Below are 143,427 nucleotides of genomic sequence, written 5' to 3' on the forward strand. Positions count from 1 at the left end.
ATCGTTTTCATCTGTTTCCGCAGATTCTTTTACGTGGGGTTGTGATGCATTGCAGTTTTTCAATTGCCTCAGTGTATCTTATCAAGGTTTCTTATCCAGTTGCGGCACTGCACATTTTGGGTAAAAGCGTGCCATAGATGGAGATGCTAAAACAGAGCAATCTTTTTTGGCCCAGTGCTCAGGTTTTTTACAGGGCAGTCTGTGTATTATTAATCCCATTGGCGGGAGCCTTTTCGCTATGCTTAGGAAGCCGTTGTAAGAAGACAAACGGGTTCACTCAACCGAGGAAATCACAGTTTTGTCAGACTTGTGAAGAAGTTTCCACAATTGCGAGGAGCTGAGCTAGCGTATAAAAAGTGGCAAAACATATGGGAGAGGAGGTGGAGTTTATAAATGTATTCGGTATGTTGTGCAAGTTATACACTGGGGGTTGGGGACGTGACTCAGACTCGCTGTCACAATCAGCGGGGAGGAGACCTGATGTGAGAGGGATCAAATGGAGAAGACTTGGGGAGGAGTGGGGAAGGCAAACCCAGCCCCTCTTACACCACCCAGCTTTCAGCGTTCAGCGTCAGCAAAAACACTAATGTGATCAAGATGGAAGATGTCTTTGGACTTTGCACTGCTCCCGGGCTTTCTGTCTGTCTTTGGGGTGTTCTTCAGCTCGCCTCCCGCTACCGACTCCAGTCAGAAACCTCAAGTGAAGACAGCCAACAACTTCTCAGACGGATATGGAATCACATTTCCTTAAGATTGTACTGATTTCTCCCAGTGGATGAATGAAAGGGCGACTTCCACACTTTTCTGGCGGATTGTACTCGGAGCAGATCGGAAGCCAATTTGTTGGTTATCACCAGATGTTTTACTGTTGACTTTATGGCTTCATAGAACGGTGTCATCACTTATACTGTACCACAAGAAGAAGAAAAAGGAGAAACATATTTGGTTCCTCCAGGCTGATTGACATATTGAAGGAGTATATATATTTTTTAAACCCTTTCAAGATTCATAAACTGTGCAGGTTCATGCACAGGGCGCAGATGACGGTTGCATGACTTGCGTGACTTCTAGCAAACAAAAGGTAATTATGACAGAAAAAGTTAATTGTGACAGAACATTTTTAACTGAAATAAAACGAAATACAACCATCGGACCATGACATTGTTTTGAAATGGTATGATTTAAAGCAATCCTTTAATATCATGGGATTCGTCAAAATACATGATTTTGCTCCCATTAATTTGTATTTTTTCCTCAAATGTCATTGTGTGAGGGTAAAGAAGGGTATACTGACAGTCACCAATCTGGTGATTTTTAACAAGCAATTTTTAAATTGACAATGAAAAAAATGTATTAAAAAAACTACTGTGGTCATGCAGTTATGCCTTTTCACCATCATTGCAAACAACACTGTATGTGTTTCGTTTTGTTCATAGAAGTAAAAGTTCAAAGAATTCCCTGCAAATATATTGTGTTTGATCTACACAGTATTTTTTTTTCTGATCACTTGCTTTGTGGTTTATTCTCTGTCCATTATCACAGTCATCCAATGTAGTAAGCACCCAAATGGTATCTTGAAAATACAATTTTAAACTGTATAAACAGTGGGCTCAGCTTCTATTGTTTGGGGAAATTGTGAATACAAAAACAAACCTCTAGACCATCTTCAAGAATTCAAGAAAAGGGGGGGGGGGGGAGGAAATAATTTCATTGCTGTTAAGATTGTAAATCTTAGTCACATTGCTCGCGATGCATAACGTTGGTAACATTTCCATATTAGTCTTTTCACGTCCATATTTTCTTTTTCACCCTCAGTTAAAAGCATCTCGATGGAATAGTGCTGCCCACCAATAATGCCAGTTGCTATACGCAAGAGAAGTTGGGAGGATCATGTGACTCATCCTTCAGGATTACAATATAGCTTTGATGATCTGGACCTGATCTGTTGCCACGGTGTTGACAGCGAGGGGCTTTGGACGGGTTCAGGGGTCTCCAAGCAGGGTCGATGGACACGATGCACCTCTATGCCAGAGGGCTGCCACCAACTGCTCACAGACGAGCCGGCTCAAAGGCCGGATGTGACCACCTCCGGATTACATGATGAGATCCATTCGGCGCGTGTGAAGCTGACAGACGATGTTAAAGCTCCACTTGAGAAGAAGTTCATTTGCAGCCTTCACAAATGTCTGGATGTGCAGCGGAGGATTACAGATCACCTCAAGACTTCAGTCTATTTTGACCGTGATTCACAGAGTGACAATAGCGGCGCCGTGATTCTCTGCGCGTCGGGCAACGGCGCTCAGGAAACTGGTGAAGCTGAAGACCAAGTTGGCACAGAGAATGTTGATGATGTCTTTAAAAATTCACTAATCTCACGTGATCAGCAACAATGCATCTCTATTTCTTCGGACAATGGGCCTCCACTGTCGCAATCTGTCGCTGGACAGCCTGGCAAACTTCCAAATCATTCTCAAACAAAGGAGGGACATAGAGATAGTTACAGCAGACCTCCTGAAATCCCAGAGGTCACACTGAAGTCGCGCTCTGCCGCTCAACGCGAACCTCGGAATGACCTCCCAGATGTTGAGGAAGTGATTTCCATTCCTGGCCATGCTGGCACAAAGATAACCTTGGATGTTGGTCTGCTCAGTTCACTCCATAAAATGGATAGTCTTCTTGTGATGTCATTGGCTAACAAAGTTGCGGAGCCAGTTGTGATCTCAGCGGCAGAAGGAAAATGTGACAAAGGAGCAATTGAAACCTGGACCGCAGATTCATCTGACAAACTGGATGGATTAAATAACCCAGACGCTCCAAATGAAAAATCAGGACATGAGCACCTTTCCAGAAACATTCAAGAAGGAAAGCAAGATCCTGCTGGAGCAGGGGATCGGGCCCCTGGTGGTGAAATGTCCTTCCAGACATTGTCGGAGCAGTGTGTTTCTGAAACAAGAGCGATCAAAATGTCTCAGGGGGAGGAAAGTAGATACGGCGAAAGCAGCGAAAAATCTGGGGATGTCAGTTTGGGACCAATCGCCTCACCTGATACTTGTGTCAAAGTTCAGTGTTGCTTGGCCAGCAGTAAAGTGCCATGTGAGCAAAAAGGATCGCGGGAGTCGGTGGAAGACCTCACGCAGAAAATCATTATTCAAGAAGCAGAGCCCATCTTGACTGTGACGACTGCAAGCCAGCCAGACAAAGACTCTGATGAAAGTTCTTCATCATTGGAAACTATCCCAGAGGTGAACCAGCTTGCTGCAGGAGGGAGCTGTGCACCTGCTCTGAAGAATCTCATCAAAACTATTCATTGCCAGAAGGATGATGAATATACAGCGAGTGAAAAACACCCCCAAAACCTGCTTCTACTCTCAACAGAGGTCAACAATGTGCTCTCGCCGGAGGGATTCCATGGCAACGAAGCCTCTGGTTGCCTGAATGAGTCACCTGGCTCTGAGGTGGCAGATGGTCCGAGTGAACGCCACTCGCAAGTGGCCGACTCGAGGACAGAGCAGACGGACAACGCCACACAGGAGGGTATTCCCTGTGGCGATCCACTTTTTAATGGAATGCGTGAGTCTGGAGTTCAGAAGGAGGAGGAGGGGGTACAAGTGCGCCTTAAGAAGGTAAGGAAGAACATATTTTAGAGGATATTGTAGGCGTAGACACAACTTAGTGAGACGGCAACTGATTGTTAGTTGTGCAGTGATTATTACGCACACATAAAGGTTTTTTTTAATTATTATTATTATTATTATAAACTGTCATACAGTACATAGCCTATGAATAATTTCTTTCCCACACTTGGCAAATGTCTCGGAAAACAATGACTTCACTCTCACATGCTTACATATCTGTGTGTGTGTGTGTTTAGTGGTGTTGATACGCCAAATGTTTGTCTTTCTCAACAACTCATTTCAAAATAAAGTCCCATAAGTGCAGTATGTGGAGACTATGATCTCAGAGATCTGAACGCTCAACTTCTTGCCCGGGTTAAAGTTTTAAGCTTTTCACACAATTGTAAATTGGGGTATTTGTATTGTCGTCTGCCCAGCAGGCACAGAAGGGTGCCAAAGATGGGTGTAGGCTCACTGTTTCAAAGAACAAGCCAACAGAAAGTCCATGTTTTTTTAAATTTAGTTTTATTGTCCAATGGTCACCAAAAATAATAATAATGTTAAAAGTTGGCTTTATTGGAGTGGCAGCACCCCCCCAAAAAAAAATAATTAAAGCTCATGATGCACATTTCTGCTTTTTGCGTTGACCATAATGTGTGCATTGTGTTACATTCGTATGATGATGTCATTGGCTTCACTGGCTGGTAAAGATTGACTCTTGAAAATCCCAATTTGTAATTTTTTACGGATTTGGCAGTAAAGAAAATCCCTTCATTATTATTTCTTGCAAATTTGAGATTTTCTCCTTAATAGGTTAAGCATAGTTATTTCCTATGCCCAAGAGGTTATCTTTTAATCTGAATGGGTTTGTCCCTTTGTTGCCTGTAATTTCCTGTCTAGAGTAGGTAAGGATGCCCCACTGAGTTTTGGTAAGAGTCATCAATTGAAAACGGAATTATTATTCTGATGATGATTATTAAACAGTTAAAAAGCAAATACATGAATGTCAACGTTCTGAACTAAACCTACTTTGTGTAGCTGTGAAGTTGAAATGTAAAGGCAGATTTAAGACAGAATGTGGACGTTTACAAACACTCTCATGTTAGTGTTTTTTGTCTGTGCCAAACCGGATTGTAATTTGTTTACACACAATAACTAAGACTCAGAAAAAAAAATTGTCATCTTGATGAAAGTTAACTACTTTGTGTGAATATTATCGAGTCTAGCGTTTTGATGGTTTTGCAGGTTGTAAAATCATTCAAATAGTACTCCTTTTCAATACATGCAAACCCAATGTTTTAAATGTATTGTGGATTAAAATATGTAAATGATCGTGTTATGCTGTGGAATGATGCAAAAGGCAGAAATGTCCACGAAATTCCGAGGGATATAAATACAAAATTGTAAAAACAATACAATACATCCTGATTACAATGCAATTGTGGCATTCGTCTCATTTATCTCAAACACAATGACATTACCGCCTTGTCATTGATGTACATTTTACAAATACAGACTCAAAATGTAAGAACTCCAGTGTAAGAATCGACAAAATCATAGAGAGACTAACTGAAGGAGTTTGTCAATATGAGCTTTGCGGCCTGCGAACTTCAGGTGGCTTTTATGGGCCATTTTTCATATAAATTGTTACATTGTGTCACTGTGCTTATATTATATGTTTTCGCGAAAGTACTGATTATAGTCCACATTGGAAATGCTTTAAAGTCATACTGGCAACCACAGTTCTTGTCTTGAGTCACAAACTTGGAATAGGCTATGATGCTCAGTGACTGACCCATGTGAACAGTGAGAGGAGCCTCCTTGACATTATTTTTGTATTTATTCTTAAAAGAATGTATGCCCTACTGTTTCAGACATTTTAAAGAACCAAATATCAATTTCTATGCAGTAGGGGTGTGCAAAAAAAATCGATTCACTCAACTTTCAGGTTATGTGCCAAGATTCAATAAATCGATGTCAAAGTTCAGAATTGATTACTGTATCATGATTTCTTTTCAAAAAGCAAAGGTGACGCTACCACTTTCGTCCATCAGATAGCAGCGCAGAGCCAACTTTTTTTAGATGAGTCAGCGGGCTTGAGCATTCAACAGTGTGACACAACGTCATCCGAATGAGCCAGTGTGACTGAGCCACACAGCCAGATCAAAACAATTAAAAAAAAAAATAAACGTATAGCGGATCTAGCTCCGGCCTTCCTCTGTAGAATTTACATTTTCTCCCTGTGCTGTGTGGGTTTTCTCTGGGTACACCGGTTTCCTCCCACATTCCAAAAACATGCATGGCAGCATGCACACTCAAAATTGCCCCTCGTGTGAGTGTGAGAACGGATGCTTGTTCGTCTATGTGTGCCCTGCGATTGGCTGGCAACCAGTTCAGGGTGTCCCCCGCCTACTACCCGAGACGGCTGGGATAGGCTACAGCACCCCCCGCGGTCCTTGTGAGGATAAAGTGGATCGGAAAATGGATGTATTGCAGATGGTGAAAATGTTATGGCATCTTCTTGACCGCTGATGGCACTGACCAGGAACTTGTTGTAATGTTATACCACTGGCATTTGGCTGGAAATAAATGTCAACAAGAGTGACTGACTTTGATCTGGCTGCATTGATTGACGTACATGATTCAACTTGTGTATTGTTTATGGTTTATGTTGTTGAGAATTGTATTAAAATGTTATAAAAAAATTATTGTTTGAGAAAAATGCCAATAACCGTGGTATTGAATCGCAAACCGCAGTATAATTAATGGTGATGTAAATGTAATTGTTACACAAGTATTGTGATATGAATCGAATCAGGAGGTAAATTAATCGTCCCACTTTCCTCTTATTTACCAACACGGATGACATCGGTCAGCCGCCAGGAAGCCAAGATCACAGTCATGCTAAACTGGGCAGCATCAATATCATCGGCATCTTGCAACTTTTATGTATACACATTGAATGCGAAAGATCCTGACCTGTGGAACTCCTAAAGAGGTGTGTAACCACAAAAATGTCAGGCAAATCGTAGGTAGAGGGGATCGTTTTACCATATCGTTGCTGTCCTGGGAAAAACATTGACAGTCAAACCTTGTTACAAAGTACCTCGAGGGACATAATGAATGTCTACATTATATTGGTACAGTAGTTTGTTAGTACAATTTCGAATAAAATGGCCACCAACTACTATGTATAACCCAGTATGAACACTTATAGGTGTAAAAACATGAACATGTAATATAGTATAAACATGTCAACTACAAATACGTGTATACAGTCGGAAGAAAACATTCAGTCAGCAAATGAAAAGTGCTTTTTCCAGTTCAGGATGTGCTGCGCCCCGAAGTTGTTTACGATCATCTGTTGGCCTCGAACTCTGCCATGATTTTGTTGCCATCACGGATGATTGTCAAAATCATTGACTTTTGCCGAATGCGAGACTCCCTTTCGAAAGTTCAAGACCATTTCAGCCTTCACAGACAGCGAGATTTGCTTCAGTTTACCAGACATGTTTTCAGACCAATGTCCTCAAAACCGCGCCGTGCCTCCGGAAGTACAGTAATGTACGAGTCGATCAGTGACGTTACTAAGCAACGGAGGGTAATCCCGCGATGTACATTTTGTTCTGAAGCTAGGTCGCGGTGACAGTTAGCTTCCCACAGTTCATTGTAACGAAGGCATTTTCACTATTTTGTGGGAAAAATCTGTCCGTTGTAATGAGGTTTATGTTCTAAAGGTGAATGTTGTAAGCAAAATCGGCAAATGAAAAATTAACCATGTGAAATCTGGACTTTGAAATGTGACTATCATAGGGGTTGAAATGATGTAAATGGGTTACGCTGAAAGGAGGACTGACCGTGTGTCCATTTTTGTCATTTGTTTAATTTTTATATAAATGGGATGTCCAAAACACAGACACCCCATTAACGTAAAAATGACAAAATGAACAGACATGTTTTCCACAGGACAGCAACGATATGGTCATTTTAACCAGGTTTTAACCTGGATAAAATTAATATTATATAAACACGTATATTATTGTTGTCAAAACGAGGAAGTATTTAGTCTAAAACACATGGTTAATAAACACTTTTAAATACAACATTGATAAAACGGATGGATCTTATGATAGGTGATGATGAAGAATTCAGCACAAGTTCTTCAATACATGATGACGTGCCACAAGGCTCATGGAGTTGTGGATCGAATTAGTCAAATGAAACCCATCTGGTGTGCATAATGATTTTAGATTACCTTGATATTCGGCTTTTTGACTGTGTTTATTTGTTTTAGCAACAAGGCTTTATCCTGGCCCCAGGGCCAATCTGGCTCAACAGTCGTCTATCTGGCAGCAGGCGACTTGGCGAAGAAAGACGTTTTTCTCTCTCTCTCTCTCTCTCTCTCTCTCTCTATTTCTGTCTGTTTCAATTTTTGTTCTCATTTGACAAGAAAGCTCTCATTTATGTCTGATTGCACAGCTGTAGCTGTCATACTAAGCACATGCACACTTTAGTTTGTTGCATAGTTATTTAGCTTTTGACTTTGCAACAACCCCCCCCCCCCCCCCGACCAGCAATGCACTTAAAAAAACAGGTACAAAGGAAGAAAAAAAGAAAACAACGAAAGGGGAGGGACGTAACCCGCAGTTTAGTGTGGGAACTGTCTCACATTAAAAAAAAAAAAAAAAACAGGAAGTAGAGAGGAATGCAAGGGGATGAGAGAAAAGGAGCACCCAAACCACTAAAACGTCCCATAAAATGACACAGACCTTGCCCTACACTTGTTTTTTTTTTTCACTCTGCTGTTTTGCGGTTGCTGTTTTTGCCGTCTCCAGCCAGATGTGTTTGTTCATTCAGTGAGGGCTCGTGAAGATGTCATTGTTTCACCATGACAGTGTTTCATTGTCGTACTCTGTGAAAGAGGCAGAACTTGTCAATGTGTGTCGCTACCAGCCTGGAATGTCAGTGAATGCACAAATATGACAGATTTTGCCAAGACACATGTGACCCAAGCTGTTAAGTGTTCTGAGTCAATGCAATGGGAGCAGGTTTCCGTAGGCCACTCGTCCACTAACTTGGAAAGAAGTATGAAGACAATACGGTCAAAATATAGCTTCAACCTCAGATTTTGGTTGTATATTGTCGTGAGGGAACAATTGCTCACGTGGTAAATTTTGTTGAGGTAACATTTTAGTATTCCCGAATGCTAAAATGTATTAAATGAATGCTAATTCCCGAATGCTAAAATGAATTATGTATTCCCGAATGAATACATAAAAAGGATGTTAACATTAACAGTAAAACACATTAAAATAGTTTTCATCACACCACAAGATGATTTGTATTACATGTGGCAAAAAAAAGAAGAAACAGTGGACATGAGTTGAATGCTTTGAGTCTGGATGAACTGATATGAAGGCGTCTCGCGCTCGGTAACGCACAATTATGATTCAACCGTCAAGATCTTGAGTGGCTTTTAGATACATTTTCTCACCAAATTTGTGTTTCCAAATTCTTGGACCTTTGGGGTATTTGAAATGTAATGGTTGCTCTCTTCATTGTTTCCCCAGTATTCACCAGCGAAAATCCATAAGTAATTGGTCTTGGTCCCACGCCATTAGGTCCAAAATTGCCTATGGCTCAGGGATACTCATTCCCATTTCGGGTGGGTCCATGGACAGACCCAGCAAAAATTTGCTGGGTCTCTTTCATTGTAATTTCAAATTTCATTGTAACAGATGTAAAAGAAGACATTTTGTATTCAGAGTTGTCATGTTCATCATTTGTTTTTGTTTTTTTAATAAAGATGGATGAATGGCACTTTGAACGGGTAAACCAGAAGTCCCCAACTGCGGACCTCGAGGGCCCTTGCTGCATATGGTTTAGATGCCCCCCCAATCCCCTCTTCAAAACATCTGATTCTGCCCTCGAGAACCCCTAATGTGAAAATAGTTTTTTTTTTTAAATTCTGCTCTATTTTTGTGTGAATTGATATTTGCATTTAATTTGAGGTTGGCTTTGACATCTCCCCAAGGGATTGCAGATGAAAATTAGCTTAATTTAGCTAACTTGGGTTTCCATGTTGGTTAATGTGCATTGTCTCCTTTTAAATAAATACATAAATAATCGACTACATATGTCTGTTTAGCTAAAATATGATATATGTACATTTTTTTAAAGTAATTTCGAAACAGTACATTTTCTTGATTGTTCTTCACATCTCTTCAAGTGGGTCATAACTGAGCTAGAGTAGTGAAAACATGTGATGTGAATCCCATGTGATAACAAACATCAGGAACCGATGCTGTACTGGATGTCACAAGATCATGGCATTGTCTCGAATCGGATGGCTATTGTGGCGCATTAGATGTATTCTACAGTATGTCAGACACAAAAAATACCATTAATCACAACTATGCCCATGTGCACGCTGTCAACCATACACACCCGTCATTAAGTAAACTCAAACCATATTCGCAGGTTTATGCTTTATACTTCTCCCACATAATTGAATGTGATTTCTCGGTAATCACTTCATTGAACAGATAGTGACTGGGCTCACATTCACATGTCGCCATGCGTCCGTACCTTTGCCGCAGCATACAAATCAAATGTCTTATTTTCCTATGAGCTCACCCTTTGAACATGTTTTTACGAGTACAGTTTTCGGTGATTGTAACAAGTTTGTTTGATGCCATTGAGCAAACCTTGTGATGTCATTTGTTTGTTGGGGTGTTTGTGCGGAAGGAGGCTCATACTCCCAATGAGTCCAACTCATTGTTCGGAACAATCACAAGGAAATGAAAGCAGGTCGGATTTGTGTCTAACCAGGGTGTTTATCAAATTAAACATCAGAGAGGGCCCTGTCATTGGCTGGCAACCGATTCAGGGTGTCCCCCGCCTACTGCCCAAAGACAGCTGGGTTAGGCCCCAGCGCCCCCCACCACCCTTGTGAGGATCAAGCGGTTCGGAAGATGCATGAATGAATGAATGAACATCAGAGAGGGATAGGGTTGGAAAGTAGGTCTTGCCTTACTAGAGGAACACCACCTGGGGTCACTGTGTGGCTTTTAATCATTGGCGAATTGGCCCACTGAACAGTACAGATGGATTAGGTGCAACGTATCCGCTGTTGTCGTTTCTTGGCCCACCATGCAATGAAATGGTATTTGCAATCAAACAAACAATTATTTATAAAAGTTAAGATATTTTCCGTATTTATTCAAAGATATTCAAGATACCAATTTAATGTGAGTAAATTAGTAAGATTTATTGCCAGAGTGAGTTTTTGTTGTTGTTTTGTGTTGTTTGTTTTTTATACTTTTATGGTACACACACACATGATATATTTTTTGTAAATGTATTGTGAATGTCTAAATCAATGAATGTCTTTTTAAATCTTATTTATGGCTATTTTGAAATAATGTTCTTTCAGCGAGACCATGCTCGTCTGGACTCGATGGTGCTGCTAATGATGAAGCTGGACCAGTTGGACCAGGAAATTGAAAATGCCTTGAGCGCTAACTCTTCCATCGGCAGCACTCCCACCCTCCCTCGGCGACGACAACTGGTACAAAGCTGCATTTTGACTTGCTTGACTTTTCTGTCATTTTTCAGCTGAAGTTTTAGGCTTGAATATTTTTTCTACCCACGATTGCAGTTCTCGAATACAATTTGCTCATCTGCCCTCTAGTGGTATGTGAAAGAATCACAAAATTAAATATTCAACCTGTGCATGTTACAGTGGCTTCAATTTTTTTAATCCAGTACAGTCTATTTGTTAAGTAGAGTTCAGTTGTACTGTATTGAAGTTGGAAGTGCAATACATTTGCTTGTAATCTTTAAGATGTGATTAAAGAAAACAAAACAGTTATTGAGATACAATCTTTAATGAACATTTTTATTCAATCAATTTTAACTGAATCATTATTTAATTAGCCTGTGGTTTTATATCTCTACATTTACTGTAAGTGCAGTTGTAATGTTAAAGATGTTCATAATCCTACAGTGGCTTTCAAAAATATTCATTATACTTTTTAGGTTGAGGAATAAAATATCTGCGTCATTGTTGATGAACACTAAGGCCTATTATACTAATGAATTTTAATGTTGATGATAGTGGTACTTGCGAGAGTATTGTATTTGGTGTCAGAAAAAAAAAGACCCGCTGCCCAAATGATTAATGCTATCAGAGGCATAGCGAGAATGAATGTACCAAGTGTTTGTTATCTGCTGATGACAATGACATGAAAACAATAATATTTGAATAAATGCAAGGGAAAACCGAGACAATGTGTATGTTATTGATGCAGGATTTTGATTTGGGATCTGTGCCAGTTGCATCACATATGCAGTATCCTCATGCACTTGCTGCCCCAGCAAAAGGCACCTCACCAGCCCTTGGAGCAAAACCTAAGAGTGGGGTAAGTTGGACATTTTGATTCTTCTTTCAAATAGAGTATTTGAATAAAATACTAAGCATCATTATTGATGAATGAAAAAAAATATTGATTTCACATTGCAGGCTGCACACCACTTTGAGGAGTGATTCAACTACACAGATTCATTGTGTAATGCGTTTGACGAAAAAGAGCAGACACTTTGTCTTCATACTCTAACTTGGAGTGAAACCTCCAATTGTAGGAATCTGCCACCACTTAAAGCTTAGCCAAGCAGACGTTAAAGCTTTTTAATTAGCCGCTTCCAGAGATTTAGACCCATTCGTCCCAATAAAAGGGGTCAAGGGGTGTCCAAGACTTGAGACACCAGGAAAGGGGAGTCACGAGGGATGTGCTTCAAGTGAGTTGGCCCTCCTCTAACCCGTTTGCCTGGTACCTTAATGGCATTGTCCGCCTTGCTCTATCTGCAAAAGAAAGTGGACATAAAGCAAATCATTTACAAGATGTTTGAAAGAGAAAATATCTAAAATGATATCTCTTGTTGGTCTTGTGTGGAATATGGTAGGTCATTCCTTGAACGATTCCAAGATTTTTCTGCCGGGGAAAACAATTGCTTTATCAAATTCCAACGTTATCTGTTGTGATTCCATGCCCACGTCACAAACCTTCGAAGCGGATCAGGTAATTTTAGAACTGCCATGGAATGTGCCATACACATGGCCTATGATATTCCATATATGTGGGCAACGCTAAACCAGATCCATTGGTAGTCTTTATGCTGTATATGATTTTGATACACAGTATTTTAAAAAAAAAGGAATTTTGAAAACAAAATAATCAAGACGGGCGGCCCGGTAGTCCAGTGGTTAGCGCGTCGGCTTCACAGTGCAGAGGTACCGGGTTCGATTCCAGCTCCGGCCTCCCTGTGTGGAGTTTGCATGTTCTCCCCGGCCTGCGTGGGTTTTCTCCGGGTGCTCCGGTTTCCTCCCACATTCCAAAAAAAAACATGCGTGGCAGGCTGATTGAACACTCTAAATTGTCCCTAGGTGTGAGTGTGAGCGTGGATGGTTGTTCGTCTCTGTGTGCCCTGTGATTGGCTGGCAACCGATTCAGGGTGTGCCCCGCCTACTGCCCGAGGACGGCTGGGATAGGCTCCAGCACCCCACGCGACCCTAGTGAGGATCAAGCGGCTCGGAGGATGAATAATATGAGGAAGGCGGCACAGTGGTTGACTGGATAGCATGTCAGTATCACAGTGCAGAGGTCCAGGGGTCCCCTATCCTCATGAGGGTCGCGGGCCATACATAGGACAGAAATTTATTTTAATGTCCATCTATTTGTGTGCATAAGCGCATTTTGATACTGTATACGTTTGAGAGTCTTTGAGTAGTGTGTACAAGAGTGTTTCAAAATTGTGTGTGTGTGTGCATTCACTAGTTTTAATGAGAGTACTTCAGAAGTGCTGATTTAAAAAAAAAATACATGAACAGGAATGTGCATGAGAGCATTTCATTTATTTGAGTGAGAGCATTTCAAAATGAACCGGTAAATGTGAGAGGTAATCCTGAATTATGTCGGCCCCTTATATGTGCAAACGTAGTCCACTAACCGTGCTGCCCGTAGTTTTGCTACACTCTGTCTCGCTACAATGATATCTACTTGACACATTCGGAAATCCCACTTAAACATCTAGCGATAATAAATATATCCCTGATCACCGATCCTAACCATACATAGCAAAAGATTGATAATCCTAAATAATTTAACGATAATCACTCGTTTTGTAGGATTCCAAAACAGTTGCGTAATTGATTGTCATTTTAATATCAACAGACATTGCTATATTTGGCCACATACAGGCAATCAGCACTGACAAATGTCTGTGCATTTTAAGACCATTTGTTTTGAGCCTCTATTTTTAGGGGTCAGTGGCTGGAAAGGATATGCCAAGCCACAGAGGCGGGTGGAAGCTGCTGACCCCCGGCCACCTTCCTCTGAATGTTACTGTCGGAAACAACATATCAGTCACCTTGAGTGCTGAGCTTTCTCACTAGCAAGACATATGCGGCACCCCTTAAAGAGACGCGCCGTTAAACATGGCACAGACAAATTCAGCAAAGGGGTGTTTAAACCAACACTCTTACAGATATGGTGACAGGTGATACTCTCTCACAAAACGTATCCAAGCATTGCATAACAGGGACACTTTTGACCCCTCAGATGGATCGAAACCGACTAAACTGGTGCACAGTGTATGGAGTTGGCGACAAAGTTTTCATGACCAAATAACGCTGCCTTTATGAAAAAAAAAAACGAAAAATTAAACTGCACGTGCATTGTTGGAATGTCAGTGTGAAGTAAATATTTTCACGATATTGTGATTAGTCTTTGAAGATTTTTTTCCAGTTTCAGGGCATCGGTAAATGTGTGGTGCTCTCAATCTTTTGGTGTGTGCCATACAGTTGCCAATAGTAATTTTTTACATTGCTCCACTTCAGTTGCTTTCGGCTGAGTCGTGTGTGGCAGGCATTGCTGCAAGACATTGCTGCTCTAAAGATGACTTTTGTCGTCTCTTGGTGTGGTTGTCGGAATTTCACAGTGAAGTCTGAATCTCCCAGGTTTCTGTTCTAGACTTTTATGTCTTTTGGCAGGACAATTTGTTGGAGATATTTTTATTTGAGTTTGATGAGCACTTTCCTTCTTGTCAGTAGATTACGAATGTGCATAGCTCTTTTATCTGTGTGCAGTTAGTGGACAATAGAATAGCTGTGGTTTGCGTGCTGAGGTCACAAGCAAATCTCTGCTCTGTCCTTGCTCTGGGTTCCGGTTTAGTAGCTCTCAGTCCCCAAACATCCTTTATCCAGACCACACCTCCTCAAGGTCCTGCAAAATGCTTAACTCTGTTGGCTTTCCTTTATATCTGCATGCAAATCCATTATGCTTCATGCCTGTTGTTGGTTCAAAACCAGTGCAAAGCTCTGAAATTGTATTGTTAGCATTTTTTTAAGGTGGTATGAATCCAACCACTGCTTCATCTGGAATTGAATTCCAGCGGTTACTCCGCCAGCCACTTTGGATGGTGTCATTGTCCCCAAGGTCATTCCTCACTCGGTTTGGCAGAGCTGTAATAAGGAGACAAATACAGACCCCCCCAAAAAACAGAGTGTGTGATACAGGATATAGAAATTGAACTTCTCAACTCCCAAAAGGAAATCATGTTTTTACGTATATTTCGAGACTTGCGCACTTCAGGAGTAGGAAGGAGACATACTGTGTGTACATAGGTGATTAAAAGTCACTGGCCTCTTTATTTGGTATAATCAAAGAGTTTACCTTTAATGCTCAGCTTGATAAATTGGGCAATTAACCCATGTTTCGATCATCTTGCCATAGTAATAAATGGTTTTAATTGATACCTCAATCAGCGGCAATAAAAATGAGCATTGCGTTCATCTCTAATGGCAGAATGTTGGACAGCTTCCATGGTGGCTCTCATCACAGGTTGTTCAAGTGGACCTAAAAAGAGGGCAGTGGCTGCACATTTATTTTTTCCCACAAAACAGGTCACAAAACAGGTCAATCGTCCATAGGTAAATGTGCTGAAATTGTTCTTTTGTGAACTTCCCTATCAGCATCTTTGATGAGGGCAAATATTGTAAATTCTGCCCACTCAGTATGTTTTTTAAGAAAGGGTACTAAAATCACATCCCAAGTATGCTATATTTACTTAGTATTTTCCAATAAATCATGTGTCAGCCTATGTAAAGACATCACTCCGCTGTTTTGTTGCTTACAACCACAAATTTGTACTGTTGGCTCGCAGTATGTCAGTGAATCGCCGCCAACTTTTATTTCACAACTTAACTGTAAAAAGTAAATGGAATACCGGTAGTTCCAAGATGATGTCCATGTTGACAATAAATGTTATGGATGACTCTAAAAAGCAGGCATCTGCATTCCCCTAACCCATCCCCCCGCAGCCTGCAATTAATGAAGTGCAATAAATCTGAGAAATGACAAACAAGCTCACACACCAACCCCCCGCCCATCCCCCCCACACACACACACAAACGCTGGTTTTGGTGTGTTGCGGGGACCTTAGTTCTCTGGCACTCTCTGATGGACAATGATGTAAATGGTGCATTTTTTCACACATTGTTGGGGACCACCTTTCTACACTGCATCATTGTCAGCTGTGGTCATCATGAAGTCTCTGCGTCTTTTCTCTGGGCACTTTGCCTGCTGTGCTGGCAGGTGTGAAGCGCGTCATTGAAACATAGAGGCTTTTTTTCCTGGACATTTTGCTTACATGCAGACCTACTATTCACTGAAGTTGCATCGAATAAAGCTTTTATTGACATTGTTTCACACTGTTCACATAGCAATAGCATTTTCCTGGCTGGCATCTGGTTCAACTACCTCTCACTTACCACTAGTTTTTACCCGATATTCCACATGTGTTCAACAAGTAATTACTTTGTAATCGATTATCCTGTAGGCTGTAAATTTCCCCAGTGTGGGACGAATAAAGGATATCTTATCTTATCTTATGTGATTGGGTTAATCAATCACATAATACTAACCCATCTGTGATTGGGTTAGTATTGATTATACTAAAACGGTTAAAATACAATACAATACATCTTGATTTATATTTTGTTCAGTTGCCTACTCATGTGGCCACGCAACAGCTTTATGTATTTATTTACACATTAACTGAACGTGGTTCTTCCCTGGCTTCAGAGAAACCCACAACTGTGCATGTGTTGCTACAACTTGACAGGCCTTGACAAGAGACACAATGCATGAAGTAACTTCCCTGTGCATCTTTAGGTAGCTTAATTGGTACCGGTTCCCCCTCTCCTGACTTAAATGACTGTGGCACTGTTAATGTGATCAGCTGCTTCTTACATCCCTGTGGCCAGATGGGAAAACTGAAGGCTTTTGTGACATCACATTGGTCCTTGGGTCCACATTCTGGGTATCGAGCTGTTCTTACATAAGGCTTTGATCAATACAAGAAATGGTGTCTCCGACAGTAGCTTTTTTTTAATGCTTTTTGTTTGGGGAGTGGCAGGCACAAACTACACGGTCATTAAAATTTAGCATGGAAAATCAATTGCTTGGTTTTAGTAATCTAGTACAGCACTATATTGGAATCTATGTTCGAGAAATGGGTGCTTACCCTGTGTTTCAAAGCCTTGGGTAACAAATATGAAAAGTGTGGACAGCACAGGTGCCCTCATCAACAGTGGTAATATCCGAGGTGGGTATCGTCAGTCCAGTGAACCTATCAGTGAGCTTGTTCACACTGGTGATCTGCGATCACCTTGGTGAACTTTACTTGAATAAATGTTATTCTCTGTATACACTAATATATTATAATAATTAAAAAAAGACCAAGTTTGAACATTCCTGTTCATAGACAGTGTAGTCTACCCTGCAGTTAATTACATGCTAGCCTAGATACCATAAATGCATTGAGTCAGTGAATGGTCTTCATTCTTAAATTACAACAACAATTTCAGAAAATGCAATAAACCCAGCTATGTCTAGTCTTCCTCCGAAGTCAATGAGCTGCTGTGGTGCCACAGCCGTCTCCCCAAGTCGGCAGATGTAATCCTTCTGTGTTGTCAACCGTCTGTTTTCTCCCAATAAATCCAGTGGCTAATCAACAATCTGGCAATGTTATTGCAGGGGGGATTATGAGGATTATCTCTATTAACCCGTGTCACTCAGCCACAAATTCCACCTGAGTAGTGGGAAAAGGTGACGTGTTTGCTAAATTAATATGCATGCTGTCATGTGATTAAATGCTTCTATGCCTTTTAATTGGATGGATTTGATAAAGCTCCCGTTGTTTGTAACAGTTTAAATGCCTGTCCTTTCCTGATTAAGATTAAGATATCCTTTATTAGTCCCGCAATGGGGAAATTTACAGTCAGAGTTCAGAAAGGAAACCACAAGATAGGGAGAGGGAAAAAAAAACACGCCCAAACTATCCTCTTTTGAGGATAATTTAAATCCAGGATTAAAAAAAAACCCTAGCACATACATAAGCATATGACAGTTACAACAAGTCACAAGACATAACATGTAGGGGGAGGATGAATCGGAAGGGGGAGTGGGAGGGGGTGACCGCGACGCGGCTGGTGGAAATTTAAAGTTGTGATGCATTCATTCATTTACTCGACAGTAATTTCATTCACATTTCAATAACGATAAAGAGCCAATAACTAAGCAAGCATTGTCAAATAGCTTTATCTTTGGCTTGGATTCGATTTGTTATTTTTTTCTTATTTTACTATGTTTATCTTTCATCATCTTGGATTTGAAACTTGGTTGCGTAAATCCTCAGGTCACCTAACGAGTCATCATACTTTGGCAAATACGTATCCATTATGCTGCTGTTTCATCATCAACTGAGTTGATGACCAGTTACAGAAAGTAAATTTTGTTCAGTGGGTGGGCAATATTGGGGTTCTTTAGACTTCAAATGATTAGATTTGACAATTGGAAGTCTTGTAAAACATCTGCCCACATGTGAAAAGTGCGTTTTTGTCATTGATCTGGACCCAATTCATAAAACTCCCAAATTTGTCTTTCTAGTTGGCTCCTAATCAGCCAGTTGTCATAAAATGCAATTCACCAGGCACAATCTCCAACTCCTGACAACAACAAAGGAAGAGGACATAGTCATATATTTCAGTATAAACATTGACCCACTACTGATGCAGCCTTGGTTTAACCTCAGTAGAATTGTAATGCGCTCAAGAAGATATTCTGTCTCTGTCTCTGTGACGCATATGAGTGCTCAGATTCCATTTTCTGCCCCTCATAGTACAATCTGCATTATTGCACCTCACGGGGCTAATAATTGGGTCAAGTTTGAATGCAGTACTTTTGCAGGTACCCACAAACCCTTGAAGAACAACAACATGAGGAAATTTGCTTTATTCTCTTAATTTCCTTAGTGCATGCATATACTGAATGATATTACTTACCCAAAGACACATGCCATTATGGTGCAAATTGGATTATGGCTAGGAGTGGTCACATAAATAGAAAGTTATTGCATCACTTCCTGTTGACACACTCCAGCTGTGACATATGGAAGCTATCAAAATGTGTTAATGTAACAAGGAGGGTAAAAGTATGAGTGGAGGAGAGCAGGTGGGGGCAAGATCTTTCTTAGAAAAGAAGTGTAACATGAAATTGTTTCCCACGTCTCCCCACACATGTGTACGTGGGCCTTGGCACACCATGGGGAATAAATTCCTTTATAAGTGCAGGGCAACAATAGCACATCATGCCAATAAAAAAAAAAAGCAATGAGCTCCAGATAACATCTCAAAGGATTCTGTACAAGTGTGTTCATGTGCTCCCACCGACACACACACAATTCTCCTCGATCCCACGTAGACACGTTTACCTTATTTCAAGTACTGGAGCCAGCAGCTTACCTGAGCCATCTGCACTAATTTGGCCATTTGTGTTAAGCGGTGGGGAGAAAAAGGTTTGCGTTAGCTTGAACTCCCCCTAATCCTAGGCCAGCACAGACCATGGGTGGTCACACCCACGCACATGCATACACCACAGCTGCAAGTAAGAGGAGGGGGCATGAGAGGGTGCGAGTCTGTGGTGGGCTTGGGTCATGGTGGACTAATCAGGTTTGTTTTGGAAGAGCAGTGCGATGACTTGATTTACATGGGTGACTAACTATTGACATTGTAACATAAGAATTCAAAGCTGAAAATATTTAAAAACTGAACAGCTACAAAAATGGAACCCACAAATGCTCATACTACCTGGATATGGATACAGGATTGCTTTATCAGTCAGGCACACATAGTTCTTGATCATTATTAACTCACACACGTGCAAACCAAATTGACCAAACCTCCTGGGCCCCAACAGAACCTATTTCCACTAAATTAGTGGTAGTAAATGAGGCAGCTGACGCCTGTTGCTTTGCAGCTTACAGCTCCCCGGTGGACACCTGACACGGCCTGGAACAACCTAGCCCCTGAGACCAACCTGCTCTGTGGCATGTCGGTGGGAAATTCAGGGTGAAAATCAAGAAAATATGCGCCTATGGTGCTATGAAAACCCTGGTACTCACTGGTACCCATTCATCTGCATTCCTGCACGGCTCTGCAGTCTCTCACTCAAATTTATTTCACTATAATTGCTGTTATGAAGGAAACACCGAGTTGTGTGGAGGGGAGATTTATACTGTGTAAGTGACTTCATGGGTCAGTGACAGGAACCCGTGGTGTGGTGTTTACACAATAGCACGGGCACACACTGCTGAACTGAAATGTCTTGTTAACTCTGGACAGGATGTGGACCTCCCATATGGAGACCTTTATTCATTACCATTCTGTCTTCAAACACCAATAGAAACTTGAAATTTTCGACAAGCTCATCTCCAAATGACACAGATGTTGCCATAGTGTCTTTTATCCTTTAGGAGGCAATTGTGATATTATATATATATTATAAAGATATTTGTAAAAATAATCTTTGAACCACTTTTTTTTTAACCATCAATCAGTATTTATACCAAGTATATCTTATCGTTACCCTTTTTTTTGATAAACTGAGAGAAATTATTCTACTGCCTCAGAGGTCTGGGTGTCCATTTCAATTGTACTTCAATTAGAAACTTTCCCCTTCCTGATAAAATGCTTCCATTAAGAGTTAAGTACAAAATTCTGGTCAAATTTTGAGGCAAAGTGATTTTTAATTGTTTGTGTGGGCTTTGTCAGGTGGTGACTTTTTGCTCCCTTGGTGGATCCTGGGATCTTGTTTGTAGATGCAGGGCCCCTCACAGTGACACAACCATAAACGACCTCATTGGTGTTTGGACATCGCATTAGTACTGCCAGCACATACCAGTAGCACTCTATAGAGGAATGCAAAAAAATAAATAAACGCTAATTCTAAATAATAAACAGTTTCTGTCAGAATTTCTCCTTCAATGAGCATTGCGCTGCTCATAGGGGTGAAGCTACATGTGGCCACCCCTTGTCACTCTCTGACCAACCCATTGCCCCCCACCTCCCACCTGTCAATCACCTCACTACTGGTATATTTGTTCAGTCCGAGTCCATTTTCACCAAGTTTTATCGTCCATACAAGCACAGTGGATGTATTTCAAATGTGGCGGTTTCCCAGAAAAACTGTTCCAGCATAATAAACTGAAAGAAGTTGAATTGTAAATACTTTGTATTTGCTGCATTTGCCCTATGATTGCCTGGTGACCACTCGAGGGTGTAATTCGTCTATCACCCAGAGTCAGCTCAATGACTTACAGTTTTTTTCTATTTCCTTGTGTGCCAGCTAAAAGATATCAATTCAGCAAAGAAAAAACTCATGAACTCCAAATTTTGGCAGGATATGAATCAGTTTCGGCCAGACAGCCATTGGGGAAAAAAGACCTTTTGTACTGAATGAATAAAAAAGTCAAAACTATTAGTATTATTGTCTTGGACCTGGACATGCCCCCCCCCCCCAACCGCACCTCCCCAAACACACACACACGCACACACTCATGATTTGAGTCCAACAGCAGCTGTAATAGCACTGAACGTAAATTTGTCCCAGAAGTTACCTCACTCTTATTCTGCTTATCCTGGTGATTTAATAGTCATTCAGACTAAGGTCTCCGGCCCTCCCCTTGGGCCTACTTTGGGGGCTTTAGTTGGCAATTAACTGCAAATACAATTGTCCATAAAGTGATGTTTTACTTGCTCTATGCCTTTTTCGGCCACATATTATGAGTGCCAACAAACGAACCAACACGCGTGCTACTGCCGGGAAGATTTACCACAAATGATGGATTTGTTTTGACTTTTACCTAGCTTAGAAAAGCATCAAACAGATGAATACAGAGGCAACGATTTATCTAGTGCTCATCAGCTCGCATGTGAGACAAAACAAGACACAAATGAAAGAAAGCAGTAGTGGTACAGTATTTACTTTCACCAGAGTGTGTCACGCTTGTGTTGCTATGGTGGCTCATCAGAAAATATAAGAGCTATCTTGTGAAGGGCAAAATAAAAGGCATATAACCAAAGTGTAGCTTTTTATTGTCTTCGAATTCCTTTCTGGTAATAATCCATGCAGTACTTTGTCCAATGTAAACAGAAGCATGCTTGGGGGAAGGCTTTTGTTTCTGAAGTGATTGGATAGAATGTTAACCCAAATGTCATGTCATCCTTATTATTTAAAAAAAAGTAAAGCAGAGGACATCCTAATTCAGGAGGCTTTATCACGTGACCGTTTTTTTTTTTCAATGGCCGAGAATAACATTTTGAGAAAAAGACTGGGCATTAAAGTTGTGGAATTTTAAAAATGATAGCCTTGTCTTTCCACTAAAATAAAGGACACGTAAAAAAAATAAAATAACGGAGGACATGTTCTTGCCTGCGTGTTAAGTCTGGGCATGTGAAAGTCTGGATGCTCACAGCTTTAATGCTGTACAAGAGTACAACCCCCTTTTACACAGCCTAAGAGCCAGGTTTTTTTGCACCTTTTTCCCCCTCCCCGTTTTCTGTTAGGTAAGAGAATGGGTGGATGAAGATGGCCTGGCACTTTTCCACTTCTCTTGATCTTTTTAGTTATTGTTGAAAACAATTGTCTTATCGACAAGTTTAAAAAAAAATATATATATATATATATATATATATATATAGATATATATATAGATCCCGGGAACAACATCGAACGATGGATGACGGATGATTTTATTTATTTTTTATATATACTGTATGCTCGTGCTGATTTCGGGATACCATGTCGAAAGCTCTGCATCGCTGGGTTCCGTTCAAAAGGCACTGGCAGAATATTTGCAGTTCTTGTATTAATGTGCTGATGATCAATGTGAAAATAGGCTTGCTCTTTTTCTTTTTACCGCCCTAAACTACATTCACTCTGTGTAGCGCATTTAGATTATTTACGAAGTCTGACAAAGTCTATTCACATACGAGATATACACAGACACACAGCACTTTCAAAGGATGATTTTGTCTGAGAGGGGCAGTCGCTGAGCACATCTCGTGTTTTTTTTGTTGCTGTTGTTGTTGTTTTAGTTACTGGCTTGGCACGCAAGTCAGTGTGAACAGGGATCATTTGGACATCAGCTGATTCTTGAAACTATCAAAACATCAGACAGAAAACATCCCCATTTGGACTAGATCATTGTTGTGTCGACGTAGCCGTAATTGGCTACATAGCCATAATTCTCATAATGCGAAATGAGAAATTATTCTATCTTGTTACAAATACCAGGAGGACACATTCATTTTGTAGTTTCCTTTCAAAGGAGGTAAATTAGAAGAAGGGGACAAAAGCCCCTGAGAATGTACCTTGTCTTCCTTAGCTTGTCTGAGCTCTTCCAGGGGAGTGTGGATTAAAACAGGTCAGGGTGTGGGGGTCAGCCAAAGAACCCAGGGTCAAAAGTCAGAGGCAAGAAAGACCTCTGCATTCCAATCGACCGCTGCCCACCATGCACTCTCTCACACACACACAGACGCCCGCACACACACACACATATTCGACTGCCAACGTCAAGGCACATGCCTGCACATTTCTTTTCTTTGCCCCAACATTATTTTTTTTTTGCCCAAGCATGAACCATTACATTCCCCGAACGATGATGTTATCAGACAAGCCTCTCGGGACTACCTATGTCATGCTTGAGTCAACAATGGAATGGAGTGCAGCCTACTGTATTTGGGCTCTTAATGATGCAATATTTGTCAAGAAGCCTTGGGGTTTATAATTTTCGGTGAACATGTATTAAAACTCATTCAGTGCCAGGCAATTCTGGACCAAGTCTGAAAATACGTTTAAAAACGTCTTTGGGAGTGAATGAGTTAAGATGTTTGCACGAACTGGAATGTATGCGTACAAAACTAAGGATGGCCTTTGTGCTTTCTTCATCGTCCAATCTGAAGGGGGTGTCACCATGTAGCTACGTAGCAAAAACCATATTCTTAAAAACTGTTTTTTTCAAAGTGTTGGACGTTACACAAAGTTTATGTTCATCAATGTTTATAGGATTTGATTGCATAGCCTCATTTTATTTCTTCTTCTCATTTACAGAGTACTGCAATTCCAGAGAGGACAAAAGCAGGTCAGTGATTTTCATGCGTTGATACAAAACTTGAATTTGTATAGCCGCAGATCTTTGATGTGGTTTCTCATCTGTTCAAACATATTTTGGGTTGCCTTTTATGTTGACAAAATGTAATTGTCCGCAATTGTCCTGATCTGCCTCAGTCTGGTATCATGTGAGGAGCATTTGTAGCACAGTTCCTGATATCATTGTCCGGTAATCGGCATGGTGCAAGAGAGGGACGGAGGGAGTGAAGGGGAACAGGATCTGGTCCGATGACTCGCTTGATGTTAGTCTTGATAAGAACCCAGACTCATCTAGCGGACCATCTAGTCTGTCGCCTTTCCGAGATAAGAGCCAGACTGGTTGTCGAGGCTGATGCCCAAAACATTTGACCTGCATCTGTTTACCCATTCCAGTCAAATCTCACTCAGCTGCTTGCGCGTTTATGTCACCAATGGAAAAAACAAAGACAGTTCTTCATGTTGGCCCAACAACCATCCATTCTTTTTCGACATTGCTTTTCATGTTCATAGTCATGGGGAGCTAAAGTCCAGCCTCATTGTTCCGCTAAATGCTGGTTGAATCGCATATTATATAACATTTCGGGCATTTATCATGAGATGTTCCACTGGATCTCTATTTAATCCATTTACAAATCATCAGATAAAGGGATTTGTCTGGAATTTGCTCAGCACTCGACCCACAATTATCAATCCATATGACTTCTTGCAAATGAATAGCCTCCAGTGTCTTCCCATTATTTCAAAAGATCCCAATGCTTTATGGATCAACTTGTAGAACATTCCCTCTCTGGCTCCAGTCTGTCAGCAATCTGGTGCTGATGCACCAGGTCATCAAACTATGGATGGACGGACAAGCGACCAGTCGTGGTCAGTGTTCATTAAATATCCCCCCCATGTGTTCAGTCCTTCGGTAAACACGGCTGGCGTGGTGGTGTGACTTCGGGACAAGGCTTTCATATTTCCCCCTGCTGTTGCAAAGCCTGCTGGGAGTCCTCACTCACTATTGCTCTGTCTGGCTTTGTAATTACAGCCACTCGCTGTGAAAGCCTTTCACAGAAAATGAGCAGAAGCTGCTCGTACGTCAGTTCATATGACATTACCACCTTCGTAGACAAAATTCAAACCTTTTTTTTTTTTTTGGATAACTCAAGTTTGCAGAAGACATCATGCCAACTTCAAAAGATCGGTCATTCTTTGTAATTTTACTTTATGTAAATCAGTCTGGCCTCCTGCAAGTAAGTTATATAAGCACCGGTGCCGCCCGCCTCCATGTGCTTGGGGAGTAGGGGGGGGGGGGGTTATGTGGGAAGTCAGTGGTGTTTTGGGGGGCCTTGACTGAGCACAGTGTTCATTGCAGTACTTCAAAGACCTCTCTGTACCACCATTAAAGTTTGTGACAGTGTTATATCACACACTATGACCGAAAGGCTCCTGTTGCGCTGCCGTGAGACGATTGTACATTCATGGGTAATTTATATCTCTGTGATAATTGAGGGAATTGATCAACGAGAAGCTCCAACAGCCTCACGGTTGTTTTGCTCTGACATATAATGTCCTCCTTGCAGTTGTGGTTCTACCCAAGTGTGCAGCCAGCGTCACGTCTGACCTGTGTCCAGAGAAAATGTGTTTTTTAAAGAGTTAAAAGGGCACTGTTGAGGAGCTTTTCATTGGGCTCTCGTGATGTTTGTTACAGCCGAAGCTTCCAGGGCCTTTGCAGCGTCATGTGAACGTGTCATTCATACGATTGTATAAGGACAGCTATGCTAACTTCCGCATGATTTTTTCCCCCCGTGTTCTTTTTCATCATCCTGTCTCTGTCAATTCATACATCATAATCACTGCACAACATCCCGTGACCAGGGATTCGTATGCAATTGCATTCAGCACATACACAGATGCTACTGTTCATACACCAATAATAAAAAGTTTACTATTGTACGCAGTTGCACTCCACTGATAACCAAAACAGCAGCGCTGACCAGACCACGAAACATTCCGGTGAGTCCAAGTGCGGAGTCTAGATGTTGTAATTTTTTTTTTTTTTTTTTTTAGATTCGGTGACTGAGCTAGGTCGCTGAGTCGCTGTGAACTTTTTTCCTGGCTCAGCATCTTATCTCTATCTACACCCTGGCACTCATATCGCAACCAGTTAAGATCGTCAGGTCACACATAGACATATAATAATATTATATGTCTATGTGTGTATATTATATATATTATATATAATATTTAGAAGCGCCTTTCAAGACACCCAAGGACACTTTATAATAACAAAAAACACAAAACAATATGGGTTGAGCAACGGCAGCCAAAACGCGCCAGCGTTCACTCAACCCGAAAGTCAGAAAGAAACCACAAGGGAGGGAGGGGGGAGAAAAAAAACCCACGCTCGAACTGCCCTCATTTTGAGGATAATTTGAGTGAGGCAAAAAACTCCTGTACAAGCATATGACAGTTACAACAGGTCACAAGACATAAACAATGAAGACGGTGAAATAAGGGAATGTATGATCAGCCAAATCCGTGATTTCAGTCAATATTTGAGCACGGATTCCAGTTTCTCCAAGTTGTTGTCCATCCTGCAGCGACGCTCCAAAACCGCAACAGTTTGTGGTTGAGCACAGTCTGAGTCTGAGTGTTGGACTTCCGCGTTATGCCATCCTTAGACTGGCAGCCTCTTCCAATAGAGCCGCTCCCGTCGGTTGAATTTTTCGATAGATCAGGAAACTGCTCACACCAAACAGCAGCATACCTGTTATCGGAAGGGCGAAAATGTAGATGTCGTCCACATCCTCAATGGACAGTGTTGACAGGCACACCATTCTCCACTTCCTCCAAGGATCTAGGGCAGGCATGTCCAAAGTCCGGCCCGCGGTCGAATTTCATCCGGCCCTCGGCCCCTGTCATAAAATCAGTGCCGTCTGGCCCGCAGGTTGGGCGCAATGGAACACGTGTTGCATTGACTGAGGTCTCGTAGACTGGTGAGTGATGTTTCATAGAGTACCGCTACCCTCGAGTGGCTAAATGAGTAATAGAATTCACTAAATGAGTAATAGCATTTAGACACTAGAGGGCATCACTCACGAGTTAACAAGACATCACTCCGTGTTTATATTGACTGATATGTGATATTTCAAATGATCCTTGCAGTTGTGGATATGTGTATTGCTTGTTCATTTCCCTGTTGTTCGAGTCAAAGGTTTTGTGACTATTGAAAAGTCATGGTGATACATTTTATGTTTCAAATCAATCAATTTGCACTCAGGAGACTTCTGTTTAAGAAAAAGTCAAGTGAATAAGCAGTTGCATGTGATATACCTGTTTCAAATGAACCAAAAGAAATTCTTAAGATTGTTGAAATTAAAATAAAAATGGAAATGTGAAACAGACTGGCTTACTAAAATTTGTTGAACAATATTGTTGTTCAATGTAAAGAATGTCAGCCAAGGTCGGCCCCCCGACATTTTACCACATAAAAACTGCCCCCCCTTGGCAAAAAGTTTGGACACCCCTGATCTAGGGTGTACACAGCAGCTAAAGTCCCCGAGGGGCAAGTAGGTTCCCCACTGCCTGCTCTTCTCATCGAGAAAATGTTGTCGATGGCATCGAGAGACCAGCCAACCAATTCCACGTTTGTTTTTAGGATGAAAATACGACAGGAGGAAAAGTCAGACAAAGACAGCACATGGACTGAGTGGCGAGTGGGGGTGGGGGTGGGGTTGGGGACTGGAGCAGAAAGCAAAAGCGTCCGCCTTCGTCGAGAGCTAAGCAAGCAAGAAGAAATGCTTGGGCTGGGCAGAGCTGGCCTCCTGTGTGCATGTGGCTTTGGAAGTGTGAAGAATAGAAACTATTTTGTACAGTTTAGACCTTCCGTATCTTGCGGAAAAGGCTTCACGGCCATGTCTCGATCTTCCTGGCATTCGTCAAATAGTTCAACTGAGAATACGTATGCAGTCTTCTGGTAGTTACTGTTAGTATAACAGACATTAAAAATAAAAGGACCGGGTGAGAGGTTCTCACAGAACTTGGCTTGCATATTTAAAAAAAAATAATGATGATGATCACGATGATGATCATGATCATCATCATGATTATTATTATTGGAGTAAAAATATTTACAGTATGTCACTACCAAAACAAGTCAAGCCTCAAACCCATCTTAATCTTTCCAAGTGATACTGACGTTTTACATGGAATGATGGCCATATGCAGTAGAATGTATTTTCAATCTGTTATAATTCAGTCAGCACCTTTAATATGACATTTGATAACTGAATATTGGCTGTTGCCTTTAATTGCCTCTGAGCTTGTCAGCACCCATTTGAAAGATTCTTGGGATGTCTCAATATTCATTTTGGCTGTCAATGAGGCTTAGAGCAACACCCGGTGCCACCCTGATCCAAATACAAACCACTGGAAATGTAAAACCAGAACACAATGATGTGCAAGTAAGCAGCTGTTGTGTTGAAGGCCCAAAACTTTACTGACACTTTAGACTCTCTGTTAACATCACTTTGCCTTGGTTGTAGGCAGAGGACGAGAGAGAAAAAAGGAAAACACAAAACATCACATGAGCCGCTGATCTTGTGAGTGAGCATTTGAGCCCCACCACCATCCGTTGGAATCGACAAAATTGACACTTTTACTGGCCAAATTTCTCCCAATTTAGACTGACAATGAAAAAAATCACTATTCACACAGACAATCTTGTTTTGGTCCGATTGTGATCTACACACAGCACAAAGTCAGTCTTGTTATGTGACTATGTGTGTCTGGTTTTGTTGGGCCTAACTGTAATTTTTAATAGGGTGTACCACAGTATTCTGTTTGGAGTACCCGGTGGGCATTAGTGGTAGTTCTTTGGAGTGGTTTGGATTTTTGGCTCACAGGACTTTTTGTGTTTGTCTAGGTTGCTCTCAGTCTCACTCTGCCTCTCGGTTGTATGCTGTTCCTCAGGGTTGTATTTTGGGGCCCCTGCTGTTTTCACTGTATTTGCTGCCCTTAGTTTCCATCCTAAGAAAATATGCTATTTCCTTCCACTTCTATGTGGATGACAGTCAAACATATGTCCCGCTGAGGATGCATTCTTCTGAAGACTTATCCTGTCTCGAAAAAGTCATATCATGGATGTCACTGAATTTCTTAAATTTTAATGGAAAGAAAACAGAAGTTGTGATTTTTGGTCCCAGTGACCCTTGTACATCCCACCCTGTTGACCTGTGCCCTAATTCTAACCCCAATTCTGGTTTCTCTTGACTGGCTCTCGGTACCCAATTTAACCCTTTTGGGGACAAAGGTTATTACAGTGGACAGGTTATTGTGTTCTCAGGTCACAGGATGCATGAAAGGGTCGCCCCAGCTTCCCTCTCTGAGTACCTCCAGTCCTACGCACCTGCCCAGTGCCTCAGGTCTGCAGACCTGATGCTACTGGAGGTGACGAGGACAAAGCGCAGCTTCAGAGGGAATCAAGCCTTTTCTGTTGCCGGTCCTTCCCTCTGGAATGACGTTCCATTAAATGTTAGGCGAGCCCACTCCCTGTCCATTTTTTAACTGATTTGAAGGCACACGTTTTGCCTCAAAATGAAGCTGTCACTGTTCAATTATATATGTGTTCATATCATTAATTTGTGTTTTTATGTGCTTTCTTTTGTTGTTCTATTATGTTATTTTATGTGATATCTAAATTGCTTTGTTGCAGCCAAAGCCGTTCTTAAATATAGATAAAGTTGTATTGTATTGTACTCTACTTGACTACCCTTGCCTAAACCTGACAGTAACATACCCTTTCAGGGTTGAAAGATCAAATAAAACACCAGTTCGATAGCCTGAAGTCCAAATTAGCTTGTGACAGATGTTTGTTTTTCTCTTACTGTTCCTGCTTTTTTAGACTGCCTTATCCTTTTTTTTTTTTGCTACATATCCATAAATAGCACCAGAGTCACTGTCGTTCTGCAAGGTCACATTCCTAGCTTTCCTCATGAATCTAACAGCCCCCCACCAAAACGCTAACCCCTCCCCTCTCGCTCGCCTTCAGTTCCTGTGTGGAGACTGGTACTGTATGCATTCCATTTATATTTGACACTCCAACCAGCAATGAATACATTTGCAGATGCAAGCTTAACTGGAGTTAAAACCCCCATGAACCCCTTTATTCCTCCTCTTGTTTCCCATGCATTGCATCTGAGACCCCTTTCGGGCATCTGTCTCTGCTGCAGTGGAACTCTGAGAAGGAAACTGACCCACATGAGGGGGAATTTCAAACAGGAAGCCTGCTTGCTTGACTGCCAAAATCTCAACAAAACCATCTCTGAAAAACCTTTTGTACACGGGAATATCATTGATCATATATTTTTGTTAAACTGGACAAAAATGTTGTGATTTCCATATTTTATACATAACTAGAGTATGGAACACATTTTCTGTGAAAACTATGTATGTACAGTACTTTGATATTTGCCAGAGGTTGACCAGCAACTGTGATAAGACTGTGTTTGATTCTGTTTTGTTCATATTATTAATCAGATTTTACTATTGAAAACAAGTTAAAATGAATTAAAGGGTGTCCTCGGTTTATGATGTACTTTTGGTTCAGATAATTTTAACAATATTGTCTTCTTGTGACTATTGCATTTACATTTTTACAATATTTACATTTGCCAATGTAAAAATGGTCATTTGGTTCACGGCAAGTGGTTAAAAAAGATATTTGAGGTAGCTTGGTAAAAGATGTGTTTTTTTATTGTGTCTTTTTGGTCGAAACTCAGCCATAATCCGACTACAACAATATTTTAAGAGTTCATTCCAAAATTGCAAAAGCACAGACAGAAGAATAGTGAAAGGAAAAATGCGGGAATCCAATCTTTATCAGTTTCAGCAAACCACAAGGGGCCATAAAGTCAATTGGCCATGATGAGCATAGTGCTATCAGCCAACTGCAATAAGCCAGTGCATTACCTTCTTGAGCCAGAGCAATCAGCAGGAGTGCTTAATTTTCTTGCTCGAATGTATTAGTGCTCAGTGGTGAATGCAACTGAGGACATTGTGAACACTATATACGTGATTCACAGTCGAACAGGCACAATAAACCCACACATCCAGTTTATGGATAACATATTGAACTGCCAATCATTTTACCTGTATGCAATCCATTATAAAATTCACGTTTTTTTTTTCAAAACAGCACACTCATTTCTACTGAGGTCTCAGCAATTAATTAAAACATGAATGCAAAAATACTGTACAGAACCAGTGTTTCCAGAGATAGCTTTCAAATGACATCACATTCCTCTGGACAAGCCCATAGCCGCCATGTTGGGGGTTGGTGCATTGTTTTGTTCTGTTGGTTTTTGAGAGTTTGAAAAAAATAACTGTGATTGCCAACGCCAAAACATGGAGAATATTGTTTGGCTGCAACTATACAGGTTAATACTTCATTGAGGGTAAGCTTTAACACTTGTTACATACAGTGCATATCGCCATGTCCAATGTTCCAATCTCAAGTAGAATCTATGACATTGACTGAAATATCAGTTACTGTGTTGTTTGTATTTTCTTCAATTTCAAAACAATACATCAATCTTGACAACAATCGGACGCAATTTGGAGCGGATTCATATTAGGTTTCCTCAGCTTAAGGCCCTCTGGTCGCAAACTGTTTTAAATTGCATAGCAGCTTGTTTTTTGTTTGTTTGTTTGTGTGTGTGTGTGTGTGTTTTAATGATAGGCTAACCCCAAATGGAAATTTTAAGTTTTTCTTGCATAGTTTGAATACACTCAGGGCATTGTCCATGACTGACTCGAAGAGAGAAGTCGCCATTGGCTACTGTGGCGCATCACATGCTGCAATCAAAATGCAAAAGAAACACTATTCAACCCTGTGATTTCTGTCGTCTTTTGGTTTTGGGAACTCGACCACAAGTGTTTCACCAGTGAAAATTTCAGGCACTATTTCTGGTTACATTTGGTTCAGAACTATTGTTGGATTTAGAAATACAAAGGGGGCACAAACTTGTCTAAAAATGATGCGAGTATCCCTTTAACGTTTATCCATTCAGTCGCTTTAACTTGAAACAAACATCTTTAATCATCTTCAGATCTGTTTTGCTCTCATTATCTTATATAATGAGCATACTGCTGTCCGTGTCTTAACAGAGGAGGATGGCTGTGAAGGGTGGACAGTGCCTTGAATATAACAATGCAACCAGAGATTATATGGTTATGTAAGCAATCTAGACGCGTGCTAACAGCGATATGAATGACCACCATCAGCAGATATCAAAATGTCATAGTACAGAGTGTCTTATTATCCTGCTGGCCCATGACCCCATAAGTAGAAAGCCATATATAGAAGAACACTTTTCAAAAACCTTCAAACACTGTCAAACTAACTTGCTCTTTCTTTGAAGACTTTCTGCTGAATGTGAGTTGATTATGCAAAGCCGACCACAGCTGCCGAAGGTAAATGTATAATGTAAGTGCGATGGGAGATGGGAGTCGTGCCTTTAAAACACTCAGATATGCGTTGTAACCACTGAAGCTTGAGTCAGAAAGCACTTACTCACGCTCACACTTAAAATATATTCACACACACACACACACACACACTGGAGAGAATAGAATATGAGAGTATTGCGGCACTGGCTGGATGTGTCCCAGCAGTTACCGCATTGAAGCTCGGTGCAGAGATGGGAGTGTACAGTTCAGACTCGAAGAGAGCAGAGTGATAAACAGGAGGGGAGGCAGAAACCTCAAAAAAGAAAAAAAAAGGCAGAGTTCTAGTGAGGCCAGGTAGCTAGCTGGTTTATATATTTCAACAATAATCCAAGCGGAAGAAGGCTCGTTCGAAGCAGTATAGATGCAAACCTTAGGAAGGTGCACAAATAGACCTGATCAGTAACAGAAGTAGGTGAGGGAGAAAAAAGGGTAGTGTCAATTTTGACTGGAATCAGGTCGATCAGGTGACAGCAGCATGTCTCGCTCCATCAGGCTGCTCCTTCTGCAGAAGTCCTTCAGTGGCCACAGCACATCTCCTTGCTCGACCTTAGATATGATCAACAAAAACGTTTGGGACAGCCGATTGACGGGTAAGTGATCTGACCATTGTCATCCCACAGCGATAATATTGATCATCCGATTATGCATACAGCATGTTTGTATCTATTAGGTTACGATGCAGTGATCATTGACAAAATAGCACTTCACTTATCTGACTTTCCAAGGCAGGATTGGGATCAATTGCCGTAGGTGTGCGTGTGAATAGTTGTCTGTCCCCATGTGATCTATTATTGGCTGGTGACCAATCCAGTGTAATCCACAGCTGTTATGTCCAATCACAAATTCCGACGTCACGGAATTTGCCACAGATTTCAAAACTCTGCACAGAATTGAACACAGTCTGCGGAAATAAATGGCAGGTGCAGAATATTACATTTCCATGTAGTTTGCGTCCCGGCTCTTACATGTCGCGCGGTGAGACCGGCTACGTTCACACTGCAGGGCGTGAGGCCCAATTCAGCGCCCAATGCGTCCAATGCGCTCTCTTTGTGTTCTCTTTCAATTTAGAAAAACAAATGAGTCCTCTAATGTTCACTGAAATGTGTCCGTGATGTAACCCGACACACGCAAAAGACGATGACATGCGGCAGTGCGGAAGAAATCCAACTTGTAGGGCCTCATTTCTGATCATCAGAGGAGTCATGCGGGAAGTGGTGGAATTATTATGGGGAAATGATGCAATGCTTATCTTTCTCTTCATTTCATGGAGGCATCCGGTAAAGATGACGTTCTGTAACAGTGATGTCTAACAATGATGACCTCATGTCATTGCCGTGCGTAATAAATGAAATGTTTGTGCGGTTGAATTACATTTATTATCGTATCGTATGCAGTGTGTTCACAATATCCAGGTCAAGTGGCTGGTTTACACTTTACATCTTTCCTCTATTATCGCTTGTTATGCCTCAAACCTAATGTTGTTCGGTGAAATGTTTTGCACTTTACCTTTTCTCCATTGTGAGACAAGTAAAGGTTTTCTTGTCTTATGTTTTGCCTTCCTTTGCTTTATAACTGGTTATGTTAGGTTGTTGGGGGGGGGGGGGGGGGGGTTCAAGATTTGCTCTCTGCAGAATAAGGATTGTCTTTGTCCATACCTGTTTACATGGCTAGGTATTGGATTTATTGACGGGAGATAATGCGCTCATGGGAGATCAATTATTAGTTGCAATAAATTAAAAAAAATACCCAAAAGATCAATAAATGGTTACTGATGGAAATGTTGGTGATGTCGTTTTATTCAGACATACAATATTCTTGTTGGCTATTGTTCGTTTCGAGTCATGGTTAAAAGTCCTTCTGTGCAGCTTTTTCTGTGTCACCCCAAGCACGCGTGTATGGTTGCTCATGCATTTCCTCTCCAACTAATGAGCCAGTAGTGCATGGTCAGGATCCGGCCCATTAGTCTGCTTTCAACTCCCTGTAAAACAGTTTGGCTCTCAGTGTTACATTTGGTACTTTAACTTAGACTGCAAATGCATCCACACACTTGATGGGTCAACAGAGTTTCTTTCATTCTGGGGCCACACATACCAGACCATCCATACCATTCTTTGGCACCCTTGACACACACAGTCCGGATTGTTCCACTCGAGTGAACGCTCCATATTGTCGTCAAGCATGCACCGGTGGAAGAAGTTGATGGGCGCACGGTACGCTTGCTCGTGCACTGACACAATGTAGATGTGACATTGATGCAGTTGTTGCCTCCACCACTGATTCAGAATAACTTCCGCCTTGCATAACTGTATTCAAAGAAGAAAATAGTACCAGAATTGTCATAGAATGACAAAAATAAAGAGCTGGTCTCAAATTTGCATGTCTGTGGTCACTGTGGCATCCTATCGCTAAACGCTATGATAATTATCGTCAGAATTATTGTCAGAATTGTACTATTTTGGTTGTTTTCAGTGTCACCTAAATACGTCTTTGGAAAACGGAAATACTCAAAATAAACCTCAAGTCTATTAAGTTGCAGAAAACATTGTGTCGTATACTTAAGGGATAATATACATTTACACTAAATGAATGTGAGCATGCGACAGAAAAGGATGGGGTTTACCTGCTTTGGCAATATTATCCTTTTTTTTTTGACAGGCAAAAATTATGCAATTTTTTTCTCATGCACATAACCCCTATATTAACAACGAGGTCGGGCCATTTGAAAGTTCCTAATCAATAGGTATGATTATCTATAAGAGGTGTGAGTAATGCTTGGTGATATTGTATCAGATACTCCCAATTTCCACAACATAGGTACAGTTGAAAGATCCGTCTTTTCAAAACAAAACCAGAAATCAGTGTAACATGGCCTTACCTCTCCATTGAAGTAAAACACACCTCGTAATCAATATTTATCTGAACATTTTGTTCAGAATTTCACAGCCTGTAAGCAGATCTCACTGTCGGTAGCCCTTAGGAAGCCCAGCAACATACAGTCACACGTAAATGACAACACAAAAGTTTCAGTCCACATGGCTAAAAATGGGTCCGTTTTGCTGCTTACTTCATCTTCCACAACATTTATCAGAATGCCAAGTCTAGACTAGTGGGGCCGCATAGAACATGTTCTTTGAAAGCAAGTTTTTGCCTTGAATTCCCGTTGAAGTCGTCATGCTGTAAGCATGCCATAAATGTCAAACCTGATGCCCTGTCACTTGATATATGTTTGTTTCCGGGCCATAAAGTGCAGGAACGCATTGTTTTGTCCTAAGAAGGACGTGCTTAATCAGCGCATTTGTGACCAACTCTGGCTTTGGCGTGCGATCAGGCTGTAAAGAAATGTTTACTGCGAAGAATTTGCATTGTATTGCACAGCTCACTGTTGCTATTGGAAATATAGTTACTGCAGTGGGGTTATGTGTAGAACAAATAATGAGATGGAGTACAGAAGCTGTCTTAAAATTTGCCTTCATAATAACAATAATAATAATAATAATAATAATAATAATGCTCTGTTTTAAATTTGACTATCTGTGAAATTTTCATTCAACATGTGCTTGTGGTAGTAGTTTGCAGTGGTGTTGAGTTGTGCTACATCAAGAGCTGCTTCTAGCAGATGTGAAGAAATAAAGTTATTACAAATATCAGAATATGACCCCTCACCACTGCAGTTCTACAGCACCGAGTGCTGTGAAAGTAAATCATTTAACAGAGTCAATCTAAATGTAACTTTAGGTCGACCCCCCTCCACCCCCCACTTGTTTACAGGTCTTGATCTGATTAGATTGTGTCTACTTGCCAGCAGTGAAGGTTCTCATCATATGGCAATTTAGTGGCAGAGAACAAGAACATCCATACAGCATAGCACGCGACGCAGTCATGTGTGTGCTCTGTGATCCTTCATGACGCATTTACATCAGTCGTACACTTGCGGCCTGAGTGCATCACACATCTCGACATCTATCAAGAGCCTTGTTTACTCCGCTCTTGTTGCTCATGTGATCGCATCGCATATTTCAGCATGTTTACAGCTCAAGGGGAAAACATGTATCAAAGAACACTGAGCTTATTCATTGGCAAATCCCAGCTGCCATGCGAGTCTTTGTGCGCTCCCTCCACTGGATTTTTCAAGCAGAAGATCACTGCTTCATCGCATCGTTCCCTGTCAAAGTTGTTTTTCTAATCAATCATTTCAAGGAGGCAATAGAAACTGTTTCGGTGAGGCTGAATAGGAGTTTGCCTCGTGATTAATTACCGTGATAGTCAAAGGCGGGGGTTGTTAAAACTGATTGAAAGACTCTGACCAAAGCCGCGGCCCTCACTAAAGTGCACAAAACATGCACTGTATGTACTACAAACAAGCTGATGCTACATCCGTTCATCTTCTTACCTGCTTCTCCTTACGAGGGTGACGAGCGTGCTGGAGCCTATCCCAGCTGACCGCAGTAGGCGGGGTACACCCTGAACTGGTTGACGGCCAATCACAGGACACGCATAGAAGAACAATAACCATTCACACTCAAAATCACACCTTGAGACAATTTAGAGCCTTCAATGAACCTACCATGCGTATTTTTTGGACTGTGGGAGGAAACCGGAGTATGCCCTTGGAAAATACAATCAATGCAAAATTAAAAAGAGATGATAAATGTTGAAAAAAGAACCAAATTCTTGCCAATTCTGCATCACTTCAGAAGCCTCTCTGGTGCCCAAGTTCCCTTCTCCTCCGAAGCACAACTGCAATGATCACCTTTACTTTGTCTCAGGATCTGTCCAATCCCTTAATCAATTACTTTATTTATTTATTTATTGCCTTATTGCTCTGCTTCCGTTATGCTCAGTTGTTGTCAAACAAGAGATGGGATTTTTATATATATTTTTTTTTCAGCAAAGCTACTGAAGCCCAACGTAACAGGTCAGTGCAAGGTTGCGGGGGTGTAGCGCAGTGTTTGGCAAATGATTTACAAATTAATATTAAGCCGCTTGATCATACTGACAGACTTAACAAATTTAACAGAACATAATCATCACAAATGAAATCAATTGTTAAGTCCTTTCATTTTGTGAAATGAGTCGTGATCTTTTCTTCCTTCTGTTTCAAATGGTAATTGTAACTTTCACAAAGGTCAAAGGGTATCTGTTAGCTGACAGGTAGTAAGTAAAAAGCAAATGGTGATCTGTCATCATCGCTGCTTGGAGAAAATGCCCTGTGGTCCGGTAGTCCCTGACCTTTTGTGCACCTGATTCAAAACACTACACTGCAAACACGACAACAGTGTCGCTTCATTGTCAAAAAAGTGTTAGTACTCGACTGCCATGCCAACAGTCCAGACCTGTCTCCCAATAAAAATGTTTGGCACTCCATGAAGCGCAAAATGCAATACAGACCCCTGACAGTTGAGACACTGCTGTGCATGAAGCCGCACTTTCTGCATGAAGCAAGAATGTAAAATAAATATAAGCCGCAAAGTTTAAACCCTGTCCTGTTAAAAGCAAACATGAGGTCACGCAGTGATGGGTAGGCCTGCCCCTGTCCAATCTCTATGGTGTGTGTTGCAGATTCAAAGTGAGTGGATATTTGCAATCGAGCAGTTTGAAAATTAAAGATCTTGTTTTTCTGTTGTATTCAATTTAAGTATAGGTAGAAAATGATTTGAAAATCGTCATATTCTGTTTTTAGGTACACTTTACACAACATCCGAACGTTCAATGCAATTGGGGTTTATATTGATGCAGCCAACGCAACATACTCTAAATTTTCTGTCATGCCTGCCAATGAGGCCACCAGGCCAGCCCTGTTACACAACACAACACATCATCAAACTTGCATGTTGGGACTGTGGAGCTGGTTGATTTCATCCTGGCTTTCAGTGTTTCTTCAAATATGAGGCAATATTTCATATACACTCATATTTTGGTTCTGCTTTACAAAGATCTGCAGCAACATCTCAGAAATGTAAATTTAAATCAAAATCAAACATTGGGGAAATTGGATGATTAGCTCATCAATTCACATGGGACATCCTCTATCGGAAGCTACCGTACTTTTTGATTCTTCAGGCAGTTTCTGAATCACTTTGGCCTTTTTATATACACAGTGCTAAATCCATCTAGCTTACACACTTGCGGACATCAGTACGGCCCAGTGATGTCAAGTCAAGTCAAGTCAACAGTATTTATAGAGCACTTTCAAACAGCCATCGCTGCATACAAAGTGCTGTACATGGAGCAATTTAACATGCACAATAAACAGTAAGACAAATCGGTAATAAAGGCGGTAGAAAGCACCAAACAGTAAAATCAAGAACAAATCTAAGTCATGCTGAGTCGAATACCAAAGAATACAAGTGAGTTTTGAGGAGGGCTTTGAAGATGGGCAGCGGGGAGGCTTGCCGAATGTTCAGTGGGAGGTCATTCCAGAGAGAGAGGGACCAGCAACAGAAAAGGCTCGATCCCCTCTGAGCCTCAGTTTAGTTCTTGGTACTTCTAACAAAGTCTGGTCCACAGACCTGAGGCGCCGGGCAGGTGTGTAAATCAACATGCCAAATAAATGCATCTTCTGTTCAAAACAAGCCGTTGTGTGTTCCAAAGGGCTAAACCAAAATAATTAGAGGTCTACTGCCGCTGGTTGAGAAATGTCAACGAAAGTCAAAAAAGTCAGCTTTCACATTAGGCTTGCTTGTGACTCTGCACTCTGTATAGGCCGATGTGTGCTACTTACTACCAATTTCACTCATCCCTGTTTTGAGTGGTTACTAAATTGCACTCTACGTTAAATAAGCACGACCAAACATAAGACAAATTGTGTGAGTGTATACTACTCAATAGTTCTTTTCACGCTGCTTACTTTCCACCTTTTTTTTTTTTTGGCTCTCTCTCTGTCCTTTGTGAACATCACAGACACATAGTAGTGTCACATTTAAAAGTTGACTTTTAAATGTGACAGCTTGTGACGTACTTTTAAGGACCTAGCAGAACCTGTGGGATATGAAATAGCAGAAACTCGGAACCGTGGTGTGCAATTTTTCTCAACATCTGTTGTGTTAAAAGCAATTGTTGTAGTCTGAAGTATTTTATACGTCACACCAAGCGCTGGCAAAGCATTGTCATGGAAGATGGCATGTGGGACATTGACATGGCACCTCAGACTTTTTGTGCCTTTTTGTAATATTTAATCAGAGAGAGGGTGCAGCCTCAACAAGGTGCTTGATATGAAAAACAATGGAAAAGAGATATTTCGGTGTTTCTAGTTCTTTTCCCCTTGTATGGAAATGGAGAACATAAAAATAAAAATAAAAATTGGATGCTTGAGGCGCATCTGCCAAGAAACTAGTGTTCACATTTCTCATGAAATTTTGCACTCAATTCTATTTTTATGCTTGCATAGCCATAAGAATGTTAAAATGGTACTGGGCATTTGACCAGACGCTTTCACCTGATCTGGATAGTGTAGCACAGAGTTCGGCAACACGCGGCTCTCGAGCCTCATGAGGCAGGACACGTAACTTTCATTGTCATTTCATTTGCGTGTTACATTTTGGAGAATAGTTCAATACCGTCTCAACGAACCCGACTGGCCGCATTGCCGCCGTGACCATGTGATGTCACAGAAAATACAACTATGATTGGCCAAGTGGCCCATGTGACATATTTATAATTTAAAGTACTGTAAAGATGTGAAATTGATCTGCAATATTATTTATTGGCTTATGATATGTGTTTTAAAAAAATATAAACCACAAAATTCAAGTTATGAGGTGAGTTGAGGAGTGTTTTGCTTACCTCATGGAAGTTTGATTCCATGAGGTAAGCGAGGAGGAAAATGATGCCATGCCAAAGAAAATTTCAAACTGTGAACTTCAATCATGACTGAAGGCGTGGTTTCAATTTCAAAAAGACACCAGTCAGGGTCACATCCTTGTTACACCCCCATTTCAACAAAGTATCAGTGTAACATATTAGACGACACAGGCTATTTTATTACTGGGTGGTGTTAAAACAACACCGACGTTCTGTTTAACACCATCACTGGTCGACTTGCAGTGTAGGTCCCCTTGTCAGTTAATTCGGAAGCTACACTGTCAGACTCATTCAGCCGACTTGTCAACAATCCGATGTGTAACTTGACTGTGTGTTTTTGCATGCGCGCACCTCCTTGTGCTTGAATGCGTTATTGTGAAGTGGCAACCAAGCTTTTGTATGTGACTCAAGAGTGTGTCAATGGGAGGTCCAATGACATGTTCCGGTCTACTCGGGCCTCGCATACCCTTAAATGACACAGATGTCCTGTGTCCATTGTGGGTCTACGGGGACCCAGCAGGACCATTTCACGCCTCAACGACGTCCAAAGAGGAAGTCAGAAGGAGCACACGCTGTGACATCAGTCGAGATCTGTGTGAATAAAAGCGCAGCGGGCGCCCATGTAGCAAATTAGCCTCAACAAGATATTCTACCCCAAGAGCTTTTCAGAGCTTAATCCGCTGCTGAAAAAACAAATGTCAACTGTGCGCATCCTCTTCTTCACAATTTAAATGAGCGTTAAGTCAATTTTCAAGTGCATTTAAGATTAGCCTTGTACCGAGCACAACTGTTTGTTCTGAGACTTCAAGTGCCACGTTTGCAAATCACGTTTCAGGATGCGTTCACAATTAGGCCAAGCTCTTCAGACTGTGTCTATAAAAAGAAACCGATTATTATTTTATCAAGGAAGGATAAAAGCTCCACTCTCTCCCATCTAGTCATGAGGAAAACGAAAAAGTAGGCCAGCACCATTGTTTCCTCTCATCTCTGCTTGCCTTAGTAGACCTTTCCTGAAGCTGGCAGGAGTCTCGTGAGGAAATGACGCTGCACACTTGAACAATAAATGCATTCAGAGTCTTCACGAGGACCTAAATTAGGTGCTCAATTCTTTATAGCACAATAGATATTTCGGATAAAAATCCTGGGCCTATGTTTTCGACAGAGAGTTTATCATTTCTGCTCCAGTGAGTAGATGTTAGTTTTATTCTCTCTCTTCTCGCAATATCTGTTCATGTGATTCGGGCTGATTGTTCCATGATGATATACGTGAATGGTAATCACTAAACGTGTCAATTCAATGTGGGACGGTGAGCACTCTTGAGATATTTATGATTGAGTTTGACTTCAACACGGTTCCTGTTCAGTGATTTAAAGCCCCCTTGTTTCTGCCCCCGTGCATTCACAAGGCCGCTTGTTTCGAAGTCTCTGGAATGTTTTGCTAAACCCAGTGACTCGAGCAAGCTCACGCCAAACTTGTTTACTTTGCTTCCTTTACCGCACCCCCTCTCCTTCAAGTCTTTTCTCACTTTCACTTTTTTGCACGTATGGTCCTTTAGTACACCTTGTGGTTGTCATGAAAAGACCTGTCTCTGTTTTATTGAGGACCAATTTCTCCGATTTGTTTTGTCTTTGCCATTCAAGATTTTTGATCCCGAGTCGCTTTTTGGAGAAAGGCTTCAAGATATGATCTGTGCTTGATACATTAGTCTAAAATATTATGTACTTTGAGTTTGTATGTACCGTCAGAGTGTATGCAAAATCGCAGAAATACATAGAGAATTTGTAAAACACAGTAAAAAAAATTCCCATATTCAACTCCCAATCACTGGAGAGGCAGAAGGAAAGAAAAGAAAAAAGAAAATCCCATGGAAAATAATGAAACTTTTTAAATTTCAATTTACATTTTGGGACTGTTGTATTGTGTGTTGCAGTATTTAAAATCCCTGTTTGAAAACAAAGATGAAAATTAGCTATTTTGGTACCAGTTTTTTGCCAAAATAAAAACAACGATTCCATACAGCAAGGCACACTTTGTTTGCTTTTGTGGGGACCAAAAATAATGTGTCAGGGCGGATTTGGCCGACAGACGTTGAGTTTGACACTTGTGCTTCGGAGACATACTTTTTTTTCTCAATTTTTGAGTTCATTTAAAAAACGAATGAACAAAAATAAATTACTTTGTATTTCTATGGTGCCTTGCAAGAATCGTAAGGATTCTATTGCACTTTTTTGTTTATTTCCGTTTTATGTTAATAGTCAGTCAAGTGAGAAGTCCAGCACTTTTCAGCCATACCAGAAGAATCCCACTTGATGCTCTTAACTTCCCATTGTCTTGTTGGCTGCCCTTGCCTTCACTCCAGCTGGAAGGTGATGTGATTCTAAGGCATAGAATTTGGGCAAAACTCTCCGCTCCTTCAAGCACTCAGACATCCAGATAGAAGCTGGAAAAACAAACCCACTTAAGTACCTGCTGACGATTCATTGCAATGGGGCGCAGATCCTTGCCGTGCTGATACTCATTGAAGCCTTGATTCAGGCCACCTTAGAGTCTAAAGTGGTGTGCGCAAATATTTACGCACATTGTGGAATTTGCTCCTGCCACGCTGCTTGAGAATGTCTGATTTTGCACCACAGATTTTTGAGCCAACACTTTTGCTCCTGTCAGCAGAAATTCTGAGCGAGGCTGCTTCTTGGCTCCTTTTACACAACAATATCAGTTGTAAAAATAAATGAGAGGAAAAGAAATGGACTGACACTTCTCATTGGTTTTATATTTACCCCTCCAGACCTTACCATTAGCTTGAGGATTTCATAAGACGAGCTGTTCCTGGACCTTCCTGAGTGTACTATATATCCATCTACAGTCTGTTCATACTGTCGCTTTCATTCACAATACTTGCACCTCTAAAACCATCACTTTTAGAAAATCCAAACACACCATTTGCGTGAGTTACCAAACAGTGTATTGTTGCTGTAACTTATTTTGGTATCATAGAGGGTTGTGCGCACATGATATGGGTTAAATGTAACATTTTTGGACTATTTTGGACACTCTGGTGGTCTGAGATTGGAATATAAACACAGTCTATGTTAAAAGACAAACCTGTTACAAGATAGACAGTTTTTCTTTTTTGTGCGCGGCATCACTTTGGATAATGGTGTGAGGGCTCGTCACTGGTCATTAGATGTAGAATAGTCACATTCCGTTTGAATCTTTTCCAGATGGGTACCAACAACATCTTTTAGTACGCCATTAAAACGGCTTCATCTCTGGTGACTTAACTGCCTCTCGGGGTGCCTGATCTCATGGTATGTTGCTTGTTTACTCTTTGGTGGGCCTTCATTTCCTGTGTCTGTTGCCTTTCGAGAGTCTCGCATGCCTCAGTGGGCTTTTTTTAATTTATTTTTTTAATTTGCTCTGTCAATTCAAAATGTTTTTATTTTATTTTATTTTTTTAGGTTTTTTTCGTTAATACGCTAGGTTTAATGTCCAAACTATTTAGTCATGCAATAAATATAACTAATTTTCTGATCCGCTTATCCTCACAAGGGTCGCAAGGTGTGCTGGAGCCTTTTCCAGCTGTCTTCGGGCAGTAGGCGGGGGACGCCCTGAACTAGTTGCAGATATTCATATTTTTACAAATGGCAAATTAAACAATATACATTTAATTTGAAATGCAATTGCACCTTTTCCTGAAAATTCCAGAAGAACTGAAACTCTCCCTTGCAAAATGTTATTATGAAACTCATTCAACAAAGGGGGGGGGGGGTGATTTCTTATTATTATTGTTTTAAGAAACGTACTTTACAGTATACTGATCATCTCCCATTAATGAACATTTCTTTGTCTCCTTTCCACAAGAAATCAAGCCAAATTTGTGGATCATAATCATTCAGAACTGGAAAAAGTGGTTGCATATATTTATACTCTGGAGTTCTTTGGTATTTTAAGGCCGGCTTTTCGCTTTCCAGTACTTTATGTAAACATTGGGTGATTCAATTTGCGGAAATCTAAATCTTTACCAAGACATTTTGGACAATTCTATTCTTCCAACATTGTTGAAACAGTTTGAGAAGGCACTGATTGCACAGCAGTGCACAAAGCAAGGTCTATAAAGGCATGCTTTCATTTGGTGCTTCTGAGAAATGAAGCATGGATGTGTTCAGGCTTGCAGGGCCTTTCTCGAAACCCATTTCTAAGAATTGAAAAGGATTTGCCAGAGGGAAATATCTATCTATCTATCTATCTATCTATCTATCTATCTATCTATCTATCTATCTATCTATCTATCTATCTATCTATCTATCTATCTATCTATCTATCTATCTATCTATCTATCTATCTATCTATCTATCTATCTATCTATCTATCTATCTATCTATCTATCTATCTATCTATCTATCTATCTATCTATCTATCTATCTATCTATCTATCTATCTATCTATCTATCTATCTATCTATCTATCTATCTATCTATCTATCTATCTATCTATCTATCTATCTATCTATCTATCTATCTATCTATCTATCTATCTATCTATCTATCTATCTATCTATCTATCTATCTATCTATCTATCTATCTATCTATCTATCTATCTATCTATCTATCTATCTATCTATCTATCTATCTATCTATCTATCTATCTATCTATCTATCTATCTATCTATCTATCTATCTATCTATCTATCTATCTATCTATCTATCTATCTATCGTGTATTTAAAGTCAAGACTGGTTTACAGAGCTGCCGGTTCATTCCAATGGAGACCTAATCACTCTGTAGACAGAGCGGCCACTTAATGTGTCTTTTCTGCCTTGCCTTTAAGAAGTGTTGCCACTGACCTTTCACCTTATGGTCACACAAGGAGTGTAACTCCCATTATCTGTCGAATGGAGGAACACAAGGCCAATGGCTGAGTGTCACCCTCCGTATCCAGGCCGACCTCCTCTTTTACCCCCGTATTGTTGGTCATAATACAAGCAGTGGAGCGCTTAGCATTAGCACGTCAGTGAAGTGACACCTGTACAACTCAATGTCTGTGGATGTGTGCGTGAGGTCAGAGTCAGTTAACACAAAGTAACACACCATTAAAGGTCACTATCAGTCATTTCCAAACATGATTCGATTTGTTTGAAAGCAAACAGCAGCCCCATTATAAAAAGCACTGATAAAAATGTTTTTTGTATGTTGCCCGAGGTGACGCTGGATACCCATTATTGATTTTTATCTAATTTGCGTTATCCGGTTTCTGGAATAACTTTGATTTGAAACTTAATGAGCACTTAAACTGCTTGGACTTTTCTTCTCTTTGACAGACTTCATGTTGGATTAGTATAGGTGTCATGTGAACCGCTTGAGCAGCCCCTTCTAATATGCATATACTGAAATGTGAGCTTGAAAGGCCGCTCAGTGTGATGCATCATGAGCATGACAGTTTAGAGGCTCAAATTTAAAACCTGTGAGTGGAAAAGGCCACAACATCAAAATCAGCTTCTCCTTTCAGTCTGTTTGCTCGCTCCTTGCTGGCCTCGGTGCCTTGAAGCCATTTGTACCACATGCATGGAAACAATAGCATCTTTTGATTCTATGATTTGAGAGGGTGTACACTCTAAATCCTCTAAACGTTAGAGGATAATTGTTGTGTTTTTGGTTCTGTTTTACATACTGTACATACACCGATTCCATTGCACAAAAGACCTACAAAAATGAAAATGGAAATATGACACATATGTGCACACCAACTGATGAATTTTTAATACATTTCACTTTGAATATGCCTGGGTTTAAAAGTAGACACAAGTCATGAAAATTGCAAAGTTAGAAACTGACTGACAGAGATCCGAGACTTGACTGCTAAACTTTCTGACAAGTACGTTTCACAGTCTTTATCCATCGTCAGGTGGTGCAGAGAAAAACTACGGGACTGCTGCCCGGGATTATCCTCCACCCACTGGTGGTGGAAAACTTCAGCGTGTTCTCATAATTCCGAACTGAGACGCTGTGACGTTAACCTGCTTTTATTTTGAAATAGTATGCTGAAACATCAAGCCGGTATTGTTCATGTATAGTCGGCCCTGTTTTATGTTTCCTGTCCACTCTCATTTCATCATTCATGAGAGAATGGGGTAACTGCATAAACAGAGAAAAGGTCAGCAATGAGAACAAGAACAAAATCTGCTGGGCATATGGTGGATCAGTCACTGCTGCCAGTCTCCAGCTGGATGGGATTAGTTTTCCGACATGCACACAAGTTGAGCAATCTTCCCCACGGGACCGATGAAGAGCAGGAGGATGAGGGCGGCTCCTGTTCATCTCTGCAAAATCTCACCCCAAAACGATCAGCACTGTCCATTAGCTCCTCGTGTAAATAAACCAACATGTTCTCTTCTCCAGAGGGTGAGAATGGACCGTAGTGGGGGTCTACTATTTCATAAAGTGTACGGACGTGACCGGAGAAATTATTCAAATGTCAGGCTGGTAATAATCCCATTAACTACAAACTATAATGGCAGGAGAAGCGCAAATAATCTCTGATTAAAATTCCCGAGCGGTCTGCTGTGAGTTTTTTGCACGTCGGTTAACGGTAGCTTTGAAGACAATACATGCCAGAATATGTCGGAAAAATAATCCATTCAATTATAAAATTGCTGACCAAACTGTTGCTTTGAAATTAATTTATTGTGCCGTTCATCATGCAATTCTTTCCACAGTTTAGTCAGAGATTAAACTATTTCTGGTGTTTATTTGCATTAGGCTTATGATTGAGAGAATTCTTTGGATTCCTGTCCGTGTGATTTGGGTCAGCTCTTCATAAAGGCAAACATTTCAAATGTCCAAGGTGAGCTGTAATCTTCAAGAAGCATCTCTGTTGGTCAATGTTTATTGAAATCCACTGAAAAGTATGACAAGCATGCAAATACAGTTATAGCCTTGAAAAAAAATGAAACTGTCTGGAACTGTTTAATTCCTGCATGTGCAAGGCGTTTTTCTTATTTGTGTCATGCCCATCTCTGGTTTAGTGGGTCATGCTGTCTACTGAGTAATGAGTTAACATCAGGAAAATGTTTGCCTTCTCCCTGAGATTTGTCAGATGAGCTGAAATGCAGATGATCGCTTGCACACCACGGAAGATTATTCAGGAAAACTCTTGGAAACCTTGAAAGCTTGAAAAATATGTGTAATTATTTGAACTATGTTGTCTGGTTAATCAACTCAAATCTGAAAACACATGTTTAGGTCGTTCAAACTAGATTGTCATAGATATCTGTTCTACATTCCATTCAGGCAATTAATTACGCCCCCAGTGGACACATTGGAGTGATAGCTGTCTGCAGCTGCAGAACACAAATCAGTTGGGGCGGGGAGGGGGGGGTTCCCCCACATCATGTTGAGATATCGTGCGTTTTTAACTGTCCCAAATATATCAACATGGGATATATATTCTTTATCTGGCGGTAACCCTACAAAGAGCATCACCTGCCTGTCCGGCCTCTCGGAATCTCTCATTACGCTGCTGATTACAACCAAGCTAGCAGACTTTCAGCTGGCGGCCAATTTAAGCTTTTTCTCCGCTAATGTGGCGCCTTTGAAAGAGCAGTGTTGGAGGATGAAACTGAAAGCGTGAAGAGCTGTGTTTTGGGGCAAGTACTTGTTTGTTCGGTCCTGCAGGGAAAAAAAATGCAAATAGGTGAGTTTACAAATGGTGAAGCATGAATAGGCGGAGGTTCACAGGATAGTCCAAGTGTAACAGTCACTGATGTTGTAGAAGTTTATTTTGCAATGAAAAACTATGAATTTTTATCATGCTGTTGCACCCAATAAAGTCATTTAGATGCAGGTAAGTTTTTTTTCAGTAGATTTTTAGTATACTTAAAAAAAATTGTCTAGATCCATATGAGTTTATTGGGTGCAACCACTTAGTGAAATAAAATTGAGTACTGTATTTGATCACTTACTTTTTGACATTTTAGGGGAAGCTGAGCTTCCCTTGCAGTCTTAGAGCAATCGCCTCTACATTGTATGCATAGTTCAGTATTGTATAATAACTGTAAAAAAATAAAGCTATTAAGTACCAAATACAACTTTATTGTCAAATGTGCTGTATGTTAATCATACAGCACATTTGAAATTTCTTCCCTCTCACATTTTTTTTTGCTTTTTTTTATTTTTATGAATCCTACTTCACAGATTTCATTTACCATGGGTTCTTTTTGGAACTTAACCCCTCCGATAAATGAGGGATTACTGTAAATTCAACACACCATTTTTTTTCCCAGTGTGGTTCAGTTGCATGTCAGTGATCGTGTGAGGCTGAGTATGTGTATGAATGGCTTCCTGTCTTTATATGTTTTCCCAGTTATCGACTGCCAACCATTCCAGGGTTTAGCCTGCCTTTCACCCAAAGTCAGATGGCATATGACCCTAAAGAGGATATGTGCTGTAGAAAATGGTTGGATGGATGAATACATTCTGAGTGTGTATGTATTTACATCTGCTCATACTGTTATAATAAGATTGTCCATAGTGCTTGCCTCCCTTTTCCCAGCTCCCTTTGATCTGCAATAGCGTCCTTCATCTTATCTTCAAAACAGTGACAAGAAGGGGGCTGTTAAAAGTCAGCAGAAATCTCTCCAAAAATTCAAAGCATTGGTGTTGGCGCTGGCGGTCGCATATTTGCATCGAAGTCTTTGGATCAGTGAGAGTCGTCTGACTGAACCTGGTTTGTGTTTCTCATGACAGTCTTGATGTCTGCGTGCTTTGTTACGTGCCTCGTGAGAGGTCAAGACGGGTCGCAGGTCAGGCCAGGCGCGACGAAAGCATCGACTTCCTGTTTTAAACGCGGGCGGATTCTGCACACAGGAAAATAAAATGGACATATTGTATCTTGGAATTTACGATTGGCATCATTTTTGGAAGAAGCCATCGCACAAATGAAAAGAAGGAAATTAAGAATAACAATAATAATAATACTGAACAGGGAAGATAATTCTATATGTTTTCCGCTTTTACAGTGGAAGTTGTGCATGGGAATATACTGTACAAGTAGTGTAGGAACTTTGTGAGTCAGCAGGATACACAAAACGCAAAACAAAACACACCAAACTTGGCAGAGAGAAATACCCATGGTCCATAGCCAAAGAATCAGCATTTAATTCTTGGACATATCTGGATAACAGTGGATATGAAACAATTTGGGAGTTTGACATCCAGACAAATGTACATAAATACGGCATTTTTTTTTCAGGTTTGTTTAAGAAATTAATATTCTTTCTCTTTTTTTTCTGTATGGCTCACAATGGAAGAATCTCCACAGCCTTAGAATAAACACTGCTACAGTCTGTCTATAAACACAAAGATGTGAGCACACAATTGAAAACGTGCACTTTACCATGCTTCTATTTTCCATCCATGCGTCAGACTGCATTTTCATCCGCGCTCTCATTCGTGCGTGACTTGAACCACCTGCACGACGAAGCCATCTTTTGCCAACTTTGCCAGCAACAGCCAATCGTAGGGCGCAATCATGACATCACCTTCCTGAAACGACATCTTCACGCAATTCAACTTGGCGAAGGCGTTAACTACTTTGCGATGACCAATTTGTTTGTTGTGCTCATTGCGAGGATGACTCATTTTTGAGTCACAAAACAAACATGAAAAACACATTCTGCTCGTATAAAAACAGATCTGGTGCATGTGTTAATAACAGTAGATGTAGTGGAGACATTTTATCTCCTTGCTCATGTGCCGTCCTCACCCTCATGCAGGCGTTGTTGGTATGAGTCCAATGCTGTTTTGACTATCTTGCTTGGTTACTGGTTTGCGATGACTAATACATGCCCAGACATCAGACTGGTCTGATTTGGGGAATTTAATTCTGTGGTTTGCTGTAAGAAGTTTACATGTTCTTCCTGTCTGGGTTTATGTGGATTTTGTCTGAGGGCCCATAGGTGTGAATACGAGTGTGTGGCATTGTTTGGCGACAGGTCCGGGGTTAACACTTTGCCTTTGCCTGAAGTCAGAGTAGGCTCCAGCTCACCCGCGACCCGAGTGAGGACGAGCAGTACAGAAAATGGATGGATGAATGGAAATCTTGGTTGATGAATGGGTGTGTTCAGTTTGGAAAGCCTGACTCAATAGCATCTAACTTATTCCGAACAGAATAGAGATTTCCAGGCAAAGACGCATTGCCAGAATATTTAGTTGGTTTCCACAAGACCTCCGCCTCTTGCCCTTCTTGGAAAATGTAGTCAGACACACAAACTCCGTCTGTGTCGCATTCATCTATCCTACTTTTTTGTGACTTGCTTCATTCACTTCCTGTCCTGAAAAATCAACCATAAAACATTTGAGTTCATGTCTATATTTACACCTTTTTGGGAGGAAGAAAAAAAGAATTCTTTCCTTCTATTTTTACAGCCCAGATAGAAATGTTAAAATCACTATCATCTTTTTTTCCCCAAAATGCCTTTCTATAGTCTCTCAAATGCCTCGCAATTACCCTCAGGCTCTTCGCTTCCACCTCCTTCCCTTTCTTTTGGCCTAAAGCAACAAATTCATAATCTCGTTTCCCTATCCATGACCAATATGCCAATTAAGAGCAATAACCTGCTCTGTGTGTGTGTGTGTGTGTGTGTGTGTGTGTGTGTGTGTGTGTGAGTGTGTGTGTGCGTAGGCCAACTTTCACAGTGTTGACTTTATCTTTTACACCTAAGTGTTGGCCAGTGATCCTTTCGCCATTGTCAGAGCGCAAAGGATAAACCAGAGCCACATATGGTTGTGCTTTATCAGAAAATTTGGAATTCTTCGCGTCACAATCCCAGCCATGCTCGAGGAATGGGATTCGTCAAGTGAAATGAAAAATATTACATTGTTGGAGTGTATAAACATTCACTGATCTGAAATGTATCAGTGCTGAGCTCTTCCATGATCGTGGAGTTTTGTTTTGAGTAAAAACCAAAAGACTATGAAAACCTGATGACTGAGTCCAAACCCTTGTAATTGGTCATAAGTTGTATTTGGCCCACCTTGGTCTGCATTTAAAGAGCTATGAAGAAAGTTATTCACCAAATAGATAAGACCACAGTGTCAATAATTTGTGCAAGTCTTCTGCCTATTGCAGTAGATTTCACAACAGCGAGTAGCAAGGCAACAACTCAAAGCAGACCTTGGTGTGGATGGTAATTACCCGCACTTAAAGTTGTTGACCAGCACTAAAAGATCTAATCAATGTCCCAATAAAATTAAATTTCTGAAAATAAAGAAAGTGACATGCAAGTAGTCGGGTGACTGCGAACGTTAGCCACTAGCACCAGCAGTGTGAGTAACCAGGACTGTGTCCGGACAGTTACACACTTCTAGGGTGACCATAGTTTGATTTCTAAAAAAGAAGGCACCCGGCCCGGCCTCGAGATACTGAGTTTACTCAAGGTACATGACATATAATTCTATTATACTGTGCCATAGAAAAAATTCACATTTGGGGGTTGCATACTTTTGAAGGAAGCCAGCCATTCTCCTGTGACACAAACATCAAAGCAATACAGTAACTATACAAATAATTCATTCACTTTATTTCATTGAAAATATGCACAAAAATCTAAATCAAATACCATTTTTTCCCCCTGCAATAAATAGTTGGAAATCTTAAAGTGGCGATGGGTCATGATAGGCAGTCACATGATATGCAAGTAACCAGCTGGCTGTCCAAATAGCCAAACAATATGATGAAACTATAGAGCAGGTGTCACCAACATTTTTGAGGGTGAGAGCAACTTCATGTGTACCGATTGTGTGAAGGGCTACCAAATTGATACACGTCTGAAATAACATATTTGTCCAAAATACCTTCAATAATATGAGGATGTGTTATTTTTAATACTTGATGATTTAAATTGTCAGACTTTGATCGTGTTTCGAAATGTCTCACAGTACTGCCAATGTTTGCATTTTTAAATCATAATTTCTACTAGCAAATCACAATGTCCAGGCACTGGCGGGCTACTCAAGTGGTCTTCACGGGCTACCTGGTGCCCGCGGGCACCATGTTGGTGACCACTGCTATAGAGGCTACTGTATAGTGCGGTACTATGTCATGAATGAGGGTTTCAGGGATAAGGCTGGACATTAATAAGATTTGTTTAGAAATTCCAACAAATTTGAGGTGCGCGTCAACAGGTTCTGAGCAAAGTTTCAAATGTCAGCTTTCAAATCCATGTTGATGTTTTGTAAACGTGCAGACAAGCACATTCTCAAGACACCATCACCCTAACAGACCATTATCCTCAGTGCACAAAGCAAATGTTCAGCAAGACTTCCTGTATAGCCTGTTTTTGTTACTGTAGCTTTCTTTTTCCTTCTTGCACCATATTCTAATATACGCTTTCTGCTGCAGTCACCCAGTTGGTCACTTTATAAAGGGATAATTCGAAACAGACCAAAAACGTGCTTTTATTTATAAATACAATTACAAATATATGCCAGAGAAACTTGTCTCCATTGTTTTGTGTGTGTGTGTGTGTGTGTGTGTGTTTGCCCCCATTGTGATTGTGGTCAGTCCATCAAAGCCCGGAGAGGGTGTCGGCAAGGCATTTGGGCCACTGTCTACCTCACACTTCCTTTGTTTGTGTGTACTTGTGTGTTGTGTATCTTTGTCTGGGTGTGTGTTGATGTGGTGACTTCAGCATCACTGTTGTGCTTGGAAGCATCGCTCACTCGCTCCCCCCCCCCCATCACTCCCGTAGAGGACAAATCTACGATGGAGATTCCCGATCTTCGAAGCACCAACACACATACGTAAACTCTCACGGCAGTTAAAGTCGCCATCTGAAATTTTGACTCATTCGTTTGCATTACATTTTTCCCCAAAATGTAATGTATTCAACACCACACAAGAAAATTAGTGATATTCTGGTATAGTTGCATGTACAAATACGCATCCGGTGTCCTACAGGAGGCTCAACTTTGACAGAGTCAAAACTCTTTTATCACTTTAGTGAGTCGTTGTTGACACGGCCTTGGGAGTGTGGGGGGCGTGTGTGTTTATTGGACTGACATGTTGGTCCACTGACCCTCCCTTGGCCTCCTTGTTTTGGGTTACAAAAGGAGAATCCACCCCAAAGGTGAGCCAGAAGGAGGGCTGAAATATTGGCAGGTCCATGGGGGGTAGTTTAGCATTTTTCTTATTCTACTTTTCTGCCTTTCACGTTCCATCTGTTTTCTGCACAGTAATCTGCAAGTCTAGAAGGTCAGTGTTCATGCTTGTTTTCCTCCTCCAGACACTTCTTCTGTGTCAGGGGTCAGAGGTGGCACCGTCGAGGTTCCAACCTACAGCTGCCACTGCACTCAGCAGCAATGAGATACCTGCATTTAATGTTGATTTAACACCTGGGATCTCAACACTTTGTACATCCTTTGTTCATTTGCTTGACAGTGGGCACTTCCAAGACAGTGGACTGCTAGGAACACAAATTGTGAAAATTACTTTCCAGGATGCTAACTGTTTTGTTAAATCTAGAATCTGTGTTTCCAATGGGAGATAATGGAAATGAAAAAATAACACTGGTAAACAGCAAATATTAATCAAAGATGGTTTTATGTGTCACTAAACATATTATGGATGCCGTTTTCAAAAATGGCTTTTTTAACGTATCAGGTTTTTCAGATGTTTTGATTTTTTGTTTTTAAATCTGTCCTATAAAAGCCGGTGCAATGCGGATTTTATCATGCATTGTAAATGATAGCTATGAATTAAAAAAAATAATGATCCACCTTTTGTAGAATCAAACCCAAAAGTCATGAGTGTGACTACATAAATTACAAAATTGGGTATATTATTGTGATGATATTATATTTATATTGAGACAACCTGATATGCTAGAGAAAAAAAATCCTTCAACTTGCATCACTGATTTAAAAAATTGGTCAAAATGTGTTGACCTGTGTAATCTGTTGCAAGGTCACCATCTCAAATCCCGAATTAAAAATTCATGTTCTTAAAAGGGGAATTGGCAGTTTTTAGCCTGACTTGGATTGTCCAAAGCATTCATCTGAGCTCCAGCAGCCCAAACTAGCAGGTCAACGTGAGGCCGTGTGCAAATGACCAGATTGTGCCTGAGAGTGCATGTTAAATGATTGGCACCTCATCGGTCACACCTTCTGTTTCTTGACAGGTTGATCTTTGTCAGGCACGTATGTTCCATAAAAAAACAAAAACAAAAAAAAACGCAAACTCCCCCTTTAAGTAACATTTTGACATTCTTTACTGTAATACAAGTGTAAGAAGGCGTTACTCCCCCTACACTTTGATGACTGAATGATGGACATGGTGACAGACCAAGATAACTACCGGTACTTGTGCTTGGGAAGTGAGTCATTTCAGATAAAGACATCAATAACATGACACACGTTCTGGTACATTCCGTTCCTCTTCTCTTCTACCTTTACTTAGTACCGCTCCCACTATAGCTAGGACAGAGACGTGTAAACCCTTTTTTTTATTGTTTATCCTCTTGTATTTCCTACATCCCTACACAGGTGTCCTTACTGTGTTTGGAATAACAAAAACACCCCAAAAAAAAGTGAAACGTGCACGCGCATTAACCTGTTAGATGCCTCCAAACATTAAGTCTGTCGAGAAGTCTTGTGATACACTCGGGAGTTTTGTGCGCAGCAATGATTTATGCTTTTCGAGACAACCTCAAATTGTAGTTTAACTGCGATGCCGTTCAACTTGGATTGAAAGATGATACAGTAGGGCTACTTGTTCATGCTGTTATTGTGCATTTCTCACTGCAAAACAGACAAGCTTTTCAGCTCCCGTCGCTATCATTTCTAAGCAGGCTTGGTTGAGCCATGGCAAGCTGAGGGGAGATCTAAAGTCTACATTTGGTTGCCGGGTGGTCGTGTTTTGGAGCTCGAGGATTTGGCCTTGTTCGGTAATCTCTCGTCATCTCTCATTCCTCTCTTTGCTCATTCTCTGTGCCCTTCTCCTGCATCAGCCTTAGCTCACAGACACAACTATATCCTTCCCTCACTCTTTTTTTAAATAGAAACAATAATATTCCCCCCCACACCTCTCTCTCTCTCTATCCCTCTTTCTTCTCTTTATATATATCGGTATATATATATATATATATATATATATATATATATATATATATATAATTCAAGGATTCTGTTGGGTTTGCCCTCATCCTTTCCTTCCAGGACAAAATAAATCTGAGACACACTGAAAAAGTATGTCCTTGAGGATGGGGTGGGGTGGGGGGCATGTAATGGGTGGATACTGGGAAAGGCTGTTTTGAATCAGACCAGTTAATGTGAATCCTGTGCACCCACCCCCCACCCCACCCCCCGACAAACACGCATAGTCTCATCTGTTAAAATCGGAAACATATGAGGAGCCAACGTATTCCTCATCCATGTGACTCATTGGTCATAAATTATGTGAAATGATGTGGCCCTTCACCACCTGTGTTGTTTGGAGAAATTTCAGGTTTCACTCATACAATATGAAAATGCGCTTTTTTATTTGTGTTCAGTTTGCTCTTATATCTGCAATTTGTTAAATATGCTTCACTCACACACACACACACACACACACACACAGATTCCAGAGATAAACTTGTGAATTATTTGCTATGAAACTGCCAACAAACCAGTTGGGTGTCATATTGGCCAAAACTATCACAATAGCAATAACAATAACAAAATTCAGGCACATACAATTTGGACATAATTTAAATGGCTTTTTCAGTCTTTTTGGGGTTCTGTGCTCTACTAAGGGCCATTCTGCCGGTTATTCTTTTCCACGAAACAAAGGTATGATTATGATTGCACAGCCTGAAACGGAGGCATGCGACGCACTTTTGCAACCTGTGAACTATCGTAGCTCACACGTACCGTTTTAAAGTGCTTCCCTGCCTGCTTTTTGGGGTCCACCACCACCCTGCTACGTGACAGTTAGACACTGTACATTTAAGATCAATGTACCTTTTTAAGATCATGGTTTCACTCATAATTGGTAGCTTACGAGCGAACAAACTGTCCAAAAAAATGGCTTACCTTTTGAGTAAATAGAGACTGAAGGGTGTCGTTGGAAATGAAAATTCAACAATGAACATCTTTTCATTTTTGGAAAGTGTAACATGTGTCTCAGACAAGTGCAACATTAACAGTTTGATAATTGTGAATTATTATTATATAAAACCACGAATAATGGGAAACCAAATCTTTGCCCCATCATTATTTCTTATTTAAGCATCTTGTGATTCCGATTTTATTGATGAGCTATCTTTGAACTGACGTTGAAGGAAATACTGTGGCAAGCTTTTAATTGGCACATAAAATAATTTGGATTGACGGATCTGGCCTTGAATTTGACACATGTAATTTTGATGCTTCACTGAACCCAACATACATGTTTGGTGCATTGGGAGGAAGCTGCAGTTGAGAGAACCATCAACCTCTCAAACCTCTCAACTGTGAGGCATAAGTCCTAACCACTAGGAAAGTGTGCTGAACTTTTTTTTTAACTTGTGGAAACATAAGTGGCCCTATTCTTGTGTGTGTTACGCCAGTGCTCGTGTTGTACGTGCGTCAAGCGCTCAGAGGTTGACCTCCGTGCACAGAGGAACGCCTCTCCCGCTCTAATAAGATGCAAACTGGACCTCGCCGCCTCCTCGGGGAGCTGCATGAAACTTTCAATTTTATAGCAGCACTTGCACATATTGTTTTGGAAAAACTCATTTGGAACCCGCGGTCGGCGGAGGATTGGAGACAGTGGGCCGTGACGAGCCAGGGTGACAGTGAGCCCCATTTAAGTCCAGTAAAAGCCGCTGGCAGCGAGCTGCTCCAAAAGCCATCTTCTCCATCAGGTGGAGCGCAACAGCGGGGTGGGTGGCTGTGGGTGGAGCCACGGCACAGTTGGCCATTCCAAAAGCTTGAATCACTCCTCTCGCCATTCACATTCCTGCCGCGGACGCTTCCACGCAAGCCGCGCTCGGCATCTGAAGAAGTTTGCGGACTACGTTATTTCGCAACCTAATCGAATAATAACCATGGATTTATTGTGTCCGGCACGGATCAGACGACATTTGCTGCCGAATTTCTAGTGGGACTTCTGTCCGGATTTATCATAAGGGCTTCGATGTAACTGAGGATCCAAAAGTCGTCGCGGGTCGGAACACAGACGGAGTTTTTTTTTTTTTTAATGCGAAAGACAAGCCGAAAATGATGCTAACACGTAAGTTCTTTTTTCTTTCTATTTTGACACACGCGCACGCACACATTGATATCACACATCGAAGTACACTTACTTTTTAATTCTCTGAGACTTAAAGATGTTTGTATTCTGAAGATGTAATTTGAATTCAAACTGTTGGTCGCACTTACACATGTTTGCTCACAAATCTCTGTCCATCTCACTTTGTAGAAGTCAGTATGGTTTACCTGTTGATTTATTGGGTCAAACTATCACAATTAGAATTGTCACTTGGTTACAAATAAAATCTGCTGCATGAATACAGAATGTCCATTTTTGTGCACCTGGAGCGGGGGATGACTGATCCCTCGGCTGTGATCTGTATTTGAGTCACAACCAAGAAGAACTCCTGTAGTTTTCTCTTTCAGACTGACTATGCATCGTGACCATCCTTGTCACATCATTTTATGTCTAGTAAAGGCACAGTGTATATTCAAGTGCCCTTGCCTTTTGCCCCAAAGCCCCTTTTCCTCATGAGGGGTGATGAGATGAGACTGTACAAAATCCTTTTTTCATCTGCGTTTCCAGGCTTAACTTGATTTGTGTCCTTTGGTTCTTAAGACAGTTTTTTAAAAACCTCCTGCACATGCTTTCTTATCAGATATCTCGGTCTTTGGACAAGATACAAAAAGGCTTCAGTTCTAACCACTAGGAGCAGGCTCCAACACACTTGTAGACATCACGGCATCACAGCGCAAAACCATGGCATTGTTTACAATACTAACAATGAGTGATCTAGCTGTCGAATGTTTCACAAAGCTGAAGTCAGGTTTTGGGCTGGATGTCTGTGTGATTTAGTGACAAAGAGAGAAATAAAGTGAAGGAAACCTGCTTCATCTTCTCTGCTTTGTGAAACGGGAAGTGAGCTGAGGCCTTATCTGCAGGATTTCACATCCAGCTGGCGCACGGCTCACATCTCGTGAGAAGACACACATGTGCGTTAATGCTGTCACCTCTTTGCTTAAGAAAGCACTGTTTTGGCGTCGCAAGGCAAATGTATCAAGCGGGTCTGGCTGTGGAAAGCTTAACATTAGTTTGAATACGCATGGTCACCTGATCCCCGGCTTTAGACCCTCTGTGTGAGCATAAATCTATCATCGAGGGAGCACAGTGTCCATTGGTATTAACCACCAATGATCTACGCAGCTGTGCCTATGCATGCATGCTTGCATGTGTCTCAAACTGAGAAGGACCATACTTGTAGCTTCGTTATTTTATGCATGTGTGGTTGTGGGGGCATCGCTTGAGGCAAGCCAGATGGTGATAGTGCTGCCACTGTCTCAATCAGCGAGCAGCAGCCAGCTTTTCTCATGGTGCACCAGCTGTCTCAAACATGGCTAAACTTGATACCCGCTCAGAAAAAAAAACATATGCCATCGACCATTTTTGCCATTCCAGAACAGCACTGGAGTGAATTTTTATACCCTGTCAGTCATGGGCCCAGATTGTTGTCATCAACTCCCAACCACCTCATTCTATGTGCTGTCAACAAACGGCATAAATTCTTCTGCAATTTACTTTTCTTGCCATTTCAATCATCGTCCATCCTATCATTGGAGCCATTCTTTGAGGACAGCAATGTGTTTAGCTAAACATAATGTACCATACTTGGAGGTGTACACCAACCAAAGCTTTCAGAAATGTCAGACCATAGAAATACTGCATTTAATGTCAAAACCATCTTGTTTGTGACGAGCAGAATCATAACTTCATGTCAAGGTAGATCTCCTTGTTGGTAGCTTTTGAGCCGCATCTCATTTATCACCTCTCCTGTCTTGACCCACTTTGCAACTCCCTCAGAAGAGCTTCTCAGTCCCGCGGTTGATAAGAACCCCCCTGACTGCATTTTGGGGTCGTGTCGCTTTTGGCGCTGCAAGGTCTACAAGCGATTAGGTTATTGCAGATAAGCCTCATGACAGTTGTTAGTCAAGCATTCTTTTCAATCTGCCAACTTCAAAGCCTCAGCCACGGTGATAACTGTATTCGGGCTCATGACCTGCAGTCTTCGTTGTCTGCAGTCGAGCCTTTGAGGTGGGAGGCAGCATCCTTTGTTTGTGAGCCGCTGAACAAAGTCCCAGTGGATCTGAGCATTCCGAATTGGCCAAGCAAGACCCCGTGGCCTCCTGTGATGGAAGGGAAATCTGGCCGGCAATTGTGAGAATTTCCTGCCACAGGAAAAGAAAAGAAGAGAAGGGGTGAGCGCAGTTGAAATGAACCCGGGGAGAAGAGGCGTTGAGAATACCGAAAAGAAAAGGAAAGAAAATACCGCAACGGTTAATTTTAGAATTGGCCAAGAAGTAGCTGGGGAGCCGCAATTGTAACTCACTGGTTATTCTCAAGCGGTTGAGTGGGAAAATTCACTGGAGGTTTTAATGTAATTCCTATTAGCACCAGCATGCTTCTCATTAGTCATGCACTGAGAGTCACTCACATCGCTCCTCCCTGCTTCTTTTTCCCGGTACAGTATTGTCACCGTTTTTTAACGACATACAGAGTTCTCTCTGTGAACTCTGTATCTCGTTCTCTTACACCAGATATAAGAGTTTAGACATCATTTCTTCAGGGCAGGCAAATTCAAATGTATTCAGCGGTAGAATGTCGGCAAAAACGATGGAGAAAATGCCTCAGTGATAAGAGGAGAGGGTGACCATTTGCAGTCGGGAAACTGCTCGCTGTTGTTGCCTCATGTTTCTCCTTGAGCTCCAAGGCTGAAGTCAACTAGGTCAAACTGACACAGGGCTGACAAAGTACTTGTCAACTGAGCAGCGTTTTAGATTCCCTTGATCCTCCACGTGTTCTTTCATTCCTCATTCATCCTCAAAAGCGGTTGTCACTCCATAAACAAGCTAAAGACGAAGAGGAATTTGTCCTGAATGTGCACCGAAGGAATTCTGTGGTCAGTTTGTCTCATAACTTTCACATGATACGTAGTCATTTCCCTACTGCTTTTGGACTTGAGTCTGTAGGTCTGGTCCATGTGCTTTCATGTGTTGTACTTCCGTCATCCTGGCACCTGTCATCAAATGCAAAGTTGTTATCGAGATTCGGAATGTTTCTATTCCTACCGGTAAAACGGTGCTGTAAAACATTTATGGCTTAACAGCCATCGCGACCGTGAGGACGTTTGGTGTGTACACACAATCCCAGAAGCCATTGTTTGCCTTGGCTGCCTCCCCACCTATTATCTAGCCAGGAACAAACGAAGGCAGGGCCTTACAGACTGGTGGTCAGCGGCCAGTGCAGCGCCACTCGGCTCTCTTCCTGTGAGGGAAGCAGGAAGGGGAAGTGAGGTCGTTCCCTGGCGACGGCAAAGGAATTGGGACGGACAGTGCGGAAGACCAAAAAAAGTCAATAAGAATAAAATCGAACGAAACAACCTGATCTCATTGTGGAACCAGGGCTGGGTTTGGGTTGCAATTCTGTGACATTGATGGGGTCTGCTAACATTTGGATGATTTAGCGAATGTCTATTGTTGGAAGATTCATCATGACCTGTCTGCTTCCTGTTGCAAACCAAACAAAGAAAACTATTCCTATTGAGTCAATGAATGAATGAAAATCCAGGGTTATTATTGTCTGAATAATTGTGACTGCTGTTTGTAGTATTTTGTCTTTGAGGCGCACCAAAACGCACTGCAGTCAATTTGCCCAGCAGTCGACACATGGGCTGTGTCATCCGATAGCCCCTTCTCCTAAGCCACTTATTGGATCTCATATTCTTTTCGGGGGAGATTTGGGGGTTGAAACCCAACCATGTGTTTGCAGGCATTTGCATTTTAATAGCTCTACTGTCTTTACACTGGTTTGTCTTTAAACAGGAGGATGGACCTTGCAAACACGCACGCACACACACACGCACACACCGAACACAAAAAAAACTCCAGAATTCCAGATCCTTTCAACTATTTCATATTTTCCTTCTTATTCCTTCAAATGAAGCATGTGCTCACAGAGCCACAGACACGCTTTGCATAATGGCTGTGACAACTACAACTCATTTGGTCAAATCAAACATACTTTTTATTGGAAAACACGGGTGCATGCCGGTGTCAGACTCGTAGCTTCAAGAGCTGCCAGGCCCCTGCTGAGGGGAAGAGTAGACCCTGCGTTGATCGTGTCACGCCTTGTTGTTAGTGGGTTTGTCTGCCGTCTGGGCTTGCTGTTGGTATGTAAATGAATATATAGATATGGTATATAGAGACTGGAGGCTTTATAGCAGCAGCAGCGGTCTTATGATCCCCATGCGTCAACCATATTTTTCCTTACAGCATGAAAAGTCAGCTGTTAGTCACATTATTACAACACATTCAATTTCACTAATGCCTGTTACCTACGTCACCCATCTTGAATTGTGTTGAAGATGGTCTCTTGTAATCGCTCTAAACATTTGTTATGACTGGATTGTCAAAGTATAAATTCATGGTTCAAAGGTTACCCGGTTTGGGGATCTTACAAGGAGCAAATTCACACTTTGGCAGATGTTCTTTGATATCTTACCGTATACTATTCATTTTCAGGTCATCCAGTCCCACTTTCATCTGGGATCTTTACTGCCATCCCTTCCTGCCTTTGTAACACTCGTTTTGTTGACAAGTGTTTCTCATGACCGTGCTACATTCGTGCTTGCTGTCACAACACGTCAGACAGGACCCTGTCTGTCTTCTGCCTACAAAAAACACTTACTGCATGGGGGGAGGGGGGGGTTAGTCAACTGAGGAGACAGAAGTGTGGGCAACCATTTGGCATATCTCAGCTAAATGGCGTTCGCATGTATATGAGATGCTTACTACTGTATTTGTACCATTTACTCAACTGTATTTACTTTAAATGCGAGCTACAACACTTTGAGAGATGGGAGCCTACTGCTGAGAAATAAATAAAAATCTAACTATTATGTTTTTGTGATTGTGAGACTGTATAGGTCTTGAAGCGTGTATATGATAACGTCTATTATGATTACATGATATTAATTACGAGTCAGTCGGAACATGGTCAATGGTCGAATGGTCAAAACAGACCTTTGCACTGTTTGAGAGTTTGAGATGAAAAAAACCATCAACGTATCGGCTAAAGAGCTTAAGTGGCACACTCTTGTTGTGTGTGTGTGTGTGGGGTGGGGGGGGGGGGGGGGGGTTAGCACCTTTTGGATGCTTTTGAGCTCCAGCTTTGAAACCATGTGAGAGGCGAATGACCAAGTGTGAGATCGCTAATGGGGTCAACAGGTTCAAATTTGGTAAGCTGCAAATGTGTGTGGAATTGCATGTCCGCCCATCCGTCCATTTTCGATAAAACTAGCCGGAGCTTTACCTGAGCAGACTTCGGACTTCACTTTCATTGGTAGCGTAGTGGTTCGTGCAGCTCGTCCATGCTCAGTTCTCGGTTGAAAGCCCTTGGTGATCAGTCTCTTATCGATCACTCAATAAAATGTAAACAATTACATTGGACTTTGTGATGATAAAATTTGTGTCATGCAGTTGTCTTCACATGCTCTTCACCTGTCATTTTTATTTATAATCTTTATGTGTGGTATGAATCAGATTTTTTTTAATGAGTTGTGTTGCTCAATCTAACAAGCTTGTGGTTTCTTTGGGCTTTGTTTTCTTCTTCTGCAGAGATTGAAGCCAAAGAGGCCTGTACCTGGCTCCGAGCAGCAGGCTTCCCACAGTATGCCCAGCTCTATGAAGGTCAGCATCGTCCGATTGATGGTCGTGAGAGATAAGTTGCAATTGTGAAGTTGCAATTGTGAGAATTCTGGGAAGTTTTTTTTAAGTAACTCAAAGAAAACTTTAAGCCTAAGTATTACTGGTTGTCTGAGTTCTCAGACGGACCTAATTGTATTGGATTTAATCGAGATCAAAGGAGTGCACATTTGGTTTAATTTTGCATGACATTTGACCAAACTGAGAATAGAACCTTTTCTATTGCTTCCACTAATGTTTTTTGGGGGGAATTATGCATAATTGTGTGCATTTTGGTGCATACCTCCCACAGGGAAAACATTCCTGATGAGTGTGTGTGTGTGTAGGGGGGGAGGGGGTAGGGGGGGCACCAGTGTTCACCTATTTTTATATCAGCGCAGCCAGAGATGCCTGTGTTCCAAACAGGAACTTAATTTGGATCGTAAATTAAACAATGATAGAACTCTGAGCACTTTAGTACGGCACAGCTTCGCTCATGTAATTGCAAGTCAAAGTTTTATTTGTCAGCAGCTCTTAGTTCATTCCCACTTAACCGTGAAAGGTTTTGGACCAAACGGCACTTTGTTGTTTGTAGGTGATGAGACTATTTTTTATACACCTGTGTGGAGTGAATCGGAGACAAATTGAAAACCACCAATCCATCACTTTGCAGGCTTCACAACTTCGCTCCGCTACACACAGTTAGGAATGTGTGCGGATGAGATGACACATTTTCTTCTCTTGTATCCATCTCTATTGTCCTTACTGTCAAGACGATTGCCCCTCCAAAGATAAGCAAACTGATAGGCCTCTGTCAGTACAGAAAGCTCAAAGTGCTGGTATTCCCTCAATAGTGTTGCCTTATCATCGCTCCCCTCAGGGTTTGGATGGAAGATTCCCATTCGGGGTTGGGCCGGAACATTCCAACAAGCGCTTGAATGTTAGCCTAGCACCTTCTGTCAGTGTCTCCGTGTCGGACCTGCGTGCACGCACTTGCGCGGTGATTTGCTGTTAATGAGGTAGACTGGAGAACAGAAAGAATCGGTCGGAAGTAGGAGCTCCGAGCTGCGGCGGAGTGCCTATTGTCATTCTTCAATCAATCGCTCAGTGCTACACATCCCCCCCGACCCCCGCCTGCTGCCTCTGAAAGCCGCAGCTGGGTTTGTTTGGTCGGATAAGATGCCACTTCCTCTTGGAGCTTTTTATGCCGGCTGCATGGGGGACAAGCGGGGGCGGAAGACCTCGGTGGGTGTTTGAGTGTGTGTTGTTGAGTTTGATTTCAACTCATTGACCCTTCTCCCTTCAGATGCCCAGTTTCCCATTGACATCTCCTCAGTCACCAGGGACCACGACTTCCTTGATCGAGATGCCACTGAGGCTCTCTGCAGGTGGGACTCGTGCTAATACTGATCCTTTCTCCTTCCTCTGATGTTATGATCCGTTCCTGCTGCTTACACTGCCTCTTTTCTGTAATTATCTTTCGGTGCTACCCAAATGAAATCATGAGGGTATGACTTCAGGAGAAAGCATGTTTAGGAAGTCGCTGAGGGGATGAAAGAATGGCACGAGAAGTAGATTGCTCTCATTTACTGTTACTCTTTTGTTTTGTGATTCTAAGCATTGGGGCTAGATCAGGCTTACTGTGTTCCACACTGTGAAAAAATAAAATGTGTCTGTTTCATATTTCTTGCGAAATGCGTTTGTTTTTTTATTTTAACAGACAGTATGTACCAAGATGTCTTTTTACCTTCACTTTGACCAGATATCACATTTTTTCACCATCTAACTTATCTTATGAATATAAACTGAATAACAGATGTTTATTTATGCTGAGGTGACTATGCATTTACTGTATATGCTTTTCACAGTCATAACAGCCCTCTGAGGGAAAGAAAAATCTTTCTAAGAAAGCACAGAACTCATTTCAGGTTGCCATAGTCACGCATCGTTCTTGACAGTACATTCTGTATTATAAGTGGTTGAAAATTATATGTGTGTGACTAAGCCACAACCTAAGAGGAATTTAATTCAGTTCCTTGTTTAAGAAAACCCAGTTTGCACCCATGAAAGTAACCGTAACAGTGGTCACAGGAGGCGGAGGAGGTGATTGAGGTTAATGGCCTTTTCGTGATGCTAGGCTCATCAAATTCAATTTATCAGTAATAAAGCACAGCATGTGTGCTTTCACACATCTGGAAGCGATCATATCAATGTCGCTTTCCCCCCAGCTGCTGCCCCCCCACCTCCTCCTGCCAAACTATTCCTCCGTTTCCATCCCTTCATCTTCCCATTGTTACGTGATCGCCTGTAAAAGCTCTCCAGAGGGACCCTGCCACTCTCTCTCCCCTTCACCAGGTGGCTGGGGGATAAGCTTTCTGCCCCCCCCCCCCACAAAGATTTCCCAGTCACTTCAGCAGATTACATTCTCTCCCTTTTGCTGCCTCCCTCTCATTCGCTTGCCGCTCATGTGGGGTTTAGCAGTTCATTAAGGAGCCTGAGAGACGACCGTCCGCTGTCTTTTTCTTTTTATTCCCACCTTTCTTCTATCCTACGTCCTCTGTGTTGTGGGGCCTATTTTAAATATAATCTGTCGCATGCTTGTGTTTCATTGCAGGAGGCTCAAAACCCTCAACAAGTGTGCTCTAATGAGACTGGAGATATCACCGCAAAGAAAAAGGGTAGGTTTAAAGTGCACATGCAGATGAAAGATCACTCATTCTCTGCAATTCATCACCTCAACAATCAGTCCAGCTACGGGAGAAAGCTGTGTTTTCTCTTATATTATTGAATGAGCAGCAACCTGATTGTTTCTTAATCAAGGAAACTGCAAGGAGCCCAAAGGGAATGGAGTAAAAGCTTGAATATAGATCAAAATGTGGCAGATTTCCCCTTCAAAAGAAAAACTGTCCACTTCAATGAATATAACATGCTTCTTTCTGTCTGTGTGTTCCAAGTAATGTCGAACCTGAACAGAGATGGCCACTTTGAGACAAGAATTGCTGTCTTTCAAGCAAATTAACCTTAATTCCCTAATGGTCTTAAGTGCTACACAGTAACACCCTTGTCCCGTGTGTGGTGCTATTCATTGCGATGACCCTCTGTGTGTCACCTTTCGTTTTGGAATTGGGCAGTCAAAGAGGTCATTTGCCTTCCAAGTGGGCTGACAGACAAGCCCTTATACAGCATAGGAATGCATTGATTCCCCCACCCCCAAATCCCCCTCATGGCTCTCTCTAGATTCTTGATTCTTGGGTCCGCCCTCTGTGATATGGTAATCGACCAGAATCATCGTCAGTTGTAATGTACTGTTGTTGTAGAAAAACATTTGAGCATTTGGCCCATCATAGTAGTGGAGAACAGCAAGGCGAGCGTCCAGGGAGTTGTTCGGCTTATCTTGCTCACGGACAACTTTTGTGTCCGTGAGCAAGCGGTCCCCACGGTGGCAGGCGATGATTTTAACTCCGTTCAGTCTTGATCCAACCTGTCGGTAATAATAGATTTCATTCTGAACAGTGATCACAAACCCCGGCGATGCTGGGAATGCTTTAATGAATTGATGATAAGATATCTTGAAGTGTGGCCAAATGTTTGTGAAGGTGTATTCGGCCTATCAGCTGCTGTCTATTGTTATCTCACATTCCAAAAAACATAACATCAGTAAAAAGCCACTGTGGAGTGTGTTAAAACATCCCCCAAGCCCCTTTGATCGTTTTTCATAAATCATTCATGCTGATTAAAAGCCCGATTAAACATGTGTTTTACATTTCGCAAAATCGTTTGTAACTTTTAATTAACGTGAGCTACAAAAATGTCTTTTGAAGAATTGATCTGGAGTGTAACTACTCATTTGCAAGCATTGTATCTTTACAAAGGGGTTGTGGTCGCCGTAGGTTAAGGGTCAACTAAGTTACTGTCTAATTTTTTAGGTCACCTGTGGAATCTGGGAGAAGAGAATCTTAAGTGTAGAATGACAGAAGCGGTATCAGTGAGGTTGTCTGACACAGCTAAAATACCAAGAGATTGGCTAAAGACCGTAGGGGAACTGTCTGGCTGGATTGCAATCTACAGGGGTCAGAATGGAATTTGCTGAAATTGCTCTTGGGCCTGAGATAGATTAACTGAGGTGGGGGAGGTCTGCATTTAGGGAAGATGCAAGCTCAGTAAACGGGCCTCCTTTATGATATGCAAATAGCTTTTGTGAAGTCAGGAAGTGATGGAACATGTTTCTGGTCAACATGAATGAACTTTCTGTAAATTATGCATCAGCTGGTCAAGGTTCTTGGGTTGTTTGAGAATTAACGAGAATTGCGCCACCGGTACAACTTTGTGCAATGACGACAATTATATACGTCTTGAATGTATTGTTGAGCGTCTGGAAGAGAGAAATAATTTACTGTCATGCTGTCTAATATCCAGAGTGAAGACTCCGATGAGGATGAGCCGTGTGCGATCAGTGGCCGCTGGACATTTCAGAGAGACAGCAAGCGCTGGTCCCGGATGGAGGACCTGGAGGTTTTCTCCTCATTGTACACAGATGGTGCGCAATCCTCTTCAGCAAAGGACCAAGTATCCAAAAAGACCAAGCTGGCCCTGTGCGAGGGAAACAGTTCGGAGAGTGTGCTGACTGATCTCAGTGAGCAACCTGAAGTGAGTTCCATCCATAGCAGCGGTAGTGGCGGAAGAGTAGAGGAGAAGAGTTGTGACGCGACCATTCATTCCCCAAACGAAGCCATTGCCGTTGGAGCCACGCGCGCGAGCTCTGTAGCGAGCATGTGTTCATCATCAGGCACAGGCGGGTCAGTTTGTGCTAATGAGGACTCTCTGTCTGATGGGCTTCCTCCGTCTCCGTTGGAGCTCGGACAGTTCACCTTTGATCTGAAAATGGGAGAACTTGGAGGAAGTCTGGATCGTGGCGGTGACAGTGGTAAATGCACAAGATCACGAGCAAAGAGCTTCCTCAAGAGGATGGAGAGTCTACGCCTCCGCAGTGGCACCACCTCCAAGAGAAAGAAGAAAGGGAGCATCAGTGGTGGGAAGATAGAGATCAGCGGCCCTGTCATCAAAGAGGGTCTTGATGATGACAAGTTGCGGGCACTCAACTGTGTAGATATCCCAAGTCTCAACCTCAACCAGAACCTTAATCACCAGCACCATCCAACCCAGACTATGACACTTAACAGGAATCGTTCTGTGTCCTACTCCACTCAGACGAGCAACGGTAGCACTGTAAGCACTGGGAGCAGCCAATCGGAAGCCAGCAGCGGCAGTGCGGTGAGCACCCCGAGCCCAGTGACCCGCGCTCGAAGCCATAGCACCGCAGCAGGCTCCGGTAAGAGAGGTGGGATGTACTTGGAGGGTTTTGATCCCTTCAGCATTCTCCAGCAAGCATCCGATCGGCAGCCAACGCCCAAATCGGCCCCGCCTATCCCATGCCAGGCAAATACTGATATGAGCATTGATGAGCAGAACCGAAGAAACAACCACAGAATTCAGGAGAATGGCAGACAAGCAGAGGAAGAGGAAGAAGAAGACGAAGGCAGAATCTTTTTCTATTTACCGGAGGGTCACAAGCCAGGCACTTTCCCCAAAGCTCTGCAAGACGGGAGTTCACGCAATAACAACGGTAATGACAACGGAAACTCCGTGATCCTGAGAGGACGGCAAAGTAGACGCCTGCGTCGAGTCTCGTCCAGCTCAGTGGACAGCCGCCTCAGTTTTTATGACAATGTCCCACACATGTCGCGAGATGAGGCTGCGGAGGGCGATGAACGCAAACTGGAGGAAGTGCTCCAACATGTGAGTGGCCTGCAGCGTTTCGTGAACGCCTGGTCCGAGGCTGTGGCGGCTGGTGAGGAGGAAGATGAGGAGGATGAAGAGGAGGAGGAAGGAGACTCGGATTCAGCGTTGGACTCTGCCTCACCGTGCCCATCCTCCCCTCTGCAAAACCGTCTCGAAGAGACTGAAAATGGAAGTGACCAAGACAGCACAGGAAACCCGCTGGGGGAGGGCGAGGATGGATCGAGGGAGAGGAGGGACTCTGGAGTTGGGGCATCACTAACAAGAACCAGCAGGTCAGTCAACAACCTCGAAAGTGTCTTACCATTTTTTTTTTTAATAGACGGTCTGTACAAACTATTCATAGTTCAGTGACAATTTTTAGAAGAAAAAAATAGCGTTGTGATTCTCTACAGACCTCGGATTCTGTAAACCTTCTGGCAAACATTACCGTCGCTTTATGAGAATGGAAAAAGACGTCAGGGTCCGACATCAAAACAAAGTCTACCAGCACAAAGAGTACTCAATAGCCAGTGACAGCAAAGGATGAACAGGAGACACACTTCGACTGCTCTCATTATGTAACGCTCTGGAATGCTGCTCGGTCTCCAGGGGGACCGTTGCTGCTTTTCTAGGAATCCACCGACAGCATTACATTTGGTGACAGGGCTTTTTCCACAATCTCCTGATTGATGTGTACACAAATCCCCGTAATCCTTAAGACTGATAACACTGCAAGCGGTGTGTGTGTGTGTGCGTGTGTGTGTGTGTGGCTGTAAATGATGGCCTTAGTTTGGATGCAAAAGAAGAAGCACAACTGCTTCTGCTTGAGACGGTTTTCTTCTGAACATCTGCCATTTCCCTTTTTTTTTTTTACCCTGTTCTCCAGACCACAGAAACTCCGTTGGTTGAGCTTCCATAACTCCCATCGGCCCAGTTTGGCCTCCGCCCAGCTCCAGATTAGCTGCCAGTCTGTGCTGCAGATGAATCTTCTTCAGAAGCTCTCGCTGCTACAGCTCACCGCCTTGCTGGAGAGGCACACCCCAACAAACAAACATGGCTTCAGCTGGTGAGTTGGCTGGACGACACCACACAAAGAGAAGCACACAGTTTGATATGGTGTGAAGACAGGCACGGATTTTTTAAAAAATGCCAGTCGGAGACACAATCCATGCTTTCGTCTCCCAACCTCGTCTCAGTTTCGTCCATCTGCAGGTCATTGTATAGTGGGGTGACGGCTCCCGTCACAGGTTAGGTTTCACATTCTTTTCCCAGACCTGTAATTGCTGGGAAGGGGCTTACATTGTCTTTTACTCGAAGGGGCAATCATTGTTGTTCACACGCATGGTGTTACAAGAGCTGCAGGCTGGAAAGGTCTGTCCTTAACAATGATCCTCCACCTTTCCATCGAAATCACCTTTATTCTACTCACAATTGTCCAATTGCTTTGAGTATACCGTACATTTTCTGTAGTCAGCTGCAAGTAGTTTCTTTTTCCTTTTTTTTTTCTTTTTTTAACTGAAATGTACACGCGACTTGGACCAAAATTGCAGGGGAAATCCACAAGCTAGCGATATTTATAGAACAAAAAAATGAAGTACAGCAAATCCACAAAAACAAAAACCCCAAAAAATGTGAATAAAGCTCTAGCAACAGTGCTATACATTGTTGTCGGGATAAGAAGGCTATACAGAAAAGTTCTGTGAAGAAAACTGAGTCATAATTTATGTGTTTTTCTGGGTCCATTTTTTTTGCGGCTCAAGGTCATTTTTGAGGACAAGAATAGAACTATGGGGCTGTGCTCAAAGACAGAGGCCACTTGTTGGCAGCTGGAGCCCTCCACATGTTCAGAATTCCAAGTCAGAATCATAATTTGCTCCCATTGCTATGTACTCCCAAAATGCGGTTCTCAGAATAAGTCTGAGGCTTCCGAGCATCGCCACTGACAAAGATGAGCTTGTTCAGAATCACTTATAAACATTGCAATCTTAATCACTCTGACGCCCTCGCTAAAAGGATGCAGAGTCATAAATCTGATGATACGTTTCAGTGCGAGTGCGAAACCAGGGTGCATGGACACACGGCAAACACACGAGCAGATACAAATAGTGCGAATGAAGTTCCCCCTTTGTTACAATACATCCCACCACAACTCCAAAAGCTTCGTCTCCCAGCCTTGTTTATCCTCCCCTCTCGTAAACCCGGAGACAGGATTCTGCAGCCGCTCGCTCGTCTTGCCTCCGTACTTGCACATAAAAAAAATACTCTCATGCGGCCAGACGTCTTCACTTGGTGGAGAGTGGATTCATCAGAATTGAACTATGTGAAGCTGCAGTTGCACCGTAATAATGGAATCATTGGTGTGAAAACGTTCACAAGTGTCGCTAATTAATAAGCATACGGAAGAATGCTAACTCGGGAGCATTACAACTGCAGCGAGTGAGTTTACGACATGTAAACTTCCTCTGCATTTCCTTCTTCTCCTCATGTTCTTCTCTCAGCACCTCCTTGTTGAGGCACACTAGAAAAACAAATTACATGAAAGACAAAGAGAAAGAATAACACGCAGGCAGTCAATTGACATGTCTCATGGTCATTGTGTACACTTGAAGGGCTTATTTTGGTTGAATTCCAAAGTGTAGCTCATGGCTTCGGGACTTAAGTAGGTTCCGAAACTCAACTCTTGACCCGTCAACATACGAGCAGTCATTTGCCCCTGAAAGAGGCATCGTAAATATTGATGTGGTTTTTTTGGCCTTGTATCTTTTTGTTGCAGGGCTGTTCCAAAGTTTATGAAGCGAATGAAGGTGCGCGACTACAAAGGCAGGAATGTCTTCGGTGTTCCGCTGCTAGTTATCGTCCAGCGCACTGGTCAGCCCCTCCCTCAAGGAATCCAGCAAGCGATGCGCTACTTGCGAAACCAGTGCTTAGACCAGGTATTGCTTCACACACCTAGCACACAAGGGAACTCTCTCAATAATCGACTCTGGTATTTCAACAAATGTCTCATTTGGCAGTTTTTTTAAACCTATTTCTTCAGGAAGAAGAGTTACATAGCACAAAGACTTTCAGATCTTTTTTTATTTGTAATTTTTTCAATCAAAGCTAATTTCGATGTGTTTCCAATTGTGTCTATATTTTTCCATTCTGTCACACACGCGCTGAGGGGCTCAGAGCGAGTCAGCCCATAGATGTTACATCATCACTCGCTGTCTGTTTAACTCGAAAACAATGAGAAAGATTAGGACTGCACGTACCTCCCAAAATAGGGGATGAGCGTCGCACTGTTTCATAACAAAACAAATTTGCGTCTTAAAAGACTCCTTGTGAATATTTTTTTTCAATCCTGTATTGTACACCTGACATAAATTCATAAAGTTGGCTGATGAATTCCCTCACAGCTAACAGTTTCATTATTAAAGAGTTTACACAACTTGGTGTGATGTAACATACTGGCAGTAAGCTTGAGATTTATGGGATTTGTAAGAATTTGTATTATTCAACAGAGGAACAGCACCTCAAGAACCACGTTTTTTATTGGTTTTCTTTGATGCCCAGATTATTGTTGATACGCAATACCAAGTCTAATACGCGTGGGGATTGGGCTTCAAAACCTTGCTTGCACATTCCATATAGATGCAGGGCATAACTCTTTCTGTATCTCTTTTGTCCAGGTTGGTCTTTTCAGAAAGTCGGGAGTGAAGTCGCGTATCCAGGCTCTGCGTCAGATGAATGAGGCCAGTGGGGCCGATGGGGGCGGGGTCAGCTACGAGGGCCAATCCGCCTATGATGTCGCTGACATGCTCAAACAGTACTTCCGAGATCTGCCTGAACCACTGCTCACCAGCAAACTGTCCGATACCTTTCTTCAAATCTATCAGTGTAAGAATGCGCACATTTGTCCCGGGGGTCCATTTTGATTACGATTTTGATCTATTCTGAGGGGAAATTCAAGTCACATTCTGCTGTATATTGGTGTTGCACACTACACAGGCAACCAGATCGAACACATGTCAACAAGCAAGGAGATGTGTCTCAACGAAAGGAGCGCGCTCAAAGTGTTGCACGTTGACCCTGGGGGCGATGGGGGTGTGTGGGGCTTGGTGTCTTGCTCAAGGGCACCTTAACAGTATTCTCGGTGACAAAACCCAAGTCCTTATAGATGAGTTCCTGCTGCCTCGATTTTTTTTCTTTTTTTTCCCCCCTTTCAATTTTTTTTTTCATGCCTACGGGGCAAGAATTTCAACATTTACAAAGCAAACAAACAAGGCGAGTGCAGGAAATGCCAATAGGATGAGTCACTTTTACAGAATTGGTTCATTGTCCTTTCACTCTTGTTTCAGTCTTATTACGTTACGATCAAGATGACAGTATTAGGAAGTGTTTGCATAAGGTGGAAGATGACGTCAAGCCATACATCATGCATGCGCACACACACACACACACACACACACACACACACACACGGTCTCTTACATAACCCGCTTATCCACTCATATCCCACTTAAACATGTTCCGTCCTCACAAAGTGTTCCCAGATGCACAGAGCAGATAACAAAAGCTGACAGATGTGATCGGTGACGTCTTTCCATGCAGACATGCCCAAAGAGCTTCGCCTCCAGGCCGCGCGCGCCGCTGTGCTGCTGCTGCCCGACGAGAACCGCGAGGCTCTCCGGACGCTGCTGTGCCTGTTGAGCGACGTGACGGCCAGCGTCGGAGAGAACCAGATGACGCCCACCAACCTGGCCGTCTGCCTGGCGCCATCTGTATTCCATCTCAACACCCTGAGGCGCAAGGAGAGCTCTTCACCAAGGTGGGTTTGTATGTGTGTTTGTCTGCATGTGTTACATCAGTTATTTTACTGAAATCAATGGTCGGCGTTGACGGTTAGTGGCTGCTTACATAAGATGTTTGCCATACCTTGCACAAACAGGAAAAGGGTCAGCCTAAAGAAACAAAAGAGCAGGATACTGTACAGTAGATGGAGCGGTAAGAGGGACGAGAGTGCAGCATGAGAGAGACGGCTCACCCGGAGTCATTACACAAATGTCTTGAACTCATTAAGAAATAGTTTGTTAAGCAGGTGTAAGCGCCCCCCCCCATCCCCCGCACTGTAAGACCTCTGAGGATTGCGGTTTCCAAATCTCACAGTGTTCTTCCTCTTCCTCGCAGGGTAATGAATAGGAAACCGACTCTGGGAAAGCCGGACCAGAGAGACCTGAACGAGAACCTGGCCGCGACCCACGGCCTGGCGCACATGATCCAGGAGTGCAGAAAACTCTTCCGGGTTAGTTAGTCAACAATTAGCCTCAATCATGGTACTTGAGATGTGGTCCCATCAAGGATTACATTGTTCGATTTACAACTAATCGACACGCTCCCTAACAAAGGGTTTTTAGTTGTCGATAAATCCCGCAAGATTTTTATCAAAATAAAGCTCCTCAACTCATTTCACCTCCAGCGAATAATTGAAACTAGATTGCGAGTAGGCCTGGGGAACACTGTAATTGGGTTCTAGTCTGAAATGTTGCCTCGGGTGTATCTGCTGACAGCATGTTGCCTCTTGCTAAAGCTGCAATATTATTAGCAAGTCACTGGTATCCCGATGTTTGTCCCATCAACAAACATTCGGTTACATAACCATCTGAGCCCATCCATGCTGGCTTTGCCTTCAACACTGCTGTGGTAATGCGAGATAAATATTTCCCACTACAGTGCTGTCCGGTTATGATCAGAAGTAACTTTGCAAGTGTTGGTGAGTGTGCACAAGGAGACAGCTGGAGCGGATCAACGGGAAGTAATGAGCCTGCTCCACAATTACTAATCCAATTTCAATTCCAAACTCTGGCACAGTCCCTGCCAGCTGACATGCAAGAGCACTCTCTAAAGGGGCGACATGCTGAGGGTCATTAGCAGTGAGCGCTTAATCAGATTGTGGGAGAGCTTCCTGTCATGATAACGTCCCGTAGTCACTAACAGAGTTACCTCGCCAAGAATTGGCCTTTAATCAAATTTGTCTTTGCCGAGTCAAAGCTCATAAAAGGAGTCCTTAATTGACAATGACTTCTTTTCATTTCTGAAAACCCTTTGTGATGAAATTAAAATTGCTTTTTGTTTTTTTCCAAGTGTCAGTTGCCCCTGAAAAATGGCAGACTACAAATCGAAGATAAAGTGATAAGATAAACCAGAAAGAAGACATGGTTTTCATGTTATTTACAATGCTCGGGCTTGATTCCGTTTCCCATGACATAAGTAAAGTTCCGTTCTCTGGGAAGGCCTGGCCTCTCATCTGTAACTGTAATTTGTAATCTACCAGACCTGGTGCATGCGAAAGCCATCAATTTACTGCTTGTAAAATTGGCCCTCTAAGTATTGAGCCCTATTAGCAAAGTTCTAAAAAATGTATTGTCCTTCGGCGAGATTTAAAGATAACAATCACGCATGCTATGTTTGGTTATGTAACCTCATAACACAGCCCGCATCCAGCAGGCCGTGCAGGAGTGCTGCCTCAGTGATGAGTGCTGCTTTACACTCGTAAGTCAGTGAGCGTACATGAGCTCTGGTTTAAGTCATGCTCTTGGAAATAAAAAAAAAAAGTCTGTGCCGTTTTTCCATGGAAGTAGAATCTAAAATACAGAAACATGCATACAAGAGCTATATCGGAAATGTCGTATTTAGTAAAATAACCAAGCCATAGTGTATCACACTGGACATCATCCAGTTGTTGACAGTATGTTGTTCAGAGACAAATCAGATTATAATACATTCATGGACAATTACGATCCATCCATTCATTCATCCATCCGTCCATCCATTTTCTAATCCAATTATCCTTAGGAGGTTCAATGGCATGCTGGAGCCTATCCTTGCTGTCTTTAGGCGAGGTATAGTCTGAACTGGATGCCAGCCACTCACATTGACAAAGAACCATTCACAATCAATCACACCTAGGGATAATTTAGAGCATTGCCATGCATGTTTTTGGAGAATGGGAGGAAATCGGAGTACCCGAGGAAAACCCACCTCGGCACGGGAAGAACATACAAACTCCACACAGGAAGGTCAGAGTCTGGATTTGAACCATGGATCTGCACTGAGAGGTTCTAACTATTCAGCCACAAAAAATATATACATTTTGATATATAGAACTAACTTATAACAAAAATGTCCTTTATTTCAGTCTTTGTCTATTCTTCCCATGAATAAGCTGTCAAGCCAATTTTAAGAGTATTCAATTTTTTACTGTAAGGCTCTAGGAAGGACGTTTTGGGAATTCTACTTTGCTTTTATCACACGATACTTCGTGAACTTTTTTCATCTTGCACTTGGCAAATACTTCATATACTTAAAAAATAAATAAATAAAACGTATAAAAACGACGCTAAAATTAAGTTGAAAGTTTGAAAAAAAAACTACCAAAAAGTAATAATCCACATAAATAAGAATAATAATTAAAACTGACTTAATACAAATCCCAAACTGTTATCTCCTGTTCACCGTACAAATTGCCCTGAGTGCCGACCCCATGCAGCTAAGAACCAAGGCCTTTCTGTCTTCCTGCAGATCCCCGAGGAGATGAGTCGCTGTAGGAACTCGTACGTAGAGCAGGCTCTGCTACCGCGACGCTTGGAGGAGCTGTCGGGTTGCGACGCGGGACTAGGAGGATACCAGTCCTACCTGCGCGACAGCCTTGACGCTCTCCTCAAGGAGGCCAAAGACAAGTTTAAAGGTTACGACAGTTTCTCCACCCCCGAGCAAGCTGAGCTGGCCTATCGTAAGGTAAATTCATCACCTCAAACGCTTTGTGCGTGGACCCATAAGTATGTGCCTCGGGGGGGTTGGACCCGACCTTTAGAAACTATTGATAAACGAGCTTTTAAAAAAGGATCGGCAGTCAGCCAGCATGTCTCCTGAGTGTTAACAGGCCGGCGAAGTCTCTTCACGGCTGTCTCTGTTTCCTGTCCTGCCTTCCTCTCTGTCCTTTTTCTCTAAATATCTTGTGGAAAAGCCGCAGTTAAAGTTTCCTGTATTGAGAAACGCGTCCGTGTGAAACTAGCATGGCCCTTGACTTCTCATTCCCTCCCCGGCACTGGACCCTGTCCCACAATGACATCAGCTCATCTCACACTCGCATACACACATGCACTAATCTCCCAAAGGCAACATTTCCCATGTTTAGTGTGTAAGAGGGGTTATCTCAAAGTCACAAGGCCTCAGGATTCAACGTGCCATCTTTATCATCTGATGGAAAGGGAGGAAGCAGCTGACTTGGCTGGAGGGCGCTTGGAACACAAGCTGTCCGTTGTGCCTGAACACATCACTTCATAAATCAATAAATCAAGGACACACGACGCAATCACATGCATAAGACACGAGATCAGAAAAGCTAAAGGGCTGGACGTGCACCTCTTAATGACTTTAAGCAGGAGATATCAGACCATCGTTCCCGCGTGATGTTTGCGAACGACTCATTCTTTTAAACGGCGACTTTAGGGTGAACCATGAAAATTGATTTGCAGCTGTGAAGGAGCCATTCGTTGTTGTTTTGCTTTTTTATGGTATTTGGTCACGTTGAAACAATCTGGTTAAATGTATAAAATGTAAGGTGGAATCATAGAAAAGAACATTCTTCCAAATCTTGGGTGTGGAATTTATTAGTTTTTGTTGTGATTATAAGACTAGTATTGGTGCGGATGATATCGTCTTGACGAGTCTTTTCAAGAAGAGTGGAAACCCCGTCTGGCCCTTTGCATGGTTGTTGGATTTTAACGTGAAAGAACCTAATCGAACACGAGATGGGGAACCAGCAGGCCCTCTCTGACATCCAACATCAACAAATGTTGTTCTGGATGAATGGACCAAAAAAAATAATAAATTCCCACAGCCGTACTCCCAACATCTCCACAGAAAGTCTTCCAAGAAGAGTGGGAGTCTTGATTATATTTGATCTGTTTTTTTACGTTTCATTCAGTTTATTTTTATTCACAGGACAGAGCACCAAATCACTTCACTGTTTCCATCGTCTTTTCATTTTGTTATCACAGCATGTTTCACTACAAGCAGATTTAGGACTACATTCTTGAATCAAGCAATCCTCAAAAAGTGGCCTTTACTCCAATAGATGTTTTGCCAAAAAGGCACAGTAATAAAAATGGCAAAAAAGAGATATATATTATGTTCTGGGGGGGGGCACTTTCAAATTGGTTCTACCCAGTCTGCCTCCATCTGGTGTCTGCTTTGGTTTTTTTTGACATTCTACGCATTTTTTTTGCAAGTCTGTCTCGACATACAGATGCAGCTCAGTAAACGTGAATATTTTGGAAAACTTTATATTACTAGTTCAATTCAAAACGTGAACTTAACATGTTACATAGATTCACTCCACAAACTAAAATATTCATTTGGATGTCTAGAACAGCGAAAATAGCTCAAGCATACATAAGAAATAATCCAAATATTTTTTAAATTTACAAACGTGGTAGCAATTGGCAATCACACGAGTATTTTAGGTTTTTAATTAATCTCTTCATACTGTACTTACATACACTATTTGATATATTTACTTTTTGAATTTATCTGCTGAACTTTTTGTGATAGATTGAGAGACGCCTGTATATTCTAACATATTGTGTTTTCATTGAGTGTAATGAGTTAGGGCGGGAAAGTCCCCCCCCCCCAAACTGAACTTGGTTGTGAGTGCTTGCTGTTGCTTCCTTCAGGTACACGACGGCTTCCCGCTGAGGCTGTGGAAAGCGACCGTGGAGGTGCCTGCAGCTCCAGAGGAGGTCCTGACCCGGATTCTGAGGGAGCAAGCACGCTGGGATGAGGACCTGTATGAGAGCCGTGTGGTGGAAAGCCTGGATGAGAGGACCGAGGTGTACCAATATGTGCGGAACACCATGGCCCCCCACCCCATGAGGGACCACCTGGTGCTCAGGTGAATATCAATCAATTTTGACCTTCTCTCACTTGTCACGCTTGTGATCCAACGATTTCCTTATTTGTTTTGTTTTGTTTGTTTTACACCAGAACATGGGTAACAGACTTGCCGAAAGGAGCATGTGCACTGGTGTCTACATCAGTTGATCACGGCGCAGCGCCTGTGGTGGGCGTGCGCGCCAACGTTCTCCTCTCACGCTATTTTATTGAGCCCTGTGGAGCCAACAAGTCCCGACTCACGAACATTTCTAGAATTGACTGCAGGTCAGTGTTTTTTATTGTACTTGGACATTCATATTAGTCTTAGGCCTTGCTCACACTGACAGACCCTAAATCCTTTTTTTTTTAAATCTCGGTTTTACAAAGTCCGAAGAGCAGAAATCCCACGAAATACAATTTTTACAAGCTCTGGAAGCAGTATCCGTCTTCAGAGTGGGCAATCTGGTCTCGTAAAATGCAGAGACACAAAGTGTGTAAACAGCGTATCTAATGTTTCATAAGTGAGAGACCCCCCCAAGCCCCCCACACACACACATTCGGAGGAAGAAATTGGCAGGTGCATCCTTCCTGCTGTCATAGTTTGTGACCACACACATAACAATCTCCACCAACAATCACAACTCTCCTCCCCCAAACCAGAACTCTGTTGTAATACCAAAACGAATCAACGAACTAAAATACCAAGAAGAAAGCATATCATTTGTAGAGGAACAAAAATTTTGATCGATAGTCACAGAATTTGCTGCGGATATCAAAACTCTCTGTGGAAAAGGAAAGCAGTCCGCGGAGGTAAGTGCATAATATTTCATTTACGTGTCGTTTTCATCCCGACAACTAGATGTCGCGGTCAGACAGGCTACGTTCACACGGCAGGACACGATGCCCAATTCTGACGTAACCCGCTCGTTTTATATTCTCGTCCACATTACAAAAACAAAAGTGTCCTCTAATGTCAACTGACTGCGTCCGTGATGTGACACACGTGCGCAACGCACGACCCCGAGTGACATACGCAAAAGACCATCGTCTTACTTTTAAATTGCCTGCACAGCGACGAACGGTTTTACGATTGAAATGTCTTCTGCGTCCACTCACAAATCAAAGTAGAGCTTGGGTAAAAGATTTGGCTAACAAACCGGATGAAGCTCTGTTGTGAGCAAGGCCTTCGCGAATGATGTCTGAGTGCTACATGTTGACACGCTGTGTTGTCTTCTTACGCAGGGGTCGCTTCCCAGAGTGGTACAACAAACTGCACGGACACTTGTGCGCTGCTGAGGTTGCGCGGATTCGCGACTCCTTCACGTTGCCCGCGGACAAATGAGGCTGACCCCTCCTTGTCATTCCAAGAGCGATGAAGACCATCCTCCACCTCTTCACAAAAACAGGACAAACCTTGGCTCCTGGACTTGAAGGACTTTGTTTGTTTGTTTTTTTAACCATATTATTGATGTTACCATTTATAATGTCCTCTGGTCCTGCCATCTAAGTATTTATGTGGATCAAAGAACATCGTTTAGACAGGCTTTACCCAAAGAGTGCTATTGCTTCCGAGAAGCAAAGGTGACTGCATGTGTAATGAGAGCAACCAATAGTTAGCATGAACATACTCCAGTGTACACACACTAACTACTCTTTTCACACTTAATATTAATGCTATCTATTTTGCCTTACGTCCGTCCTTTTTTATTTTGTCTCTTGTTATAACGCCTGGGAGGAAGCGCAAACAATATTTATGATGTCGTGTGGATTGATGAGTGCCTGGTTGAAGAAAGCTGTGAATGTGCTAGCCCCGGTTTGAGCTGATATGTGGAATGGAGAGGAGAGGATACAAAGCGGTGGCTGGCTCACCAAAAGCAGCAACAAAAGCACCATGACGCCTCCCTGAATGTTCCATTGCAAGGAATGATTCATGTTGAAGACCAATCGACACAAGTGGACCAAAATCAATGAAAAAGCACCCTTTAACTTTTCCACAGCACAAATTAATTTGTACTTCATGTGTTCCAATATTGACCGTCGCAGTGCATGAAAACAACACGTCCAACATTGAAAAGAAAACTGCAAGAGAAAAGGTCCTTTTATAAAGGAGGAGATTTTACAGGTTTTACTGTGAAGACGAAGGCAGATTGCATGTTAGTGTGTTTTTGCAGAAAAAAAAAAGGAAGGAAGAAAAGCTTGTCACTGTGTAGTTCACTTGTTTTAACACCGCTTTATGCGTACAGTACTTCACTTAAGCCATTGTCCATATCGTTCATGTAACCGGTCTCTCTACCAAATAACACATGACCGTTAATTTAAAACAAATATATTTATACTTCGGACATATGTTTGTTTTGTATCGTTTTGTTGTATTGTAAATGTTAAGCTCTGTTACGGAAATGAAAAAAAAAAAGCTTTATCTTTTTTATTAATATTATTTCTGTACAGTTGAATCAAAGTGCACTATTAAATGTATTAAAATAATCACTTTGGTCATATTTGTGATGTAATATCGGGTGTACGGGGAGGCCACACAAGTAAATCCCCATAATCTCTTCAGTAATTAGGTTGCTTGTTCCGATCCAGACATGGATTACTGTTATGGCAACATTCAAGTATGCCACTTAAGCCCCAATTGTGCCAAAGAGGACCTGACGGAAGGCGGGTACCGGCCAGTGCACTTCTTGATGCTCAATTGCTCCTTACGTAACTTGTTGTACAGTACTTTCATATTGCACAAAACAATGGGGCCAATTGTCTCACAGCTGCTCCAAAGCCAGCGGCCTGGAAGAAGGGCACATGTAATGAGACTCGGTAGAACCCAGACCTCCATCATGGCTGAACTGTCCAAATTTGGATCAGTGCCAAATTGTTCACCGATGTAGATGTGTACCTCCTTCCATGTGTTTCAATTCTGTCATGGTCCAGTCCATGGTATAGCCCACCTCTCGCCAAAAGTCAGCTAGAGAGGCTCCAGTTCATCAGTGACCCGAATGAGTTCTGTTATCAAGTATCAATGTCTAATGTGCTGTATGTGCAACATACGGTACATGTATAAGCATCAAAGACAATGGATGCATGAAAAGAAGTAAGTCACAGTCTAATATAAATGGAATAAGGCAAAACACCTTTAAAGCCGCTTTAATGAATGAATATGAAGGTCTTGACAGAGTGATACTTATCACCTAGTGATGTTTTCCAGCAGGGGTGTCAAACTTATTTTTGTCGCGGCCCACATTGTAGTTACAGTTTCCCTTGGAGGGCCGTTATGAATTTTGGGAAACCATATAAATGTTCAATCCACTCCACATGTTACATACACAGCGCACAACAAATTGATGAATAACTAGTTTTAAAATCAAAAATCAAGAAGAATTACTGTTATTGTGGATTACATTTGGCAATTTGAAATTTTGGTTCAAACTTCAGCAAGCATCATGGAACTTGACATGCTTGATTTGCTTTCGCGGGCCACATAAAATGATCTGGCGGGCCAGATCTGGCTCCTGGGCCTTGACTTTGACACCTGTGTTTTATAGGTATGGCTGCCTTGTGCTATGAACTGCAAACAGATCCTATTTTACTGAGTCAGTCAGATTCTTTCCATTTGTGTACTGTGTCTTCTTTTTTGGGGATTGTGGGGGACATGAAGAGGGGAAAATTGAATGTCCTGCGAACATCATTTACCAAGGTGTCAGGTGTTGCCTGTTGTTCTTTTAACAGTGTAATAACTATCGACCGTGCATTGAAACGAGTTTGACCTTTGTGTGACAGCTGTTGCAAGTGGTGACTTGACTGCGACAACTATGCATTTGTTGTTACGTGCCGGAACTCTCGCTCCCTCGTTCAGACTTCACACGGCCACGAGGAGTCAGAGGCCTCAGAAGGCCTTCAGTGTGGTGGGGCGGGTGGGGGGTGTCGAGATTTCCTTTCATGTATCTCATTAGCGCTGCCAGCCTCACGTCATCCTGAAATGCACACACTCCCTCAAAGTGGTGCTGGGACTTTGGGAGAAGTGTATTTTGTGGCGGGAACCCAAACACGGCAGAGAGATTATGCGGGGCTGGATAAGGCTGACCCTGAGTCAGCATGCATTCCTGCACACTTGTCTGAGATTCAGACACCGGAGCGTTCCCACATTGATAAATGAGGACAAACATGTATGTGCATGCTTGCATACGTTTCTGGCCACACGTCAGCCGAAACTCTGCTCAAACATTTGCACCTCAGTCAAAGATGCATTGTTATGACACTATTTAAAGTATAGCAAGCACTATTAGCCAATTAGAGAACAGCTGAACAATCGATTGAATTCATCGCAATGTCAGAGAATGCAAATTTCAAATTGCAAATGCTGCGATTGGAGAAAATAAAACTGTTGATTTCTGTCGGTAGGTAGGTAGGTAGGTAGGTAGGTAGGTAGGTAGGTAGGTAGGTAGGTAGGTAGGTAGGTAGGTAGGTAGGTAGGTAGGTAGGTAGGTAGGTAGGTAGGTAGGTAGGTAGGTAGGTAGGTAGGTGGATAAATGCCTTGACTTGTAGCCAAACTCTGCCCTTACCTTTCTCATTCCCGTCAATGAGCGAATACTCTCAAATAGGTTACTTATTGAAAATGTGTATATAAAAATCCAATTTGATTAAAATGTTAAACGCCCCCACTCACCCATTTGTAATATGCTTATATTTATACTGTATTTTATATTTTATATTTATATTTATTTAGATACCTTTTGTCTTCTACTTTCTCCCTTTCATAATTTTGCTGCAGTAAATTGGGAATTTCTCCATTGTAAGACAAATAAAGATTTTCTTATTCTTATTCTTTTTAAATGGAGTGCACTTATACCGTAGACCGCTTTATTTCATTCTATGTTTACAAATATGTATATCTGTATCTCATTCAAGTAGAGTTAATGTAGCCCACACAGGGTGTTGATGCATGTATCAATCCACGGAAAGGTACTCATTTTCAGTTTTAAATAACTTATTGTAAACTCCAAGCTCTTGCGCCTTACCCTGGCCAATGACAGAATCCAGTATGTTGTCTACTCTTTGGTCCCATTTGAAATGCACCCCCGTTGTATTGTACCAGCCTGTAGCCTTGTCTGAGCGAGTCCAAAGCTAGTTCGTCTCTCAGGCCTGGCCAGTGTCCATGTTTGCAAATACCCTTTCGTTTGTCGCTAGGACAGCCAACAGCAAGACGTTAAGCAGTCAAATATTCCTGTTGCTAGGATGGCGTTGGCCAGCCCAATATTTTCATCTAATGTAGTACATATGTAGCTTCTGCAAATGTGTAGTCCCCACGTAGAAAGGAGACAAGACAGCCGCTCCTAACATTCCACCCATCTACCCATTTTCGACGCTTATCTTGAACACGGTCGCTGGTGTCCTCCTAACATTCCTCTTTAACAAGAAGCTATGATGCTTTCTGACACGAATGGGAAAATTCATTCAGATTTTGCGTTTATTTTGAATGGCCCATTCACTCCTCAATTGGATAATTACTCCTAAATAACTCATCAAAATAAATAAATAGATAGATAGATAGATAGATAGATAGATAGATAGATAGATAGATAGATAGATAGATAGATAGATAGATAGATAGATAGATAGATAGATAGATAGATAGATAGATAGATAGATAGATAGATAGATAGATAGATAGATAGATAGATAGATAGATAGATAGATAGATAGATAGATAGATAGATAGATAGATAGATGGATAGATATAGTAGATATAGATATATATGAAAAAATAATCACATATTTAATTGCAATGTTGAGAGGTGAACCATTAGAATTTCAACAAAAATGTTTGGAAAGAAATTGTCTGTAAAAGTCACGGTTGACATTATCAGAATGCAGTACAGTAAAGAGTATCTTTGTCATGTTCTGTATTCAGCAGCAGGTGGCACGCGTTCACTTCTGCCGCCTGCACACCTGCTGCCTATTTTACAGTGATTGCACCTGCTATATGTAGGCGCTCCGGCGGTCGACCCATTGCCGGAGTATTACATGCCGCGCCACTGCTGTTGCCCATATTTCACAAATTATTGTTCGTTACCATTTCGCGGTTGGTTATATTATCGTCGTCCAACGGAAATCATTATCTTAGCGTACGTGAAGTAGTACTCGTTTAAACATATTTTCCTTGCCGTTGTTTTCTAAGCGTTTTCTGTTGTCGCATTTCCTTATTGCCTGGTGCTCGTTTTTACCAGCGCTTTCTGTTGTTGCGTTCCTTATTTCCTGGCTATCGTTCTGTGACCAGCGTTTTCTATTGTTTATTAGGCGGGATTTTTGTTTATAATAAATATTATTGTTTTACAAAGTCCTTGTCGGTGTCTGCTATTTCGGGGATCGGCTTATTTTTGTTTTCTCTGTTACGTACGAAGCAGGTCCTGCTTCGTACGTAAGTGACAATCTTGGTGATAACACAAACTATAAGCCTCAATCAGACATGTTCAAAGGGCAAGTAGTTAGACTTGATTTTAGTCAATTTAAATTCTCTTGAGTATATGTACTATAACAGATGTTCCACAGTCTGAGAGCAATCTAAAGTCTACATATTTTCTCCATTTCCTCATCCAGAGAATCACACCGTACATAGCATTCCATCACGTTGTGTAAGAAGAGCAGCATTTGCCTGCTGGCCTCTTTGACTCCGCGAACAGTGGAGAAACTGTGTCTGGGTCGAAGGAATCCAACATGTGCGCCAACTCTGTCACACAGTGTGGGTCACATAGTTGATTGGTGCTATGCTTGTACTTCTGTTATGGCAACACTAGTTAGGTACAGTTTGTCATCTCGATAACGCATTGGGTTTGAACAACACTCAACACATGCAGACGTGCACCTTTTTCTACTTCCTCTATGGTCGTTTTAGAAATAGAGTCTCTCGTCAATAGAAGTAAGTTATGAGGAGGCTGAGTTCACATGGGTGGATTGCTGACAGCCTGATCCATCTTCACCATTGGAACATTGGGGACTGGCTCGCCTCCCTCTGTGAAAGAGTACCACAAGAGCTGTCAAAAAGACGTTATTCACCACAGCCAGAAGTGTCAGATCCAGGTCCAGAAGGTAAAGACCCTGGCCGTAGTTTGGCTTTAGGCAAATGAGTTGTGTGTGTGTGTGTGTGTGCGTGTGTGTGTGTGTGTGTGTGTGTGTGTGTGTGTGTGTGTGTGTGTGTGTGTGTGTGTGTGTGTGTGTGTGTGTGTGTGTGTGTGTGTGTGTGTGTGTGTGTGTGTGTGTAAAAGTATATTATCCAGCCATTATCTGAGCCGCTTTATCCTCACGAGGGTCGCGGGTGGCTGGAGCCCACCCTAGCCATCTTCAGACAGTAGGTAGGGTACACCCTGAACTGGTTGCCAAACAATCGCAGGGCACACAAAGATGAAGAGCAATGCATGTTCACAACAGTGTTCCATTAACCTGCCATGCATTTTTTGTGAACGGGAGTTCCCGGAGAAAACCCACGCAGGGACGTAAAGAACATGGAAACTCCACACAAGAAGGCCAGAGCGGTAGGCGTGCTGGAGCCTACCTCAGCTGTCTTCGTGCAGGAGGCGGGGTACACCGAACTAATTGACAGCCAATCATATTGTCACATATAGTGCTTTGGGGCTGGACTCGTATCTCAAATGTCCAATTGCTGTTGAGTATTTCACCACCGAATCCGTATCCCTTCAAATGGATTACGAAAACATAAAAACGTCATAGATAATTTAAAAAAAATGTAATTTTATGCTGATGGTGAATGAACTGCACTTCGTTGTCATCAAATGCTAATAAAACTGAAGTCCGCCTTTTTGGCACCAAATCCACTTTTTCCAAAGTAAACAGTTTGTCGTTCAACATTGACAGCTCCTTAGTGTCCCTCTCCCCCCAGGTCAAGAGTCTGGGTGTCATCCTGGATAACATGCTCACCTTCCAATCACATATCAACACCATCACCCGCACTGCTTATTTCCACCTCAGCAATATTACCAAACTTCGCCCTTCCCTCACCCCCCGCACCACTGCTATTCTTGTCCACAGTCTTGTCACATCCCGCCTTGATTACTGCAACACTCTCCTCTTTGGCCTACCTCAAAAGTCCCTCCATAAAATCCAGCTGGTTCAAAACGTCTCTGCTCGCATCATCACAAAAACATCTTCACAGCAGCACATCACCACCGTTCTCCAACAGCTCCACTGGCTCCCTGTTCAATATCGTATCAATTACAAACTGCTTCTATATACATATACGGCCATCCACAACTTGGCCCCTCTTTACCTGTCTGACCTTCTCCAGGTGCATATCCCCTCTCGCTCCCTCAGATCCTCGTCCTCCCTCCGCCTGTCAGTGCCCCCCTTTAGTCACGCTGCTCCAAAGCTTTGGAACAACCTACCTCCGGACCTCCAAACTGCACACCTCTTTCCACTTTCAAGTCCCGTCTAAAAACACACCTGTTCAGGATTGCCTACAACACATAGCTCTTCCATTTCCTATTTTTTTATGATTTTATGTCCTGTTTTTTATATAATATTTCGCTTACTAATTTTTACATTGTAGTTTCTTATTGTCTGTACAGTGCCCTTGGATGGCATGAAAGGCGCTTTTAAATAAAATACATTATTATTATTATTATTATCAAATTAATGTGTTCGCACATGTTGTCTTTGCTGACCATGTATTTAAAGAGCAACACTGCTCTCTGGTGGCCATTTGGAGAGTACATATTTGCCCAAAACACAACTTTGAAACAAATTAATTTCCACAAAATATGATTGTTCTCAGTATGATTAAATATAAATTCCAAATACGAAGTTTCATTTTCTTTCCGGACGACCGTCACAAATAACAGCTGAACGCACAATTGCTTTGCGTCATGGACAACAACGTCTTTTTAAAATGAAAAAAATCACGTAGAGGTATCACTTCCTCGTTAGTATAGTGGACAGTATCTCCGCCTGTCACGCGGAAGACCGGGGTTCGATTCCCCGACGGGGAGAACTTTTTTTTTTTTAGTTTCCACCGTCTCAACTTTAAAAGAGAAGGGTTTGATTCCCCGAGGAGGGGAACATTATATATACAATAACAGTATATTCTTTTTTTTCAGGACGTAGGATAGCAAAAAAAAAAGTAGAATTGTATTAGAAAGTACAACATTTTCTGATACCATATGGGAATTGTACATTATCTGTACAATTATCTGTGGGTGTGATTGTAAGAGTGGATGGTTGTTTGTCTCTGCCACAGGTGTCAAATTCAAAGGCCCGGGGGCTAGATCTGGCCCGCCACATCATTTTATGTGGCCAGCGAAACAACTCAAACATGTCAACTTCCATGATCCTTTCTAAAATGTTTACCAAAAATTTGAATTCTCACATGTAATAAATAAGAGATTTATTCTAAGCATTTTCTGGTTACCAACCCCCTTATGATAGTAGCTGAAACAATACTTGAATAAACAGTTATTCTTTACTTCTTTATATTGTTGCAGTTATAATGGCCCTTCAAGTCAAACGGTAACTAAAATGTGGCTAAACTAAAATGATATACAGTACATTTATTAATTAATGTTTTAGTGCAGTAGTTTCTTAATATGAAGTAAATCAACACTCAACAGGCATGACATGCACGGAAGACAAATTGAGAAATTACTTTGCATAGAAGTCAATCACTGAGTGCAGAAAAAAGCTGAAATCTCTGCAGTGATAATTTTACAGTTTACCGGCAGCGAGTTCCAGAGACTAGCTGATCAGAAAAGTATGAGTCCCATTATGCATTGAGAGAGTACCAAATTTCGAATTCTGAAAAGGTCTACTTATTCAATTGCATATGATAAAAATACAAACAACAACATACCCAGTCAGCAAAATTGGTCTGTCCCAGCTCTGGGGCAGACATTGCAGTACACTCGGCCCACATACTGTACCTCAATGAATGACGGTCCTGCAGTGGCCCACGTCTGGCATCCATGATGTGGGCCGCATTCGGCCCAGATCTGAGCCGCATTGTAAAACCATATCTGGCCCTACTCCGGCCCGACGATGGGCCAGAACAGGTTCCTGATATCAGCCTGAATTCAACCTCAACTAAGCCACATCTTTCATGAGCCATATTTGACGCACATTAAAAAAAAGTCTCAAAAACGACTGTTATAAAAATATGTTTATTGGCATAAGTCAAGGCAATTTGAAGTCAAGATGGCGCCCGAGTAGGCAGCCGTCAGCAAGTGCTCTCATGAGCCTTGCTTTTTTTTGTTGTTCTTGTGTTTCTTTTGCCACTTTGTGTTTGTTGTTACGTCGTGTGGACTTGATGTGGACCTTTTTCAGCATTTTTTGGCCACGACATTCATCAAGGAGGAGACTCTGTGCTTGGTGGTTGCGCCTTCTCGGCAGCATGGGTATACCAGCACTGTTTTTGACTGGAGGAATGTCGGCGCCATTTGACTGTCGTTGCTGGACAGTCCCGGGGCGCTTGTGTCTTGCGCCTGTAATGGGCAGCATTTTTTTCACAGCCCCGCTTTGTTCAGCGGAGAGATCGGTGCTGTTGAACGGTCTGCGGCTGGATGGATGGAGGTCTTGAGGAGCCGACGATGAGAAGAAAGGAGCGTTGGCGCGGAGTGCCGATGCGGATTTGGAGCTGGGAGTCGCGGCTTGGAGTTTGAAGCGGATTATGTGGGACAGGAGAAGTGAACTCATCTCTTTTCGTCAATGGACACTACAGCTTCGTGTTTGGTTTCAAAACTTTGCTTGTAGCAGACGTGTGCACATTTTTCAGCTGATGTCTCTGATCCACTGGTGAAAGGACACTTTGATCCTCTCCTCTTTCATCTATAACTGCTTCAGACAACAAAGTGTATGCAGAAAAGTGGTGAAGATTGCACGACTGTCTCTGTCCTATGTGTTGTCTTGTGTTATTTTTGTTATTTTTTACTTCAAAATGGCGCCGCGAGAGTGGCTGCCTTTCCAGCAGCTCCTATTTTTTTGTTGTTCTACTTCTTCCTTTCATAACTTTGCTGCTGTGAATCTGGAATTTCTCCATTGCGAGACTAATAAAGGTTTTCTTAATCTTAATCTTAATAATTTGTGAACCTCACATATAACTCCACATACACTGGAAAAGGGCACTTTTCTTTATTTAACAGTGAACACAAAGTCCAAATTGGGATGCAGCTTACTCTTGAACTGTATTTTTCTGTCAATCAAATTGTTGCGCTCTCCATGTCCTCTTTTCTTCTCATGCTCTCCTTCCTGTCACTACCCTGATCAGGAGCCAGATGTAGCCATCTTTTGATTGTGACATGAATTTCCTGGTCTGAGGCCAAAGATGTGAGGCTGTTAGGTCTCACAGCGGCTGTAAGAACTGTAAGAAAACAAGAATGGACAGTGTGTTAGGAAAACAAACATTTTTACATGTCATGAATGGTCAGGAAAAATAACCCCGGAAATTTCTTATAATAATAATAGATTTCATTTATAAGCATCTTTCTAGACACTCTAGGACACTGTACAACCAAAACTAAACGAGGTGTGACGCTGTGGGGCGGAATATTTGCCACCAAAAACTCAACGTGAATAACTTTTAAATAGTTTATACTGTCTTTGAATTACGTGAATTAAGGGTCAGTGGCTCGGATTAAGGATGAATTTGTATATTTTACTCTGAATCATATTGAATAACAGAAGCTGAATTGTACATTCTCAATTTGAAACGATAGACTTTTTTTCTTTGAAACTGTATTTGATCCTCACTGAAAATTAAATTCTGTTTATTTTAATATTCAGTCTTACAAATACAAAACAACGTTTTTTTCAACATCACATTTTGTTTTTGAATTGAGATATGAAGTTTTAAATTAACTTTATGGTCCAGTATGAAGTATCAGTTTGCTGTTTTTATTGCAGCAAACTGAATCAAGATTAATTTCATTGTATTTCAGTGCAGAAAGGGTACTTTTTGGCAGCACCTCTGACTGTTCCATCACCTACAATTTCACAAGTGATGTGTCGGTCGCGAACGGCCCGGTAGAAAGAGTGAACGATGAAGTGAACGATGAGCCGTTTTTAGCCGGAAAAAAAACCCCGACCATGAATAGTAAGGCGTTTTTAGCCGAAAAAAACGACCATGTATAGTAAGGCGTTTTTAGATGAAAAAAAACGACCATGTATCGTAAGGCGTTTTTAGCCGGAAAAAACCGATCATGTATAGTAAGGCGTTTTTAGACGAAAAAAAAACAACCATATATAGTCAGGCGTTTTTAGCCGAAACAAAACGACCATGTATTGTAAGGCGTTTTTAGACGAAAAAACGACGATGGATAGTAAGGCGTTTTTGGCCGAAATAAACGACCCATGTACTGTAAGGCGTTTTTAGACGATAACAACGACCGTGTACAATAAGGCGTTTTTGGCCGAAATAAACGACCCATGTACTGTAAGGCGTTTTTAGACGATAACAACGACCGTGTACAATAAGGCGTTTTTGGCCGAAAAAACAACAACCGTGTGTAGTAAGACGTTAGCCGAAAAAAAACCGTACTGCCCGACACTTATTGTGATAAGTAAACGACCGTGTACAATAAGGCGTTTTTGGCCGAAAAAACAACAACCGTGTGTAGTAAGACGTTAGCCGGAAAAAAACCGTACTGCCCGACACTTATTGTGATAATTACGCTTTATCTGTCTATATTTCACCAGTTCCTCGTTAGTATAGTGGACAGTATCTCCGCCTGTCACGCGGAAGACCGGGGTTCGATTCCCCGACGGGGAGGTTTCCTTTTTCTTACCCCCGCCTAATTCATTTACAGTACACCGTTTTTAAAACATTCTTTGAAACGTACTTGCTATTTTCAAATCATAAGGCAGATTCCAAATTCCTTCCCCACACAAGTTATTTCCACTGCACTTAACATAAATGTTTGAAAGATCACGGACCCTACGATTGATATGACAAAATGGGTTGAAATTGCACTTTTTTACCATGTGTAACTGACAAATTCATTCACTTGGACCTGTTCTAGAAGAATAGGCTGCAGTTTATGCTGAAGGGTGATTGGAAGTTGGGTCTCCGCTCACTGCAGACAGCTATACCTCACTGTGAGCCGGCAGCAGGCCGATACTCGGATCAGAGTAAAAGGCGGGGATGGAGCACAGTTGAAAACATGACACGAGAAACAACTACATATATTTTATATTTGAGGGAGCAAGCAAGACTTGAAGACAGTAATACGGGGAGCGGAGGAGAGAGGCATCCATCCATCCATCATTTTTCAAATCCGTTTGGATCCTCAGAAGGGTCGCGAGCGTGCTGGAGCCTATCACAGCTACCCTTGGGCAGAACTGGTTGCCAGCCAATTGCAGGGCATACATGTGTGACGGGGGTCACAACTATGATGGTCTCGAGCTCGATCACTCCGTTACACATGGACAAACAACCATTTGCGCTCACATTCACACCTAGGGACATTTTAGACTGAGTAACCTACCATGCATATTATTGGAATGTGGAACGAAACTGCAGTATTCGGAGAAACCCCACACAGACACAGGGAGAAGGAGAGAGGAATAAGATAATAAAAATACATGAGCTCGATTGGGGGAGTGGATGGTGGTTTGGAGGCACAACATTTATTTGAGGGGGCCAGACCCCAATCAAATACAGATGCAGCTCAAACAAACACCGACGTGTGACTTCAGACCGCAAGAGGCGGAAGTGACGCAGTGGCAGTAGCACAACACTCACACGTTGGGCGGAGTTAAAGTCACCCCGTCGAGCCGGGGTTGTATCATCATCTGGTCATCTGGGGTTGTATCGTACGTCTTTGAATTCAACGTCGGCTGCCATCTCTCAATCCACCTAACCGGCGGCACGACATGCTTCAGCTAGGGGATGAGGTCTCGCTGTACTCGGTCGTGTTCGTGGTGGCCTTGCTGGCCACTCGCAGTCCGGTGTGGTCCGGCGTCCTCACCAGCAGCCTCTACCTCTTCCTGGCCATGTTCCGCTTCCCCCAGCTACCTGCCGGCCGAGTCCGACAAGTGCTTCACCCGGCTGGATCCGGGAAGGTGTCCGTTGTAGCTCACCGCGGAGGCGGACACGACGCACCGGAAAACACGATAGCGGCTATCCGGCTGGTAAGAGCATAGATCGGTATTCTGGTCGGACGGGGAACATGTCTACTTTGACACACACGTCACTGACACAAATGCCAGTACAATACCTCGTTCCGTGTTGTTGTCCTCTAGAATCCCGATACGTAGCCTATTTGCCGACCTCCGATTAGGAAAAGTGTATTGGAAGGCTGCTCAAAAGACCTCGCTGAGACGAAGAAGGCTTGAAATCGCACAGCAGTCATTTCTTTGAGGCAGCTGCAGCCCAACACGGTTTTTTTTTGATAACCCAATACAGTACAGTAAAATTGTCTTCATCGTGGTGAGGTGCGTGGAGCAGCTTTCCAAGACACTTTTACAAATTGGAGGTCAGGATTTTTTACTGTGAACCAAACAAACATTTAACAGAAACATTCTTTTCGATTGAATTTGAATTGAAAATCAGGGTTATGTATTATAATTTTATTCAACGATCACTAAGAAATATAAACAGTTCTGTGGAATACATTTTTGATTAATCTTGTCACGCACCAGGCCAGTAAGAACGGGGCCTCTGGAGTGGAGCTTGACCTGGAATTCTCTGCAGACGGGGTCCCGATCCTGATGCATGACGACAGTGTGGATCGGACCACAAATGGATCAGGCCCCCTTAGTCAACTAAGATTTGCTGAATTGGGTAAACTGGACGCAGCTGCTAAACATCGACTAAGGTAAAATAGAGCCATGAATTCAACAATATGCACTTCTTATTTCTACTCCTTTCCTCCATCTGCTTTAGTACAAGGCCACCTGTACAGGGAGAACATGTGAACTCCACACCAGAGGGCCTGAGCTGAGATTCTAACCCAGAACCCGTCAAGTGTGAAGCAGACGTGCTAACCATTTGCAACCTTGCTACCCACTTTCACATTAATATTGCAAGATCTTTTTTCTCCTGTTTGAGAAACATTTTAAGAGTTGGAAAATTGTAATCATAAAAAGAAAAGAGAGTAAGATGTCATCCATTGCAATAAAATGGTGTGTCACTGCTAATTTAACGAAATAAACTGTGGCCGACAAACAAACTTGCTTTGAAAGTTTGAAGCAAAGCGGCAGTTAGGACACCTCATACCTTTGCGACTAAATTTGCAGCAATTTAATACTCATTGCACTGTTTTTAACACATGTATTGTTATAACACATAATTAGTTATATCTGTTCAAAATATACATGCAGTATATCTAACTTGGTCACCTTGTGTTCAAATAATAACTGCTGTTGTTGTGTATTATTTAGCCTTGTGAGCTAATGTACACTTTGCTGTTTTTGAGCCATGTAATTGCTGACTGTTTTTTTCTATTTTCAGAGACAAGTTTACTGGTGAGAAGATCCCAACACTGGAGCAGGCAGTGGAGGAATGCATCAAACTACAGCTAAGCATCTACTTTGACGTGAAAGGCCATCCAGATGAGGTGTTTTCCAAAATGATCATTTATATGCTGGGTCATGTTTGCACATTTTAGCATGTTCACAGGTTCTTTCTTGAATCTGTGCTTTTTTTTTCTCAAATCAGTGAGGAATGTAAACTAGCAGTTGTTTTTGCAGATGGCAATATTTTTGTTTTCAGAAGTGTAAGGACAGGTGGATAGAATGAAAAAAAAAAAACTCGCACACGCACACACACATTTGAAGTATGTGAGTGATGCACGGTCTTATAACTGCAGCTTCCTTCCCTGGCAGGCAGCTGCAGCGCTCTCGGCTCTCTACAACAAGCATCCGGTCCTCTACAACAGCAGCATCGTCTGCTCTTTCGAGCCCAAAGTCATCTACAAGGTAGAGGGCAATTAAACATTTACCTTCAAGAGATGGGGACTTGATTTTTGACTTTTATTTTTTTCTCCCTCATCAAAGAGGGTGTCATCTAAGCAGTTTTTGGGGTCCAGTTTTTTTTTTTGGGGGGGGGGGGGGTTGTTCAGGTTTGGAATTTTGTTTGACTTGTGAATAAAAATTTATAGTTTCAAGAATACAGTTGAAGACTGCACCATATCTTTTTTTTTTTTGGCAAAAATGGATGATAAATTAAAACGACGGCCCGAAAAAATCATTTTAAACCAAAATTTGAGCTTCAAGCTTCCTGGTTACACTCCCGTTCAAATAATTAAAACAAAACAAAACAGCCCTTTGATGTAGGCAAGGAGAACCACACGAGGCTGATGTACTTTCAGCCGTTTATCGACAGGACATACGGCCAACCACCCAAATCCAAAATGAGAACGCTTGCAAGGAGCCGCTGTTGGCCACGACTCCTGGCCAGACGGTAACTCCGGCTCCTAGCATAACTTATTTCGCTATGCCTCAAAGAGGCACACATCAACACAAACAACAACTTTATTTCTGAATATTCTCTTTTATGTTGTTATTTATTTATTGTAAGACTAAACTTATTTCACTGTATTTGTGGGCATGTGATGATGATATTTTTTGCATTCTGTAAAATGTTCTCTTCCTCCGTCCATTTTCTTGGGACAGATGAGGCAGATTGACCCCCAAGTGGTCACTGCGTTGACCCACAGGCCCTGGAGCTTGAGCCACTTTGGCGATGGCTCCCCACGTTACTCGTCACCATGGAAACACCACTGGCTGACATTGATGGATATCATCTTGGACTGGGCCCACCATCACGTGCTGTGGAAGCTCTGTGGCATTTCCGCCTTCCTGGTGCAAAAGAACTTTGTCTCGCAGTGAGTTTGTTTAACAGAGACCCAGTCATCGGTCATATCTACAATTCCAAAATATAAGTATTCTTGGTTTTTGTTTTTCCAGTGACTATGTGCAATACTGGAGCCAGAGGGGCGTGGAGGTGGTTGCCTGGACTGTCAATAACGGTGTGGAGAAGCAACACTACCAGGAGTTTCTGAAAATCAGCTACATCACAGACAGCCTTGTGGAGGACTGTGACCCGCACTACTGACACTCCCAACATGCTCTGACAAAAACAAACTCCAAATTCCTCTAGTGCCGTTCTTTTAGAATGTACACGTGTGTTAGGTATACTTTGTAGACTACCTAGAAAGTTACAAACACACTATTTGGCTCAACCTAAATTGCACTATAAACTTTGCAAGTGAACTTAATTTAGCTCCTTATTATAAAAATACAGAAGCACTGAACAGATGGACATTTCTTTTAGAAATAGAGAGAGGTGGTCAAGCTCCCCTGAAAAGGTTATAGTGCATTTTAGGTTTCTCTGAAAATTTCACCCGAAAGCTAAACAGCCATACCTTTTTGTAAGTAGCATTTATGTGCCATGAGGACACAGTAAGAGGACTTTGAAGCTCCTTCACGTGACGCATCACACTCCCTTCTGATGGCAACAATACTTCCCACTTGACCAACAGCAGCAATTAAGGTGGTTCAAAATCTGGAATGAAACAACTGGTCAGATCACATGGCAGTGTTTTATTAAAATTGTTCCGAGGTTTTTTTTTTACTCTTGATATACACAGAATACATTTTCCGTTGTTTATATGTCATTTTATTATGGACGTCGCGTCAGGACGTTGCTTCCAATCAATCATGCAGCTACATTGTTTTAATTGTCATTGTTCTATGGATCGTGAGATGATAAACCGATGGATGTACTAACATAGTCAACCCTTCTGATGTAACACCGGGACTCTCGCTCTTGCCAGTGGACTCAGGTGAGCGACCCAGATAGTAAGGGATAAGCAGACGTAGCCGTGATATCTGTCTGGATAAGCCTGTCTGAGCCGTTTCTTGATCACGGTGCTCCTCAGCGGTAACCCGCAGATGACCCTTGTTTTCTTGACTTCATCTTCAAGGGAAATGTACTCTTTGTAAAAATGCCACAGTGTAAGACAAATGACTGCATGTATATTAAATGCTTCATATCCCTTCGTGTGCGCATGAATGAAGTCAGGTTGCATGAAAATATACTTCAGATGTAAATTGTTTAGGTCTAAATGACTGTATTTGATTCGTTTTCAGTCTTCAGCATTTTTAAAGTGAAGTGAGGCCCCAATTTGTCTTTGCAATGTGGTCTATGACCTCCCACGAGTCTAAACACGGCATTCTGAACAATATTGTGTTGGGGAAATATGAATTAAGCTGCAAAATCCATCCGTTTTCATTAATCTCTGAGGGTGGCCATTCAGCCACGTCACAGTCCCTAAGAGCTCTGGAAACGACCAATCACGGCTCAGCTGTATTTATTAGCCTTGGTCATTTGACGTTCTTAAACTGAGTACTTTAGACACTGGATGCCATTTTCAGTCGACAGGAGCCAAAATGCAATAGAATCAGAAAAGCATCTTTAGACTAGTGGGGGTGCATAATATATATAAAACATGTTTTGGATTGACTTCCCCTTTAAAACCAAGTAAACAGGAGTGTGCGCAATGCTTTAATAGGTGAAAGGTAAACTCACATTACAAAACGCGCGCACCCACACACACGCGCGCGCGAAAAAAAAAATAAAAAACCAAAACAGTCAAAAGAGGGGTGAGAAGTGACTTCGCGGAGGGGGATTGCCCAGCATAGCCATCGAATCTCCGGGGGACGGAAATTGGGTAAATTAACTTCAAAATAAAGTTATATTTTAAATGATGACTTAATTTACAGTTGGAAAACTGAGCATAAATGACAGTCTGCTTTGTAATAGCTAATTTTATTTCAACTGCGATCACCGACTTTGATTCTCTACTCATTCAAATGGAGCCTATCCTAGCTGACTTTGAGTGTAAGGCGGGGTACACTTTGGACTGGTCACTACCCGAGAGTCAATCATAGGGCACATATTGACAACTGTTTACTTTTAGAGAGCCACAGCTAAGTTTCAAACCCAGGACCTGAGAACTCCGTGGCAGACTTCCTACCTACTTCCTCCATGCTGCACAACAGTACTTTATTTGTCATAACAGACAAAATACTACCGTGTTCCCCCGTTATACCATTCATCGTTGGTGCCCTGCAAGAGATGTTTCCAGGCACTTTTTTTTACTGTTTACTTATTAATTATTTAAATGCCCTTGCATGTGCGAAAGAGCCACAGTGCTTAATGGACTTTTTAGGGATTCATTGGCCACCAAGAACAGAGTCAAACACATAAATAATCGACCCAGTCACACAGGACTCACTGAATTCACATACTACCTGAATAGGCCTGAGCAACACACAATATCTATCCATCCATCCATTTTCTAATTTATTTATCATCACAAGGGTCGCAGTCATGCTGGAGCCTATCGCAGCTGTCTTTGGGCTGTAGACAGGGTACACCCTGAACCAGTTTCTAGCCCATCGCAGGGCACACATGGACGAACAGCCATTCACATTGATAATCACACTGAGGGACAATTTTGAATTAGATTGTTCCATTAACCTGCTATGCATGCTTTTGGAATGTAGGAGGAAACCGGAGAGTCGGAGAAAACCCACGCAGGCACGGGGAGAACATGCAAACTCTACAGAATTGGATCCCGCACCTCTGCACATCTGCACAAGTGAGGTGGACGTGCTAACCAGTTGCACCGTGTGGTCCCTAACACATAATATTGAAAGGATTTAGTAGACATTTATGTTTACAATTTATTTGTGTGTTTAAATATATTTACATGTTGAAGTGCATTTCAATATACATTTTTAAAGCACATGGGGGGGGGGGGCATTGATTAATTTGTTCCGTACCCGTATCTTGTTGCTCGATTTACTCATACACCAAAGCCATTAAATGCCATCAATTTATTCTCACCCCAAAAAGAACAACGTTTTTTATGTGCATTTAAGAAAGAAACTAGTGTTGTATTGTATAAGATACATAAGATTAACAGATTCAATAACCTTCATGAACATATCACTCCAGAACAAGTTCAAGCAATAATCATAATTTAGATTTGAACAATGAGGTAATTGAATAATTGGCATTCATCTAAGTGTGCCCTGCGATTGGCTGGCAACCAGTTAAGGGTGTATCCCGCCTATTGCCCGAAGACTGTTGGGATAGGCTCCAGCATGCCCACGACCCTTGTGAGAATAAACGGATTAGAAAATGGATGGCTGGGTGGCCTGGACTCGTCGTCAAACTATTTTGGAGATCACCAACCGGAAGTGAGTGACATCACACCAACTGACTTGACACAGAAGGGAAACACGATCGTATTCTGTGGTGCGGTGGTGGAAATCAACTAAGTCGTGTCCTTGTTTGTGTCTACTAGTACCACAGTGACGGTAACACAGCCGCCTGAGTGTCCGCGCTGTGAGTGATTATCCTCGGACACCTAGAAGGGCGGTGTGCCCTGCACCCGTTCGTGCGTGTGGGGGAGCGTGAGTGGCACTTACCGGCACGTGGAACCGCTTTCTCCTTGGGTGACCTACACGCAGCGGGCTGAGCACCCTGCCGCGGGGTCGGGGGAGCCGCAGAGTCCGTATTCGCATTTCCACGCACTTCGGGCCGACTTGTGGAGCGGCTGACACGGGTCACATTTCCACCACGGCCGAGAGTGGAGAGGAGGGAGCCGCGGTGGGGGGTGGCTGAAGTTTGAGGAGACTGGACATCAAGTGGACATTCGACAAGGGTTTCGTCCCATGATGTACACCATCACCAGAGGGCCCAGCAAACTCGTTACACAACGGAGGACGACAGGTGAGCGTTACCTAAAGTGTGATGCAATGTCGCGTCACGTTGGCTAAGTAACTTGTGCTTCTTCTCCAATTTACTGAAGGCCCCACGCAACAGATTGAGAGTAAATTCGCCGAATTGAAGCTCAATTCCACGAAGTGGCTCCCGTCTAAGTAAGTTCTTCTTCGTGTCGTGCGTGTGTGTGGAACAGCGTCACTAGTTTTCAATTGTGCCGAACCTACTTGGTTACAGTATTTGTAATGGTGCGTTCAGGGTCTATCACCTGAGACCTTCAGTACCTGGCCAACAGTGTCGGCGTCATTCGGTGTACTATTTACTCGAATGAGTTACTGGGCCCCTTGCCTTTTGCTGCCAGTCTTTATACCCCACTTAAACCACTCACAATCACAGTAAGATAAAATAAATAAATAAACAAGAATGCGCAAAACTGCGCTGATTGTTTGCATCAAGTCACGTCACATCCTGTCAAACTACTCACACATTTGACGGCCATGCCAAGTGATAAGTGAGCTGACAGCTTTTTAGCTTAACATCTGGCACCTCTGCATCATTTCACAGCACAGGCGCACCATGCTCCATAAAATAAAAGCCCCAACTGGTTCAGCTAGCATTTGATCAGCTCACCAGCAAGCTCTGCAGCAGCCTGATTACGATCCTGATCATTTGAATCGGGTGTGTTGGAGGAGGGAAACATTTAAAACATGCAGGAAAGCAGCCGGAGAGGACCGGAGTTTGAGACCTTTGCTTTATGAGATATGATCAATCACAGTGATAGGAATGATCATTTTACTTGAATAGCTGTGAAATGTAATATTACACTTTAGCACAGTGCACAGGCGAGGCCAAACATAAAAGGTAAAAATGCACATTAACCACATGTTAAATTTTAGGGGGTAAGTATTGTTGTAGGGCAATTTTAAAGAGTATTGTATGTGTATGCGGGGTCATGTCAAACAGTTTTATCCTGATATGATGCAGATTGGGCAGTTATCTGCAATTTAAAATGGAGAGTTTTGTGTTTTTGTTTTATCACATTTTATTGACATTTAGCAAATGGTTATCAAGTAGATTACAAAATGACCACAGAATTGTTTCTCTTTGAGCTAATTTAAGTTCAACAATGAAAAAAAAATTGTACTTTGTGTGTATTATGAGGCGTTTCTAAATTACTTTGAAAGTGAATGACATGCATTACAACAAAGTGAATGACAAGTGCCATAGCGGTCTGAAAATAACGTACTCACCCGTTACAGTTGAATTTATATTTTGCTTTCCTCCGTTTTGGACTCAACCCTCAGCACTCCACCTCCAAAGCTTGTGTTCAACCGTCTCAATGGGAAGCGTTACCACGTTGCATCTGTGCAGAAGGTCCACAGCCCGGCAGAGGGATTCACTCCAGCACACGAGGAGAACGTCAAATTTGTCTATGAAGGTGAGGGATGGCAGTTGGTGTGAGCTGTTGGTCACAAATGCAAACAAATAGAATGTCTTAGAATTTTACTTTTTGTAAAAAGCAATGGTCTTGGAACCTCATTGAACTGTCTTCAGTACACACACACACACACACACACACACACACACATTTAAATCTGCGATCAACACTCGGACCGTCTTTGCCTTATGTTTTAGTGTCACACTTTGAATCATTGAATAAATGACCGATTTAATAGTAGGCAAGCTTCCGGCGAGCAGATTGAACTCTGTCCCAGTGAGTGAACAAGACAGCTGATGAGCAGGCTTTCGATCAATTGCATCTTGTTCGTCCGTGCAGTGTGAACATGCGTAAATGCCATCGCTCTCATTTTAGACATGCATGCTTATATTTGTAGATAACGCATCCTTCAATATGCTCTGCTGTAGTTGGCAATATTTCGGTTGGCACTGTAAGTTGTTAAATGTAATTACATACAGTATTTTACACAACTACTGGCTAACTTGGGTTGCCGCTCGCTAGGGGTGTGCGATACTGCAAAATTTGGTTTGGCACCAATACTAAGTACAAGGACCATACCAACACTGATATTTTTCCGTAATTAAGGTTGATCCTTCCTGAAAACATCATGACCACAATCAAAAATAACCTCAGCGTGATTGTAAACTGAAACCACAACTCAAAAAATATTTTCCAACTAAAAGCTCTAAAAGTGTGATCAAATGGACTGTTGTCTTCATCAAAAATGTCCGTTGATTAAACGGTGTTGGAAAAAACTTGGCTGACTTCCTGCTTGCTGTTGTTAGTTTTTGGAGAAGGTTGAAGGCTCCCATGCTGCCAAAACCTTGAAGCTTATCTATGTGTGAAGGCTTTCGTGTGAAGGATGCATGTTCCCTGTCGAACCAGAATGCGTATTTTCATAATTGCATGCTTTGTTTCCATCAGCATGGCGGCAGGTGGAGCAAAACCTGGGAGGTGAAGACGACAGGGAATCGACGGGCCGCCGGGGGCCCGTTCAGTACACAGAGAAGACCCCCAATGTTGTCATGAAGAGTAAGCGATGAGAGCAACTCATTCTTCCTGCTCACTTCAACAGGCATTTGCGCTGAGGTTGTAAAAAACAGTTCCATGTTTTTGTTGATTTTTTTTAAAAAGCCACCGCTTATCTAAGGGGCCCATCTTGCCTTGGTACTGAAAACAGGCGGTGAAAATCTGGAGCCGGAGTGACTATTATTTGGGACTTCTTTTTGATCATTTATCTCCGCCTGCTAGCTGATCATTTATTTATTCATTTATTTTGTACTAGACCTCTCGCGATGCCGCCCTGGTATAGTCAAAACACTGATTTACATGTCGCCAAATAACATCATTCCACCTCACCTTTGTTTCCCAGCAGATTTTGTTCCCATCGACTTGGAGGAGTGGTGGGCTCAGCGCTTCCTTGCAAATATTGCAGACCTGTCCTGACTGCTTGGAGGAACTGAAACACGACAGGATGCAATGGGCCGGTTATTCATCGGCGAAGGTGCCGCAAAGGTCAATAGGAGAGTCACTTAGGGCTTCAGGATGCTCCGTGTGAAGCATTGTCCGCCATTTGGAGCTTGATGTGAAATCTGAAGCTTCACGCTGCTTAAAGAACTGAGCACCAAACAGCCAAGACGTACGTAATGTGTCGCAGCAAAAAAGGCCCTGCCTTCTACTTGAATGACATATTTGATAGAAGCTTTTCTTGTTGCAAAAGCTTCCCTCGTTCCTCAAGTGTGCTCCGCTCTATCTACCCACTGGCTCATCTGTGGATCTGAATTTACCAAGGAGCACAAGTAAAATGAGTTTCAAAACATTCAACAACTTTCATTGGTGTACTTGTGTAAGTTCCTTCAAAGTGCCGAAAATGATCAAACTGTTAAAAGTTTGCAGGTACGGCTGCGCGATGAAAAAAAAAAAATCTAATGTAGTTATTACATTCAACCTAGAGCAACAAAAATATCATATTTAATGATTTTCCATACTGAAATGTGAATGGAACCATGCATAAAACTACATTATACACACACCATTTGTTTTAATTTTTAGGAAGTTTGTTTTAAAAAAATACTTGGAAATGCAAAACTGATCCTGATTAAATGTTTCAGTTAAAAAAAAAAGTTTCTATGAAAGATTAACTAGTTCTTAAAAGCAGTGCCACTTTATTTTTCTCAGAGCTTCTCCATTACAATTTTTTTTTCTGCCTGATGACACCGTAAGAGCTTTGGAAGTTCTGCCTCAATCACTCATTTCGCTGCTGCTTTCGCCTTCTTGCCCGTTTTCCTGACGCGTCTGCGAGTGGGTGCGGCTTGCCCCGGTTTTGCCGTGGTGAAAGTGATGCACTGGGAGTCAAGAAAGTTGACCAGCTTGGCGGCACCGAGGCGGATGCCTGCGGCTTTCAGACGCTCCTGGAGTTGAGACAGGACCAGAGGCTGGAAATGCAGGATCTGACTGTACAGACTGGAGTCGGATAGGATGAAGGAGCGCACGGCCTGCAGGCGATCTTCAAGGCGGGTGGCCGCTTGGGAAGCCGATATCCCGCCATCGCTGTCTGAGTCACCGCCAGAGGAAGGACACAGTTCCGGGTTGTGCCTGCAAAGTTCATGCCATGGATGGTCGGACAATTGTATGCAGTGTCCAAACCTGAACAGGGCTTTGGGGTGTTGCTGGAGCCTATTCCAGCTGACTTTGGGCAGAAGGCAGACTACACCCTGAACTGGTCGCCAGTCAGTCGCAGGGCACATACAGAGATAAACAAGCATTCACACCGTCACTGAGTGGGAACCGATCCCACGCCGCCCGCACACAAGTCAGGCGAATGTACCACTACACCATCAGTGACTGAAATGCCAGTCAGTGCCTTAAAACTAAAATTCCTATAGCCACACCTTTAATTAATCATTTTGGCTGCATGGAATAAAGCCATTACAAATAAATGGCTCAATCAAGGGCCGCCGACGGCCAATATCATGAACACAATCCTCTGACGTGGGACTGTTAGGCAGAATAAGGAATGAATATGAAATACGCTACCTCAGGAAAAATGGACACCGTTCACAGAAGAGCACTGAGACAAACACTCTTCGACTACATTGTGGCGAGTGAATAATTAAGAAATTCAATTTTGGTTGCTTACTGTATATCTAAATGGAAAAATAGTTTAGATTTTTTGTCCCATTTGAAAAAGCAACTTTTAACAAAGACAACTCTTGTGGATATTATTAGATGTGTCAGCAGTACCTTTCAGATTCTTCACTTGAAGTAGCTGTAGAGGCATTGGAGTCTTGAGAGTTGGACGGCAGTTCCACGTCTTCCTCCTCTTGGGTGTTTTTTGCTGGAGAGAAGGAAGCCGCCAAATCTTTAAAATGGACTTTCTGTTCCAAGGCTACATGCCTGCCGCCAGACTTGGAGTGAGCGCCCTCTGTCTGGGCTACAGGCCCGACACAGGGCGCCTCATCTTCACTGTCCGAGTTGACAAGCTGGTGGGTGTACTGGTGGATCTCTTTCAACTTGAGGATCATCTGGCGCTTCGGTAATGCCCGAACACCAAACCTGCACAGAAGACGGCAGTGAGTGGCATCCGTACTGTACATGTGCAAACTGCATTTCTTTTCCTTCACATTGAGCTGTTTGTTACTTTAAAAAAAAAAGGTGCATTCGTGTGTTCTTCCCAGTCCCAATCAACTGCAGCGATGGAGACTGATAGGAATGAAGAGATTTCCATTACATTATCGATACTGCTTAGCGAACCAGTTCCTTATCGTTTCTCTTTGGGTGAAGGAATGAAAATACACAAACACTCATTTGTGACAAAAGAGGAATCGACGGAGAATTGACAGTTACGCAAACAAATGATTCCTAGGACTCAAAGTACCTCGGTAATCAGTTCTAAAAAAGAAACATCTTTGAGTTCCCTTCCCGTTGTTCAACAGAGTGCGGGATTTCAAACTCCAGCCCTGAGGTACACCACACAAATACATTTATTTAGTATTTTCCCAAATGTTTGTATCCAACAGTCCTGAGTTTAAACAAGGTCAACAAGCGACACAAACTGTTAATCTTGAGTTAATCACCATGACTCAAAACTTCAGGCTCAATTTATGTATCTGTTTTTCATGTAAATTGACAAACCTGTCAAGTTTGTTTTTTAGTTCGGGCGTATCCATGTCAGAGTAGTGAGGCATTGGCGTGATGGGCACCAGAGTGCGATGCTTCTTATTGCGAGGAGGAGCTAGAGAGACACAAACAGATGCACCGTTTTAACTTTTGAGTTTATTCTTTCCACCCTGAATGTTGAGATCTTATTTTTTTTTGGTAGCAGTTTCTGCTTTTATTCAAAATTAAGTGAATTATTTGAAATATGATCCCAAACGACAGCACTTAAGGTTGATCATTGTTTTTATGTGCACACAAACTGTATTTCCAAATAATTCAGCCGTCCATCCATCCATTTTCAACACGGCTTATCCTGAAGAGGGTCGCGGGGAGTTGCTGGAGCCTATCCCAGCTAACTTTGGCCAAAAGGCGGATTAGTCACTGAACTGGTCGCCAGTCAGTCGCAGGGCACATTTCGAGACGTACGACCATTCACATCCACACCGTCACTGAGTGGTAACTGATCCCACACAAGTCGGGCGAGTGTACCAACCATCTGTGACAAATAATTCATTCATTTAGGATGATGATGATGATTATTTTAGTCATATATTTTGATTCTGTTTTCATCCTACAATGTTTTGTGCTGGTTAGGGGGTATTTGTCTGATACAAAATATTTCTCGGGGGGTCAGATCACCTTTTGCTTCAAATGAAACAGATGTGGCTGTTTTTCGAATATACTCACTGTGAATTCAAGGAATTTCATATTCATATACTGTATGGATACAGTACGTCATGACTTGGTTGGTTTTAATCCTCACAAAAAACGGTTAAGATAAAGAAATTCTCTTGTTAAAAAGTGCTTACGTGTCGTTTTTAGTTGGACAGAAGGTTTTAGCCTTTGAGAAAGAGGAAGTATCTCCTCTTCCTCCTCCGAGCTGTCCCACACGTTGGCGATCAGAAGGCTGTCACTTATCTCTGGAGGAATATCGGTAATGAGGCGAGGTGTTGGAGGCTTGAAGATCTGATTTTCTTTACTCGTAGGTGGCTGTGAAGTCCGATTTTTAGCTTCATGGTCGCCACTTGCACCATCTTGATAAGATGTCGGTGAGTGAGAGGTGGCGGACGAGGCTGCCGTGTCCACTGGCCGGCTGCATCCTCCGCTGTCCTCTAGTCTCAGACTAAAGCCTCCCGGGTTCCCTGCGACGTCATCGCAGGCGTTGAGACCCCACGAGTCGTTGAACGCCATTGACGGCTCGTACATGGCCAGCAAGCTCTGCTCAAAACTTTTGTCGCTTGTTGCTTCTTCTATGTGGTCATCATCCAACTCTGTGACCTTTCCATCTTCACTTGCTGTTCCCCTCCTTGTTGGCTTAAATCCTGTGCTGTTGTGACTGTTGGCGTGAGCAGAATTTGGGCTGGAGCACTTACTGGGTCTCTCTGAACTCAGAACACTTCTGTGAGCGGGGGAAGAATGTGGTTCTGAAGGGTCAGGAAAAGGGGAGGGATGAACGATCTCCAATTGCTTCTTCTTAGGACTTTCGTGTTCTTGACTAAGTGACTTTGGCGTGTCAGGCCCTGCGTCGGGCAGCGTAGGGTCGGGCCGGATACGGTGATGGGGGTGCAGAGGGGTGCTGCTGTAAGGGTCACCGCAGACCTGGAGAGGCGTCTCTTGCTTTGAAGACTCGTGGAGGTGAGTAGAAACGCTTGAGAAGTAGGCAAACACCGGCGACGCCACCTCTGCTCTTTCCGGGTTGAGCTCCACTGTGCCAAGACGCGTTGACTCCTTTGGGAAAAGCTCTGTTTTCCGCATGCTGACTTTGGTTTGAGTAGAACTGTCCAAGCTTATTCTTCTGGGGGTGCTGTTGACTGGTGTGGAGGGGAGGAGCCAGGAGAGTTCCGGCGAACAATTTCCTTGATTCGGTTGGTCAGGAGACTGACTTAAGTCACCGAAGCTGCACTCCAAATTTCTGGACTGCTTCTTCTCCGTCAAGGACTCTGTTGGCTTCAAGTGAGTGAAGCTCTGCTTTGTGTGGGAATGTGACAAGACAGGACTCTGGGCAGCAACAGGTACCTCCATGTCCTCGCTGGAGTCTGACAAAACTATCAGTTCTGGCTCGTTTGTCCTCGATGAATTAAAAAGCAGTGGGACACATATGCTACCGCTAACTGGGCTTTGAGGTTCGAGAGGCGTATCTTGCTTCGGAGATTCCTGTGCAACAGTAGCTATTTCTGTTACTCTCATAGGGCTGCACTCACCATCCCTGTCTGGGGACACACCAGGGATGGGCAAGTTTGATCCATTGGGGGAAATGTCACTGCCTAAACTTGCTGACGACTGAAGCAAGGTTCTACCAGATAATTTGAACAAGGGAGCATGATGCGTTTGTGCTCTTGGTGAAGTAGATGAATGAGGACAGATGGATGGTTGTTCTTCTTCTTTGTAGACCCCCTCAGAGTCTGAGAAGAGGCGATTGTAGCTGCTGTCAAGGCTGTGGTCTGGAAGTGATTCCGATTCAGGCTGAGGGCTTCTGTCACTACATCTTCCTGGAGTTTCTCTTGGTTCAATTAGTTTGCTTGTCATCTCTGTATCGTCCCCCTCACTTTCTCCCGTGCTCGGCCTCTCCTCATCCCTCTTTCTTTGTGTGGCAGCAAACTCGTAAATCTCATCCAGCTCTTCCTCATTCACCAGCTCCTCGTGGAGGTCCCCGTCACCTGATGTGCCGCCAGCAGCTTTTTCGAGACGGCTCTCGTCACCTCCTTCTCGGTCCGTATCATCTTCGTGGCTCCACATGGAATTGAAGAGCGCTGTTAAGTTCTTGTCCGTGTCATTACTGAGATAATCCAAGTGGCTTGTGGCGGCTTCATCAGCATTCTGAGTTGAAGCTTCGTCAACATGAAGTTCACATAGCTGGCGCAGCTCCTGTAGATCAAACCTTAAGAAAGCAGAAGGTAAGTTGGACACTTCATTAAAAAAATAAAAAAAAATAAAGAAAAACATTGTTCGGTTGGCACTGCTCATGATCAATAAGATCTTGAAATGTGTGGCTTCTGCTTACTGACCTGGATGCCAACTCCAGGACATGAGGACGTAATGAGGCTGGATAGGAAAAGCGAGCAGTGTAAAGATACTGCAGCAGAACCAGCACTGCCTGTCCTGGGACATCATTGATCAACACCCTTTGAGCTGTGGGAATTCCCTCCTCATGCACCCCAAATCCACTTTCATGTATCTGGAAGAAAAAAAAAACATAAGATTGAGGTTGCTAAAAGCTTTCAGTATCTTGATGGTCGATCAACATGGAATGGACACAAACAGTTAAGTCTCTGCAGTGCTATCCAACTATCAAGTGTGACATTTTACTGTTTCTGTGATCTCCGCCACACATTTACATGCAAATTATTTTCTCCACATACACACTAGTGTATGTAGTGCTGCCCTGAGTAGTGAACATTCTTTCACTATCTTTGTCTCGCCTTGCCTCAGAGCGTGCACTGTGACGGGCTTCCTGCTTCGACCTGCAGAAGTAGAGTCCACAGAATGTCGAAAAAAGTATAAGCGCTTTCAGAGACAAACATAAATAAATATAACGTTTCAGCCCTACAGCCTCTATAATACTCTAACGATCTGCACTCAGCCGTAATGCTAACGAAAAGCAGACTTTCCATTGGCACAGCAGTATACGGGATGGGATGAAAGATACCTCATTTTATGTGACCAAGATTGAGCTGATTTCAGCAAGGCAAAAAATAAAGTGTGTAAAATGTACTATATTTCTTTGGGGGATATTAATGTTTTCCAACACCAGGGAACCGTTATAAATTGTGAAAAAAATTGCAAAATTATTTTTCATACTGTACTGCAGTTACCATTTCTGCCAGGAGGGGGCAGCGTGCATAAATCATGAAGGAATGCGCATAGAAGACTTGGCCACTGTCCACCTGGAGTTGCCAGTCGCTCAACTGAGGGTTGTTCACCATGCTGCTCAGATTTGATGCCAGGGTGGAAAGCGCCACCTGCAGAGAAAACAAGGGAGTAGATGTCTCTCAGAAAGAACCCGAGCATTCATTTTGTGAGTTCCAAACTTCGGTCTGGAAACTTTGGAGCATCATCTTACTGATAAATGGCTTCTGCTCTCTTCACTTGCTCCTGGCTGACATAAAGTCCTTCTTGCTTGGCTCTGGAGGTCATCTGTATCGGAGTGCGTCATTGCCAGTGGTCCACCACTCACACATAGGTAAGTTGTTTCGTCTAGAAAGAAGCCACTCAGTTGGAGGTCTGTGGACAAGCTGGTGTTTTTATCTGTAGGCAGATCATTGATGACAATCTTTGAAAAGGAATTAAAATTAACAGTGAGAGTCATTCACAAATAATAAAGGTGACTAGGCAGTGTACATATAATATGCATATGAAAGTACTTTTCTATACATTTGGGAAGCATGTTTCTTTGGAAATTACATTATAAAGTAAGAAACCCTAACAAATTCTCTGTGACAAATACAGCAGATTAAATTATTCAAGTATAAGAACATTACTGATGAATCAGTTGTCTAATTTATGTGTGCATTCATAATAAACTTAAAGAATTATTGTGATTATTACAAATATGAGAAATAATAGCATCAAGATCCTGAGATTTGCAGTGTTCAGGCATAATATATGGTAAGGTATAAAAGTCCATTTTACATCAAATATTTTCTCTGATTAATTAAATTAACAATCTTGCAACCTGAGTGAGAAGACGTAGCTCAGAGAATGCATGGATGGATGGCTATAAATTACTATGGACTAGCACCTACATGTCAAGGAAAATACCTTATAAGGAGCATCCAATTTTTTTTCTTTTGAAATTGGGTTTGCGTAGCACATAAATCATCAGGCCATCCATGTTCTATACCACTTGTCCCCCCCCCCCCCCCCCCGCTCTACCCACCCCCCCTCCCCCCATCCCCCATAGGGGTAACTGTGAGCTGGAGACTACCCCAGCCAATTTGGGGCAAGAGGTTGAGTACACACTGGACTGGTCACTAGTAAATCTCAGGACACATGCAGTCAAATTTGAACTGCATTAATCAAAGTGCTCAATTACACTGCAGAGTGAAGACTTTTTGGAGGTATTTTTTTGTCCTTTACCGGGGACAGGAGCAGTAGAGTCACCATGGGCCATTTCAGACAGCTCCACTAGGTCTTGCAGGGCCTGACTGTTCGCTGGGAGATCTCCCATAGTTGGAGTGGAGGGGGTTGAGGAGCAGGCGGGCGTCTGGGAAGAGGACAAGATGGAAGCTTTGTTGTTGGGTTCGGAGGCAGAGGAGGGAGTCTATAGGTAGAAGTTAAGAACCGGTGAGAATTGGAGAATAAATCATGGCCATCTTACTTCATTCAACTAATGAATACTGTATAACATACATGATGTCTAATGAAAAGAATGAAAAGTGTATATTGAGTTTGTACACCCGGTCACCAGGCAGTCAAATTTGTTTTCTAAAATCTAAATGGAGTCACAAGTAACCTGGTACCACCGGTATCACAAATATCAGAATCAAATATCATTTATTAATTGATAATCAGAGTGATAAAGACTTTTATTTTGCGCACACACACACACACGCGCACACGCACGCACACACACACACACACACACACACACACACACACACACACACACACACACACACACACACACACACACACACACACACACACACACTTTCACTAATCCCAACATCTCCTATAAAGCCGTTATCTTACTTGTGCCGATTCCCACGGTGTGATGAAGTCTTTGAGCTCCGGGACGAAGAAGTTGAAAACACTGGCGGTGTGTCCACTCAATGCACTCTTTTGCCACAGCGGGGCAGCGTCGCTCAAGGCAGACAAGGTACTGGGACAGCAGGTAGGTGTAGGCGGAGAAGGAGCTCGACTACGTAGGAGGAGGGCAGAGACTCGTTCTTGCAGCCTCATCAGGGCCGCATCGGCATCCTGGATGAGGAGGATTGGAAGAGGACGAGGAACTGTGCCCTTTTTCCTCTTACCACGCCCATTTCCTGCAACATGAGGAATTGGCAGACTATATTTCTCAAGCTCATTCGACCTCTATAGTCACAGTCACACTTATTTTTTCAAAACACACTGATGCAATGGTTCATCCTGAGCCACTTAACACTAAAGTCAAAAGGTCAAAAAAACTGCAGTCGATATGTTGAATGTAGATTGGGCAATGAAGTTGTCCGCCCAGTGGGATGGTATTATTCGTGTCTGTGTCTGCTGCACCACATGCACAGGTCTGCACGGTAAGGAGTACCTATCCAGTTTGCGGTTTGGTGACAAAATGCAGCCTCCTCGAGGGAAAACGGCATCCATTCTGCCTTGTTAGGCACATGTGTGCATTGCAGTTTGCAGTCTAGGGCTCTAGACACAGGTACTCGTACCTCTCCCCGAGTACTCATGGTAGCAAAATCCAAACCATTAGAGCAGAGGTATAAGGTGTGGAATTAAGGCTGGCTTACTTGCAACGGGGTCACCCTTTCGGCTCGAAGTGTAAAATGTGATATAATTCATGATCCTTGGAGTATTTGGACAAAGACTGTCAGACATGCCAACCGTGTAAAATGGCATTAATTAAAAGTAACATGCAAAAACTAGACAAGAATATGGACCCTGTACCACAAAGTCAAAAAGCTCTGCAGATAACATCTCAGAGTAAAAGTCCTGCATTATGCTCATGTGTCTCAACTTGGTATTGAATGAACAACCGCTGGATTATAGCAATAACCTTGCGAAACACGAAAAAAGAGGTGATGCTATACCCGCATCTGGCCTCCACTTCAAAACAGGCGTCTTGGAGGAATCAGAAGCCATGGATTGTGTTCTTGCCGCACACTGCTGCTCCCTCTCCTGTTCCAACAGGGAGGATGACAGAGCCAGGGCCACCATGGTGTTTTCATCCAGGGGTTCAGCCTTTTTCCTGGGCTTCTTTCTGGCTCCTGCGCCTGCCTTAGTTACACCTTTCCTTTTGGCGCCACCAGTCTGTGTACTGAACATTACAAAAAATATTGATTTGGGACAAAAGTGATTTGGGTTCAGAATACATTTAGAAAGAACAATAAAAATACACTGATAGACTTCTTACTAAAAGATTGGATTCTGAAATATCCGGTGCCTCAACAAAGTATTTGTCAGCTGGTATGCAGTTTTATTTATTTTAGTCTTTTTTTTTTCAATTGTTCAACTGAGGTGTGTGGATGATTGTCTATTAATGTGGATTGTATTACGTAATTTAACAATTAGTACAAGCTTTTGATCTAAAACAGGGGTCAACAAGTCTCAAGAATCTTGAGAAGTATGTATGCATGCTCGACTGATGTGAAGTGTGGCTGCTGCAGACATACATTGCATCGGTCACGTCACTTTGCGTCTCTTCTGCCTGCCTCTGGAGCGCCTGCAGCAGGTCGGCAGGATTGACACCCATGGCTGCCGAGCAACGCTTCAAGTGGACGGAGCGACTCTTGTGCGACTTGAATTTCTTGCCACAAATTGGACAGTCAGGGACACTTGGTGGAGGAGGACGTGGAGGAGGAGGAGGAGGAGGTGGAGCCATTTGATGCTCACTGTCATCCAAACACCTACCAGCAGTACACATTTTGTATTAAAAAAAAAGTATCCTGATAAAACATGTTAAATAAGGAGCATATCGCCGCTGCCCTGTGAAAAAAAGCAGCTGTCACTGCTTGTCACAGTTCCACTGAAGGCTGAAGGGGCAGCCAAAACTGTTAGCTCGGTAAGAGATTTCCTCTTCACGAAAAGAAAAAGACCATTGTCAGAATAAAGGCAACCGTAAACACATTTTCACTAATAAGAAGATAAGACAAACATCATAGCGATAAAGAAATTATTAGTCCACCCAACAAATTGTCCTTACTTTTTGTGCTGTGTTTATTAGTGTTATTAGGCTGTGCGCACTGCTCTACCATATTTCATGAAGACTATCCTAAATATCTAGGTAAGGGGCAAACGCTTACTTCTTGTTGCTTTGCCACGCACCTGTTGATGTGCTGCGTGCGTCGCTCGGGTGTCATGTGAGATAAGTCTCTTTGACAGATGTGACAGAAGAACAGACCCTCAGCCGCCAAGTCCGGTGTGTGGACCTCTGCCACCTCATGGTCAAGTTGATGCTGCAGCTGCATGGCCAGAACCTCATCGCTGTCGTGAGTCCTCAGATGCTGCTCTGAAGTGGACGAATGCAGTATTTCTAGGAACAGACCAGTGTGCATTTCATTGGGCATTAATTGTATTTGTTTATTGAGGACAGCTGTACTAACTTGGGCTGCAAGAAAACAAAACAACAAAAGGATATTGGTGTTATAAATTGCCATTTTGATATTATAGCGATACTGTATTCAACCCGTACCTAAAGAAATTATATTTTTGTTGTGAATTCAATTGACTATAGGTTGAAACTATTGTATTCTGTGTTTATTTACACTTTCAATCACATGCCAAAATAATTGGTATTGGGATTTGTATGTTATACCCTTCTGAGTCACAGAGAGAGTCATTTGTTCTGGGCAGAACCAGAGCTTCAGTGTTCTTGATCAGCTGCAGATGTTTGATGCCCTTTTGTGGTAGTCGAATCAGAGAGTTGAAGTAAAAAAAAAAAAAGAGAGAGAGCAAGAGAGATCATTTCACCTGACAGTGGAGGATAGGGTTCCCTGACATGATCCACATCGTGCATCATCTTTGGCAGATCGGCTCTCTTGAACTGTTGCATCCTGCTGAGCAATTTGTCTTTTGTCCCCAAGCCTGGTCCTGTTGTTTGTGTTGAGGTTAACACAGTATCTCCTGAATCATGCACAACCTTGCCCGTGTTTTCCGTGACCTGTTGTGGTTCGCTCTGGACAAGCTGAGACCCAGAACTCTCCTCGTTTCCTCTCTGGTCTCCATCGCTAGTCTGACAAGATATCTGCTGGTCGACTCGCCTACGTTTTGGCTCGACTCCTTTCTTGCGGGAACGTTTCAACAGCTTTGAGCAGAGGTCAACAAAGTCCTGGTCCGAATCGTTCATGACTGTGGTCCTTATTTTGACCGGTCACCTTGAAAAAATTACGCAGGCATAGACTCTGCGTTGGCAAATACCCATAATGGATCGCCAACACGTCAGTACCTTGCAGTCTGATTCAAGAATCCGCGGGTACTGTTGTTGAAGACAATGAATATACAGTATATTCCATACATATATAGATCCCAAACTTCTGTCCGTCTAAATGATGGAACCAATACTGGTGGAATATTGTAGATATCTCGTGGTGTAAATGAATTGCCTTCTCATCGGACACTCAGCATCAACGCTGCATCTCATACTTTCTAAGCGCATTTTTGAATCGTTGACAACGACATATAACACCCTAGATTAGTTTTCATTTCACACTAAACCACTTTTTTTTCAAATACTTCTGGTCACGCGACCGGAAACGACACGCTTTACTTCCAGGTCACCCTGGTCACGTGGCCTGTTGTCGTTCAGCCCACGAAAGTGTATGATCATTCGATTTGTGTGAAGACAGAATACATATCGTAAATGTTTTTGTCATTTTGTGACTTTCGAGAACTAATTCGTGTCATTTTGTGACTTTCGAGAACTAATTCGATTTGACGCTGCCTTAACTGGTACAAGCAGCTCTAAAATACAGCACCCCCATACCGTGTCCGACTTGGCAAAATCGATAGCGTCCTGACGAGTGATAATGATTATTGAGCATTATTGTTGATTATTAGAGTTAAAATCGTCAATAGTCAGTGTGTCTACCCCATAAATTAAGTAAGATTTGATGTCGTATGGTGTTCGGCTGATGTAAAAAGTATACTGTACTTTCCACAGCCACTAATAATGGTTTGAAAAACGATGAAATGACGAGTCTCCCTCCTGTCCTTCGTCCCTGACTACAACCCGAATTGTGCTCAGTATTTCTAAACCGCATTTTAGTGAGGGGGTTGCAAAGGAAAAAAAATCAATGAGGAACACAAATGTTAAATGCAGCCATTACGTTTCATCTAATTTTTACCACGAAAGCTGAGCTGAAAGGAATTAACACCATATTGTAGCAAATAGCATTGGTGAAGCTTTGGAGCGCCCTTAATAAATACAGTGGAAACCCTGAATATGCGCAGAAACGCATTTTCAATAATTCCAATCCCACAAATCTATTTTCTGTGTTTGCTGTCCTATGCGCCTAGAATAGCGGAGTCCACTGTAGGAGCTGTTGTAGTGAAAGAAGGCAGACATTGCTCTTTGCTCGCATTTGTTTCTCTCTGAATGTGGATGTGATGTTTTTGAAGATGACAGTTCAAGATGTCAGTGGGTAGAGTGACTGGACGTGAGCTGTGTCCGATATCAGCTCTTGAATGAATGTACAGTCTAGTCACGCTCAGGAGAATAAAGCAATTTAAGAGGATCAAAGGACAATCATTGTGTAACCACGCAAGGCCGTCATAACAGCGGCTCCTCTCGTCTGCTGTCTGTTTAAGAGGGAGGAAATGTCATCCGTATTGTGCACATTAGTGTTGTTACAATAAAGTCGTACTTGATACAACAGGGATAGCAGTGATCTTTTGTGTGAGTCAACAGTTCTGTAGTTCATCTGTTGCAGTTTATTTAACAATATGGTATAGAAGTAAGAAACGAGCCTTTTACCGTTTTGTACAGTGTTTTCGTTCTCTCTTATATTTATAGTATTTTGCTTAATACGTGGATTTACAATAGGAGAAAAATCAAACTCTTCCCACCCATTCAAGTTTTTGCGTAAGAGGAATGAGCCTTGATGACTCCAAGAGAATGTTGGTGGTGTTTCCATTCTTCACACACACTTTAGTGTATAATTTAAAGGGTAGATGATCATTGCACCTCAACTTAGGTCACTGGTCTCTTTCTCCCACTAGCTTTACAGTTTACAACATTCGGATGGAAAAACAAAACTTTTTTTTATGTCAAAGTAATTTTTTACACCTGGAAAACAAGTTTCCAACTTCCAGGCATATGAGATGGAGGCTGTAAATTTTGCGCATTTGAAAAACCAGTAGGATCTGTCATTCTTTTAGTGAGCATGAGGTTTGCATCGGTGTCTTCATGTGCACCTGAATATATGTCTGTGTAAACAACCTGCCACAGTCCATTTCCTATTTTAATACAACTGAGTGCTCTTCATACACACAGAAGAGATAGTTTCTCAGTCCCTCAGCACATTATCTTGGAGCAATGTTACAACGCATGACCACAAATGCCAGGAACAACAGCTTGAGAACATAACAAAAACCTGGCCCAGCGCCCAAACTTAAACACAAAAGGTTGTTTTTCCCCCTAATGGTACAAAAGATATGAATAATAATGCAATTGTACATTTTCTTAATAAAAAAAAGGAGGATGGTATGAAATCACACCAAGAACCAACCAAAAATAAATTGAGTATTGAACACATTTGGTCTCACCCAAAAAATATATTCTTTGTGACTTAAATTGCATTTTAAGAAGCGAATTGCAAACCCCGTTACATTTTCAGGAAGAAAAAAAATCCTTTAACGAAGGAATATTTACGGTAATTCCCACGGGGTGTTTGGACTTTTATTTTTTTTCCTCTACCAAATTCTCTTTTATGTTTTTACAACAGTTTTTTTAATACAGGTACAAAAATGATCTCAATAGTACAAAGAACAAAGCCCTCTTAGATAAAGAGTCCGAGGGAAGTTAGGAAGAATTAAGGAGGGGTCCCAAGTACTGAGACACTGTAGTTCTTCATTTCTGATCAGAAATGCTACAATCCCTCCACAAACTTCTCGAGAGTGTCTCCTGTAGCATCTCCTACCATGCTCAAGTCACTATTTAGTACCCCTCTGTTAGGAGGGTTAAGCTGGGGTAGCATGGCGCTTTGTTCTGGTGTCCCCAAGTGTCCCTGTTCCATGGACCCTGAAAGGGGGCCCCCAAGTCCATGGTGGGGGGAACTGGAGTGAGGGGGAGGCGGGTGCTGCGGTGAGGGTTGGGGCTGGTTTTGAATCTGCGGGGAGGGACTGGAATGTGATGGTGGTGGCTGCGAGGTTGGACATGGGGACTGAACGGGCGCAGGGGAGCGGACTTGATTGCTGAGACTGTTGGCTAGTGTGGGCTGGCCGGCAAGCAAGTGGGTTTGGGGACTCATGGGGCTGGGCTGGCCGGGAGAAGTCATCTGCTGCTTTAGGACGGCCTGCTGCTGAGGAAGATGCTGCTGCTGTTGTTGTTGTTGTTGCTGCTGCTGCTGCTGCTGTTGTTGTTGCTGAAGCATTCGTTGATGCAGCATTTTCTGGGCAGGATCCATTCCCATGCCCGTCTGTGCCATCTGAGCCATGGGTGGTAGCTGGCCAATTGGCCCTCCCGCTGCGCCCGCACCTGCTTGCATGGCTTGCATCTGCTGCTGTTGCATGCGGAGCTGCGAGTACGTAACTGCCGTACCCTGGGTCTGGGCAGGGAACTGGCCGGGGTGTCCCTGAGGCATCACTCTCTGTTGTTGTTGCTGCTGCTGTTGTTGTTGTTGTTGACTTAAGAGTTGCCGGCGATAGAGCTCTTGAATTTGCGGATTGGTGTTATGTGCTGCATTCATCAGCTGCCCTTGAGCCCCCATTGCTGCCAAACCCTGAGCAGGAGGCTGCTGAGATGGCATCCCTGGCCTCTGCACAGTACCTCCTGGCATGGCCATGGTCTGCATTGTGGGCAACCCAGGCTGCTGACCCGCCTGCTGCTGTGGTTGGTTGGCGTGGTACTTGGCTGTTCGCTGTTTGATGAAAGCAGCCATTAGCTGAGGGTTTGATTTGAGGATGTTGAGGACTTGCTGTTGCTGCTGGGGTGAGCTGGGAGACTTGAGGGTACGGAGAAGATCCTGAAGGGCATTGGGGGCTATTGCACCAGGTCTCTGCGGTGCCTGTGACCTTGCACCAGGCTGCTGTGGGATGAGCATCCTCTGACCCGGAGGTTGCTGCCCCGGAGGCATCATGGCTCGCTGCATGGTCATGGCCTGTGGGGTGTTCTGGCCTGGGACAAGGCCTTGTTGTTGCGTTTGTGCAGCCTGCATGGGCCCTGCGGGTCCAGGCCATTGACCCGGGGCCATGTTTGGTTGCATGACCTGTGGTCCCCGAGGCCCTGGTACCATCTGCATGGGTGCTTGCATTGGTCCCGTCATACGCTGCTGTGGCTGCTGGGGGTTCATGGGCAAGCCGTTCATGTTGACCAGATAGTTTTGCTGGTTCTGCTGGGCCTGTGCCATCAACTCAATGTGGCGTGCCATCTTGACAGCAGCGAGTGGAGGCTGCTGCTGCATTTGTTGTGGCTGAGGTGGCTGTGGAACAGGGGACGGTTGTTGATGCAGAGGGGAGCCTTGGGGCCCTGGCTTACCTTGGGGCACAGCTGCTTGAGGCTGTCCATTGCGAGGTGCAGTGGGGAACGAGGGGGACATGACACCTGCAGAGTTGGGGGTCTGAGGTTGGCTGGACAGCGACTGTTGTGGGGTCTGGGGTGTGTTGGGCTGAGTATGGGAAGTGGGAGTTGTTGGAGCAGCTGATGCCGGCGGGGACGGTAGCGGCATGGTTCTGCCTTGCATGGTCGCCATTCTTCTCCTCATCAAGTGAGCCTGCTGGAGCCTATGTTGCAGCTGCTGCTGGCGAAGCTTGTGCTTGATATTCAGGCAGAACGGCACCGGACACTTATTCTCCTGACAGTTCTTTGCATGATAACAGCATAAAGCAATAAGCTGCTTGCACACAGGACAGCCACCGTTTGTTTTACGCTTGCAACACTTGGTGTGCTGCACCACTCTCTTCATCTTCTGGCAGGACGGTAGGGAGCAGTTGGCGTTGCGGCACTGACAAGCGTGGACGAGAGACTGGATGCAGCGCTGGATGCTCAAACGCCGACTTTCCTGTGGGCTCTTTGAGGCCTCGCCACTCTGGCTGTTGTTGTCATCATCCAAGCCGAGACCCCATTTCACCATCTGGTGCTCATGACCCTTTGCGTTATAACAATTAATGCAAAGGTCGAAGTCCTGTGAAATGAAAGACAGGGACAAGATAAATAACATGAGTCCACTCCAAGCATTATAAACGCCAAGTTATTTTTAAACTACAAGTGACATCCACTTTTCATTAAAACAACAACAAGGAAAAGAAAATCTGAATGAAAAAGAGGCATTTTTCACAAGGTTAACAGACCTCGCACACTGTGCAGTGCCACCGTGTCTCGACGTGATGCTTGCACTCATTGCAAGTGTACACAAAGCGGTCCTGTCCCTGGTTGTGCAGTTCAACGAGCATACACATCGTGCTCCACTTGCACCTCCTGAGAGAGCTGAACTCCCAATGTTTGTCCCTGGCCAAAGTCAGGAAAGCATCACGGCCATCCATCAGGTCACAAGAGAGCAAGGGGTCAGGGTCGATAATGGGAGGCAAAGTGTTGACCATGGGGCCAGAGTGGAGGTGTATTACAAAGAATACCTACAGCAGTCAAAGAAACAATTTTCATGTTAAAATGCATCACACACACATACCAGGTCCACAAGTGCAGGTCTGGTCTTGGTCAAAAGCAGTTTTGTACGTTCGCATTCCATGAGTCTCACCTCTTTGTGCTTCTCCATGGTGGCATAAAGCTTCTGGGACAAATCGTTCGCTACATTCGGCATTCCAGGCTTCTTCTTGTTAGCTCGACTCACGCTGCTTTTGTTTTTATTTGTCTTCTTGTTGTTTTTCTTCTTAGCATTTTTGCTGTCACTTGGGGTACCCTGAGAGGAATGTACAGTAAGAGCATTAACATCTGTTACCTCAAGAAGACATGCCATTACCAGATTCAATTATTATCCATCCATCCATCCATCCATTATTAAGTATTTTGTAATAATAGTCAACAAGAGAGGACTCGGGATATTCATAAATGGGGATGCACCGATATGAAAATTCTTGTTCGAAACCAAAAAATAGTTTGAACAGTATTGTGATTAATATAACTTTTGTAGATTATGAATTCAAAACACTAATCTAATCCATTTGTTAATCCACTGATTTATTCTACTGGTACGTGTGTGTCGCCACCTCCTACTGTCAACTGAAATAGACATCAAAGTGGACATCGACTCATCTTGTGAACATCACCAAACCCAGGAAACAGGTGAGCCGTAACATTTGTTTGCAAAGTGAACCCGTCGGCACGTTGACATCAATTTCTGTCGACAGCAGGTGGCAATGCTGCATAAAATGTCAGTCACCGTGAATGGCTGAACTGATGGATCAGTCTTTCCATTCTTTTTCCCATGAGCTATTTTAAATCGAGGAAGGTCTTGCTCCTTGATAGTGAAGTATGAAAATGTACATGTACCGGCTGGATTATAAATGACACACGACTCAAAATTAAATAGGTTTTCCTCTATCACTCAATGTTTAGTTTTGTCAAGGATAAGCCCCTACATTTGTTTATTTTGTGCATGCAAGTGCACACAGTTTTTTTTAATCCCCCCCCTCCCCGCCCCATTTTGCTGCTGTAGACTGCAAATTTCCCCAGTGTGGGACAAATAAAGGTTATCTTATCTTATCTTACATGCTGAACCACATTTACCTCTGTAAACACTGCGCCACATGACGTCATGTTTTGTGCATATGCCTCACTTGGAGAACAAAACAAGTTTACGACTGTTGCCCTACCTCTGGGGTTTCAGAGGCAGCTGTGTTCTCCTCCTTCTTTCTCTCCTCCTCTTCCTGCTCAAGCTCCTTGATACTTTCTTCCAGAACATTGGGCCAGAAGTCTCCTTCAAAGTATGGCAGCTCCTTGGCGCTGGTTAGACGATCCTCAGTTGCCTGTTTGAAAATATCCTGAATGGGGGACAAAAAGCATGAGCAGAGTATGATGTATTCAAAGGAAAAACGCAAATGTTTGAGGTAGTGTGAAGCATTTGTATTCGCAAGGTATAGGAACCTCGCCATGCAGCAAATAGTCTAAAAACTAAGCTAAAGTAATTGAGGCCCCACTACTTATTTAGAATTGCCAATAATATCTTAAACTGACAATACCGCAGGTTTTGACCCCAAAACAGTGTAATACTTTAAACTCATCTTTACAAGAATACCCTTCAAAATAAATGGCTTACAGATGATTTAATGTGGGGGGGAAAAAAAACAATACACCTCAGGGTGCATATACAGTACATGCACATGTGGTGAAGCGTCTCAAGTTACACTAACAACCCAAACACAACTTTGCCCCTCCCCAACATACAAAACTTGACTCTGTCACTTCAACATTATTTCCTTGGACCAATTAACAGACTGCTTTGGCACCAACTTCGGGCAGCAGAGTCCAGCCACTTCCCTTTTGAGAGAACACAGGTGCTAATCCATACTTTTATCTCTCGTCGCATTGATTATGGTAATGCTCTGCTTTCTGGTATTCCTCAACCAACTCTTCGTAACTTACAACTTCCACAGAATTCAGCAGGTAACTAGGACCAGAAAGACAGCACCCGTTTTGGAGGCCCTGCATTGGCTCGCCCTGTGTTTTAGGATTAATTAAAAGAGTCTCTTATTAATTTGTAAAACACTTCCCGGTTTGGGTCACCCTATGTAGAAATTCTTCTTTACCATATCAACCTTTGTAGGCCCTTCGGTCCTCCAGTACTGGCCTTTTAGAAATACACAGAGTGTATTCTAAGACCCACTGGGAGGCGTCATTCCAGGTCTGCAGCCCTCGACGGTGGAATAGCATGTCGAAGAGAATCGGGGCCGCAGAGAGCATTGAAGTTTTTAAAAGGAGGCTGAAGACCCACCATTTTAGTCTGGCATTTAACTGATCATGACTCCTTTGTTTGATGCCTAACATTCGTCTTTTATGACTACTTAACTCATTGTTTTAGGTTATCTGAGCTTAACTCTGTAGTACATACAGTATAATTTTCATATGTTGTTAACCCTTCAGTCATTTTACTGTGTTATTGGTGGCTGTAGTCGTCATGACGCTTTACCTTGTAGTCGTGCAAGATTCTTTCTCCGAAAGCCTTGTCCAGCATCTTCCGATACCAGTCCTGAAGCCTCTTAGGTTTGGGGATCTTCTGCTCGGGGGGATGACAGTGGAAGATGTAGTCATCCCCTTCACTTGGTGGGCACGCCCAAATGTGGCCTTGAGCATAGCTTCACATAAGCACACACCGAAAGGTTAGACCCAAGAACTGCTTGTGAAGTCAACAAAATATATGCAATATATGTATGTGTAACAATTACCCGAGTTTCTTGGCATATTCTAGATAGCCGATAAGGATCTCGTGGTACACTGCTGTTCTTAAAACTCGAGGTTTGAAGAAGTGAATACTGTCAAGGTATGATATGTAGACTCGTCTGTGAAAATAGGGAATTGGGAGATTTAAATCATTTAACCCACCCAAAGCAGTCCCCCTGCCACTGCAGACGGGTATGCTGAATAATTACATGCACGGACCTAGTGTTGGGGATTGGGCATTCAGAGCCATACTCCTGAACATGCATGCCAAAGAAGCACACATCGACGCCGTCAATCTCTTCAAAGGCGAAAAGTGCTTTGGTTCTGTAAGGAAAGGTCTCCGGCATCTCACCTGTATCCACAAACCTAAAATTGTCAGGGGAAAACAATTATTTGATTAAGTGTGATGAAAGTAAAAGTGGGAAATATGCATCCTGTTGAGTATGTTTATTTTCAATATTTAGTTCTATCGTGTGTAATAATGGACCTAACCCACCCACAAATACCTTTAAAGCATAATTAAATTTCAAATGTTGATGATTTGTGTTGGCATGAAGTTGCCTTAGGTTAAAAGACTGCAATATAATAGTAATGTTTTTAATTTGATGTATACATTTTAGCAAGCACTAATTAATTTAAAGCAGTTATGTGGCAATTATTGCATTTATGAAAGGTTTTAAAAATACAGTTCTGTTGAGTATAAAAGAAGACAAGGAAAACATGTAAAAATGCATGCCTGTTATTCTGCTCCTTCCAAAATTGCAAGCCAACGTCTTATTGACAGGAAAACATTTTGCGAATATAGTAACTCGAGTCCCTGTCTATTTTTACTTCATATAAAACGTTTATACTCCAATTAAGACAGCAATTCATCAGCATGTATTATTTTTTTGGGGGGGAAAGGGGTTCTATTAATGACATTATGGGTGCTAATAATTGGGCACACATGATTTGATGTGAAGTAATTATTTCCTATAGTGGGATTTTTGCCCCATATTGAACAAAATGCACCCGACGGTCATGCTCTCACCTTGCTTTCATGCCTTGTTTAACCTCCACCGTTTTGTCAGAGCTTGCAACCACCCGCACAAACACCTCTCCAGCTTCCGGGTGGTTCTGTCTCTTTAAAAATTTATTCACACGATCCTCTATATACATTCCCAATCGTGTTGACTGTAGCCCTACAGTATAATGCACAAGGAAAATATTTTGAGATTTTGAATGGAACATTTTCACAATCCATTGAAAGGATTGTGCACACAACTCACTCACACAAACAAAGATATGATACTGATGAAAGTGGTTCACATCATGCCGCAATAAAAAAAACAATGCATCGTGGCAGGTGATTGTGATAAAATGGTACCAACTTTTTGCTGAGAACTTGTTGTCCTTCCGTGTTTTTCCACTCTTCTTCAAGCAGTTGTCACAGATGAATCTGTCAATCGCGAGGGTGAGATACAATACTCATGCATTGAAGAAGAAATGTTTAGAATGTCAATTTTGGAAAGGTTTGAGTTCTCACCCAGATGGCCAAATAACCTCATAGTGCAAGACACAGATCTGGTGCATCTTCCGTCCACAATCTTTACATTCAACAAACCTAGAAGAGAAGCAAACATACGGTAGATGTATAATGAGATCAACATCCTGATAGCATGGCTTGCAAATGTTGATAACTGCTAAGGTAACGACTGTAACAAATATCACTCATTAGATACGTGTACTTGCAAGAAAACAATTACCAGCTTGCTCATAAGACCTATGAAACAATAAGCCTCTTATTGTTTCATTGGGCAGGAAGATGTTTTGAGCGTCCTTATCATAGTACTGTATATTGCTACAGAGTTGAGGTAATTAAGTTAAAGAAAGTGAAAATAAAGTAGCAATACAAGCATAAAAAGGTGTTCCCCAAAAAATGTGTTTAGGTGTGTGTTGACTTACGGCTCAGGTTCCAGCACATCATTCTTCTTCTTTTCAAACTGGTCTTTTGATATCATCCTGACGGGGAATATATAGAAAATGGGAAAGAAGAACAGAGGTGAGAAAATAAAGAATATACATAAATTGTCTCAGTGACAGTGAAACAATGCTCTTCATCCATCATTCTTGTCTCCTAGACCCAGGCTGCCCTAAAAACTTTAGAGTACTATTGAAGTTCAAGTTAGTATCATAACTACAGGCAGGAAATTAATGTATTATATGACCACGTCAATATCAAGGACATAATTCCAACACCACAAGTAATACATTGGTCTGTGAGTTACATGAGCTTTCATAAAATATATGAGTGGGCCATCACCTGTACATTTGTTATTAATCTGTTTACTTACGTCTGTGGCTGTGTAGGATCATCTCCTAATGTCACACTTTCTCCCTGAATCTCATTGAAGCACTTCTCACAAAAATGGTACCTGGAAGAGTGAACATTTCACATTGCTTAAATTATAACTGAAATGTTAGCGCCGCGAGTTCCTAAACTAACCCAACATAATTTAAGACTAAATCCATAATTACTTATGGTCAGGTAAAATTGTGTGATGTGAGAAAAAGGGTTTCTGGAATGCTGCTCTCTGATCAAATTGTAGTTACAGTCGAAAATGTCAATGTCATTACTGGGTTGATACTGCAGGGGGTGCAGTAGAACATGGTTCAAATAACCAGACTGAATGAGCTGGATAAATTAAAGGGAATGCAATTATTTTTTGCAATTATTTGCCACTGGATGTACAGCATTCTGGGAGTTGTTCCCAGTTGTGTAATGTGGACTGCTTACAAATGTATCGAACATTTTGGGATGCTCTGATCACTCTGGTTGTCTTGTTTGAAAAATGACGGGGTCACAGACGGCAGGGGTTTTGAGGTGTGATTAAAATTATTGTATTTTTAGTTTGTCGCATGACAGAAATGGTCTGATGAGTACCTGTTCTGGTAACTGTAGTATGTGCCTCCAGTGGGGATGGTGCAGAGCTGTTTCCCATAACAACAGAGGGTTTGGGGTGAAAACTCAAACTGCAAAAAAACGTGGGAAAAAAAGGACGGTCAAAACTTCTCAAAAGGAAAATCCAAGTCTGATTTAATGCAACTAACATATGTTAACCTTTGACATCCAAATGTGTCTCATTTATAGTATGCGTCAGAATAAAATATCGCTTTCTTTCTACTCCATACCTTCCTCCCACAGCAGTAGCCCAGGCTTTGCATGACTGGGTCGATCTCGGCCTCGAAAACCTCGGCCAGCTTGGAGCAACACTTGTACACACGTGATGTCTTGCGGTTGTATAGCCACGCGTTGTTGAACATCAGCCAGACATCATCAACGTATTGCCATGGATCCTGGTACTGGCCTGTGTCCAGCTTGCGTTTTATTGTAGATAGATCTATTGGGTTCTTAACTATGTCAAAGTAGTCCTACAGAGTGAAAACGACAAGTATTTGGTCACAGTGATACTTTTACTGACATGAAAGAACAGTAAGATTACACGTATGTTACTGACAACATTTTCCGATTTCAAAAACTGATGAGTGCCTGTGAGAATTACAAGCGGCAGCGGCACCTCATCAGATAAATGAGAAAGAATATAAATTTCATCTGTCTTCTTTCATTTATGCAATCAGATGAGGCAATATCTGGCCACATACAGACCTACAAATATTTATTCTCTTAATATGTGACCTCTGACCACTTTACATCGCATTACCGTTTTCAAATCATTTGAAAAAAGGATCCGTTTTGATTTGTCAACCGTGCTGAAGTAGCGTGGCAAGATTCAAATACATTCAAATTTCCCTCTGCTATACATGACCAATCCAAATCACAGCCAATAATAAAATCACATTTTATTAAAGTGCATAGTGCTTCTTACTTGTGTTTACTCTGAGTGCTTGTATGTACAGGTACTTATATTTTGTAATATGAATGGTAACTTTTCTTTGGATGGTTGTATTTTGTTTGTAAAATATTCTTTTAATGATTCCCAATAATTGCAAATCATGAAACTACCCGAACCAAATTTTTGTTATGCATATTACTTCAAATACTACTAGTATTTTTGCTTGGCATACTTTAAGCTCTTTATACTCGTCTACTTTATTTCCTATTGTACAGTTGGCATTTTTTGTTATGTGCAATGTGTCTTATGTGTTGATAACTTTTTAGTAAATGCAGAGCCGGTTTGAGTGCACCATGTCGGCCAATATTAAGGTATGGCAAACATGTACTTGTTTGCCATATTTATTGGGTATCTGTAGGGCTGTGTTGAGGAGAAATCCACAATGCCGCCACTGCTTCAGTAAGTAGTGGCTGTGCAACATAATTTTGTTGAAACAAATTGTAGAATGATGACATTCCACATTATGGAAAACATTGTTCATGATTAAACTGATTAATTCCTTAATTGTGCCCATTCCTAAAACACTTCATGACAGCGAGCACGCATTTTGAAAAGTGCATGTTTATTGTGTGAAGCATGTTTTCATGCGTTACCTACTGGAATACACAGAAGCATTGGGTCTACTGGCTGTCTGAAGGGCAATGACTCTGAATCCTGTCTGTAGAGGGATTCCAAAGTTGGCATCAGAGCCTGGCGCAACTCCTCAGGCTTAAAGACTACAAATTAAGAAATTTAAAAGAAAAGTATTAGTAGAGTTACTTTGAAACGCAAGAAAACATAAAAACAAATAAGTGGGACAATATACTGATGCACAGGTGGCAGGTATGTTTACTGGCACTGGATTTACACAAAATGTTGAATGTCATGGTCAATTTGCAATTCTGTTTTGGTTTGGTTTTGTTTTTGCTCTGAAATGACACTATCCTCATACAAGTCGTGGCTTGGTTTCGCCGACTGACCTTTCTTACGAGAGGGCGAAGAGGAGGATGTTCTGTTGGTTCCTTCCACTTCCTCTTCTTTGGGTTCTGTCTTCAGTTCCATCTTTTTCTCCCCAACCTCCATATGCTCCTGCTTTTCCTCTGGCTCCTCCTTCTTCACCAAAGAGGAACTTGAGTCTTCATCAGTCTACATAGGACAAAAAAGTCACAAAACCCATTCTTTTTGCGTTCTATTCAAGGTAAAATACTCGGAGGTAAAATAATCATCTCTAAATGCCTGGTATGTGGGGAAAATATAGCTTAAACCCACCTCCATTTTGGGTTCAGTTTTGCCGCCAGCGGCCTCAAACTCGAGTTTGTCATGATGTGTGTCTGTTTTGACCTCCTTAACAGGTAGGTCAGCTGTGACATGCTGTGAGTGCAGGTCAGCACTAGCAGCTGAGGCCGGCGTGGGCACCCGGTTATCCAGACTAGGCCCTGGCTGAGTCAGCTATAAGGAAAATAAAGAAAAGTAAAGCTATGACTGACGCTTACAGGGGATCAATGTAGTAGTTGCATGCGTAGCTGAATGTACAGCACAGATAAATGCCTCGGATGTGAATTTCACGGTTCCCCTAAAAATGCAACAATCCAGGGGTCATGGATGCTACAGCACTGGTGAAATGCAATTATCAGACAGCAAGGTTCAGAATGACGGGATGGGTTGGCACATGGCAGCGAGTTTGCAGGGGTCAGAATGGAGGGCATGCGTAGGAGCTCAGGCTCACCGGTGTGGTAGGGGGCTGAGGCAAGGGCTGAGACAGGGGCTGCGTCTGTACTGATGAGGGGATCTCCACTTGTGTTTGGGGCTGAGTTGGGCAGGGTGGGGTGGCACCTTGGACAGACGCAAGGCCAGACAAGGTAGGAGTAGCACTACGGCTGGAGGACTGGGGAAGGGGCAGGTTAGTACCCGCCCCGGCCGTGGAGGCGGAGGAGATCGCAGGTGGAGGAGTTGAGTGCAAGGGGGTTTGGGAAGAGGCTAGCTGAGGGCCCAGCGAGGGTGCAAGTGCATTCATGGGAAGGTTAGCGCTCTGCTGCTGTTGCTGCTGGAGAAGACACACACACACACACATACCAACACAAACACACAAACGGAAGGTGGACAAGCACACACGATAAGCAAACAAACCAAGTTAGCAGATCAGACACACAAATCACCACACCACACACCAGCAGCAGCTTTTGGCTTAGCGAACACCTTAGAATGGGAACAAATCAAATTTAATCAATGAATTAATGTGTATTATGATTGGTTAAACAGCAAATACTAATGGCCAAATATAAAATAGATGCAAGGATTCAAAAACCAACTGTAATGTTCCTCTTGAACACAAATCCTGGGACAGTAAAAATTACAAAATTCAGGCCTCAAAAGCGAAAATCTACACTTTATAATGTATCACGCTTGAACAATATCAAGAGAGGACTGAAGGCAAGGCAATTACTGCCACAATCTCACAATATGAACAGTGCAGAAATACATGAACAATGATACTTTGCGGAAAGGCTGAATGATTTTAGAAATACGATTGAATCACACATTTTGTCCTGGTTTGGCTGGTCCTGACACATATAATAAGGTGTAACTTGTATATGTTAAAATTAGAGCTGAGACTGACACCTAAAATCCCATTGTGTGGTGTATCTATCAGGCATCAGCTACAAAACGGATTTATTATTTACACCAGCAAATGGTGCAATAAGTGACCAGGATTCTATCTTTGGCCACAATGTAATATGGGATTCTAGTTAAGGTAAAACATTTTAAACTAAAAAGAAGAACGTAAGCAGCTAGGGACTCAAGTTTCAAATCTTACTGAGGGGAGAGAGGGAGAAGAAGAGAGAGTGAGCGAGAAAGAAATAAAAGAGACAATGAGAAAGGGGGAGGTGAAAAGGGAGGTGGTGACACAGTGAGCTTTATCTCATGGCGTGGTTATGGACATTTTTTTTGTCCACAACCCCCCCAAGCCCCCCCCCAAAAAAAACCGCTGGCTTTGCGATTTGAAAAATTGCATTCTACTACACTGCAATGCCAGTTTGCTTTGGGTACTGATTATTCCAAAGCAAAACGGCATTGCAATGTGGGTAGACTGCAATTTTCAAAAATCCTACTATCAGCTTATAACCTGCAGGGGAGGAAAATGTTCAGTGGCTCTAAATATTTAGTGTCAATGTTTTATCAATTGCGTCAATGCTGGGTATGTTGTGTGAAAAATAATGAACATTGTATTCAATGTCAAACGGCTAAAACGCTTGTGCACATCACTCATTTAAGTCTCACCTGAGTAACAGCAGCTTGTGCTGGTGACTGACTCATCCCAGCTGCCAATGTGACATTCATTGCCCCTGTAGCAGAGACAGCAGTAGATCCTGGAGGGAACTGAGTCTGAGCCATAAACTGTCCCTGGCTGGCTGTCTGGCCCACCATGTTGCCACTGTTGTGACTTGCTATCATACCCGGGGCTTGAGGCATCCGGGAGGGTGACATTCCCACCTGGACAACAAAAGCAGACAACACCATTAAGACATCAAAAGTATTTTTTCTTTCGCAACTTAAGATCAGTTTCATTACAAAAATAGTAGTTGAATAACAAGAAATAGAATATGCATTAAACATTATGCATGCTTGTGTCCATTACTGGTTCCACCAGGAATGTAGTCTATTTTAATCATTAATTAAAATGCAGCAGCTATTCCAAAACATCACTGGTAGGATGTTAGAGGGGGTATTTAAAAAAATAAAATACAAAAGACCATCTGTAAAAAAATGTAAATCCATCAAAAACACCCAGACTAATTACAGTAATAACGATTATGATAACATCCACCACAACCACACTACCATGACTTAACTTCTGTCCATATGAGAACAGAGTCGTCAAAGTTCACTAAAAAGCTAATTGAGAAGATGAACGATTCATGTTTGACCTGTTAGTTTTATTAATTAGATATACTATAGAAGATTGTAGCAGTCTAAAAGGCATACTTTTTACTATTGAAGCTTGCGATTGACATTAAAGATGAAAAAGACGGCATTTTGAAGTGGCAAAACTGTTGATAACACTGGTAAATAAATGTTTACTTTTTCATTTTAATTAGAGATGTAAGTAAAGTTTTCTAAATTAATTTTTCATGCTTAGTCTGAATCTGCGTTTCAGTCATTTTTTCCTCTCGCACATCAGGTGTTCATAATAATGTTTTTTTTTTTTTTTTTAAATCCTCATCTCACCCCTCGGGTGGTGTCCGTCCCTCATTCAGCTCGGGTCCTCTACCAGAGGCCAGGAAGCTTGAGGGTTCTGCGCAGTATCCTTGCTGTTCCCAGCACTGCAAATTTCTGGACCGAGATGTCCGATGTTGTTCCCGGGATCTGTTGCAACCACTCATCTAGTTTGGGGGTCACTGCCCCGAGTGCTCCGACCACCACAGGCACGACTGTCACCTTTACCTTCCAGGGTCTCTCCGGATCCTCTCTGAGCCCTTGGTATTTCTCGAGTTTCTCATGTTCCTTCTTCCTGATGTTTCCATCACTTGGGACCGCTACATCCACTACAATGGCTTTCCTCTGCCCTTCATCTATGATCACGATATCTGGTTGGTTCGCCATTACCATCTTGTCAGTCTGGATCTGGAAGTCCCACAGGATCTTCGCTCTGTCATTCTCCACCACCTTCGGAGGCGTTTCCCATTTTGACCTTGGGGTTTCCAGTCCATACTCCGCACAGATGTTTCGGTAGACTATGCCAGCCACCTGGTTATGGTGTTCCATGTAGGCTTTCCCTGCCAGCATCTTACACCCTGCAGTTATGTGTTGGATCGTCTCAGGTGCCTCTTTGCACAACCTACACCTTGGGTCTTGTCTGGTGTGGTATATCTGGGCCTCGATGGCTCTGGTGCTCAATGCCTGTTCCTGAGCAGCCAGGATGAGTGCCTCTGTGCTGTCCTTCAGGCCAGCCCTCTCTAGCCACTGATAGGACTTCTTGAGATCAGCCACTTCAGTTATGGTCCGGTGGTACATCCCGTGTAGGGGCTTGTCCTCCCATGATGGTCCCTCATCCAGCGCCTCATCTTCTGTTCCCCATTGTCTGAGACATTCTCTGAGTACGTCATCCGTTGGAGCCTTCTCCTTGATGTATTCATGGAGCTTGGATGTTTCAACCTGGACAGTGGCTCTCACACTCACTAGTCCCCGGCCTCCTTCCTTTCAGCTTGCGTACAGTCTCGGGGTGCTGGATTTGGGATGGAACCCTCCATGCATGGTTAGGAGCTTTCGGGTCTTAACGTCCGTGGTCTGAATCTCTTCCTTTGGCCACCTTATTATTCCTGCAGGGTATCTGATCACCGGCAGGGCATAGCTGTTTATTGCCCGGGTCTTATTCTTGCCATTGAGCTGGCTTCTTAGGACTTGCCTCACTCGCTGGAGGTATTTGGCCGTAGCCGCTTTCCTTGTTGCCAGTTCGAGGTTGCCATTGGCTTGTGGTATACCAAGGTACTTTTAGCTGTCCTCAATGTCTGCTATTGTTCCTTAAGGGAGTGAGACCCCTTCAGTGCGGACTAACTTTCCTCTCTTAGTCACAATCCGACTACCTTTCTCAAGCCCGAATGACATCCCGATGTCGCTGCTGTAGATCCTGGTTGTGTGGTTCAGGGAATCTATGTCCCTTTCGCTCTTAGCATAGAGCTTTATGTCATCCATGTAGAGGAGGTCACTGATTGTAGCTCCATTTCTGAGGCGGTAGGGGTTCAGTCCTATGCAGAACAGCAGTGGGGAGAGTGCATCACCTTGGTATATGCCACATTTGATGGACACTTGGGTAAGTGGCGTGCCATTGGCTTCAAGTGTGGTTTTCCACATCCTCATCGAGTTCGCAACGAAGGCTCTTAGGGTCCTGTTCACCTTATACAACTCCAAGCATTCAGTGATCCATGTATGTGGCATCGAGTCATAGGCTTTCTTGTAATCAATCCAAGCTGTGCACAGGTTGGTACGTCGGGACCTGCAGTCTTGTGCGACTGTTCTGTCAACCAGGAGCTGATGTTTGGCTCCTCTGGTATCTCTACCAATGCCCTTCTGCGCTTCGTTCATGTATTGATATATATAATATATATATGATTTTTTTTCTTAAACATAGGTACAACTGAATGGCAATCCATATTGCACACGCGTTTTATTGGTCAGAGTGGGTGAAAAGTTGGGAGGACTGTTCAAAATTGCATGTTACAATGAAATCACAGGGTTCAGTTAAATTCGCCTTCATGCAATTTAGACATTGTGGAAATACTGTAGGCTGCTGTGATATATTGTACAGTGCTTGAAATTACCTCGCAAAAATGAGTTTGTTCCTTTGAATCTTGGTGGTTTATAAATAGACAGTACAAAGAATGTTATCTTAAAGCTCGCCTGGTTTAAATAATCGTCATGTGCACCCAATTTGAAAATGCTGCATCAATTAAAACACATTGAATACACTTGCATGAAATCACTATGAACAACTTTAGGTCACTACTGGCTCATGTGCCTTCAAACACAAATGTGTGCCGATTTTCCCGGCCATCCTCACCGCTGGAACAGAGCTCATGTTCATTTGTTGTGGATGGTTCATTGGAGAGGCCGCACGGGCCCCCATTGTCGTCTGGGACATCTGAGTGTTAGGCAGACCCATGTGATTAAATTGGTTGATTCCTGTGGGATATGGAAAAAACAATACTCAGCAATTTGCACCCTGAAGCAGTGTAAAAACAAGTGCCTCGACTTCATTGTTCTGAATGACAAGTTTAATTGACCCAAATCAAATGTAATTACAACATCAGGTCCATGCTGAAAATACAAGACGTACCTTGTGAAACCTGCATCCGGTTCATGATTTGATTTGGCATGTTGGGGAGGGGATTAGGTCCGTCTAAACAACAACAACAAAAAGTCAGACTCTTTCAAAACGCTAACGATACAAGTAACAAATATTTTACTTTACACCAATAGCAACCTAAAAAATACTTACAGTAGCTATCACCAAAACACCATAACACAGGCTAAAGAGTGTATTAATATTACTGTGAGGCCCATCAAAAACTGCACGATATATCCAAACCAGACTTGGCCTGGTCTATGGCAAAAAAAAAGAAAGAAAGATGGCACATGGAGCGATCTATGGATGCCCTGCAACATGAACGGTGCAAACCCGTAAGGTTTTACGGTCTCACATACATAATGTTGGACTGGATCGCCCTTTTCCACCCCAACTATAAAATATGGCATGTCAGCCATGGAGCTATTAAAAGAGGATGTGGGTGAGAATTTTGAGAGAAAAATTAGTACGTGTCGGGTTGGGGCTCACTCCCATTAACTTGAATGTACCTGATGCGGAACATACCAATCATGTACATCTTCGCCACAAGCTGCGCTATTTCATCTGCTGGTACTGATGAAATTATAAATATTGTTAAGTATTGGCATCAAACAACATAGGCGGTCGATCCCATTCTTCACCCATTTTCAGCGATTACCTGACAGGTAATGTTGAGAAACCACTTTGACAATCGGACAATGCAATATGTGCATGCTGCGCATGTCGTATCATCATTTCCGGAACAATTTCAACCTCGGTGGAACAGCAGATGGGAACTGCTCGTAACAATATATGGCCAAATCTGTACACTTGGCAATGCGCCACAAAAAAGGACAAAATCCGACTTCAACGGACAGTTAGGACGACAGAAAAAAATCATTGGCACCGCCCTACCCACTCTTGAGGACTTGCACACTGCAAGAATCAAGACAAGGGCACGGAAAATCCTCCTGGATCCCCCGCACCCTGCCCACCACCTTTTACAGCTACTCCCCTCAGGCAGACGCTACAGATCCATGCGCACCAAATCCAGTTAGACAGTTAAACAGCTTCTCCCCTCTAGCCATTAACTCCCTAAACCGTCACTGATGTAGTCACTCTTCTTGTACTACAAATACTGCTACTGGTCACTCTGAAATAGTTCAATGATTTTGTTGTTTACAATGATACTAATGCAGCGTGTTATACCGGAGACAAGTTACTTGTGTGTTCTACATACTTGGCCAATAAAGATGATTCTGATTCTGTAACATTTTACACTACTCACTTTGTGGCCTGGGGCCCAAGGGGCTGGGCTGTGGGAGACCTGGTTGCTGGGCACCCTGGGCAGCCATGGGTGCCTGATTGATGATCTGTTTCTGTAGACGTGAGCGCCTCTTCTCTTCCAGTTCTTTTTGGATCTTATAGATTTTTTCCGCAAGGAAATGGTAGTATTCATCCTATGTAGAAGGTAACAATCTCACATCAGCCTGACTTTGGGTATTATGAGGCAGGATACATCAATATTAAGTGGTTTTGGGCAAGTAGGTGGTTAGTTTAGGCACCTACCCGGCTATTAGCTGATTCATACATGTCCCCCTCCACCTTTCTTGCATAAGCAACAAGGTTCTCCATCCGTCTGTCCTTCAATGCTGCTGGGTCTGGGGTAGGAAATATGGCTTGCACTCTGTAATGGAAGATGGGAATTGAGATAAATGAGTGTAAAAAACAGCCAAGCAGTTGCCCAAAAATGCATGGTCACCCAAGATGCCGATAGCACATATTCAAATTAATTAAAATTAGATTTCAGGACTGCCGGACAGCTGCAAAGGTTTTCTGCAGAGATTCAACAGCCTTAAAAATAGTTGAATCACAGCAGTAAATAACCATTGTCAGCATAGAAATGTGAATTTTCATAGGACAAAATTTACAAAGCTCACAACAAATTGCCGACTAACTTGTTTTAATATCCGAAATCAAGAATAATGACTGTTATTGTGGATTACGTATGACATTTTGAAATTTTGGTTCAGACTTTAACAAGCATCATGGAACTTGACATGCTTGATTTGCTTTCGCGGGCCACTTCAAATAATGTGGCGGGCCAGATTTGGCCCCCGGGCCTTGACTTAACACCCGTGTTCTAAGGAATGCAGAATGTGGCTTGACATTGTCTTGCTGAAATAAGAGACATTTCTGAAAAAGTCTTTACTTAGATGGCAGCATATGGTATGCGCCTTTCAAAATCAATGGTGCCTTCACAGATGTGCAAGTCACCCGTGCCATGGGCACTAACACACCCCCATACCATCCCAGATTCCAGGTTTGATCTTTTTGTTGATAATAATATCGATCATCCTTTTGTTTTATGACCCATAGTACATGAGACCCAGATTCCCCAAAACAATTTGTAGTGTGCAGTCATCAGAGCAGGCACACTTATCTACTTCGCGTCAATCCATCTGGGATAAGTCCCCAGACAAACCGGCAAGAGTTTCTGGGTGTTGCTGATAAATAGCTTTTGATTTTCATCGTAGAGTTTTAAATTGCATTTGTAGATATAGCGACAAACTGTTAACTGCCAATGGTTTTCTGAAGTGTTCACAAGGCAATATCCTTTATACAATGCTGGCAATTTTTAATGCAGTGACGCTTGAGAGATCCACGATCACTGGCGTTATTCAATGTTTGTTTTTTTGCCTTGCTGCTTATGTGCAGAGACCCTCAGATTTTTGATGATACTGTATTATGGACCGAAGATGATGAAATCCATCAATTTCTTCCAATTTAACATTGAGAAACATTGTTAAATTGTTAAGACTATTTGATCATGCGGTTCACAAAGTAAGTGAGCTTTTCGGGATGCACCTTTATTACCCAATCATAACACTCAATTGTTTGCAATTAACCTTTTCACATCTGTAATCTTAAACCTTAGTCTTTTGTTGCCCCGTAGTTGTGTATATAATTTAATGCTGTGTAGGTTTTGCAAATTATTATATTCTGTTATTTACATTTTACACAACCCAACTTCATTGAAATTGGAGTTTGTACATACAACAAAGTCAACCACCAACAAAATAAAACACTAATGTATCTTGGTGACTTACAATAAAATGACCATGACACTGTCACAGCAATGCCGCGTTCTGGGAAAGCTATACACTTACAGTTTGTGTACCAGGTGATTGCGCAAGTCCTGTGTGACATGCTCATGCCAGGCTTTCCTGGTGCCTGTGGCAGAGATGGGTGCTGCTGTGGGAAGGTTGCCCAATGAGCCGACGGCTGATCCATCTGACAATAGCTGACTAAGGATGGAAGAAACCAGTTGAGACATTACATCTGATAATGTGACCAAACAAGGGTTCAAATTCATGAATATGTCAAGCAGCTGCTAACAAGAAGCAAAACTACTTACTTGTTCGTGTTGAGTGTGTTGGGAAGAGAGTCAGTATGCAGGCTTGTCTGTTCTGCAGTGGTCACACCCATTGCAGCACCTGTAAGGGCCATCTGGTTACCTGTAACAACCATGTTTTGAGTACACCTTGGTGTCTTGATTTCATAATAGAAGTTTAACTTGGCTACCCAAGTATAAATTTCAATGAATGTGTAATTCGGTAAATGATCAAGTCAGCACAACTGGGAAAGACTGATCAAATCATGACAAAACAACGCCGTCTGACTTTACCAAGTGCATTGATGGATCTCATCTGTTGGGGAAGCTGTTGCTGGGCCTGAACATTTGGTGCACCTGTCGGTGGCCCAGGACCAGAGGCCTGCTGGGACTGGGCCTGCCCAGTGGCTTGGCTACCATAAGGCAGCCCGAGTGCTGCATATGCTCTCTGCATGGAGCTGGGATCAATGGGGGTTGAGGTATTGATAGTAGGTGCACTAGACTGGCCCACTCCGCCTGTAGACATGGGATTCTGGAGGCTGGTATTGGGGGAACTCAGCATGGCTAGAGAGAAGGGTCAAAGCAGCATTCATTCAAAATAATGCATTTTGCTTGTGGCTATTTTGAAAGACAATGACAATGGGTGTTAGGTCAAGTCCACATAACCATTCAACTGCAGTTGTGATATAAAAAAAATATGAGCAAGATTAATTTTTTTTTACCATTAATATGATTTTAATCTGTAAAACTCCACTGAAAAGTGGAGTTTTAGTTTCAAAAAATCATTTGAAAAGGAAATGACTGATCAATTGTTTGTTTTATCTATCAAAGATGTGATTCCACAAGTGTGCTCACCCTCAAACTACAGATATGATCAGTATCGACCAATCACATTCAAATTCATTAAATTGGAGTTATAAATTGCATTCGAACAGTGGACCCTGCGGTTACTGGATCACAAGTCACGGTAGTTTTTTTCTGACATTTTTTGGAACCTGTACTAAACAGCCAATACTTGGCACAAATCCCTGCAGTAACTTCAATGTTGCTGTGAACCTCTTAGCAGAATCATTGACCGGTTTGGTTTTATTGTCATTGTTTTCATAGTTTTTAAGAAACGCCCAGTTTTGAAATGATTGATACTGAAAGAAAAAACACCATGGCATTTCAATAGGTGTTTTAAGACATTGTTTCTCTTCTTTCTACCCACAATCTTGCTGCTGTAGACTGTAAATTTCCCCAGTGTGTGACAAATAAAGCACATCTTATCTTATTTATATCTTCTGTAGATTACAGGATAACAAAACAACTACAATACATAAAAACAACACAGACATTTGAATGGGTTAAATATATTTTGTTGTATATATGTTTTTTCTTGCTTCATTGTCTGTCTTAAGAGATTTAACCATATGAAAATTCTTAATATGCAAGGAGCCCATTCCTTGTACTTACGTTGCTGTGTCCGCTTGTCACTGGCGTTCTTCAGCGGCAGGCAGACTGGACAGTCATGCCGTGTGCAATTTTTCCAATGGGAGATTATCTGTCTGGACGATGCGCAGTGAGCCACTGCAAAAATATGATACAAGGAACAGGCCTGAAAGTGTAGTCAATTTCAGTCATGAGGACAACATTTAAGAGAAAGACATGAGTCTAAAACTAAGCACAAGTAGTTCAACTAATTTTCATTTTGAGTTTGGAAGGAAAGGTGATTTTCAGCTTTTTCTATTGGAGAGGAACAGTTTCTCATCAAGAACAGTTACAAAAAATCCTCTGTCCAGAAAGGTAACATCCCTGCAGCCCTGGATCACACAAGTGTAGTCACACAGCATCAAGATCATGAGGACAGATGAAAACTGTGTTGTGGTTGTACCTTGACAAAGGTTACAGACCAATACCACACAAGCTCAAGCTCATAGTGAAAGAGTTGTAAGAAGTCAGGAAACTAGGGATGAGCTTCACTGCTTGACTGCAGTTAGTATGGACTTTAAGACTACTACGGCCACTACTAAACCTCTCATAATCAGGGGGATGACATTGCGACACAGTAAAAGTACTTGGGAGTAAAATTGAACAACAGCCTGGATTGAGCACCAGCATGGATGCTGTTTACAAAAAGGGAATGGGCAGACGGTATTTCCTGAAGAAGCCCAGATCCTTATGTGCAGCAACATGCTCGAGATGTTCGACAAGTCTGGAGTAGCAAGTGCCATTTATTTTGCTTCAGTTTACTGGGAGAGTAGCATCAGTGCCAGAGAGGGGGAAAAAGGATCGATAAACTCATCAAGAAGGTTGGTCACACCATAGGACTGAAAATGTGGCCGCTTGAGTCAAGTGAGGGACCAGCGATCACTGAGCAAAGTTCTCTTATCTTGGGTGCTAACTCATGTTAGCAACAATCTTATATCCTGCACAGTGGAGGGAAGATAAATTTGCCCTGGTAGTAATTCGGGAGTCCGAAGAACGGCTAATGGTAGTTTTGTGCACGTTAGCAAATTTTAAATCTATAGAAACAAAAACATTGCCTCCTACAACATGTTTTTGGTGAATTGTTGATTAAATAGAGATTTAGTGTTGATATGTGGATATACTTTATGGCGAGATGAATTATTATTTTTCACCAGCTTTTATTTTTACTTTCTGATTACAAAAAGCTATACAAGGGCTAGACAAGTGGCAATGCAATTATAAAAAAAATATTATTTAACAACTGAGTTAAGCATGTCATGTCGGTGAAGCCCTCGGCAACCGTTTCTCTTTTTCACATGGCACTTAAAAAAACGAATTGTCCACCCCTGACTTTTTATACGATGTCATTTGAGATCGCTAGCTGATTTAGCACAGTTCTTTTGGGCAGTGTCCGGTGCCCAATCTCTTTTGGACCATAGACCGGTTTTGGTCCTTTTTGTCACCACATATTTTGATAAACCGTCGAAGCCAAAATGAAATGTGACTGAGAAGACCGTCTAGTCCTGTGGTTCCTAACCTGGGTTCCATCGAACCCTAGGGGTTCGGTGAATTGGTCTCAGGGGTTCGACGGAGCCTCTGCCATGGAGGTTAAGACACACCCGACTCAACTTGTCAATTAGTCGTGACACGCCCGCTTGGCCATCACAGGCTGGTTCATTTTGTGCAATAAAAAAAACGTCCACCTATGTCTTAAAATTTTATTTACATTTTTTCTGTTTTTAATAAATGCATTTTTTAATGTCTGGAATTTGTAAAAAAATAAAAATAGTTGTCAAACAGTTGTCAATACTATGCAAGGCACTGTGATGCCAACATAAAAAAATCCTCATAAGTATACCTGGACATCATTGCCTTGTCTTTTATTCTGAAGTTAACCATAGGAAGCAACCATTGTGGCTGCTGACTTGACTTTTCGATTGTAGGCTGCCCCATCCACCGTGACGAAGGTGCACTTTACTTGGAAAGCAAATGCATGCTGCGGCAATTGAATCTGGTGAGCAGATTACCGTTTTCATCCGCTATGTATGAGAACCTGAGCACGGCTTATGTGTACCATAGATTGACATTGGTAATTGACCAAAAACTGCTTAAAATACCCCACTAGTCCTAAATACTCCTAACGTACCCTGGCATGACTTCCCAGCTTGGCAGTGGGTCATGTGGTTGAGGACGTTCTTCATGGTCCGACAGTGAGGTAGGGCACAGGCCCGCACCTCCCCATTGGCCTGCTCCCTTCGCTGGCACTTATGTGCATGCAGCAGCAGGACCAGCTGCTGCTGGATTAGCTTGCGCTTCTCTGGGTCGGCTGTCGGACCTGCTGAAGGCACTGCCACACCTCCACCGCCGGCCAGTGGCAACATTGCTGCCTGTTGCTGTGGCTGCTGCATGGGCGAAAAGGACAAGATAGATAGATAGATAGATTTGCCTATATCGCCTTTTGGCAAGCTGGCTCTGCAAACGTGAACTAATTACTCATGTAGATTTGTGAGGAAAAATATTACATTTACCAAACTGACGTAGGAGGTTTTGGATGGCGGCAGTTATTTGATTAATAATTTGAAATACAATGGAAAAAAGTTTGAATGTCTGTACTTGACACTACAATACAGTCCATTTCACAACATTAAATTAAATTGATACTGAGTTCAAAGAGTGTACTTCTACACCACAATGCATCTAACAATCAATTATTTCTCTACCATTTTATAGAAATGTTACGAGACAATATGTGACAGGCACAAACCATGTTTGGCACACTGTTGACAGCTGCCGCCTTGAGTTCATTTGGGAAAGGTGGTATACTGTTGGCAAGGTTGGACTTGTTTTGTAGCTGTTGGCCGGGGCCTGCAGCACTCTGTCCATAGGACTGAGTCACAAATTGACCCCCATTGCTACCCAAGCCCATCTGAAAAGACAGGAAAAAATGCTATTAATACAACTGGATTTTGCAGCAGTAACTTCACCAACAGCAAGACTGTGATTACATTGCTCTACTTAAACTACCATGGATGCACGAGCAGCAAAACAGCTCTGCATTAGTTGCGGGCAGGACTTGCACTCATGATGAATTCCCCAATGGCTGTGCATTTCACCTCATCCCATTACAGGCCCCAAAATAAAAACGGATTTGCAACGCAATTTGCAAGTCAAAGTTCGTATTTTGTGCCCAAACAAATACACTCCAAATCTAAACTGCGAATATGCGTTTATGAGGCACAAAGCGCTTTGCGGAAACAAAGCCATTTGGTTGAAATTGGAGGCATAATTGTTCTGCCTCAGGCTGTTGACTGCATTTGAGTACAATATGGTTAAAGAAAAAGAAAACATTGAAGTTGGCATGGTGATCGACTGGCTAAAACGTCCGCCTCACAGTACAGAGGTGCAGTGGTTGATTCCGGCTGCGGCGTTCCTGTGTGGAGTTAGCATGTTCTCCCCTTGGCTGTGGGTTTTCTCGAGGTTCTCCGGTTTCCTCCCTCATTCCAAACGCATGCATGGCAGGTTAACGGAACACTCTAAATTTTTTTTTTTTCTTTTTTGCAAGATGTCGCCCAAGTAGGCAGCCTTCGGCAAGTGCTCTTCAAGAACCTTGCTTTTTTGTTCTTTTTTGGTGTTTTTGTCTTTTGTTTTGTCACATGCCGTTTGTCGTTTCATCGTGTGGACCTGATATGGACTGTTTTCAGCCACGACATTCGTCAAAGGAGAAGTATCTGTGCTTAGTGGCTGCGCCTTCTCAGCAGTACGCCTGTACCAGCACAGATTTTGATTGGGAGGAATGTCGGCGCCATTGACTGTCGGTGCTGGACAGACCTGGGGCGCTTGTGTTTTTTGCGCCTGTAATGGGCAGCATTTTTCACGACCCCATTTTGTTCAGTGGAGATGTCGGCGCTGTTGGACAGTCGGCATTGGTGCGGCTGGATGGATGGCTGCTGAAGTTGAGGATGAGGAGAGAGGAGCGTTAGCGCAGAGAGCCGATGTGTATTTGGAACCGAGAGTCGCCACTTGGAATTGAGATGGATTTCCATGGGACAGGAGAAGTGAAACAAAATCTTTTTTCATCAATGGATGAGACAGCTTCTTGTTGACTTTGAAACTTAGCTTGTAGCCGACGTGTGCACATTTTGAGCATGACGTCTCTGATCCACTGGTTAAAGGACACTTTGATTCTCTCGTCTTTCATCTCAAACTGCTTCAAACAACAAAGCGTGTGACGGAAAAGTGGTTAGGACTGTACGACTGTCCGTGTTTTATGTTACGTGCTGTGTTTATTATTTTACTTTATGTTAACTGTTTTGTTAAGCGCTTTGTTACAGCTGCCGCTGTTGTGAAAGCGCGATATAAATCAGCATGTATTGTATTGTATTGTATTGTAAATTGTCCCTAGGTGTGAGTGTATGGGACGAATGGTTGCTCGCCTATATATGATTGGCTGGCAACCAGTTCAGGGCTACTTCCCTGTGTTTGAAACACAAAGGTTCAGTGTATTACAAAGCATTACATTACAAGCACCTGCCTGTTACATGGTTTTCCAGGAGTGATTCACCCTCTTTCGCTTCACACACACAATAAATGCGTTCCAGGGTTTAAGCTTCTCTTCCCTTGATAGTTCAAGACCCAACCGGTCTTATAAATATTACTAGCTGGTTCGCCGCCCTCCGGGCGGCTCATCAGCTAGTTCCTGCGGAAGGCTGGTAAAGTGGGCCTTTGGCCCACAAAAGTGTTGTTGCTTGGTTCAACTTTTTGTTCATCTTCATTGCTTATCGTGAAAATAAAGAGATGTTTAGCTCTACTAAATAACTGACAATTTTATTGCAATGCTTGTGGGTAGACAACATTTTTTCGCTAAGATGCCCGCGCGATCGTAGTGAGCCACTGCCTGAGCGGCGCAGTGGCGGCGCGCAGCGGCGCGGTGAAGTAGGTACGTTTTGAAAAGGGACAGACGGAAGGACAGACCGCGTGCGGGACGACGCGCAATATATATATAGAAGAAGATAACAGCACTTAACAGTATTTATAATGCCACATGTGCCACTAAGAAAAAAACATTCTTCAAAATGAGCAAGTTGCTCCTCAAATGAAGTTATTTACTCTTTTTTTTTTTTTTTACTGCTCCTCAAAAAAACGTTAAATCGAGCTACAGGGCAGACCACAACGCACAATTAAAGGACCACAATATACTACGTGGTCGAGCATTAAAGCGTTCCTATGTGTGAAATAAATGCTTGGTCAGTG

General features: G+C 42.5%; 5 protein-coding genes and 2 non-coding genes across 16 annotated transcripts in view; 5 read left to right on the forward strand and 2 right to left on the reverse strand.

Annotated features, from left to right (window-relative positions):
* The first annotated feature begins 529 nt into the window (after positions 1-529).
* On the forward strand, positions 530-81,578 carry dlc1 (DLC1 Rho GTPase activating protein). Of its 3 annotated transcripts, XM_052084827.1 has the most exons (18): positions 530-1,081; positions 1,816-3,623; positions 11,050-11,184; positions 11,927-12,037; positions 24,125-24,155; positions 63,336-63,407; positions 64,708-64,789; positions 66,016-66,079; positions 67,818-69,472; positions 70,066-70,245; positions 71,953-72,112; positions 72,851-73,058; positions 73,773-73,989; positions 74,349-74,463; positions 76,740-76,955; positions 78,896-79,113; positions 79,206-79,379; positions 80,337-81,578. In XM_052084827.1, the coding sequence occupies exons 2-18, from the start codon at positions 1,854-1,856 to the stop codon at positions 80,434-80,436; spliced, it is 5,508 nt and encodes a 1,835-aa protein (XP_051940787.1). In that variant the 5' UTR covers positions 530-1,081; positions 1,816-1,853; the 3' UTR covers positions 80,437-81,578. The 3 variants fall into 3 exon arrangements, with proteins under 3 accessions (XP_051940787.1, XP_051940788.1, XP_051940789.1); XM_052084828.1 differs by lacking the exons at positions 530-1,081; positions 1,816-3,623; positions 11,050-11,184; positions 11,927-12,037; positions 24,125-24,155 and adding an exon at positions 32,764-33,246; XM_052084829.1 differs by lacking the exons at positions 530-1,081; positions 1,816-3,623; positions 11,050-11,184; positions 11,927-12,037; positions 24,125-24,155 and adding an exon at positions 57,407-57,705.
* Positions 81,579-88,015: 6,437 nt separating this feature from the next.
* Positions 88,016-88,087, forward strand: trnad-guc (transfer RNA aspartic acid (anticodon GUC)). Its single transcript has one exon. It is a non-coding gene; the product is annotated as a tRNA-Asp (tRNA).
* A 3,695-nt stretch (positions 88,088-91,782) lies between these two features.
* On the forward strand, positions 91,783-91,854 carry trnad-guc (transfer RNA aspartic acid (anticodon GUC)). Its single transcript has one exon. It is a non-coding gene; the product is annotated as a tRNA-Asp (tRNA).
* A 914-nt stretch (positions 91,855-92,768) lies between these two features.
* gde1 (glycerophosphodiester phosphodiesterase 1) lies at positions 92,769-97,087 on the forward strand. Of its 2 annotated transcripts, XM_052085048.1 has the most exons (6): positions 92,775-93,215; positions 93,726-93,901; positions 94,537-94,642; positions 94,911-95,003; positions 95,700-95,911; positions 95,994-97,087. In XM_052085048.1, exons 1-6 carry the CDS (start codon positions 92,958-92,960, stop codon positions 96,139-96,141), a joined length of 993 nt encoding a protein of 330 aa, XP_051941008.1. In that variant the 5' UTR covers positions 92,775-92,957; the 3' UTR covers positions 96,142-97,087. The 2 variants fall into 2 exon arrangements, with proteins under 2 accessions (XP_051941009.1, XP_051941008.1); XM_052085049.1 differs by lacking the exon at positions 94,911-95,003 and having other exon boundaries at positions 92,769-93,215.
* A 2,214-nt stretch (positions 97,088-99,301) lies between these two features.
* Positions 99,302-103,114, forward strand: mcrip2 (MAPK regulated corepressor interacting protein 2). 2 transcript variants are annotated; one of them, XM_052085093.1, is made up of 5 exons: positions 99,302-99,831; positions 99,911-99,980; positions 101,127-101,260; positions 102,206-102,313; positions 102,654-103,114. In XM_052085093.1, exons 1-5 carry the CDS (start codon positions 99,774-99,776, stop codon positions 102,725-102,727), a joined length of 444 nt encoding a protein of 147 aa, XP_051941053.1. In that variant the 5' UTR covers positions 99,302-99,773; the 3' UTR covers positions 102,728-103,114. The 2 variants fall into 2 exon arrangements, with proteins under 2 accessions (XP_051941053.1, XP_051941054.1); XM_052085094.1 differs by having other exon boundaries at positions 99,303-99,831; positions 102,657-103,114.
* A 309-nt stretch (positions 103,115-103,423) lies between these two features.
* slx4 (SLX4 structure-specific endonuclease subunit homolog (S. cerevisiae)) lies at positions 103,424-114,872 on the reverse strand. 3 transcript variants are annotated; one of them, XM_052084835.1, is made up of 14 exons: positions 114,255-114,396; positions 114,065-114,184; positions 113,420-113,627; positions 112,768-113,001; positions 112,186-112,412; positions 111,131-111,423; positions 110,516-110,699; positions 109,500-109,684; positions 109,252-109,398; positions 108,445-108,614; positions 106,249-108,317; positions 105,416-105,515; positions 104,525-104,836; positions 103,424-103,876 (listed from the first exon to the last, which is right to left on the reverse strand). In XM_052084835.1, exons 2-14 carry the CDS (start codon positions 114,144-114,146, stop codon positions 103,531-103,533), a joined length of 4,557 nt encoding a protein of 1,518 aa, XP_051940795.1. In that variant the 5' UTR covers positions 114,147-114,184; positions 114,255-114,396; the 3' UTR covers positions 103,424-103,530. The 3 variants fall into 3 exon arrangements, with proteins under 3 accessions (XP_051940795.1, XP_051940794.1, XP_051940793.1); XM_052084834.1 differs by having other exon boundaries at positions 110,516-110,642; positions 114,065-114,872; XM_052084833.1 differs by having other exon boundaries at positions 114,065-114,871.
* A 1,110-nt stretch (positions 114,873-115,982) lies between these two features.
* Positions 115,983-143,427, reverse strand: part of crebbpa (CREB binding protein a) — a 42,173-nt gene continuing 14,728 nt past the window's right edge. The window contains exons 3-31 of one of the 4 annotated variants that reach the window (XM_052084815.1): positions 140,942-141,103; positions 140,324-140,579; positions 138,184-138,297; positions 137,023-137,292; positions 136,753-136,831; positions 136,505-136,642; positions 134,904-135,021; positions 134,623-134,794; positions 133,347-133,409; positions 133,071-133,192; positions 129,794-130,006; positions 128,241-128,558; positions 127,784-127,963; positions 127,495-127,660; positions 127,133-127,251; positions 125,814-126,053; positions 125,566-125,654; positions 124,976-125,056; positions 124,587-124,643; positions 124,168-124,245; positions 124,013-124,080; positions 123,673-123,823; positions 122,862-123,008; positions 122,648-122,761; positions 122,392-122,557; positions 121,079-121,246; positions 120,004-120,165; positions 119,600-119,881; positions 115,983-119,433 (exon numbers count right to left, since the gene is read on the reverse strand). In XM_052084815.1, the coding sequence (XP_051940775.1) occupies positions 117,181-119,433; positions 119,600-119,881; positions 120,004-120,165; positions 121,079-121,246; positions 122,392-122,557; positions 122,648-122,761; positions 122,862-123,008; positions 123,673-123,823; positions 124,013-124,080; positions 124,168-124,245; positions 124,587-124,643; positions 124,976-125,056; positions 125,566-125,654; positions 125,814-126,053; positions 127,133-127,251; positions 127,495-127,660; positions 127,784-127,963; positions 128,241-128,558; positions 129,794-130,006; positions 133,071-133,192; positions 133,347-133,409; positions 134,623-134,794; positions 134,904-135,021; positions 136,505-136,642; positions 136,753-136,831; positions 137,023-137,292; positions 138,184-138,297; positions 140,324-140,579; positions 140,942-141,103 (6,546 nt within the window). In that variant the 3' untranslated portion in view covers positions 115,983-117,180. Of the gene's footprint in view, positions 119,434-119,599; positions 119,882-120,003; positions 120,166-121,078; positions 121,247-122,391; positions 122,558-122,647; positions 122,762-122,861; positions 123,009-123,672; positions 123,824-124,012; positions 124,081-124,167; positions 124,246-124,586; positions 124,644-124,975; positions 125,057-125,565; positions 125,655-125,813; positions 126,054-127,132; positions 127,252-127,494; positions 127,661-127,783; positions 127,964-128,240; positions 128,559-129,793; positions 130,007-133,070; positions 133,193-133,346; positions 133,410-134,622; positions 134,795-134,903; positions 135,022-136,504; positions 136,643-136,752; positions 136,853-137,022; positions 137,293-138,183; positions 138,298-140,323; positions 140,580-140,941; positions 141,104-143,427 lie in introns of all 4 variants that reach the window. The other 3 variants (XM_052084814.1, XM_052084813.1, XM_052084816.1) reach the window with 3 other exon arrangements.

The sequence above is a fragment of the Hippocampus zosterae genome, chromosome 13, assembly GCF_025434085.1.
Source record: "Hippocampus zosterae strain Florida chromosome 13, ASM2543408v3, whole genome shotgun sequence".
In the NCBI taxonomy this organism is placed as follows: domain Eukaryota; kingdom Metazoa; phylum Chordata; class Actinopteri; order Syngnathiformes; family Syngnathidae; genus Hippocampus; species Hippocampus zosterae.

Bases quoted from the DNA above. Each gene is read 5' to 3' on its own strand.
- dlc1 (XM_052084827.1), top strand. From the start codon at position 1,854: ATGCCAGTTGCTATACGCAAGAGAAGTTGGGAGGATCATGTGACTCAT. The intron at 11,185-11,926 runs GTACAAAGCTGC...TTATTGATGCAG, and splicing joins TCCCTCGGCGACGACAACTG to GATTTTGATTTGGGATCTGT. The intron at 24,156-63,335 runs GTCAGTGATTTT...CTTCTTCTGCAG, and splicing joins TCCAGAGAGGACAAAAGCAG to AGATTGAAGCCAAAGAGGCC.
- mcrip2 (XM_052085093.1), top strand. From the start codon at position 99,774: ATGATGTACACCATCACCAGAGGGCCCAGCAAACTCGTTACACAACGG. The intron at 99,832-99,910 runs GTGAGCGTTACC...AATTTACTGAAG, and splicing joins TACACAACGGAGGACGACAG to GCCCCACGCAACAGATTGAG. The intron at 99,981-101,126 runs GTAAGTTCTTCT...CTCAACCCTCAG, and splicing joins ACGAAGTGGCTCCCGTCTAA to CACTCCACCTCCAAAGCTTG.
- slx4 (XM_052084833.1), bottom strand. From the start codon at position 114,440: ATGAACGATTCGGACCAGGACTTTGTTGACCTCTGCTCAAAGCTGTTG. The intron at 109,685-110,515 runs GTAAAGGACAAA...ATCTGCCTACAG, and splicing joins CTCTACTGCTCCTGTCCCCG to ATAAAAACACCAGCTTGTCC. The intron at 105,516-106,248 runs GTAAGCACTTTT...GTGTCTCTCTAG, and splicing joins TGTCCAACTAAAAACGACAC to CTCCTCCTCGCAATAAGAAG.
- gde1 (XM_052085048.1), top strand. From the start codon at position 92,958: ATGCTTCAGCTAGGGGATGAGGTCTCGCTGTACTCGGTCGTGTTCGTG. The intron at 94,643-94,910 runs GTGTTTTCCAAA...CTTCCCTGGCAG, and splicing joins TGAAAGGCCATCCAGATGAG to GCAGCTGCAGCGCTCTCGGC. The intron at 95,004-95,699 runs GTAGAGGGCAAT...TTCTTGGGACAG, and splicing joins AGCCCAAAGTCATCTACAAG to ATGAGGCAGATTGACCCCCA.